Source organism: Chiloscyllium plagiosum, unplaced genomic scaffold, assembly GCF_037043375.1.
Source record: "Chiloscyllium plagiosum isolate Xiang-an unplaced genomic scaffold, Cpla_swu_hap1 HiC_scaffold_18, whole genome shotgun sequence".
NCBI lineage: Eukaryota > Metazoa > Chordata > Chondrichthyes > Orectolobiformes > Hemiscylliidae > Chiloscyllium > Chiloscyllium plagiosum.
The window spans coordinates 78,884,966-79,029,144 of NW_028270156.1; the positions used below are offsets into that span (position 1 = coordinate 78,884,966).

A 144,179-nucleotide genomic window follows, 5' to 3' on the forward strand; every position below is an offset into this window, starting at 1 on the left:
TGCATAAGGGGTGGGGCGGGGGTGTGTGGGGGGATGTGCCGGGGGTGTGTGTAGGGGGGTGTGTAGGGGGTGGGGGGTGTGTGTAGGGGTGTGTGTGTAGGAGGGGTGTGTTTTTAGGGGGAGTGTGTGTGTAGGGGGTGGGGGTGTGTGTAGGGGGTGGGGGGGGTGTAGGGGGTGGGGGGTGTGTGTAGGGGATGGGGCGAGTGTGTGTAGGGGATGGGGCGAGTGTGTGTAGGGGGTGGGGGTGTGTGTGTAGGGGGTGGGGGTGTGTGTGTAGGGGGTGGGGGTGTGTGTGTAGGGGATGGGGCGAGTGAGTGTAGGGGGTGGGGGTGTGTGTGTAGGGGATGGGGCGAGTGTGTGTAGGGGATGGGGCGGGTGTGTGTAGGGGGTGCGGGTGTGTGGGGGGGGTGGGGTTGGAGGGTGTGGGTGGGTGTGTAGGGGGTGGGGGGGTGTGGAGGTGTGTAGGGGGTGGGGTGGGGATGTGTGGGGGGTGTGGGGGTGTGTAGGGGGTGGGGGAGTGTGGGTGGGGTGGGGGAGTGTGGGTGGGGTGGGGGGGTGGGGTGGGGGGTGGGGTTGGGGGGTGTGTGTAGGGGTGGGGGTGTGTGTGTGTAGGGGTGGGGTGGTGTGTGTAGGGGTGGGGGGGTGTGTAGGGTTGGGGGGTGTGTAGGGGTGGGGGGGGTGTGTAGGGGTGGGGGTGTGTGTGTAGGGGGTGTGGGTAGGGGGTTGGTCGGGGGTGTGCATAAGGGGTGGGGCGGGGGTGTGTGGGGGGATGTGCCGGGGGTGTGTGTAGGGGGGTGTGTAGGGGGTGGGGGGTGTGTGTAGGGGTGTGTGTGTGTAGGAGGGGTGTGTTTTTAGGGGGAGTGTGTGTGTAGGGGGTGGGGGTGTGTGTAGGGGGTGGGGGGTGTGTGTAGGGGATGGGGTGAGTGTGTGTAGGGGATGGGGTGAGTGTGTGTAGGGGATGGGGCGAGTGTGTGTAGGGGGTGGGGGGGTGTGTGTAGGGGGTGGTGGGGTGTGTGTAGGGGATGGGGCGAGTGAGTGTAGGGGGTGGGGGTGTGTGTGTAGGGGATGGGGCGAGTGTGTGTAGGGGATGGGGCGGGTGTGTGTAGGGGGGGCGGGTGTGTGTAGGGGGTGCGGGTGTGTGTAGGGGGGTGGGGTTGGGGGGTGTGGGTGGGTGTGGGGGTGTGTAGGGGGTGGGGGGGTGTGGAGGTGTGTAGGGGGTGGGGTGGGGGGTGTGGGGGTGTGTAGGGGGTGTGGGGGTGGGGGGGGTGGGGATGGGGTGTGTGTGTGGGGTGTGTGGGTGGGTGTGGAGGTGTGTAGAGGGTGGGGGAGTGTGGGTGGGGTGGGGAGGTGGGGTTGGGGGGGGGTGTGTAGGGGGTGGGGGTGTGTGTAGGGGTGGGGGGGTGTGTGTAGGAGTGGGGGGGTGTGTGTAGGGGTGGGGGGGTGTGTGTAGGGGTGGGGGGGTGTGTGTAGGGGTGGGGGGGTGTGTAGGGGTGGGGGGGTGTGTAGGGGTGGGGGGTGTGTGTAGGGGGGGGGTCGGGGGTGTGCATAAGGGGTGGGGCAGGGGTGTGTGAGGGGATGTGCCGAGGGTGTGTGTAGGGGGTGGGGGTGTGTGTGTAAGGGGTGTGTGTAGGGGGTGGGGGTGTGTGTGTAGGGGGTGTGTGTGTGTGTGTAAGGGGTGTGTGTAGGGGTGGGGGGGTGTGTGTAGGGGGTGGGTGTGTGTGTAAGGGGTGTGTTTAGGGTGTGGGGGTGTGTGTGAAGGGGGTGGGAGGTGTGTGTGTAGGGGGTGGGGGGATGTGTGTAAGGGGGGGGTGTAGGGGGTGGGGGGGTTGGGTGTAGGGGTGGGGGTGTGTGTGTGTAGGGGACGGGGGGGTTGTGTGTAGGGGTGGGGGTGTGTGTAGGGGGTTGGGGGGTGTGTGTAGGGGTTTGGGGGGTGTGTGTAGGGGGTTGGGGGGTGTGTGTAGGGGGTTGGGGGGTGTGTGTAGGGGGTTGGGGGGGTGTGTGTAGGGGGTTGGGGGGGTGTGTGTAGGGGGTTGGGGGGGGGTGTGTGTAGGGGGTTGGGGGGGTGTGTGTAGGGGGTTGGGGGGGTGTGTGTAGGGGGTGGGGTGGTGTGTGTAGGGGGTTGGGGGGGTGTGTGTAGGGGGTTGGGGTGGTGTGTGTGTAGGGGGTTGGGGGGTGTGTGTAGGGGGTTGGGGGGGTGTGTGTAGGGGGTTGGGGGGGTGTGTGTAGGGGGTTGGGGGGGTGTGTGTAGGGGGTTGGGGGGGTGTGTGTAGGGGGTGGGGTGGTGTGTGTAGGGGGTTGGGGGGGTGTGTGTAGGGGGTTGGGGTGGTGTGTGTGTAGGGGGTTGGGGGGTGTGTGTAGGGGGTTGGGGGGGTGTGTGTAGGGGGTTGGGGGGGTGTGTGTAGGGGGTTGGGGGGGTGTGTGTAGGGGGTTGGGGGGGTGTGTGTAGAGGGTGGGGTGGTGTGTGTAGGGGGTGGGGTGGTGTGTGTAGGGGGTGGGGTGGTGTGTGTAGGGGTGGGGGTGGTGTGTGTAGGGGGTGGGGGGTGTGTAGGGGGTGGGGGGGGTGTGTAGGGGGTGAGGGGTGTGGGGGGGGTGTGTAGGGGGTGGGGTGTGTGTGTGTAGGGGGTGGGGTGTGTGTGTGTAGGGGTGGGGTGTGTGTGTGTAGGGGTGGGGTGTGTGTATAGGGGTGGGGTGTGTGTGTGTAGGGGTGGGGTGTGTGTGTGTAGGGGTGGGGTGTGTGTGTGTAGGGGTGGGGTGTGTGTGTGTAGGGGTGGGATGGTGTGTGTAGGGGTGGGGGGGTGTGTAGGGGTGGGGGGGGGTGTATAGGGGTGGGGGTGTGTGTGTAGGGGGTGTGGGTAGGGGGTTGGTCGGGGGTGTGCATAAGGGGTGGGGCGGGGGTGTGTGGGGGCATGTGCCGGGGGTGTGTGTAGGGGGGTGTGTAGGGGGTGGGGGGTGTGTGTAGGGGTGTGTGTGTAGGAGGGGTGTGTTTTTAGGGGGAGTGTGTGTGTAGGGGGTGGGGGTGTGTGTAGGGGGTGGGGGGGGTGTAGGGGGTGGGGGGGGTGTAGGGGGTGGGGGGTGTGTGTAGGGGATGGGGCGAGTGTGTGTAGGGGATGGGGCGAGTGTGTGTAGGGGATGGGGCGAGTGTGTGTAGGGGGTGGGGGTGTGTGTGTAGGGGGTGGGGGTGTGTGTGTAGGGGGTGGGGGTGTGTGTGTAGGGGATGGGGCGAGTGAGTGTAGGGGGTGGGGGTGTGTGTGTAGGGGATGGGGCGAGTGTGTGTAGGGGATGGGGCGGGTGTGTGTAGGGGGTGCGGGTGTGTGGGGGGGGTGGGGTTGGAGGGTGTGGGTGGGTGTGTAGGGGTGGGGGGGTGTGGAGGTGTGTAGGGGGTGGGGTGGGGATGTGTGGGGGGGGGGTGGGGGGTGTGGGGGTGTGTAGGGGGTGGGGGAGTGTGGGTGGGGTGGGGGGGTGTGGTGGGGGGTGGGGTTGGGGGGTGTGTGTAGGGGTGGGGGTGTGTGTAGGGGTGGGGGGTGTGTGTAGGGGTGGGGGGTGTGTAGGCGTGGGGGGGGTGTGTAGGGGGTGGGTCGGGGGTGTGCATAAGGGGTGGGGCGGGGGTGTGTGTAGGGGATGTGCTGAGGGTGTGTGTAGGGGGTGGGGGTGTGTGTGTAAGGGGTGTGTGTAGGGGGTGGGGGTGTGTGTGTAGGGGGTGTGGGTGTGTGTGTAAGGGTTGTGTTTAGGGTGTGGGGGTGTGTGTGAAGGGGGTGGGAGGTGTGTGTGTAGGGGGTGGGGGGGTGTGTGTAAGGGGGGGGTGTAGGGGGTGGGGGGGTTGGGTGTAGGGGTGGGGGTGTGTGTGTGTAGGGGACGGGGGGGTTGTGTGTAGGGGTGGGGGTGTGTGTAGGGGTGGGGGTGTGTGTAGGGGGTTGGGGGGTGTGTGTAGGGGGTTGGGGGGTGTGTGTAGGGGGTTGGGGGGTGTGTGTAGGGGGTGGGGGGGTGTGTGTAGGGGGTGGGGTGGTGTGTGTAGGGGGTTGGGGGGGTGTGTGTAGGGGGTTGGGGGGGTGTGTGTAGGGGGTTGGGGGGGGTGTGTGTAGGGGGTTGGGGGGGTGTGTGTAGGGGGTTGGGGGGGGTGTGTGTAGGGGGTTGGGGGGGTGTGTGTAGGAGGTTGGGGGGGTGTGTGTAGGGGGTTGGGGGGGTGTGTGCAGGGGGTTGGGGGGGTGTGTAGGGGGTTGGGGGTGTGTGTGTAGGGGGTTGGGGCGGTGTGTGTAGGGGTTGGGGCGGTGTGTGTAGGGGGTGGGGGTGGTGTGTGTAGGGGGTGGGGGGTGTGTAGGGGGTGGGGGGTGTGTAGGGGGTGGGGGGGTGTGTAGGGGGTGGGGGGGTGTGTAGGGGGTGGGGGGGTGTGTAGGGGGTGGGGGGGGTGTAGTGGGGGTGGGGGGGGTGTGTGTGTAGTGGGGGTGTGTGTGTGTGTGGGATGAGGGTGTGTGTGTAGGGGGTGTGTGGGGTGAGGGTGTGTGTGTAGGGGGTGGGGAGGGTGTGGTGGGGGTTGTAGTGGGGGGGTGTGGTGGGGGTTGTAGTGGGGGGGGGTGTATGGGGTGAGGGTGTGTGTGTGTGGGGTGAGGGTGGGGGTGTGCGTAGGGGGTGGGGGGTGTGCGTAGGGGGTGGGGGGTGTGCATAGGGGGTGGGGGGGTGTAGGGGGTGGGGGGTGTGTGTAGGGGTTGGGGCGGGTGTGTGTAGCGGGTGGGGGTGTGTGTGTGTGGGGGGGTGGGGTGTGTGTGTAGTGGATGGGGGGGTGTGTGGGAGGGGTGTGTGTGTGTGTGTGTAGGGGGGTGTGTGTACAGCGGTGGGGGGTGGGAGTGTGTAGGGTGTGTAGGGGGTGGGCGGTAGGGGTGTGGGGGGGTGTGTGTAGTGGGGGTGGGGGTGTGTGTAGTGGGGGTGGGGGGGTGTGTAGTGGGGTTGGGGGGGTGTGTAGTGGGGTTGGGGGGGGTGTGTAGTGGGGGTGGGGGGTGTGTAGTGGGGGTGGGGGGGGTGTGTAGTGGGGGTAGGGGGGTGTGTAGTGGGGGTGGGGGGGGGTGTAGTGGGGTGGGGGGGGTGTGTAGTGGGGTGGGGGGGTGTGTAGTGGGGTGGGGGGGGTGTGTAGTGGGGTGGGGGGTGTGTAGTGGGGTGGGGGGGGGTGTGTAGTGGGGTGGGGGGGGTGTGTAGTGGGGGTGGGGGGGTGTAGTGGGGGTGGGGGGGTGTAGTGGGGGTGGGGGGGGTGTGTAGTGGGGGTGGGTGGGAGGTGTGTGTAAGGGGTGGGGGTGTGTGTAAGGGGTGGGGGGGTGGAGGGGGAGTGTAGGGGGGGTGTAGGGGGTGGGGGTGCGTGTGTGGGGGGGATGTGTGTAGGGTGAGGGGGGGATGTGTGTGGGGGGGATGTGTGTAGGGTGAGGGGGGGATGTGTGTGGGGGGATGTGTGTAGGGTGAGGGGGGGATGTGTGTGGGGGGATGTGTGTAGGGTGAGGGGGGGATGTGTGTGGGGGGATGTGTGTAGGGTGAGGGGGGGATGTGTGTGGGGGGATGTGTGTAGGGTGAGGGGGGGATGTGTGTAGGGTGAGGGGGGGATGTGTGTGGGGGGATGTGTGTAGGGTGAGGGGGGGATGTGTGTGGGGGGATGTGTGTAGGGTGAGGGGGGGATGTGTGTGGGGGGATGTGTGTAGGGTGAGGGGGGGATGTGTGTGGGGGGATGTGTGTAGGGTGAGGGGGGGATGTGTGTGGGGGGATGTGTGTAGGGTGAGGGGGGGATGTGTGTGGGGGGATGTGTGTAGGGTGAGGGGGGGATTTGTGTGGGGAGATGTGTGTAGGGTGAGGGGGCGATGTGTGTGGGGGGATGTGTGTAGGGTGAGGGGGGATGTGTGTAGGGTGAGGGGGGGGATGTGTGTGGGGGATGTGTGTAGGGTGAGGGGGGGATGTGTGTGGGGGGATGTGTGTAGGGTGAGGGGGGGATGTGTGTGGGGGGATGTGTGTAGGGTGAGGGGGGGATGTGTGTAGGGTGAGGGGGGATGTGTGTGGGGGGATGTGTGTAGGGTGAGGGGGGGATGTGTGTGGGGGGATGTGTGTAGGGTGAGGGGGGGATGTGTGTGGGGGGATGTGTGTAGGGTGAGGGGGGGATGTGTGTGGGGGGATGTGTGTAGGGTGAGGGGGGGATGTGTGTGGGGGGATGTGTGTAGGGTGAGGGGGGGATGTGTGTGGGGGGATGTGTGTAGGGTGAGGGGGGGATTTGTGTGGGGAGATGTGTGTAGGGTGAGGGGGCGATGTGTGTGGGGGGATGTGTGTAGGGTGAGGGGGGATGTGTGTAGGGTGAGGGGGGGGATGTGTGTGGGGGATGTGTGTAGGGTGAGGGGGGGATGTGTGTGGGGGGATGTGTGTAGGGTGAGGGGGGAATGTGTGTGTGGGGATGTGTGTAGGGAGTGGGGAATGTGTGTAGGGGGTGGGGGGAGTGTAGGGGGTGGGTGTGTGTGTGTAGGGGGTGGGGGGATGTGTGTAGGGGGTGGGGGGATGTGTGTAGGGAGTGGGGGGGATGTGTGTAGGGAGTGGGGGGGATGTGTGTAGGGGGTGGGGGATGTGTGTAGGGGGTGGGGGGATGTGTGTAGGGGGTGAGGGGTGTGGGTGGGGTGTGTGTGTAGGGGGTGGGGGGATGTGTGTAGGGGTTGGGGGGATGTGTAGGGGGTGGGGGGTATGGGTGGGGTGTGTGTGTAGGGGGTTGGGGTGTGTGTGTAGGGGGTGGGGGTGTGTGTGTAGGGGGTGGGGGGTGTGTGTGTAGGGGGTGGGGGGTGTGTGGGTGGGGGGTGTGTGTGTAGGGGGTGGGTGTGTGTGTGTGTGTAGTGGGTGGGTGGGTGTGTAGGGGGTGGGGGGCTGTGTGTAGGGGGTGGGGCTGTGTGTATGTGGGTGGGGGGGAGGGTGTGTAGGGGGGAGGGTGTGGGGGGTGTGTGTGTAGGGGTTAGGGGGTGTGTGTAGTGGGTGGGGGGGTGTAGAAGGTGGTAGGGGGTGTGGGGGGGTAGGGGGTGGGGTGTGTAGGGGGTGGGGTGTGGGGGGGTAGGGGGGTGGGGTGTGTGGGGGGTAGGGGGGTGGGGTGTGTGAGGGGTGGGTATGGGGTGTGACGGGGGTGTGACGGGGGTGGGGGGTGTGTGGTGTAAGGTGGGTGGGGGGTGTAAGGTGGGTAGAGGCGAGTGGGGGTGGGTGTAAGGGGGTTGGGGGTGGTGTAGGGGGGTGGTGGGGGTGGTGTAGGGGAGTGGGGGTGTGTGGGTGGGGTGTAGGGGAGTGGGGGGGTGTAGGCATGTGGGGGGGTGTAGCGGTGGGATGGGGTGGGGTGTGGGGGTTGACGGGGTGTGCGTGGGGGGTTGACGGGGGGGTGGGGGGGTTGACGGGAGGGGGTTTGATGGGGGGTGTGGGGGTGGTGACGGGGTGTGTGTGGGGGGGGTGACGGGGGTGTGTTGGGTGTGTGACGGGGGTGTGGGGGGGTGACGGGGTGTGGAGGGTGTGGGGGGGGGTGACGGGGTGTGGGGGAGGGGGAGACAGGGCAGGGATTGTGTTGGGGGAGGGGGAGAGTGTGGGGGGTGGGGGCGGGGATCGGGAGACGGGGTAGGGTGGGGAGAGTGTGGTGGGTGGGGGAGGACAGAGTGGGGAGGGAGAGTGTGGGGTGGGGGGAGACGGGGTGTGGGTGAGAGAATGTCGGACGCAGAGATGTGGTGGAGTGCAGTCCAGATCCTGGTGAAATCTGATCCATGACCTCATTTATTCTTTATGGGAACCAACAAGGTATAGTTCCTGGAGTGTGGCCTTCTCTTTGTACACCCGCCACAGGACCAGGGCCATGGCCATATTGGGCTGACCGCGGTGTGACTCCGCGTCAAGCACCTGCTTCTCCACATCCTAAATCCTGGAATTCCACCTCTTGTTGACTCCCGTGCATATTTCTGCCAGGCAAGAACGATTGGGGAAAACCCAAAGGTGTTCTACGTTTTAATTGAGGAGTAGGAGAATGATCAGAGAGTAGGGCCAATCAGGGATAGTGGAGGGAACTTCTGTCTGGAGTCTGAAGAGATAGGGGAAGCCCTAAATGAGGTTTTTGCTTCAGTATTGACTGGAGAGAGGGACCTTGTTGATAGAACACTGTGGACCAGATTAATAGGCTTGAACAGACTAATGTTAAAAAAGTGGATGTGCTAAAAGTGAAATGTGCTGGTTGCACCTCTGGCGATGATCTTTGCAGCTTCACTCTCCATGGAAGTAGTATTGGCTGATTGGAGGGAGGTGAATGTTGATCCTCTGTCCAAGCAAGGGAATAGGTAAATCCCTGGGAATTACAGACCAGTCAGTCTTATGTCTGTTGTAAGCAAAATCCTGGAGTTCCCCTTTGAGGATGCGGGGAGCCCCATCTGCGATCACCCTGCCCACACCCCACCTCGTGTAACTCAGCGGTGCTCACGACTTACCCCATTCTCCTCAGTTCTTCTGACCCTTTCCCCGTATGTGACACATCACCACCTTGCATCCATCCCCAGGGTCGACGGCAGGAAAATCCTCTGCAGGGACCCCTGTGTCTTCAACTGAAAGGTCTCAAGGTGTGGATGAGACCTAAACTGGGTGGGTGGGAAGTGCAATATTGATGTCAACGCGCATGGGAGAACCTCATTTAGAAGAAACTGACTTGGAGGGAGCACCTGTATGAAGGGGCACAATTCTTTGAGAACACCCGTTGGCAAGAGAAAGTACGGAATAGGAACCAGAGAATGGAATGTGCTGTGATTTCAAGGGCAAGGACCAATTCCTTTTCCCCCAAATTATCTGCAAAACGTGTGCCTGGAGATGTGACTCAATGATCAAGGATCCACAGAATTTCCTGGATGGACAATTATATTGTGAGCAAGTGATTGCTGATGACACTGTCCTCATCAAACACTCTCAGGACACGGACAGCACAGGGTTAGATATAGAGTAAAGCTCTCTCTACAGTGTGTCTTTAGGAGTAATTTTTTGGGGGCTGTTTCTGTTGTAGTGAGGGGTTACCACATTGGCAGTGAAATATCTGTTTTAGAAGCTGTGGGTAAACAGCTTTGAGGCCCTACAACATCCTTGTAAATTTTTCTGTATGTTTTCTAGTTTAACAACATCCTTCTTATATCAGGGTGACCAGAATTGTACACAGTATTCTAAAAGCAGACTACCAATGTCTTGTACAGCTACAACATGACATTCCAACTTAATGCTTTGACCGATGAAATATATGAACAGATTAAGTTGATTCTCTGGCACTCTCAAAAGGGGAAGTGGTCTGCTCTCTCCACTATCCTGGCTAATGTTTACTGGCAATAGCATATTGCTGTTTGGGGAGCTTGCAAATGAATTGCAGGGTTTCTTGTATTACAATGGTGACCACACTTTAAAGGTACTATGGAGCCAATGAATTACTTTCTGAACAGCATGTGGTTGTGAACAGTGCTATAAAGGTTGAGGCTTTTTTTAAAATTGTATTTGCAATGGGAGTTAGTACAAAGAAACACTGAATAAAAATAATAAAGAATTTATTTAAACAAATCAGAATCTTCTGAGTGGGCATTTCTGACAATGAGTGCAATGAACAGCCTCTGACTGAGAAAGCTGCAGGAAGGATTGGTTTCAAAGTTCACTGCCTGGTTGATAACAAGCTGGAAGGTGGCCAAGTGATTTGAGCTGGTGTCACTGTGTTTTCTGTAGTTCAAGCATGAGAACTCACCGGAATCATGTCCTGGGACAGTGGGTCGGTTCTGGTTGGGGACTGGGTCCTGGAACAGGATTGGTGGTGGAGGGGGGGTGTCTGTTTAGGAGCTCTGTCCCAGGATGGAATGCAATAGTAGGAAGGGTCGGGTTGGGGATGCTGCCTTGGAATAGTGGGGGTGGGGGGAAGGGTCTGGTTGTATCACTGACATTGGGTCATGGAAATGAACTGACACTGTAACCTGTATCTGGGACAGGAATTGGCCAATTGTGGAGATTTATATGAGGTACAAAAGAAAACTTCCAGAAAAATCTCCAATTACCTTATTGAACAGCTATTAGCCCCTCCCTGAAAGACAAGCATCAATCTATTTTTAAAAATCACTTTCTATTTGTTTCTTCAAACATTGTTCTCGATTTTAAAAAACCCATTAACTGTGCTTAGCTTCAACTGGAGGAATGAGTGGAGAGGTAAAATTTGGTGAATGAGGTAGTGAAGGTGAAAGAATGGAATGTGTGCAGTGTAGCTAAAGGAGGACACTGGGTGGAAATGACTGGGTAGGGGTCTTGGTGAGTGGGTAAGATGTGAGGGGTCTTGGTGATGGGGCTGGGAGGTTTGAGGGGTTGACTGGTGCGAGGTTAGGAGGTTGGTGAAGGATCTTGGTGAGTGGCTGGGAGATCTGTTATGCAGGTGAGAGGGTGAATAATGGATCTGGGTGGGTGAGGAGCGAGGTGAGAGGTCTGGTTGGGTGATAGTGTCGGCGATGAGAGAACGGGTGGGATACTGTGGAGTTGACCTGGTTGTGGAATGCTCTGCTGCTGTGTGGCTAAAGGACAGACCGGACGTTCCGTGCTTTCACCGAGTGCAGTGACTGTTTGGTCTCGTCCCACAGGCAGATGGTGGACAATTGGTGTTTGAGGGTTTCCACCAGCGAGTTGCGTTTGATGCTCCTCTGCAGTTTCCTCCCACAGTCTTGATGTTGCACTTCCCGGGATTTCCTGTGAGTTTGACGTCCAGGCCTCCATGCAGCTCCCGCCATGGTGGGATTGAGCAATAGCTTCTTACTCAGCACTAGCTTATTGGTTTGATGGATTCCTACTGTCCTCCCATTCACTCCTTTCAGCACGGTCAGTTTGCCTGCTCTCACAGGCAGCTTTAACGCTCTCTCACACCTTGCTGTGGTCGGGCTGTCACTCAGCAATGTTCGCTTTGCCTTAAGGGAGCGTGTGAGATTGGAGAGGCCCTGTTCAATATTCCTCACGTCTCTGTCAAGAAATCAAATTTCTGTGACTATAGTATTCAGCACCAGACCCTGTTTCCACAAGTGAAAGATGAAAGTGTTTGGTGTTGGGCTCCACTTTGCAAGATGTAGCTGAGAAGACAAGCTAGGGAGCAATCACTAAAAACTGGTGGAAAAAGGCAGAGAAACTGATGCAAAATGTTCCTGGAATTCTCGCCTTTATCTCAACGGCTTCAATTATTCTTTTATGGCAAAACTTGCTCAGGAAGGCAGCAGGAAACACCCCTTCCCCCACTAGAAATGTTTTCCATGGAGAGCTGTTAACCTTAGGCTCAGCTGAAAATGTCCAAGCTGAGATTGACTGGGCTTTTCCCCTCCGGGAGGGGCTGAGGATCCAAGGGAACTAGAATGAGTTAAGGAATGGCTCAGCAAGGATATAATTGAATGTGGAACAGACTGAAGGGGCTGAATGGCCTTCTCCTACCAGACACCTGGTTTAAGGTGCAAAGGCCTTTGCCAATTGAGGGGATCAAGTGTGTCTCTCTCAGGAACTGTGCCCACCCCAGATTGCCATCCATAGATACCATCTGCCATGGCTGGCTCCATTCTTGATTCTCTTCTGTGATTTACAAGTGTTTAGATTAGAGTGGTGCTGGAAAAGCACAGCAGTTCAGGCAGCATCCAAGGAGCAGTAAAATCAACGTTTCGGGCAAAAGCCCTTCATCAGGAATACAGACAGAGAGCCTGAAGGGTGGAGAGATAAATGAGAGGAGGGTGGGGGTGGGGAGAAAGTAGCATAGAGTACAATAGGTGAGTGGGGGAGGGGATGAAGGTGATAGGCGGGGGGAGGGTGGGGTGAATAGGTGGAAAGGAAGATAGGCAGGTAAGACAAGTCATGGGGACAGTGCTGAGCTGGAAGTTTGGAGCTGGGGTGAGGTGGGGGAAGGGGAAATGAGGAAACTGTTGAAGTCCACATTGATGCCCTGGGGTTGAAGTGTTCCGAGGCGGAAGATGAAGCGTTCTTCCTCCAGGCATTGGGTGGTGAGGGAGAGGAGGTGAAGGAGGCCCAGGACCTCCATGTCCTCAGCAGAGTGGGAGGGGGAGTTGAAATGTTGGGCCACAGGGCGGTGTGGTTGATTGGTGCAAGTGGCCCAGAGATGTTCCCAAAAGCGCTTTGCTAGGAGGCATCCAGTCTCCCCAATGTAGGGGAGACCGCATCGGGAGCAACAGGTACAATAAATGATATTGGTGGATGTGCAGGTAAAACTTTGATGGATGTGGAAGGCTCCTTTAGGGCCTTGGATGGAGGTGAGGGAGGAGGTGTGGGCGCAGATTTTGCAATTCCTGCGGTGGCAGGGGAAGGTGCCAGGACGGGAGGATGGGTTGTAGGGGGGCGTGGACCTGACCAGGTAGTCACGGAGGGAACGGTCTTTGCGGAAAGGGGTGGGGAGGGAAATATATTCCTGGTGGTGGGGTCCGTTTGGAGGTGGCGGAAATGTCGGCGGATGATTTGGTTTATGCGAAGGTTGGCAGGGTGGAAGGTGAGCACCAGGGACGTTCTGTCCTTGTTACGGTTGGAGGGGTGGGGTCTGAGGGCGGAGGTGCGGGATGTGGACGAGATGCGTTGGAGGGCATCTTTAACCAAGTGGGAAGGGAAATTGCGGTCTCTAAAGAAGGAGGCCATCTGGTATGTTCTGTGGTGGAACTGGTCCTCCTGGGAGCAGATACGGCAGAGGAATTGGGAATAGGGGATGGCATTTTTGCAGGAGGTAGGGTGGGAAGTGGTGTAATCCAGGTTGCTGTGGGAGTCAGTGGGTTTGTAAAAAATGTCGATGTCAAGTCGGTCGTCATTAATGGAGATGGAGAGGTCCAGGAAGGGGAGGGAGGTGTCAGAGATGGTCTGGGTAAATTTAAGGTCAGGTTAGAATGTGCTGGTGAAGTTGATGAATTGTTCAACCTCCTCGCGGGAGCACGAGGTGGCGCCAATGCAGTCATCAGTGTAGCGGAGGAAGAGGTGGGGAGTGGGTGCCAATGCAGTCATCAATGTAGCAGAGGAGCACCAAGTGGATGAAAGTACTTACTCTTCCTGCTCCAGCACGGTGTCCATGCCGACCAGTGAGGCTGTTGCCATTGTGAAGGTGCCCACAGGCCTTTGTCGTCGTCCTCTGCCATCCTGAATCCTTGGTTGACTGCCAACACACTGTGCCCCTTCAAGTGACTCACTGACGTCAGAAGATGCAGCCGGATTTGTTCTGTTTGCACAGGACAACCAAGTTTATTCAAAGGTAAAAGTGGACCTGAGAGGAGAGTGTCTCAGGACAGACATCCACGCAAGGTCCTGGTGAAGCAGACCTGATCAAGTTCATCCTCTGATGCCCAGGCATCGTTTGATGGACTGTGTCAGAAGCTAACACTTCCCTCTGTTCTAAACAGATTTCACTGCAAAAGACACTCCAAAACTAACTAATCAGGGATTAACTAATTAATAAATTAAGTCGAGATGGCTGGACAGGTGATGTGCTGTAGCTGCATGATGTGGGAACTGGCTGATCCCATTGCGAACGAGAGTGGTCACATCTGTAACAAGTGTTGGTTGCTGGAGGAACTTCAACTCAGGATTAATGAGCTGGAATCTGAGCGTCAAACACTGGCACACCCGAAATACCTGGACGCTGAATTCCAGGAGGCAGTCACACTACCTCAAATTCAGTCAGTGGCCAGGGACAGCAGGGTGTGACTGCAAGTGATGCAGCATCCCTGTGTAAATGAGGAACAGAGCTGGACGGAGAGTGAGCCAGTTGACCACAACATTGTGGTACAGGAGGCTATTCAAGAGGGGGGAGCAAAAAGACAAGTAGTAGTTGTAGGGCATTCTTTAATTGAAGGAATAGACAGTATCCTTTGTAAATAGGATTGAGAGTCAACATGGTATGTTGCCTGCCAGTGCCAGTGCCAGGATGTGGGGCATATCTGACCAGCTTGAAAGGATATTTGAAAGGGAGAGGGAGGATCCAGTTGTTGTGGTCCACATCGGGACAAATGATATAAGCAAGACTTGGAAAGAGGACCTGTTTAGGGATTATCAGGAACTAGGGATCAAATTAAAGAAAAGTCCTCAAGGATTATAATCTCCGGATTACTGTCCGAGCCATGTCCCAATCGGCATAGGGACGTGAGAATAAGGGAAGTAAACACGTGGCTAAAAGAATAGTGCGGGAAAGAAGGATTCCTTTGTGTAGGGCATTGGCATCAGTATTGGAATAGGAGGCATCTGTACCATTGGGATAGTCTCCACGTGGAGCCAGCTGGGACTCGTGGTCTAGCGAAAAGAATAAATAGGCTGGTCAACAGGATTTTACATTAGGAAGGGAAGGGTAAAACTCCAAGGAGTATAATGGCCAATGGGAAGCAAAGCTGCAGGTTAACATCTGTGGGGATGAATTCAACTAAATTGAAAAATATAAAAAAACAAGGAGACCTCGGAAGAGGTTATTAAAGTCTCCAGCGCACAAAATAGGACAGTGTTTGGAAAGGGTTAGGAATCAAACATCAAACACACTGGGTAAACGAATAATGATGAGAAGAGGGAGGGTCAATACAGGACTGAGGGTGTTGTGTCTGAATGCGCGCAATATATGAAATAAGGTAAATGAGATTGTGGCGCACAGCGAAATTGGAAGGTATGATGTGGCGGGCATCACGGAGACGTGGCTGCAAGGGGGTCAAGACTTTGAGCTAAATATCCAAGGATATCCATCTTATCAAAAAGACAGGCAGGTGGACAGAGGGGGTGGGGTTGCCTTGTTTGTAAGGAATGAAAGTAAATCAATAGCGATAAATGAAATAGGGTCAGGTGATGTAGAATCTGTGTGGGTAGAGTTGAGGAACTGCAAAGGTTAAAAAAGCATAATGGGAGTTATCTACGGGCCTCTAAATAGTCAGATTTTGGGGTGTAAGATACATCAGGAGATAGAAAATGCATGTCAGAAAGGCAAGGTTACAGTGATCATGGAGGATTTCAAGATGCAGGTGGACTGAAAAAGTCAGGTTGATAGTGAATCGCAAGAAAAGGAATTTGTGAAATGTCTACAAGAGAGCTTTTTGGAGCAGCTTGTGATGGAGCCCACTAGGTGTGATGATGCTCCTTTGACAGGGTTGTGTTGTCCTTGGCTTTGCTCAAATGTGTTTTATGAGACAAGGTTCCGAAATGTCTGGCTTGATCTGCTTGAAGAAGCTTTTAAGTTTTAAAGAAAACACTTGTACAATGAAAGGGAAGTGGCCAGTTCTCCCAGCTCAGTTTGTATCTGGTTTGGTTTGGTTTGGTTTTATCAGTCTGGTTGTTCAGAGCAAGCAGTCAGTCAATTTTGAGGCTGCTGGTCAAAGAAACAGCTACATGGAAGAAGATGTTCCATGCTGAATCTCTGACATCTCTCCTGTAAGACCCTGTGTTTGATTTTACCTTTATTTTGCAAAGGGGTGTTTATGGCGATTGTTACAAGTATTTGGAACTGTACTGGGATAGTCTGTTCAGTTTTCAAATAGGTGAAGTTATTCTATATTGTGTTCTCTTTTGTTTGTGTTTAATTTGGTAAGTTTGCAAATAAATTCTGCTTTGATTAAGACCAAATGGTTGGGCCAGCTGTATCACTCCTGGAATATCTATTATATACCTGCTTAAAACAATTCGCAAAGTTAGGGACCGGGCTACTTGCTTGAAATGTTTTGAGGGGGTCTGGCCTAGTCGATAACACTAGGGAACAGGCAATTCTGGATTTAGTGTGGTGCAATGAGGCAGACTTGCTAAGGGAGCTTAAGGTGAAGGAACCCTTAGGAGGCAGTGATCATAGTATGATAGAATTAACTCTGCAATTTGAGACTGAGAAAGTGGAATCAGATATAACGGCATTATAGTTGAATAAAGGCAATGACAGAGACATGAGGGAGGAGCTGAGCAGAATTAATTGGGAGAGGAGCCTAGCAGGAAAGACAGTGGAACAGCAATGGCAAGAATTTCTGGGAGTAATTCGAGAGTCACAGCAAAGATTCATATTGAGGAAAAAGAAGCACACTAAAGGGAGAATGAATCAATGTGGTTGACCAGGGAAGTCAGGGACAGCATAAAAGCAAAAGAGAAAGCAAGTAATGTAGTGAAGACCAGTGGGAAGCTAGAGGATTGGGAAGCCTACAAAGACTAACAGAGAAAAACAAAGAAAGAAATAAGGAGAGAGATGATTAAACATGAGGGTAAGCTAGCCGGTAATATTAGGAAAGATTGCAAGAGTTTCTTTAGATATATATAAAGAGCAAAAGTGGACATTGGGCTGCTGGACAGTGATGCTGGAGAAGTAGTAATGGGGAACAAAGTGGAACTGAATAATTACTTTGCATCAGTCTTCATGGTGGAAGACACAAGTAATATCCCAAAAATTCAAGAGAGTTGGGGGTCAGCGATGAGTACGGTGGCCATTACCAAGAAGAAGGTGCTAGAAAAAAACTGAAAGGTCTGCAAGTGGATAAATCATCTGGATCAGATGGGCTACACCCTAGAGTTCTGAAGACGATAGCTGAAGAGATTGTGGAGGTTCTAGTAGTGATCTTTCAGGTATCACTGGAGTCAGGAAGGGTCCCGAGGACTGGAAAATGGCTAATGTAATCCCCCTGTTTAAGAAGGGAGCAAGGCAAAAGTCACAAAATTATAGGCCCATTAGCCTGACCTCAGAAGTTGGTAAGATTTTGGTGTTCATTGTGAAGGATGAGATCTCTGAATACTTGGAAGTGCACGGTAAATTAGGGCAAAGTCAGCATGGTTTCATTAAGAGGAGGTTGTGTCTGAGAAATCCGTTAGAATTCTTTGAGGAGATAACAAGTAGGTTAGACCAAAGAGAGCCAATGGATGTTATCTATCTGGACTTCCAGAAGGCCTATGATAGGGTGCTGCATAGGAGACTGCTGAATAAGATAGGGGCCCATGGTATTGGCGGCAAGGTGCTAGCATAGTTAGAAGATTGGTTGTCTGGCAGAGAGTGAGGATAAAACGGTCCTTCTCAGGATGGAAGCTGGTAACTAGTGGTGTTCCACAAGGCTCAGTGTAGTGTTGCGAAGTCGAAAGAGTGTATGGTCACTTTAAGAGGGAGGTACCTTTTCTGAGCTGAGAGATTGACAACACATGTCTGTGATGAGCTAACAGCTGCAGGGAGGGCTGAGAATTGATAATATGTGACAATCAGCTTGGGGTTGTGGTTTGATGTTAAGGCAACAGATTTTGAATTTAACCAATTAATTTAAATTATGCCCAAGTACCAAAAACCAATTGAATTTGAATTTGATTGTGTTCACAACATCAGACCAATGAGAGGGTACGAGTTTAGGGGGTGTAAAAAGGAAGGTGAAGGGCAGTGTTTGTCACTGGCCACCCGGGTGTTTTCCTATCTTCCTGGTGGTGGAAATTGAATAAAGATTGGCGCACTTTGTGTCTTTCACTGTGTCTCACACCTGCACACACACACCATGGGTGCTGGGGAAAAAATAAGCACTACCGCACTTAGGTGGTAGTGTGGGGGTTAAAGGGGAAAAAAAAAAAAAAAAAAAAAAAAAAAAAAAAAAAAAAAAAAAAAAAAAAAGGAAGGTGAAGGGCAGTGTTTGTCACTGGCCACCCGGGTGTTTTCCTATCTTCCTGGTGGTGGAAATTGAATAAAGATTGGTGTACTTTGTGTCTTCCACTGTGTCTCACACCTGCACACACACAACATGGGTGCTGGGGGAAAAAATAAGCACTACCGCACTTAGGTGGTAGTGTGGGGGTTAAAATTAAAAATAAATAAATAAATAAAAAGGAAGGTGAAGGGCAGTGTTTGTCACTGGCCACCCGGGTGTTTTCCTATCTTCCTGGTGGTGGAAATTGAATAAAGATTCGTGCACTTTGTGTCTTCCACTGTGTCTCACACCTGCACACACACACCATGGGTGCTGGGGGAAAAAATAAGCACTACCGCACTTAGGTGGTAGTGTGGGGGTTAAAATTAAAAAAAAATAAATAAATAAAAAGGAAGGTGAAGGGCAGTGTTTGTCACTGGCCACCCGGGTGTTTTCCTATCTTCCTGGTGGTGGAAATTGAATAAAGATTCGTGCACTTTGTGTCTTCCACTGTGTCTCACACCTGCACACACACACACCATGGGTGCTGGGGATAAAATAAGCACTACCGCACTTAGGTGGTAGTGTGGGGGTTAAATTTAAAAAAAAAGAAAAAGAAAAAAAAAGAATAAGAAAAAAAAAAGAAACGGGGAGAAAACTGGAAAAAAAAACCAGGAGAAAGGGCAGTGTTTGTCACTGGCCACCAAAAAAAAATGTAAAAAGGAAGGGTATTTTGAAAATTAGTCAGAACCAACTGCCATCCAACCAAATAAATATCTCCATGTTCTCAAAGAAATCTCTCAGAAGACATCAACTATTAAAGGTACCAAGAAATTTTATACAAAGACACTCACAGTGAAAAATAAAAATCACAGAAGACGACCCAGGGAGAAAGCACTCGGTTCGGAAAGACAGAAGGAAGCAACAGATTCAGAAGAGCAAAAGGAAGACAGCTTAAGAGACTGTATAGACTTTGAGAGATTAAGTTGATTTAATGTTTAATAATTGTGTTATTGGAGCAGCGTTTTAATGGAGTTGGGGTCAGATTGTGATTAGTTGGGGTCAGGTTTGTTCATAGTTTTTGTGTCGTGTTCACTGTTAAGAGTTAGGAAAATAAATTGTTTTTTATTCTTTAAACAGTGGAAGTCATTCGTTTTCTTTCACTCATTCACATTTAACAGATTATGAGGTGAGCGAGCTTTTCTGAGGTGTTAGTTTTAATTAGCAGAGGGGTTTGACCTCCGCATCACAACAGTTAGGACCACAGCTTTTCACTTTACGATCTGGATGAAGGAACTGAGGACATTTTGGCTAAGTTTACAGATAATACAAAGACAGGTGAAGAGGCAGGTAGGATTGAGGAGGCGGGTAGACTGCAGAAACGTTTAGACAAGTTAGGAGTGTGGGCAAAGAAGTGGCAGATGGAATACATTGTGGTAAAGTGTGAGGTCATGCACTTTGGTAGGAAGAATAGAGGCATGGACTATTTTCTAAATAGGGAGAAAATTTAGAAATCTGAAGTACAAAGGGACTTGGGAGCCCGAGTCCAGGTTTCTCTTAAGGTATAGTTGCAATTTGAGTCAGTAGTTAAGATGGCAAATACAACGTTGTCATTCATTTTGAGAGGACGAGAATATAAAAGCAGGGATGTACTTCTGAGGCTTTGTAAGGCTCTGGTCAGATCACATTTAGAGTATTGTGAGCAATTTTGGGTCCCATTCCTCAGGAAAGATGTATTGGCCCTGGAGCGGGCCCAGAGGATGATCCCAGAATGAAAGGCTTAGCATATGAGGAACATTTGAAGACTCTGAAACTGTACTCGATGGAGTTTAGAAGGATGAGTGGGGATCTGATTGAAACTTTCAGAATACTGAATGACCTGAACAGAGTGGACGTTGGGAAGATGTTTCCATTAGCAGGAGAAAAGAGGACCCAAGGGCACAGCCTTAGAGTAAAGGGAAGACCCTTTAGAACGGAGATAAGGAGAAACTTCTTTAGCCACAGCATGGTGAATCTGTGGAATTCCTTGCCACAGAAGGCTGTGGAGGCCAGGTCATTGAGTATATTTAAAATAGAGATAGACGGGTTCTTGATTGGCAAGGGGATCAAAGATTACGGGGAGAAAGCGGGAAAATGGGTTTGAAAGCTCGCTTCGGCAGCACATATACGAAAATTGGAACGATACCGAGAAGATTAGCATGGCCCCTGCGCAAGGATGCCACCCAAATTCTTGAAGCGTTAGGGGTGGCACGGTGGCTCAGTGGTTAGCACTGCTGCCTCACAGCACCAGGGTCCCAGGTTCAATCCCAGCCTCGGGCAACTGTCTGCATGGAGTTTGCACATTCTCCCCGTGTCTGCGTGGGTTTTCTCCGGGTGCTCCGGTTTCCTCCCACAGTCCAAAGATATCCAGTTTAGGGTGAATTGGCCATTCTAAATTGCCCGGAGTGTTAGGTGCATTAGTCAGAGGGAAATGGGTCTGGGTGGGTTACTCTTCAGAGGGTTAGTGTGGACTTGTTGGACCAAAGGACCTGTTTCCACACTGTAGGGAATCTAACCTAACTTCTCATTTAAAAAAGAAACCTATCAGCCGTGATTGAATGGTGGAGCAGACTCGATTGGCCGACTGGCCTAATTTCTGCACCGATGTCTTATGGTCAAATGTGTCACTGTGCAGTTCTGCACAAGGGAAGGAACACACCCAGCTCAATGATTGCAACCACTAAACCCAGTTTCAGGAACAGCTAGGAGGGTTGGGAACCATCTCACAGAGATGCCCTCAGGCCTGGCAGAGGAAGGGCCCTGAAATGGACATGTCTGGGTGGAAGATTGCTCAAACGAAAATGGTCACCCATGTTTGTAAATCACTCTGCAGTGCTTCTGAACTGAACATCATAACAATGCGAGGGACGACAGGAAAGAATCCCTGGCACAATAGCCTGGACTGTGCAGGGAAAAAAGCCATGTAATGGGGAGCACGGTAATCATTTGATTTGTTCACCTACCTGGAGGCTACCTCTGTTATCACACTCATCGTCTGTGTCTCAGTGCTGTCTGCTAGCCAGGATGTCTCCTCCGACCGGAGGTAATCTGTAGCTAGAACGAGATTCAAAAGGTAAAACGTAACATCTGATTACTGTTCTACAGCTGAGAAAAATAAACCCTTTTAAAAAGAATAAGTTTTCTGTGCATACCTCACCATGCAAACAAGGAACAAGAATCGACTACTCAGCCCCTTGGATTTGCTCTCCCATTCAATAAGACCATGGCTGATCTCATTTTAACCTCAATTCTACATTCCTGTGATTCCCCCAATAATGGTACATCTTCTTGGTAACCAATCATCTATCTAGCTCAGCCTTAAAAATATTTAAAGATTCTGCATCCACTGCAATTTGAGGAAGGGAATTCCAAAGACTCTTAGAGAAAGAAATCGTTTCCTCATCTCTATTTTAAATGGACACTCCTAATTTTTAAACAATAACCTCTAGTTCTAGATTGTCCCGTAAGAGGAAACATCATTCTCTTGCCGGTCAGTTTAACACAGCTTCCTGCTCACATACCCACATATCTGTCCCCAGCATGCCGCAGTGCTCTGGTAAATCACAGCATACACTGGAGGAACAACATCTCATCTTCAGACTAGGCACCTTACAGCCTTCTGGACTTAATACTGAGTTCAACACCTTCAAATTGTGAACCAACTCCCAATTCTTCCCTTTCTTTTAGCGTGTTATGTTCTGTTATCATGTCCTCTCCCCTCTGCACCCCCCCCTCCATCCCAGTTACTGTCCTTTCAAATCTGGTAGTTAGACACATTGTCTGCCATTTTCACATTCTGATCACATAATCTCAACTACCAATATCTTTTCTCCACCAGCACCCTCTAACCTTAGGATCCTACAACCACATAGCATGAACATTGAATTCACCAGTTACCAAATCTCCCCTCTCCCCACCCCAGCCCAGATCCAAGCCCCGACTCAGATCCGTCCTCTTGACCTGATCTACCTGTCCATCATCCTTCCCATCTGTCCACTCCACACTTCACACTGACCTATCACCATCACCTTTGCCCAACTATTGCATCCCAAGGCTCTCACTGTCCATCCTCTGATTATCTTATATGTCTCAATTAAGTCACCTCTCAATCTTCTACTTTCTCATGAAAACAGCCTCAAATCCCTCAACCCTTCCTCATAAGACCATCCTCCCATACCAGGCAGCATCCGAGTAAATCTCCTCTGCACTCTTTCCAAAGTTTCCACATCCTTCCCATAATGTTGTGATCAGAAGTGCACGCAATACTCCAAGTGTGGCCACACAAGAGTTTTATACAGCTGTGACATGACCTCATGGCTCTGAAACACAATCCCTCTACCAATAAAAGCCAAAACACCATGTCTTCTTCACAACCCTATCAACCTGACTTTCAGCAATTTACGCACATGGACACCAAGATCTCTCTGCTCATCTACACTACCAAGAATCTTCCCATTAGCCCAGTACTCTGTATTCCTGTTGCTTCTTCCAAAGTGAATCACCGCACACTTTTCCGCATTAGACTCCATTTGTCACCTCTCAGTCCAGCTCTACAGCTCATCTACATCCCACTGTAACCTACAACAGCCTTCGGCACTATATACAACTCCACCAACCTTAGTTTCATCTGCAAATATATGAACCCATCCTTCTACACCTTCATCCAGGTCATTTACTAAAATGTCAAACAGCAGTGGAACCAAAACAGATCCTTGTGGTACACCACTAGTAACTGAACTCCAGGATGAACATTTCCCATCAACCACCACCCTCTGTCTTCTTTCAGCTAGCCAATTTCAGATCCAAACCGCCAAATCACCCTCAATCCCATGCCTCCGTATTTTGTGCAATAGCCTACGGAGGGGAACCTTATCAAACGCCTTCCTGAAATCCATATGCACCACATCAACCGCTTTAGACTCATCCACCTGTTTGGTCACCTTCTCAAAGAACTCAATACAGTTTGTGAGGCACGACTTACCCTTCACAAAACTGTGTTGACTATCCCTAATCAACTTCTTCCTTTTTAGATGATTATAAATCCTATCTCCTATAACCTTTTCCAACACTTTACCCACAACCAAAGTGAGGCTCACAGGTCTATAATTACCAGGGTTGTCTCTACTCCCCTTCTTGAACAAGGAGACATTTGCCATCCTCCAGTCTTCTGGCACTATTCCTGTAGACATGACGACATAAAGGTCAAAGTCAAAGGCTCTGCAATCTCCTCCTTGGCTTCCCAGAGAGTCCTAGAATAAATCTCATCTGGCCCAGGGGACTTATCTATTTTCACACTTTTCAAGGTATTGATCTATCCTTTAGCCTAAATTGTCAGTTTACTTTTGTGAGTTCTGCTTTCATGCTCTCATAACTGTCCTATTTTAAATTTACAATATTAGTCTCAGACCAACACTTCTGCCCTTTAAACATTATGCAAAATTCAATTATGTGATGGTCACTGCTACCTAGGGCATTTTCACAAATGGTCAGTAATTAAACATATCTTGTTGGACAAGACCAGGTCTAGTGTAGTCCACTCTCTGGTTGATGCTCTGTACTTCCCATTCCCATAACTAACTGAGTCCCGTTGCTCCTGAAGCTGAGCTCTCTCTGCTTCAGTCAGTCACAGTACCTGGTTCTGTAGACAATTCTGACTTGCGTTTGATGTCAGGCATCTGTATTACTCTAGAGCTATTAGCCGGTGCATTTGGAAGTGCCCAAAGCCTCACATTGTGTGTATCCCCCAGCTGAGGAGCTGCAGATCGACAAGTCGGCCGGCTGATAGATCTCAGAGATCTCGATTTCGAGGTCAACCAGGTACTTTGAGGTCTGCACAGGAACAAAGTCATGGCTAAGGAACATTACACACTAAAAGGAACACTGTGGCCAGAGGACCCCAACGCACACTGAGTCCTCGCACCCCAACAGTGAGTCCGTGTCCCCACCCCTCAGCAAACTCCCGACCACACACCCGCTCCCGACCCCACACCCATTCCCAACCCTCCACCTCCACCTCCATACTGATCCCCTACTCCCACAGTGAGCTCCCACTGCACCCACCAACTCACCCTGGGATATAATCTGGACAGTGCCTTCCCCACCCCGACCTCAGGCCAGTGTCTCATCTCCGGGACAGTTCCCCCTCCCCCCCACCCCCTCACTCATTGTAACATCAGTGTATATAGACTGTGCAAACATGTCTGTCACTCAAACCGCAGAGGAACTTGTGCAAATCTCTGAATGGCTGTGGTGTGTCTAACCCTCTGGTGTAAAACCTCGTCTAAAACAGCTTCTGGAGTTTTCATATCTGATGGCCATGTTGCTTATTTTTCACCCTAACAGTCAGTGAAGTTCTTGGGACAGAAACAGTTCTGTCTTCAGCAAGAGACTGGTTTAAATTCAAACCCTTATTATGTCCTCCCAGTAAACTGCCTCTGCTCGTACATTCCTGTATCGGTAGCCTCAAGGGTTCAGAATGCGCCGTACAATTTACAAAACACTACAGATTGTACCGGACACCAGCACTGAAGCAGCACAGTTTTAGGCTTGAGGAGATCACCGGGCTGTAAGGCCATCAAGGAATTTGATAATGAGGATGAAAGTGTCTGTGTGTGTGTACATTATCTATGTACAGATACCTACCGTTGGGAACTTATTGCAGACGTGGAGGAAGAACAGGTCAAGGACAAACCACCTGGGGAAATGAGAAAAGGTTACACATCATTGCCATTTTTGTGCATTTACAATGGAAGAGAATTTTGAACTTTTACTTGGTTTCCCTTTGAGAATCAGTGAACCTTCATCTTGATTTGTATCTCTCCAGATATGTAGTTGTAGAGTCCCAGTCTATGGCAGGAGAATGAATGGATGAGTAGTGTTGTATACCACACTGGGTAGAACTAACACTTGCTCAGTCATCAGCTGCTATCCTTGAATAACTTTCATTTCTCAGTGAAGAAAACAGCAGCAGAGAGGACTGTACACTACAGCGCCTCCCCACTTAAAGAAAAACATGCACATTAAAATGTGAAAAAGTATGTAATTTCCCAAAATATGATAGGACTAAGCCAACATTAACCGTGCCTTAAATTCAACAGGTTGGGATGCAAACTAGTTGTTACTATAATCACAACTGAAGCATGTATGATTGATATTGCCAGAGTAAACATAAACAAAAAAGGAAATAGTGTTTTTCTTCTTCTCTGCTACGTATACTCAATTAACTTATTTGGTTTCTATCCAAGTATTACCTGTTATTCCCATGAACTTGACTCTGCTCTCTCAATATCTTTTAAAATATGGATTCTGAGCTTTGATTTTAACTACCCAATCTACTTAGCCATTGGGACTGTGACATTGGTTTTATTTTAACCAAAGACCCTGACTAGGTCTGTAATACCAGACAGTTTTCAATTTCTTTCTGAATTTCCCTTTAGGTTGTGGCAGGATTTTGGATGGTCAGGGAGCTTCTCTGTTCTCCCTTTGTCAGATTTCCTCTTTCGGCAAGTGATCCAGGTGGCGTTGACAGAGAGTCTCTCTCTCTCTCTGGTCTTCACTGAGTGTGTGACTGTAGCTGGTCTTTTCACAACAACTTCAATCACCACCTTCAACTCATCCCCTCCCCCACCTCATCATGACCTTCTGACCAGCACCAAACTCTATCTGTTTCATGCCTCCCATTTCAGGAGTCAACTTCTCTTCTTTTGTATTTTGCCAGAGATCAGGCTTAAACAAACAAGACTTTGTCCAATATTCCTGGGAATACATCCAGGGTAGTTATTTGGGTGGAACTGAGAAATAAGAAAGGGATGATCACATTATTGGGAGTATATTATAGATCCCCTAATAGTCAGCGGGAAATTGAGAAACAAATTTGTAAGGAGATCTCAGTCGTCTGTAAGAATAATAGGGTGGTTACGGGTTTAGATGGAGAGGAATTGGTTAAGTGATTTTTCTGAATCAGTATGTGGATGTACCTACTAGAGAAAGTGCAAAACTTGACCTACTCTTGGGAAGTAAGGCAGGGCAGGTGACTGAGATGTCAGTGGGGGAGCACTTTGGGGCCAGTGACCATAATTCTATTAGTTTTAAAATTGTGATGGAAAAGGATAGACCAGATCTAAAACTTGAAGTACTAAATTGGAGAAAGGCCAATTTTGAAGGTATAAGGCAAGAATTTTCAAAAGGAGAAAGTGAGGACTGCAGATGCTGGAGATCAGAGCTGAAAATGTGTTGCTGGAAAATTGCAGCAGGTCAGGCAGCATCCAAGGAGCAGGAGAATCGACGTTTCGGGCATGAGCCCTTCTTCAGAAATGAGGAAAGTGTGCCAAGCAGGCTAAGATAAAAGGTAGGGAGGAGGGACTGGGGTCATGTCCGAAACGTCGATTCTCCTGCTCCTTGGATGCTGCCTGACCTGCTGCGCTTTTCCAGCAACACATTTTCAGCAAGAATTTTCAAAAGTTGATTGGGAACAGATGCTTGCAGGTAAAGGAACGGCTGGAAAATGGGAAGCCTTCAGAAATGAGATAACGAGAGTCCAGAGAAAGTATATTCCTCTTAGGGTGAAAGGAAAGGCTGATAGGTATAGGGAATGCTGGATGACTAAAGAAATTGAGGTTTTGGTTAAGAAAAAGAAGGAAGCATATGTCAGGTATAGACAGGAGAGATCAAGTGAATCCTTAGAATAGTGTAAAGGCAGTAGGAGTATACTTAAGAGAGATTTGGAGAGGGCAAAAAGGGAACATGAGTTGGCTTTGGCAAATAGGGTTAAGAAGAATTCAGAGGGATTTTACAAATATATTAAGGACAAAGGGTAACTAGGGAGAGAATAGGGTCCCTCAAAAATCAGCAAGGAACCACAGGAGATGGGGGAGATACTAAACGAGTATTTTGCATCAGTGTTTACTGTGGAGAAGGACATGGAAGATATAGAATGTAGGGAAATAGATGGTGACATCTTGGAAAGTGTCCATATTACAGAGGAGGGTGTGCTGGATGTCTTGAAATGCATAAAAGTGGATAAATCCCCAGGACCTGATCAGGTGTACCCTAGAACTCTATGGAAAGATAGAGAAGTGATTGCTGGGCCTCTTACTGAGATATTTGTATCATTGATAGTCACAGGTGAGGTGCCGGAAGACTAGAGGTTGGCTAACGTGGTGCCACTGTTTAAGAAAGGTGGTAAGGAAAAGCCAGGGAATTATAGACCAGTGAGCCTGACATTGGTGGTGGGCAAGTTGTCGGAGGGAGTCCTGAGGGACAGGATTTAGATGCATTTGGAAAGGCAGGGACTGATTCGGGATAGTCAACATGGCTTTGTGCGTGGACGATCATGTCTCACAAACTTGATTGAGTCTTTTGAAGAAGTAACAAAGTGGATTGAGGAGGGCAGAGTGGTAAACGTGATCTATATAGACTACTAAGGTATTTGACAATGTTCCCCATGGGAAACTGATTAGCAAGGTTAGATCTCATGGAATACAGGGAGAAAAAGCAATTTGGATACAGAACTGGCTCGAAGGTAGAAGATAGAGGGTGGGTGGAGGGTTGCTTTTCAGACTGGAGGTCTGTGACCACAAAGATTGGTGCTGGGTCCTCTACTTTTCGTCATTTATATCAATGATTTCAATGTGAGGTATAGTTAGTAAGTTTGAAGATGACACCAAATTTGGAGGTGTAGTGGACAGCGAAGAAGGTTACCTCAGATTACAATGGGATTGTGATCAGATGGGCCAATGGGCTGAGGAGTGACAGATGGAATTTAATTTAGGTAAATGCGAGATGCTGCATTTTGGAAAAGCAAATCAGAGCAGGACTTATACACTTAATCGTAAGGTCCTAGGGAGTGTTGCTGAAGAAAGAGACCTTGGAGTGTAGGTTTATAGTTCCTTGAAAGTGGAGTCGCAGGCAGATAGGATAGTGAAGAAGGCGTTTGGTATGCTTTCCTTTATTCATTAGAGTATTGAGTGCAGGAGTTGGGAGATCATGTTGTGGCTGCACAGGACATTGGTTAGGCCACTTTTCGATATTGCATGCAATTCTGGTCTCCTTCCTATCGGAAAGATGTTGTAAGACATGAAAGGGTTCAGAAAAGATTTACAAGGATGTTGCCAGGGTTGGAGGATTTGAGCTATAGGGAGAGGTTGAATAAGCTGGGGCTGTTTTCCCTGGAGCATCGGAGGCTGAGGGGTGACCTTATAGAGGTTTACAAAATCATGAGGGGTATGGATAGGATAAATAGACAAAGTCTCTTCTCTGGTGTGGGGGAAGTCCAGAACTAGAGGGCATAGGTTCAGGGTGAGAGGGGAAAGATATAAAAGTGACCTAAGGGGCAACTTTTTCACGCAGAGGGTGGTACGTGTGTGCAATGGGCTGCTAGAGGAAGTGGTGGAGGCTGGTACAATTTCAACATTTAAAAGGGATCTGGATGGGTATATGAATAGGGAGGGTTTAGAGAGATATGGGTCAAGTGCTGGCAAATGGGACTAGATTAGGTTGGGATATTAGTCGGCATGGACGTGTTGGACAAAAGGATCTGTTTCTGTGCTGTACTTCTCTCTAACTCTATGATTCTATGAATGTGTTTAAACACTAATTCATAAGGTAAGCAGAACACAGTATTGTCTAGCCTGTGCTATAGAGAGAGCCATAAAATTACTGTTGAGCTTGTCACCTAGAATATACTTTAGCAAGGTTCAAAGTAACAGTATGTGTCGTCAGATTGAAACCGAAACTATCTGCACTTTACACTGGAATACTGTACCCCATTCGGAAGAAGCGTTGCTGGACCCGAAACTTTAACTCTGATTTCTCTCCATAGATGATGCCAGACCTGTTGAGCTTTTCCAACAATTTCTGTTTTTTATTTGATTTCCAGCATCCATTGTTCTTTCAGTTTTTATTGGAACACTGTTACTGGATTCACTCACTCGGCTCACTCTCATTTCGTTGAAGGGAATGAGAGTTCAAGGTTTCTACAACAGGAAACACTTTAGCAGCTTATCAATGATCAGGCTACATTGTGAATCTCTGACCTTTATTTCCACAGTGTATGTCAAATATCATCTTCTGTCCGATTACTCCTATGGGCTGCTTCTCTCGTTCTCTGACAGAGTACCGCTCTAGAGACAGTGCTCTCGATAACATCTCTCTCCACATCCATCAAATACACATTCTGGGCTTTGATTCACTTTTAGCCAAATAATTAACGTCTGTAATGTTAGTGATTCTATAAGCTGAGAGTCATTTTGGGCCCTATCCCTCAGGAAAGGTGTACTGGCCCTGGAGCGGGTCCAGAGGAGGTTCGTGAGAATGATCCCAGGGGTGAAAGGCTTAACATATGAGGAATGTTTGAGGTCTCTGGGTCTATACTCAATGGAATTTAGAAGGAAAAGGGGGGATCTGATTGAAACTTTCAGAACATTGAACAGCCTGGACAGAATCGACATTGGGAAGATGTTTTAATTAGCAGGAGAGACTAGGACCTGAGGGCACAGCCTCAGAGTAAAGGGAAGACCCTTTAGAATAGAAATGAGGAAAAGCATCTTCAGCCAGAGAGTGGTGAATTTATGGAATTCACTGCCACAGAAGGCTGTGGAGGCCAGCTCATTGAGTATATTTAAGGCAGAGATAAGTAGGTTCTTGATTGTCAAGGGGATGACAGATTACGGGGAGAAAGCGGGTGACTGGGGCTGAGAAACCTATCAGCCATGATTGAATGGCAGAGCAGGCTCAGTGAGCTCAATGGTCAAATTTCTGCTCCTTAGTCAGTCCCTCTCTGTGACAGCTGACTGTTTCGCTTGAATGCAATATCCACCCTTCCGTAAACACAGCCTCTGGAGTTCCAAAACTTTGTGTCACGATCTTCTTCAGCCTTAGTTTCTCAAATAAACCAGCCCAACCTCACCACCATCTTTCAGCTGTGTTTTGCCCTGGGTGAGACTTCTGCTGCTGGAGGCACAATTAGGCCAACTCCATGAACACCTTTCCAGCAAAGAGGACATTAGACAGCGCATTATGAGCAGACTCCCTACCCAGTTAGTCAAACGCCTTGACCATGTACACCTTTACCTGTTCAACATTATAACTGTCCCCGGCATTAGCTGTTAAACAAAGCACCGCCTCACCTAACTTCCAGCTGTATGGGGTCAGGCTCTGGGCCAACGTATCTCTGCACTCCAGCTTGTCATCAAAAGGAGCTGGGTGCTGTTTGATAGGGGGTGTGGGTTCCTGAGGTTGCTGTCGGTCTACGATGCTGACTGGGAGGACGTGGCGTGTGAACGAAGTTCGCCTCTGAGGGCTCCTGGTGGCCAATCGACAGTCAGTGCAGTCAGTGTCCCATGTGAACTGGTCTGAGATCGAGAGAGACAGAGACACAGTTACCCTGTGGCCTGGTAGAGAACTGACTATGTATCTACATTTTATGTCACATAAGATATAAGAGCAGCCCATCCAGCCTGCTCCACCATTCAATGAGATCATGGCTGATCTAATAATCCTCAACTCCACTTTCCACGTAATTGTTTTCCACATAATTCTTGATTCCCTTACTGATTAAAAATCTGTCCCTCCTAGCCTTGAATACACTTAATACTCACCCTCAGCATCCCTCTGTGGTAAAATCGTTCACAGATTCACAACCCTCAGAGAATAAGCTTTCTCTTCATCTCTGTCCTAAACATGTAACCCTTTATTCTGAGATTATTCCCTGTGGTCCTTGACTCTCCCACAAGAGAAAGCATCTTGATGTTTGAATAAAGTCGCCTCTCATTCTCCTACATTTCAATGAGTATAGGCCCAACTTACTCAACCTCTCCTCATAAGACAGTCCCTCCAACTGCTCTACTGAACCTCCTCTGGACTGCCTCCAATGCCAGTAAATCTTTAGGGACCCAAAATTGTTCACAGTATTCTAGCTGTGGTCTGACTAGTGCCCTGTATAGTTTTGGCAAAACCTCCCTACATTTATATTCCCTTTGAAATAAAGGCCACCATTCCTTTTGCCTTCCCTATTGACCTCTGAATTTGGATGCTAGATTTTTTTTGAGATTTGTGCATGAGGACTCCCAAATCCCACTGTTCTGCAACTTTCCGCACGATTTCTTCACTTAAGTAACATTCAGTTCCTCTATGCTTCCTGCCAAAGTGTATAACCTCACATTTCCCCACGTTATATTCTTTTTATTAAATATTGGTCCACTAACACAACCTGTCTTCATCCTTTGTATCTCCATTTCATTCCCAGTTATTTCTGTGCCATCCGCAAACTTGGCAATACTACATTCACTCTCCTCATCCAAGTCAATCACACGTATACTGGAAAGCAGACTGGCCCGAGCACTGAGGGGGTGGGGCCTTGTGGCACCTCACTAGTTACAAGAAACCGTTCTGAAAATGCCCCCTAATCCCAACTCTCTGTCTTTTATTAGTTAGTCCATTCTCAATCTACGCAAATTGGGTGGCACGGTGGCCTAGTGGTTAGCACTGCTGCCTCACAGCACCAGACTCCCAGGTTCAATTCCAACCTCGGGTGACTGTCTGTGTGGAGTTTGCACATTCTCCCCGTGTCTGTGTGGGCTTCCTCCGGGTGCTCCGGTTTCCTCCCACAGTCACAAAGATGTGCAGGTCAGGTGAATTGGCCATGCTAAATTGCCCGTAGAGTTAGGTGCATTAGTCAGGGGGAAATGAGTCTGGGTGGGTTACTCTTCGGAGGGTCGGTGTGGACTGGTTGGGCCGAAGGGCCTGCTTCCACACTGTAGGGAATCTAATCTAATCTAATCAAACAGCTCAATTCAAGACTGAGTAGGAACTGAGGGATTGTTGTGTGCTCTGCTTCATGGAGACTTGACTCACCTGTCATTCCTGACTGCATCCTACAAGCTAACGGGTTCTCCATACACCCGCATGGCGTCCTCGGGTAAAGCGAAGATCAGTGGGATATGCTTCCTGGCCAACGCCTCTTGGTGCTCGGACGTAGTGATCCTGGCTATCCATTGCTCCCCAGACCTAAAATACCGTACAGTGACCGTCCCTACTATCTGCTGCGCGGGTTTACCTCCGTTATCCTGACAGTAGTCTACATACCAACCCATGTAGATGTGAAGAGTGCCCTGGACAAAATTTACACCATCACAAACACTCTAGAGACCAAGTTCCCCAAGGGCCTATTCATTGTAGCCAGCAACTTCAACCAAGCTAACCTCAACAGGGTGCTGCAAAAGCACCAGCAACACTTCTCCTGTCCTGACCAAACATCCTGGATCACTGCTACACAGCCACCATTCCATCCCCCACCCACAAGTCGAAAAAGCAGATCACAGCACTGTGTTCCTCCTCCCAGCTTACAGGCAGAAGCCGAAATGGAAGGGCCTTTCACAAAAAGAAGTGCAATGCTGGTACGCAAGACCATCTCTGGGATTGTTGGAATCAGTGGACTGGACCGTATTCAAGTACTCAGCGGAAAACCTCGATGAGTACGCCACCACCTTCATTAGCAAACGCGTGGAAGACTGTGCACCAAAGAAGTCAATCCGAGTGTTCCCCAACTGTAAACCTTGGACAAACCATGAAATCCACTCTCTACTGAAGACCAGATATGCAGGGTTTAAGTCGGATGACACAGACCTATATAAGATTTCCAGATATGACCTTCGTAAAGACATCAGAAATGCCAAGAAGCAGTACCAGACCACTTCAGAGGCCCAAACCAACCTAACCGAATTCTGCCATCTGTGGCAAGGCCTAAGCAACATTACGGGATACAACATGAAGCAGAGAAAGATAGTGGACAAAGACACATTCCTCCCTGATGCGCTCAATGCTTTCTATGCTCAGTTTGAGCAGAATGCCAGTGGCATGGTGTCACCTGCCCTGGATGCACCTGTGCCCAATGTCACTGCTGCAGACATCAGCTTGGTCTTCCTAGGAGGCAACCCAAGGAAAGCAACAGGCCCGGATAGAGTCCACAACTGAGCACTTAGATCCTGTGTGGACCAACTGGCTGAGGTATTCAACCTCTCCCTCCTACAAGCCGAAGACTCCCCTGCTCCAAGAAGACCACCATCACCTCAGTACCTAAGGAAGCACATGCAATGTGCCTTAATGACTACCATCCAGTGGCTCTGACCTGAATAATCATGAAGTGCTTCAAGAGGCTGGTCATGGCCCACATCAACTCTAGTCTCCCAGCCTTACAATTTGCCTACCGATGTAACAGGTCCAGAGTGGACACCATTCCCTCACCCTGCACTCATCCCTGGAACATCTGAACAACGAGGACACCTATGTCAGACTCCTGCTCATCGAATACAGCTCCGCCTTCAAAACCATTACCCCCTCCAGACTGATCTCGAAACTCCGACACTTTAACGTTGGCTCTGCCCTCTGCAACGGGATCTATAGCTTTCTGTCCCATGGACCACAATCAGTAAAGATAGACAACAGCACCTCCTCCATGATAACCCTCACCACTGAAGTGACCAAAGATGTGACCTCAGCCACTTACTGTACTCCCTGTCCACCCGTAACAGTGCTGCCAAATTCCGAATGAATGCTGTCGACAAGTTTGCTGATCACACCACAGTGGTAGGATGGATATCTAACAATGACGAGTCAGAATGCAGAAAGGAGAGAGGGGGCTTGGTCACGTAGTGCAATGAGAACAACCTCTCAACATCAAACGAAAGAACTGATCATTGACTTCAGAAAGAAAGGAGGCGAACACACCCCCATCTACATCAACGGAGCTGAGGATGAGAGGGCGGAGAGCATCAAGTTCCTCGGAGTGACAATAGCCAACAATCTGTCCTGGACTCACGCAACGGTCAAGGAGGCACAACAACGCTCTGCTTCCTCAGGTGGCTCAGGAAATATAACATGTCCATAAGGACCCTCACTAACCTTTACAGATGCACCACCTGTCTGGGTGCATAATGGCCTGGTAAGGCTACTGCTCTGCCCAGGACTGTAAGAAACTACAGAAGGTTGTGTGCATAGCCCAGACAATCATGGAAGCGAATCCTCCAACCATGGACTCCATAATCACAGCTCGTTGCCACGGAGAGGCTGCCAACATCGTCAAAGACCCATCGCACCCTGGTAATGCTCTCCTACAATCTCTTCCATCAGGCAGAAGATACAGCAGCTTGAACACACGCACCAGTAGGTTCAGGAACAACTCCTTCCTACCCATTATCAGACTGATGAATAGACTCTCTAACTTCAAATAATGCTGATCTTGCTAATGTTAATCTTTCCCAGCCCACGCCCTGTGCAAGGTAACCTGTATGTCTCTAAGTTTTTTTTCACCCTCTAATCTTATGTCCTTGCCTACTAAGATCTGCCTATGCTGCTTGTAAACAAAGCTTTTCACTGTACTTAGGTACACGTGATAATAAATAAATAAAATAAAATGAAATCGGTTGGTTGAACAGCCGGTTTGCAGAGTGACGCCAACAGCACAGACTCAATTCTCACATTGGCTAAGGTCACCCTCTTCAACCTTTCCCCTTACCTAAGGCCTGATGACCCTTAAGTTAAACTATCACCAGTCATCTCTGAGAGGATATTGCGATTTTACCCCCAACGCCTTGGACTCTAATGTTATTAAGTCAGCCAACGTGTGGTAACTTTCTCAAACATCTTCTGAAAGTCCCACCTGCCTCGGAAGTCATAAAATCATCGATAACACAAGAAAAGGGCCTTTGACCCATCATATCCATGTTAGTCAAAAACAACCAGCTGACTAATCTAATCCTATTTTCCAGCATTTGGCCTATAGCTTTGTATGCCTTGGTTTCACAAGTGCACATCTAAATATTTCTTAAGTGTAATGAGGGTTTCTGTGTCTACCATCCTTACAAGCAGTGATTTCCTGATATCCACCTCCCTCTGAGTGAAACGTTTTTCCTTCATATTGCCTTTAAAACCTTTACCCCTTGTCTTAAATCCAGGCCTCCAGGCCATTGATCCCCTCATCAAAGGGACAAGTTTCTTTCTGTTTATGCTCCTCCTAATTTTATAAATCTCCATCATATCCCCTCTCAGTCTGTTCTGCTCCAAAGAAAACACCCCAGTTTTTCCAATCTCTCTTTATACTTGAAACTCTCCAGCCCATCCTGAGAAATCTCCGTTACACTCTCCTGTCATACCATGTCAGGCAGGTTGATGAAAAGTACCATTTTCTAACAAGGAGCTGTGTCTGATATCTGCTGATTTCTGCAAATAGAAGGAGAATTGATTGAAGGGTGCTCAACATGAAAGCTTAACTCCTGGGGTGACAGTGGCTCAGTGGTTAGCGCTGCTGCCTCACAGCGTCAGGGACTCGGGTTCGAATCCATCCTCGGACGACTGTCTGTGTGGAGTTTGCACATTCTCCCCGAGTCTGCGTGGGTTTCCTCTGGGTGCTCCAGTTTCCTCCCACAGTCCAAAGAGATGTGCATTTAGGTGGAACCAAAAGAGGAAATGCTGGAAAATCTCAGCAGGTCTGGCAGCATCTATAAGGAGAGAAAAGAGCTGACAAGGGTCAGTTAGTGGATTGGCCATGCTAAATTGCTCATTGTGTCCAAGAATGTGCAGGATAGATGGATTAGCCATGGGAAATGTAGAGTTACAGGGTTAGGACTGTGGAGTGTGTCTGGGTGGGATGCTCTTCAGAGGGTCTTACATTACTTACAGTGTGGAAACAGGCCCTGCGGCCCACAATTCCACACTGACCCACCCATACCCTACATTTACCCCTTCACCTAACACTTAGCATGGCCAATTCACCTGACACGCACATCTTTGGACTGTGGCAAGAAACCAGAGCACCCGGAGGAAACCCACGCAGACACGGGGAGAACGTGCAAACACCACACAGTCAGTCACCCGAGGCTGGAATTGAACCCTGGTCTCTGGCACTGTGAGGCAGCAACGCTAACCACTGTGCCACCGTGCCACCCACGGTCTTGATGGGCCAAATGGCCTGCTTCCACACTGTCGGGATTCTATTCTATTAGAACCCTGTGCTATCCCTGCCATGAGGAATTTCTGTTTAAAAAGAGTAGAGTGAGCTTTACACTGTATCCAACCCTGTGCTGCCTGTCCTCGGAGTGGTTGATAGGGACAGGGTAGATAGAGCTTTATTCTGTATCTAACCTGGGGCTGTGTATCAGGGAGTGCTGGGTTCTGATACTCTGTACCGCTGTTGAAAATGACTTTAACCTCCAGTGGTCCCTGAATGAGTACTTAATTCCTACAGGAGGTGAGGAGCAAGCTCATATCCCAGCACTTTCCCAGGAATCAGTTACTTCAATGAGAGGTTGTCCCCTTTACTTCAGGAAGTATGACCCACAAACCATACCGTATTTCTGTCCCGGAGTGGAGTTCAGCCCCCAACGATAGTTGACCGCATCAAACAATGCAGCCTGCAAATGGAGACAAAGAGGTGTCAAAGGAAGGTGCAGCTATAACGTCCAGCAGCAGGGAAAGGAGTTACATTGATATAGTGCCTATTGCAATCTCTGGATTTTATGGAACACTCAGTGCTAGATACCCTATTATCATTACTGCTGTAAAGTGCAAACTTCACACAAAGCAAACACCTATGCAAATATGCCCAAATCATCAACATTTTATGATGTTGCTTGTATTTTAAATGTTAATAAGTCATCAGTCTGGAAAGGACAGGATCACCCTGCGGATTTTGCATATTCCCTTTAATGGGATGGCTGCTGGCATCTATGAATTCAAAGTGTTACATTCTCGTTCAAAACGAGAGGGTTTAAAGGTAAACGTAACAAATACAGGTCAGTCAATTCACCCGCATGGTTGTGGAAGCTTCTAGAATGGCTCAGTACTAATCCAGACACCATATTAGCTATGATTCTAATAGATTAGACACCAGAGTCTGGAATAAACATTGATTGAGAGAGCAGGACAGAGAGATCAGGTGAAGTGGCAGTAACCTGGAGCAGTCACCTTTTTCTTACTGTTGACAGCACAGACGACAGACAGTGTACTGATGGGATGGGGAATCCAGGGCTGTGCTGGTGGAATCTGCTCCCGGAATCGAGACTGGAGCTGGAGACAGCAAACAACACAGGAAAACAGGGATCAGCAAGTCAGCAAAACTGTCCCAGAGTGAGGAGACACTCCCAATTCCCTATCCCCTCACCTCAGTGAGGTCCATCCTCCACACTGAACTCCCAATGCCAGCACTTGCTCATTTTGTCAGGTGAGACATTGTTACTCAGTCGTCACTCACCTCATCCCTCTCACCTCTCCTCCTCTGTACACTGCAATGCTGTGAGGTTGGTCCCAGTACATCCTGTCCCCCTATTAGCCACAAGCCACTGTCCCCTACCCCAGTGAGAGATGGTTAAATAGACCACAGTGCACCCAGTCTCCTGCCCCTCTCCTTCGACAGGCTGACGCTCAGTAGCTGCCTGGCTCCACCATCCTGCCAACCAGCCAAGACCAGACTCTGAGGCGGCTTTGCCTCCCGAACTCTGCCCCTCATTCCCATGTCAGCTCTGACCCTTCTGTCTTCTATCCCTCAACCCACATCTCAGGGAGCTTGCCCTCCCTCCCTCCCGCCCTATTTCCTGTCTTTTCTCCATCAGCTCCCTCAATTCCCCCTTCCCTCCATTCCTCCCTCCTTTCATCTTGCTGCCTGTCCTCGTGACCTTCTTCCCTCCTTCCCTCTCTCAGTCCTCCTTTCCTTCAGCCTCCCCTCTCTCTCCTGTGTTTGCCATTTCCTCCCCCCTTCTCCAGCCATCCTCACACCTCCCTCATGCCCTCCATCCTTCAGTCATCTTCCCCATCAGCCCGTTCCCCAACCAGCCTCTTAGCCCCCTGAATCCTCACACACTGTTATCTTTCTGTTGTTTATCCATGGAGCCCATTGCCTTCACCCCTGATACATCCTTACCCCACAAGACCCATAGAGCCCCAGACCCCAGGTGTCTGCCTCAGCTCCCCTGAGGCTGACCAACTACCAAATCCTCTCCACACCGCCTTCACCATCTCTGTGAGAAACAGTTGAGTGTATTCACTCTCCCACTGAGCCTAGGGCTGGCTGAGGACACTGTTCTCTCTTCCTCCAGCCCCTACATAGCCCACTGTCACACTCCCCATCCCCTCCCTCACACTACACCCTCAGTGCTTCACCCAGCCCCTCACCTTCTGCCAATGACCCGCATTGACTCGACTGGTGGAGTCAGGGGGGACACCCAAGATCAGGGCACACAGCATCCAGACATTAGCTCTTTCTGCAGCCAGTACTAACACCTACCTTCAAGACTGCCTTCTGTGGCTGCTCATTCTGAATGGAGCCTCCCTGTGTTTTACTCTGCTTGGAACTAGCCTCGCATGGAGCCTGTGCAGGAGAGAGAAAGAGTGAGAAAGGGACAAAGTGCGAGTGTGAGAGAGAGAGAGAGAAAAATAGAGAGAGATGGAGTGTGAGGATAAGAGAGATGGAGAGTGAGAGAGATAGACAGAAACAGGGAGACAGAGAAGGAGAGAAAGACAACAAAAATAGGGAGAGGGAGATCCAGAGAGAGGAAGGTAGTGAAAAAAGAGGAAGGTAGTGAAAAAAGAGAAAGGGAGTGAGAATGCGGGTGAAAGAGAGGGGAGGAGAGGTGGGGGGGGGGGGGGTGAAGGGGTTGTGTCAGGGAGGTGTGAAAGGAACAGTATGAGGAAAAATGAGAAAGTGCAAGGGGGAGGGAGAGGCAGAAGGGGAGAGAGGGAAGAGGGAGAGAGAGAGGAAGTGCGAGGGATGGGGTGAGATGGGAAGTGTGAGGGGGGATAGGCAGGGAGAGTGGAGGAGGGGGACAGAGCAGGAGGGTGGGGAGTGAGAGACAGAGGGAATGGGGAACAGAGAGAGAGACAGAGAGAGAGCGAGAGAGAGAGAGAGAGACAGAGACAGAGAGAGAGAGACTCACCCTCTCCTCTTGTAACATACTGACCACGTCAGAGATAAGCTAGAGGAGGATGGGGGTGGGGAGAAAGTAGCATAGAGTACAATAAGTGAGTGGGGGGGGGGGATGAAGGTGATAAGTCGGGGACGGGGGTAGGGGTAGGGTGGAGTGGATAGGTAGAAAAGAAGACAGGTAGGACAAGTCATGGGGACAGTGCTGAGCTGGAAGTTTGGAACTGGGGTAAGGTGGGGGAAGGGGAAATGAGGAAACTGTTGAAGTCCACATTGATGCCCTGGGGTTGAAGTGTTCCGAGGCAGAAGATGAGGCGTTCTTCCTCCACTCTTCACAACACCACCCCCCCCACTATACAGCCACACACTTCCCCTCAAAACAACACCCACCTCCCTTCCCATAATGACACTCACTCTCCCCCCCCCCCCCCCCCCCAGTAAAGTCACTCACTTCCCAATGTAATGTTACCCACTCCCCATGACATCTTCGATTCCCAGTGTAACATCACTCCCTCCCTCCGTCATGTCCTCCCGGACTGTGCCCTCTGGCACTGACTGGCTCCAATGACCATGTGAAGAGCTTGAGAGCTGTCCCGGCCCCTATGCCCACGCTGGGTGTCTGCACTGACACTGTCCCAGTTGATGATCACTCACTGTCTGATGCTTGATGCGAGCAGGCAGGCCTGGCCCACTGAGGAACTGCCGCAGTTTGTTTCTCTCCTTTCTGGTCCTCAGCCGTTTCTTTTTCTGCCGTGACTGAGTGAAGGAAGCAGAGGCAAGATGCAGTGTCACCGTGTGCTCTAGATGCTGATTGGCCTGGTTAGAGAACACACCACAGTGTGCCAGGACACCCGAATTAGCTTGACAACTCTGTTGTCAGCGCCTGTTCACACATTCCAATCCCAGCACAGACAGACTCAGGGGCTATTCCTATTACTATCACAACTACTACCATCCTCCCCACATAACCCTGCACAATTTTCAGACTTACAAAGGGAAAAGATTCAGAAGGAAGAGTTACATGTAATGTGAACACACGGGTGGCCCTAAAGTCATGAAGCAGAGATTCTTTATTCCACTGGCATTTAGTTCATGACAAACCAAAAGGATAAACAAGGATCTATTCATGCTGTGTTCAGGGAATGACCATTTGAGTGACATTGGACTGAGGAATTCTTTACTCTATACTACTTTCTCCCCACCCCCACCCTCCTCTAGCTTATCTCTCCACCCTTCAGGCTCTTTGCCTGTATTCCTGATGAAGGGCTTTTGCCCGAAACGTCAATTTTACTGCACCTCGGATGCTGCCTGAATTGCTGTGCTCTTCCAGCACCACTGATCCAGAATCTGGTTTCCAGCATCTGCAGTCATTGTTTTTACCTAATTCTTTGGCCTGACAGCTCTCTCTCTCTCTCTCATAGAACATAGAACATAGAAGAATACAGCGCAGTACAGGCCCTTTGGCCCTCGATGTTGCGCCGATCCAAGCCCACCTAACCTACACTAGCCCACTATCCACCATATGCCTATCCAATGCCCGCTTAAATGCCCATAAAGAGGGAGAGTCCACCACTGCTACTGGCAGGGCATTCCATGAACTCACGACTCGCTGAGTAAAGAATCTACCCCTAACATCTGTCCTATACCTACCCCCCTTAATTTAAAGCTATGCCCCCTTGTAATAGCTGACTCCATACGTGGAAAAAGATTCTCACTGTCGACCCTATCTAAACCCCTAATCATCTTGTACACCTCTATCAAGTCACCCCTAAACCTTCTTTTCTCCAATGAAAACAGCCCCAAGTGCCTCAGCCTTTCCTCATACGATCTTCCTACCATACCAGGCAACATCCTGGTAAACCTCCTCTGCACCCGTTCCAGTGCCTCCACATCCTTCCTATAGTATGGGGACCAAAACTGCACACAATACTCCAGATGCGGCCGCACCAGAGTCTTATACAACTGCACCATTACCTCAGTACTCCGGAACTCAATTCCTCTACCAATAAAAGCCAGTACGCCATATGCCTTCTTCACCGCACTATTTACCTGGGTGGCAACTTTCAAAGATTTGTGCACATGGACACCAAGATCTTTCTGCTCATCCACACTACCAAGTATCCGACCGTTAGCCCAGTACCCCATCTTTTTATTACTCTTACCAAAATGAATCACCTCACACTTAGCTACATTGAACTCCATTTGCCACCTTTCTGCCCAGTTCTGCAGCTTATCAATATCCCGCTGTAACCTGCCACATCCTTCCTCACTGTCTACCACTCCTCCGACTTTCGTATCATCTGCAAACTTGCTCACCCAACCTTCTAACCCCTCCTCCAGGTCATTTATAAAAATGACAAACAGCAATGGTCCCAAAACAGATCCTTGCGGAACACCGCTAGTGACAGCACTCCAAGATGAACCTTTGCCATCAACTACTACCCTCTGTCTTCTTCCAGCCAGCCAACTCCTAATCCAAACCTCCAACTCACCCTCAATGCCATACCTCCGTATTTTTTGCAGTAGTCTACCATGGGGAACCTTATCAAATGCCTTACTAAAATCCATATACACCACATCTACTGCTTTCCCCTCGTCCACCTCCTTAGTCACCTTCTCAAAGAATTCAATAAGGTTTGTGAGACACGACCTGCCCTTCACAAAACCATGCTGACTATCCTTGATCACATTATTCCTATCCAGATGTTCATAAATCCTATCCCTTACAATTCTCTCTAAGATTTTGCCCACAACAGAAGTGAGACTCATCGGCCTATAGTTACTAGGGTTATCCCTACTCCCCTTCTTAAACAAGGGAACCACATTTGCTAGCCTGTAGACAACGAGGACATAAAAATCAAGGCCAATGGCTCTGCAATCTCCTCCCTTGCTTCCCAGAGAATCCTAGGATAAATGCCATCAGGCCCAGGGGACTTATCTATTTTCACCCTTTCCAGGATTTCCAACACCTCTTCTCTACATACCTCAAAGCCATCCATTCTACTTAATTGTGACTCGGTACTCACATCGACAACAATGTCCTGTTCCTGAGTGAATACTGACGAAAAGTATTCATTCAGTGTCTCCCCAATCTCTTCAGCCTCCACACGCAACTTCCCACTACTATCCTTGACAAACCTTCTCAGCAAAGACACAGTTAAAAGTCACACAACACCAGGTTATAGTCCAACAGGTTTAATTGGAAGCACTAACTTTCAGAGCGCTGCTCCTTCATCAGGTGTTGTGTGATTTTTAGCCTTGTCCACTCCAGTCCAACACCTGCACCCCCACATCGTGGCAAAGACATACGCTGACTATAACAGAGTCTGGATCAGTGGTGCTGGAAGAGCACAGCAGTTCAGGCAGCATCCGAGGAGCAGTAAAATCGACTTTTCGGGCAAAAGCCGTTCATCAGGAATAAAGGCAGAGAGCCTGAAGGGTGGAGAGATAAGCTAGAGGAGGATGGGGGTGGGGAGAAAGTAGCATAGAGTACAATAAGTGAGTGGGGGGGGGATGAAGGTGATAAGTCGGGGGCGGGGGTAGGGTGGAGTGGATAGGTAGAAAAGAAGACAGGTAGGACAAGTCATGGGGACAGTGCTGAGCTGGAAGTTTGGAACTGGGGTAAGGTGGGGGAAGGGGAAATGAGGAAACTGTTGAAGTCCACATTGATGCCCTGGGGTTGAAGTGTTCCGAGGCAGAAGATGAGGCGTTCTTCCTCCAGGCGTCTGGTGGTGAGGGAGCGGCGGTGAAGGAGGCCCAGGACCTCCATGTCCTCGGCAGAGTGGGAGGGGGAGTTGAAATGTTGGGCCATGGGGCGGAGTGGTTGATTGGTGCGGGTATCCCAGAGATGTTCCCTAAAGTGCTCTGCTAGGAGGCGTCCAGTCTCCCCAATGTAGACCTACAGTCCTTTCTTCATCTTATCAACTTGGTCACTTCCTCAAAGAATTCTATTAAGTTGGTAAGGCACAATCTCCCCTGCACAAAACCATGTTGCCTATCACTGATAAGTCCATTCTTTTCCAAATATAAATAGATTTTATCCCTCGGTACCTTTTCCAGCAAATTTCCCATCACTGACGTCAGGCTCACTGGTCTGTAGTTACCTGGAATATCCCTACTACCCTTCTTGTACAGAGGGACAACATGAGCAACCGTCCAGTCCTCCGGCACTTCACCTGTGTTTCAGGAAGCCACAAAGATATCTGTCAGGGCCCCAGCTATTTCCACTCTTGCCTCCCTCAGCAACCTGGGATAGATCCCATCTGGTCCTGGGGATTTGTCCACCTTAATAATCTCTAGCCTACATCTTCCTTACTTATGTCAACGTGATCCAGACTAATCAAACTTATATCTCCAATCTCAACATTCATCATGTCCCTCTCCTCAGTGAACACTGATGCAAAGTAATCATTCAGAATCTCATCCATTCTTTCAGACTCGACACACAGCCTTCCTTCCTTATCCTTTAGTGGACCAATCCTTTCTCTAGTTACCCACTTGTTTCTTACATAAGAATAAAATGCTTTGGGATTCTCCTTAATTCTGCTCGCTAAAGCTATTTCATGACCCCTTTTAGCCCGCTTGATTCCTCGTTTAAGACTTGTACTACTCTTCCGATATTCTTCCAGGGCCCGTTCTGTTCTTAGCTGCCTGGACCTTATGTATGCTTCCCTTTTCCTCTTGGCTGGTCATACAATTTCTCCCGTCATCCATGGTTCAGGAATCTTGCCCTTCCTATCCTTTGCCTTCAACGGGACATGCCTATCCTGCACTGCCGTTAACATATCTTTGAAAGCCTCCCATATCTCAAATGTGGACTTTCCTTCAAATTGCTGTGTACACTCCACACTTCCCAGCTCCTGCCTAATTTTGATATAATTGGTCTTGGTCCAGTTTAGTACTCTTCCCTTAGGATCACTCTCATCTTTGTCTACGAATATTCTAAAACTTACAGAATTGTGGTCACTGTTCCCAAAGAAATCCCCCACCGCAACTTCTAGCACCTGGCCTGGCTTATTCCCCGGCACCAGGTCCAATATAGCCCCTTCCCTCGTCTGACTATTGACATACTGCTCTAAAAGGCAAAGAGTTGGGACAAAAGGGGTCTTTTTCAGGGTGGCAGCTGGTGACTAGTAGAGTTATGCGGGGGACCATGTTGGGCACACAACTATTCATAGTATACATTGCCAATCTGGACAAGGGAACTGAGGGCATCGTTGCTAATTTTGCAGATGACATAAAGGTAATGGAGGGACAGGTAGTGTTGAGGAAGTGAAGAGCCTGCAGGAGGACTTGGAAAGGCTAGGAGAGTGAACGAAGAAGTGGCAGATGGAACACAGTGTGGGAAAGTGTGAGTTCATGCATTTTGGTGAGAAGAATAGAGGTACAGGTCGCTCTGTTGGGAATGTGTGTTTCGTCAATGCTAATTGGCTGTAATGCGATTGACGAATAGGCAGTGCTGTTTCTAAAGCACGAACTTTTAAAACATGTGTTGGCGATTACGCGATTACATCGTCAACACTTTAAGTGCTATTTTTATTGCATGGTTTTTATATAGCGTTGGGTCACATAAGAACACAACTATCGTGAAACAGCAGCACTACCTGTATAGACGATATCCTAAATGGGGAAAGGCTTTGGAAATCTGAAGTAAAAAAGGACTCACATTCAGGACAGTCTTAAGCTTAACATATAGGTTCAATTGGCAGTCGGGAAGGCTAATGCAATGTGAGCACTCATTTCAAGAGGGCAAGAGGAAAGGAAGAGTGATATACAGCTGAGACCATATAAGATTCTGCTCAGACTGCATTTGGAATATTGTGAGCAGTTTTGGGCCCTGTATCTAAGGAAGGACGTGCTACACTTGGAGGGGATCCAGAGGAGGCGAACAAAAATGATCCCAAGGATGAAGAGCTTCTCATATAAGGATTGGTTGAGGACGTTGGGTCTGTACTCCATGGAGTTTAGAAATGGGGAGAGGGTTGGAACTTACAGGATACTGAGAGGCCTGGATAGAGTGGACGTGAACAAGATATTTACACTGGTAGGAGAGACCAGGACCTGATGGCACAGCCTTGGAGTCAAGGGACAATCCTTTTGAACTGAGATGAAGAGGAATTTCTTCAGGTGGTTAATTTGTGGAACTCAATGCCATATAGAGGCCAAGTCACTGAGTGTATTTAAGGGGATCAGGGTTACAGGGAAAAGGCAGGAGAATGGGGTTGAAAAACATATCAGCCACAATCATATGGTGGAGCAGATCTGACAGGCCAGATTGTCTAATCCTGCTCCTAAAGATCTCATGGTATTCTGTGGCATTGATGTTGTGACTGTGATTCCCATCCATTGAGATGGGTTCTAAATGACAAACACCGAATATAAACCGCATTCAGGAACTCAATCTTTATGTCGTCACTCACCTGCTCTGCAAGTCTCATTAGATGTGCTGGGGGCCCATCTGACTCTGAGCTGTCAGATCCACTGGTACTGGTCAAAAATAAAGTAAGAGAAGTCATGAGAAGCTGCTTACCAGAGAACAACAAGTGACCAATATATCCCTTCATTCAGTTACTCACACACAAATGGTCCCTTCTCAACTAACCACACAGTCCCTTCCTTATTTTATTTTTTGTGTGATGTGGGAATCTTGCATGAGTCAGCATTTATTGCCATTCCTAGTTACCCTTGAGGTGGTGCTGGTAAGCTGCCTTCTTGAGTCCCTGCGGTCTATGTGCTATAGGTCGACCCATGAGCAGAGAGATTGAATTTGTCGCTCCACCGCGATCAACCTCAATAAAGACTGCTTTTCATATTTCCGGCAGGTCCTTCCTTTCTGAACAACATCCCAAGCTGGAACTCTGCTCAGACTGTTTAAAATCTTTATTTGGGATCTTATTTTGCCTTGGTCTGAGTCCACTCCCAGTGAAGGCCCTGTTGCCTATTCCACACAGGGGCTGATGCTCTCTGTCTCTCACAAAGTCCACTCACTCACTCGGATTGGAAATGGCCCCCTCCCTCTTTCACTTGGACTCCAGAAAATGGCAGAGTAAGTCGGGTGGGTTTATTAAACAGTCAACAGAAAAATGAACATTCTCTTTACAAATGGTCCAGTTACACCAATCACAGGCTTTAAGTATCTTTCAGATAACAAACAAGAATGGAAAACCAGGCCAGTTATATGGCGAGCATTTTCCTGCATACGATCACATTATGTTGAGTTTTATTTGGCAGGAGTTTCACTGTGAAGCTGAATTCTACAACTTACGAAACTCACTTCATTAATCACCATTAATTAATTATATCCCCTTTCAAACTCAATCAGACATGGAAGCTTTAGAAATGTGAAGTGATCCCTGACACAATAGGTTTACCGTATCCTGGGATATTCAACGTGCAGAGTGCAAGATTTTTATTATTGTCAAGTTGATTATACTTAAGTCAATATGAGAGAAGTCACGATTGTAAGAATATCAGACCTGTATACTTCCCAGTACGATCCCCTCACCCCCAGGCCAAAATAACCAACCAGAGGACAGTCTTAGCACAGAATGGTCAGGAATGGCTGAAAATTTGATGGTGTGTACTGCACAGCTCAGTGGAGTTTAAAAGAGGAAGTGGTGTCTTGATTAAACCATATAATCTCGTGAGGGTCCTTGACAGCGTGGCTGTGGAGAGAATGTGGCCTCTTATGGGAGAATCATGAAGTAGGGGTTACTGTTTAAAAAATGAGGGCTCACCCAGTTTAAGCAGAGATGAGGCTTTCTTTTTCTCTCTGGGGCTTGAGAATGTTTTGGAACTCTCTTCCTGAAAAGGTGTTGGAGGCAGAGACCTTGAACATTTTTAAGGCAGGGTTGGGTAGATTCTTGACTTCTGAAGGGTCAGTGGACCTGAAACGTCAACTCAGCTTTCTCTCCACAGATGATGCCAGACTGGCTGAGTTCTCCCAGCTCCCCCTGGTATTTTTTTTTCCCTGCTGATATGAAAGTCACTTGGGGGCAGTTCTCAAGATTCAGTTTGTACAATGCTAGTTCAAATGTAGTGGCACATGTGCGTGTACGTACGTACGTATACACACACGCACACACACACACAGTCTATTCGTATTCACTCCTGGGAGAAAGTGAGGACTGCAGATGCTGGAGATCAGAGCTGAAAATGTGTTGCTGGAAAAGCGCAGCAGGTCAGGCAGCATCCAGGGAACAGGAGAATCGACGTTTCGGGCATAAGCCCTTCTTCAGGAATGAGAAAAGTGTGTCCAGCAGGCTAAGATAAAAGGTAGGGAGGAGGGACTTGGGAGAGGGGCTTTGGAAATGCGATAGGTGGAGGGAGGTCAAGGTGAGGGTGATAGGCCGGAGTGGGGTGGGGGCGGAGAGGTCAAGAAGAAGATTGCAGGTTAGGAAGGTGGTGCTGAGTTTGAGGGATTTGACTGAGACAAGGTGGGGGGAGGGGAAATGAGGAAACTGGAGAAATCTGAGTTCATCCCTTGTGGTTGGAGGGTTCCCAGGCAGAAGATGAGGCGCTCTTCCTCCAACCGTCGTGTTGCTATGGTCTGGTGATGGAGGAGTCCAAGGACCTCCATGTCCTTGGTGGAGTGGGAGGGGGAGTTAAAGTGTTGGGCTACGGGGTGGTTGGGTTGGCTTTTGCCCGAAACGTCGATTTCGCTGCTCCCTGAATGCTGCCTGAACTGCTGTGCTCTTCCAGCACCACTATTCCAGAATCTGGTTTCCAGCATCTGCAGTCATTGTTTTTACCACCAAGACACATTGGCTTGCCAACAACTCCAATGTATGAAAATGTACATATCTCACTCTTTGGAACCACAAATAGTTAACAATGCATGTATCATTTTGATGGTCCATCTCAGCACTTGGTGCTATTTAGTTTGGGTGCTCATACCTGGACTCGAAGTCGGATATAGACATATCGCACAGGGACACATTGGGATCGTATTCCCGGCCTGACTTCTCCCAGCGTAGATGGAGCTCCCTTTGCAGCACTGTCCGTACCTCTTCCAAACACTGCTCAAACTGAATAGGGAGAGGACGAATATCCGGCAATATGTAAATACAATCACACGTGTGTGTGTGTGTGTACCTCTCTGCATCTGTCTTTATTTCTGTGTTTGTGTGTAAATCTGCGATTGTGTATGTTTGTCCATTTATGTGCCCGTAGCCCACATCTAGTCCTTAAGAAGGGTTAAAACCCTAAACATTGCCTTTTCCACCTCCTGATGCTGCCTGGTTTCCTGTTTGTCTCCTTTGGATTCCAGCATCTGCAGATTTTCTTGTCTCTTTTTCAAACGCGTGTTGGCCACAGGTCCCATTTTGAAGTGTAGACTGTGTGTTGTATGTTGAATGTGAGTGCAGACAGCTCTATGGGTTCAGTAAAAGTTCCACAGACTGTCCTTTGTGCCACACCCAGAGGGGTGTGATTGAGATTACTGCTGTCCACAGTAAAGTAGCTATTTGGGATATTGAGTGGGGGCAATGCCGAGCAAGGTTCTGCTAACCTTTGAGCTGTCAGGGTCACAGAAGTCCAACAGGGTGTCACAGAAATGATAGCCCAGTGACTTGAGGTCTTCAATGCTGAAGTGAGTCCCTCTTCGTGGCCCTGATGAAACACACACAACTCTCAGTTTTCAATGAAGTGACACAGCACAGAATAGTCCAGCCCGCTCACACACTGTCACACTCACACACACACACACCTCTACACACACTCCTCTACATACCTACACCCCTATACACACACACACACACGCATGCACACACACCTCTACACACCTACACCCCTACACACACACACCTCTACACACCTACACCCCTACACACACACACACACCTCTACACACCTACATCCCTACACACACACACTTCTACACACCTACACCTCGACACACGCACGCACACACACACCTCTACACAGCTACACCCCTACACACACGCACCTCTACACCTCTATACACACACACCTCTACACACCTACACCCCTACACACACATCTCTACACCCCTACACCCATACACACACACACCTCTACACACCTACACCTCGACACACACACACCTCTACACGTCTACACCCCTACACACACACATCTCTACACCCCTACACCCATACACACACACACCTCTACACGTCTACACCCCTACACACACACACCTCTACACGTCTACACCCCTACACACACACATCTCTACACCCCTACACCCATACACACACACACCTCTACACACCTACACCTCGACACACACACACCTCTACACACCTACACCTCGACACACACACACCTACACGTCTACACCCCTACACACACACACCTCTACACACACATGCACACACCTCTACATATCTACACCCCTACACACACGCACCTCTACACGCCTATACACACACACCTCTACATATCTACACCCCTACACACACACACCTCTACACACCTAAACCCCTACACAAACAACACACATCTACACACACCTCCACCCCTACACACACGCACACACCTACACCCCTACACACACCTCTACACATCTACACCCCTACACACACGCACCTCTACACCCCTATACACACACACCTCTACACTCGCACGCACACACACCTCTACACACCTACACCCCTATACACGCACACCTCTACACACCTACACCCCTACACACACACACACCTCTACACACCTACACCTCGACACACGCACGCACACACACCTCTACACAGCTACACCCCCACACACATGCACCTCTACACCTCTATACACACACACCTCTACACACCTACACCCCTACACACACATCTCTACACCCCTACACCCCTACACACACACACCTCTACACACCTACACCCCTACACACACATCTCTACACCCCTACACACACACCTCTACACACCTACACCTCTATACACACACACCTCTACACACCTACACCCCTACACACACATCTCTACACCCCTACACCCCTACACACACACCTCTACACATCTACACCCCTACACACACGCACCTCTACACGCCTATACACACACACCTCTACATATCTACACCCCTACACACACACATCTCTACACACCTAAACCCCTACACAAACAACACACATCTACACACACCTCCACCCCTATACACACGCACACACCTACACCCCTACACACACCTCTACACATCTACACCCCTACACACACGCACCTCTACACCCCTATACACACACACGTCTACACACGCACGCACACACACCTCTACACACCTACACCCCTATACACACACACCTTCACCCCTATACACACACACTTCTACACACCTACACACACACATACCCCTCTACACGCGCACACTACTACACACAGACATACAACATACACCACTACACACACCCCTACACACACAGAGACATGTACATCACTACAGACACACATACCCCTCTACACCCAGACATCTCTCCACGCACACACCCCTATACAAACACGTGCATTACTACACACACATACACACACACACAGACACAAAGACCAACACATGCACCTTGACACAGTAAGACTCCTATATACACAGACACCCCTGCCCCCCCCCCCTCACACAGACACATACGGAGACACACACACACTCCCAGGCTAACTCTCCCCACCTCTCATTCACACAGACAGACACACACACCCCCATCCCCACCCACACACAGAAACACCCTCACACCTAAACAGACTATAGACACCCAACACACACACTTCACACACAAACACATACCCAACCCCACACAGACACAATCAGATACACAACCACCCTCCCACACACAGACAAATACAGATACATACACATAATCCCATATAGACAAATGGACATCCCCATTAATCCAGCACCTTTAACAGAGAAGAGTCGCTGTTCTCCTTGTCTGAACCAGTCACCTTCCCATTCCTGCCCTGTGACTCACTGCGCTGAGTCTGCTGTGAGAGACCACTCTCTCTGGCAGCTCTCTGAGATAGAACAGTCTGTGTGCATTGTATGTAACCGAGCAGAGGTGCCAACCACACCTTCATGCCATCTGCACAAACACCCACTTCCCACCTTGCCCGACCTCAGCTCCAGGTCAGATTTAAAAAAACCTTTTATTATCTTGAGATGTGACTGGCTAATCACACTGTATCTACTGGAAGCTCATCCAAACTGCTGCTTAACTCACAGTGAAAACCTCTGGTTGACTCCCACTTTGAGGGAAGCCACATTTTGAGATTAAAGTCACATTGTTCTTTCCCAAGGTCTCTCACTCTTTCCCATTTCGGACAATTTCCCATTTCGGCAGTGAAACCGGATTCAGGTCAAGAGGCCAGGAGGAGTCCCAAGCGGATAAAGTGCAGCAAAGACAGGGTCAATTCATCATGGACAATGTGTTTGCTGTCTGAGCATCTGAAGGACGTTCAGGATCTGGACAATGGCACCAGCATGCTGGCCAGTGTGAGGAGGAGAATGAGGGCAAGTCTGATGTGGCCATTATTGAGGATTTAGATTGCATTCACTACACTGTGGAAACAGGCCCTTCGGCCCAACAAGTCCACACCGAACCCCCGAAGAGCAACCCACCCAGACCCATTCCCCAACGATCACCCCTGACAAATGCACCTAACACTACGGGCAATTTAGCATGGCCAATTCACCTAACCTGCACATCTTTGGACTGTGGGAGGAAACCGGAGCACCCGGAGGAAACCCACACAGACACGGGGAGAATGTGCAAACTCCACACAGACAGTCACCCAAGACTGGGATCGAACATGGGTCCCTGGTGCTGTGAGGCAGCAGTGCTAACCACTGAGCCATTGAGGATTTAGTGTTTCAGGTAATGTGGTAACCTTTGTAAACAGTATTGAAAAGCCCACGTGACTCATTTCCAGCCTGTTATCAAGACAAGGAGCATGTTGACAGGATTTGGGAGAGAGAGGAGGAAGATCCAGCCATTATGTCCACATCGGAAGCAACAACACAGGAAGCAATACGTGAGGGCTCCTTTCTCGACAGCGCCAGGACCATGGAGCTAAACAACACCTCATAATCTGAAGGGTAGTAAGCTCTCAATGCTTATCTGAGCCATGCCTGAACTGGCAAAGGGATCAGATGATTAGGAATGTCAGCACATGGTTGAAAGGTGATTGGAAAGGGGGGAGTCTGTTTCCTGAGGCATTGAGCCCAGTCCTGGGACAAAGGGAACTGTTCATTGGGATAAGGCTCTATGTCAATCATATGCTGTTACTGGAGTCTGTAATTAAGAAGAGATTGACAGAACAGGTCCACTGTTCTCAGCTGGTCAGAGAGAGTTAGCACGGGTTTATAAAAGGGAGGTCAGACCTAGCCCACCTGATACAGAGGTTCTGAAGAGAAGACTGAAACAGTGAACTGTGCTGGAATATCTCTGGATGTTATTCAAATGAATGTGCAGAAGGCACTTAATGAAGTTCCCCATGAGAGACTGTGGTGAAGGAATTAAAGGCAAATTGTCAACCTGCTTGGGAAATGGGTGAGTGAAGGGAGGCAGAGAGTGGGGAAAATGGGCAGGACGGTGGAGTGTGCCCAGTGACAGCCCAGCAGGGTTTGTGCTGAGGGGCAATTATAAACAACTCTGATGATTTTTCATAGAAGTGTGATACAAAAGCACATTCTGATTGACTGATGGTGCCAAGGTGAGTAGCTCTGTAAGCAGTGTGGAGAGAAACATCAAATCATATAGATATTGATGGATTGTGGATGAATTAACCTGAGATAAATGGATTGCAATGTGGCCAGGGAAGCATAATATGCGTGAAAGGGTTAGTAATGGATACTGCATTCAGCTTTGCCCCATAAAACAATGAAATTGGAAAGGAGAAAGTGAGGACTGCAGATACTGGAGATCAGAGCTGAAAATGTGTTGCTAGAAAAGCACAGCAGGTCAGACAGCATCCAAGGAGCAGGAGAATCGACGTTTCGGGTATGAGCCCTTCTTCAGGAATGAGGAGAGTGTGCCAAGCAGGCTAAGATAAAAGGTAGGGAGGAGGGACTTGGGGGAGGGGCGTTGGAAATGCAATAGGTGGAAGGAGGTTAAGGTGAGGGTGATAGGCCAGAGAGGGGGTGGGGGCGGAGAGGTCGGGAAGAAGATTGCAGGTTAGGAAGGTGGTGCTGCGTTCAAGGGTTGGGACTGAGACAAGGTGGGGGGAGGGGAAATGAGGAAACTGGAGAAATCTGAGTTCATCCCTTGTGATTGGAGGGTTCCCAGGCAGAAGATGATGCGCTCTTCCTCCAACCGTCGTGTTGCCATGGTCTGGCGATGGAGGAGTCCAAGGACCTACATGTCCTTGGTGGAGTGGGAGGGGGAGTTAAAGTGTCGAGCCACGGGGTGGTTGGGTTGGTTGGTCCGGGTGTCCCAGAGGTGTTCTCTGAAACGTTCCGCAAGTAGGCGGCCTGTCTCCCCAATGTAGAGGAGGCCACAGCGGGTGCAGCGGATGCAGTAAATGATGTGTGTGGAGGTGCAGATGAATTTGTGGCGGAAAGTCTACATTGATGTTGGTGTGCTGGTAGCCATGATTGAATGGCGGAGCAGACTCAAAGGGCTGAATGGCCTAATTTCTGCTCCTATGTCTTATGGTCTTATCCCTGGTTCCTGATAATAATTGTGTCTATGTGACTTGTAACAAGGTCCAACATACAATAAACTACATCTTATTGTTCAGGCAAGTGTCTCTTCTTGTCACTTAAGATCCACCCTGAACCCACCGTTAATTAAACATGTCCTTAGAACCAGCGCTGAAAGGAGGATTGGTGATAACACACAATGCCAACCATTAGCCGGTACTGAGTGGTTCCAGAGTATGTATAACTGACCCATGTGAGGTTAGGGTGAGCAATGAGAACACTCTACTCACCCAGGGTGGATCCCGCAAAGGTTGTTTCCATTGTGTAACTGTGAGTTATTCCCATCCTCCACATCACAATCCGACCTGTGCCCTCCTTTCCCCTTTGAACTTTGAACTTGCAACTCTGATAAGAAAACTGACATGAACAGGGGCAGTCAGTGACCTGTTCGTTCACTTATACTTCAAGCACTACTGACATTTCAATGGTTTACCAGCAAATTGATAACCATCCCAGCTCCATCCCCAGAAAGGTCACTAACCCACTTGAGACAAGCTCAAACTAGGGCACTGCACCATCAGCTCAGTAGAGGAATGACAGACCCTGGTGTGGGGGAAGGGGCTCAGTCTGTTTAGGGAAACCACCCTTTGAAGCTCAAATGGAAGTTGTTTCCCCAGGGACAGACGACATGCAGTGAAGGCGGCCAGGATTACAACACCGTCCACCCCAACCCTGACAAACACCTTGTACACTCCCACCTAGAAATTCTTTGACAGGGAAGCAGTGGGCTAGTGGTATTATCACTGGACGGCTAATCCAGAGATCCAGGTTCGGGGGACCTGGATTCAAATCCTGCTACAGCAGATGGCGGAATTTGAATTCAATAAAAATCTGGAATTAGAGTTTTGTCTGATGATGACCATGATATGTCAAAATATATCTGGTTCATTCATGTTGTTCAAGGAAGGAAACCTTACCTGGTCTGTCGTCTCTGTGGCCCCAGACTGACAACAATGTGGTTGACTCTTAACTGCCCTAATTAGTGATGGTAATAAATGCCATTGCTTAGCCATTGTCACACACAAGCCATGATGAAAACAAAAATGTCTTCCTGAGAACAGGAGGAACTGCCAGACCATTTACGAACACAACCCAGCACCTCCACCCCACAGCCAGCATTACCTCAAATACCCGCCCACCCACCCAACAGACACTCAAGCACATCCAATTCACAAACCCCACCCATGGCCATGACACCCACACACTCATCCCAATATCTGCCCTCACCCAACCCTAGACCTACCCCCCCCCCACCTCAGCTCCACCCTCACCCACACAATGAATTGAATTACAAAACTGGAGAAGAAAGTCATTCAGCCCATTCTATCTGCACTGATCTTCCGAAGTGCCAATTCTTTAAATTCCTCTCTTCTCAAACTAGCCCTGCACATCCTTTGTTCAGATAACTCAAATTCCCTTGAAAACCCTCATTGACACTACCCCCCCACACACTCAGACAGTACATTCCAGACCCTAACCCCTTGAGTGAACCTGCCTCCCCCCACTCTCTCAGACAGTACATTCCGGACCCTAACCTCTAGAGTGAACCTGCCTCCCACAACACTCTTAGACAGTACATTCCAGACCCTAACCCCTCGAGTGAACCTGCCTCCCCCCACATTCTCAGACAGTACATTCCGGACCCTAACCTCTAGAGTGAACCTGCCTCCCCCCACACTCTTAGACGTACATTCCGGACCCTAACCCCTCGAGTGAACCTGCCTCCCCCCACACTCTTAGACAGTACATTCCAGACCCTAACCCCTCGAGTGAACCTGCCTCCCCCCACACTCTTAGACAGTACATTCCAGACTCTAACCCCTCGAGTGAACCTGCCTCCCCCCACACTCTCAGACAGTACATTCCAGACCCTAATCCCTTGAGTGAACCTGCCTCCCCCCACACTCTCAGATAGTACATTCCAGACCCTAACCCCTCGAGTGAACCTGCCTCCCCCCCACACTCTAGACAGTACATTCTTGACCCAATTCCCTTTCAGTGTGAAAACATTTTTCCTACCTCATATTTGTTAACTTTACAACTCTCTTTAAAACTGTTCTCTCTTGCTCTTTTACGAGCAGGAACAGTTTATCCTGCTGAACTATATCCAGACGTCTTATGATTTTCTTTTGAAAAGCTACTCCAGACTTCCTTTTCGCTTTCCGCACTCCAACGTGAAGTCACAACCTCTCCATTCTACCCTCATAATTGAAGTTTCTCATTTCTGGAACTATTCTTGCCAGTTGGTTCTGGATTCTCTCCAATGTATTCACATCTTCCCAAAATGTGATTTGGAATGCCCTGCCTGGCAGAGTGGTGGTCGATTCCAGAGGAGGCTTCAAATGTGAGCTGCACATAGTCTTGCAAGTAACAAATTTAGAGGGTTGCAGAGATCGGAGAACCGAGACCACCTGCACAGGGAAGTTGGTACGCACACGATGGTGGTCTCCTTCAAAGAACAAAGAATAAAGAAAATTTACAGCCCAGGAAGAGGCCCTTCGGCCCTCCAAGCCTGAGCCGATCCAAATGTACTGTCTAAACCTGTCGGTCAATTGCTAAGCATTTGTATCCCTCTGCTCCCCACCTACTCATGCATCTATCCAGACGCATCTTAAGTGAATCTACCGTGCCTGCCTCTACCACCTCTGTTAATTTTATGATTCTATCATTCTATCCACACCAGTGAGAATTTCCTCCTCTTTCACATCTGTAAAGTGTGAAATCTTTAACAGTGGGTTGAAATGCTTGTCTTGAGAGTTAATAATCTGTTCCTGAATCACAAATGTAAACAAATTCCCATGAATCACCAGGAATTCTCTCAGGCTGCTTTTAAAAAAAAGCACTATGAGGACAGAAATACTTACAGGGTTAGAGTTTGGATAAGTGGGCGTGCGGCACGGTGGCACAGTGGTTAGCACTGCTGCCTCACAGCACCAGAGACCCGGGTTCAATTCCCGACTCAGGCGACTGACTGTGTGGAGTTTGCACGTTCTCCCCGTGTCTGTGTGGGTTTCCTCCGGGTGCTCCGGTTTCCTCCCACAGTCACAAAGATGTGCGGGTCAGGTGAATTGGCCATACTAAATTGCCCGTAGTGTTAGGTTAAAGGGGTAAATGTAGGGGTATGGGTGGGTTGTGCTTCGGTGGGTGGGTGTGGACCTGTTGGGCCGAAGGGCCTCTTTCCACACTGTAAGTAATCTAATCTAATCTAAAAAAGTGAAATCTAATTTCATATGTGATAGGATTGCATTAGGCATGAGAGACATACCAGCCCAGAGTAAAGGAACTTGCTCTGCAGAAAGCTATAAACATGTGAAGAAGCTCTGAGCTTGTTGATCATCAGCTAGAGGCAAGTGAGGACTGCAGATGCTGGAGATCAGAGTCGAGAGTGTGGTGCCGGAAAAACACAGCAGGTCAGGCAGCATCCGAAGAGCAGGAGAATCAACGTTTCAGGCATAAGCCCCTCATCAGGAATGAGGCTTTTGGGCCAGGGGTGCTGAGAGATAAATGGGAGGAGGATGGGGCTGGGGGGAAGGTAGCTGGGAATGCAATAGGTACATGAAGATGGTTGGGGGGGGGAAGGTGACAAGTTGGAGAGGAGGGTGAAGCAGATAGATGGGAAAGAAGTTGGACAGGTCAAGAGGGTGTTGTCATGTTGGAAGGTTGGGGCTGGGATGAGGTGGGGGGGTAGGGGAAATGGGGAAACTGGTGAAATCCACATTGATCCCGTGTGTTCGCAGGGTCCCAAAGCAGAAGATGAGGTGTTCTTCCTCCAGGTGTCGGGTGGTTAGGATTTGGTGATGGAGGAGGCCCAGACCTGCATGTCCTTGACGGACTGGGAGGGGGGAGTTGAAGTGTTGAGCCCCAGGGCAGTGGGGTTGGTTGGTTCGGGTGTCCCAGAGATGTTCTCTGAAACAATCTGCAAGTTGCAGTCCTGTCTCCCCGACGTAGAGGAGACCACATCGGGTGCAATGGATACAATAGATGACATTGGTGGAATTTCTGTCAAATGTGGAAAGATCCTTTGGAGCCTTGGATGGAGGTGAGGGAGGGGGGAGGTGTGGGCGCAGGCTTTGCACTCCTTGTGGTGGCAGGGGAGGGTGCTGGGAGTGGCTGGCTGGGGAAGTGGATCTGACAAGGGAGTCGTGGAGGGAATGGTCTCTCCGGAGCACTGATAGGTGTGGGGAGGGAAATATATCCCTAGTGGTGGGGTCTGTTTGTAGGTGGCAGAAATAGCAGAGGATGATGCGATGTATCTGAAGATTGGTGGGGTGGAAGGTGAGGATGGGCATTCTATCCTTGCGTTGGGAGGGGTGGGGTTCAAGGGCGATGGTGCGGGAAGTGGAGGAGATATGCTGGAGGGCATCGTCGACCACGTGGGAGGGGAAATTGCTGTCTTTTAAGAAGGAGGCCATCTGGGATAATCTATGGGAGAATTGGCCCTCCTAAAAGTGGAGACGGAGGAATTGGGAATAAGGAATGGCGTTTTTACAGGAGACAGGGTGGGAGGAGATGTAGTCCAGGTATCTGTGGGAGTCGGTGGGTTTGTAGAAGGTGTCCGCCATTTGTCGGTTGCCGGAGATGGAGATGGAGAGGTCCAGGAAGGGGAGGGAGGTGCCTGAGACGGTCCAGGTGAACTTGAGGTCGGGGTGGAAGGTGTAGTGAAGTTGATGAACTGTTCAACCTCCTTGTGGGAGCAGGAGGTAGTGTCGATACAGTCATTGATGTAGCGGAGGAAAAGGTGGGGGATGGCGCCAGTGTTGCTCGAGGGTAGTAATGGGAGAACAGACAAGACTTTGTAACATGCTGAGGGACTCGCCTGGCCAAAGGAGAACAATACATTGGGAGAAAAGGGAAGGTGTATTTTTGCAGAAAACCCAGTAGAAAGCCCAAGACCAGACAGCAGGTTGTAAATATTGTAAAACAATTGGTACTGATGGGGATCACAACATTATACTCCCAGGGTGCAGCCATTCAATGACATCCTTGATCCTGGACACACAGAGGCAATGATTAATGCCAACTCAAAACTGCTCTCAAAATGATTGAATTGCCAATCAGTACGGCTCTTCCAGTCTTTCTTATGCCTCTGTGGTGTTTTGAAATCTGGCTGCATTCCCTTAATGAACCTTCGCTGTTAACAGGATTCAGAATTCAAAGCTGGCTACAGGGTCAAATACACTTGGGGGGATTCTTGCACTAATTATTCCCTGCCTCCTTGAGCTGTAGGGTGACCACATAGAATCCCTACAATGTGGAAATCGGCCCTTCGGCCCAGCAAGTCCACACTGACACTCGGAAGAGTGACCCACACAGACCCATTCCCCTACCCTACTACTCTACATTTACCTCAGAATAATGCACCTAACCTGCACATTGCTGAACACTTTGGGCAATTCAGCATGGCCAGTTCACCTAACCGGCACATCTTTGGACTGTGGGAGGAAACTGGAGGAAACCCACGCAGACACGGGGAGAATGTGCAAACTCCACACAGACAGTCACCCGAGGCTGGAATCGAACTCGGGTTCCTGGCGCTGTGAGGCAGCAGTGTTAACCACTGAGCCACCGTGCCACTCAGAAATATGCTCTCTGTAAGGCTCACAATCTCACAAATTAAGGAGGAGAGCTCTGAGGAAAGGACTCAAAACATTAACTCTACTTTCTCTTCATAGATACTGCCAGGCTTCTGAGTTTTCCCAGCAATTTGTGTTTTTGTTTCTGATTTCCGGCGATACTATTTCTTTGGGTGTGTTTTTTCCTCACAAATTAGGAGGTTTTTTAAAAAATTAATTCATGAGGCGTGTGCATCATTGGCTGGGCCAGCATCTATTGTCCAGATGTATTACGCTAAATTAGTTAAGAGTCAACCACATTGCTGTGGGTCTGGAGTCACATAGAGGCCAGACTGGGTATTCCTACCCATAAAGTGTGTTTTTAATGACAAGCAACAGTGTCTGCTGTTGGACTAGCTCTTAAGTTCCAGATCTTTATTGACGGATTAATTTCATGACCTGCCATTGTGGGATTCAAACCCATGGCCACAAACTAATGTTCTGGATGGCTAGCGCATTCTAGCGACTCATGGTGTTCGCACAAAGCCATCCAGTTCCCAGCGGCTGCTCAAACATAGAAATCCAGAGCTCAGTTTGACACCATTTCAAGCAGACTTGCTGTCTTATCCTGGGAGGCATCTTAGAATTCTCACGTGGAACAGGTTTACACACTGTCATGCAACCAAAACACCAAAAACCTAAACGCACTGACACCCAAAACCCTGCCCCCATTCCCTCCCACCCCTACCTCCTAATTCCCAACCCCACCACACACTCCACTTATACAGACATGGTGCATGGTTCATCACACAATCCCCACACCACCGCCCCAAACCCCCACCCCAGCCACACGCTCCAGTACCTTATCCGCTGCATTTTTACTCATCATGAGGGGGAAGATCCTCTCCTGGAATCGCAGTGATGCAGTCTCGTTGTTGTTGCAGCCATACATGAATGCGTTGTTCTTCCTGCTGTGTCCATGGAAGTCACAGTAAATGACCACGTCCCGCTCCTCCAGTAACCTGGGGGGGATGGGGGGGGGAGCCTCACTGTTTACCTTCACCCCATTTAATATTTAATCCTTCCTCATTCAATATCCCCCTCTTCAATATTTACCACATTTACACCCTCACCAGCTGCCCATTCTCATTCTACACATTCACACTCTCCTCATTCAATATAGATTAGATCAGATTCCCTACAGTGTGGAACAGGCCCTTCGGCCCAACCAGTCCACACCGACCCTCCGAAGAGTAACCCACCCAGACCCATTTCCCTCTGACTAATGCACCTAACACTATGGGCAATTTAGCACAGCCAATTCACCTAACCTGCACATCTTTGTATTGTGGGAGGAGACCGTAGCACCCAGAGGAAACCCACGCAGACACGGGGAGAATGTGCAAACTCCACACAGACAGTCGCCTGAGGCCGGAATTGAACCCAGGTCCCTGGCACTCCCTATTCACACCCTCTCCCCATTCACCGATTTCCTGTTCACCCTTGCCCAGTTTACCCTGTTTGTTTACGTATCCACCACATTCACCCGCTGTCAATTCACATGCTTCCTGTTTACCCCCTCCACAATCACCGTCTGGCTCTTCAAATCATCGTCATTCACCGTCAGCTTTGTAGTTTCACCATTTCCACATTCACACCCTCCCCATTCACCACCCTCGATCTCCCTGGTATCTAGGTTACCCCGACACTCATTTCCGCACCATGTTACTGGAGTCTCAGTTACCGGAGATTCGGTCACTCACCGCTGCACCATATTCCTGGTGTGCCAGACACAGGGGAACGCCTCCCGAAGCATGGTGCGGTAGTTCCGGTTCAGGTCACGACCTGTCAGCGAGCAGCGGTAGTTGCCTGTTATCACCCCGTCTGGGTTGAGCATGGGAACCACTTTAAAGATGAACATGTCGCGTAGGAGACAGGCATCGTCCGAGTTGCCCAGGAGGTGATCCAGGAAGCCAGCCATCACCCAGGAGCTGTTGGTCTCCCCTGGGTGAACTCTGGCCGTCACCACCACTGCCTTCTTGGCAGGGCTGGTCTCGTGGCTCCTGGCCGGTGAGGTAATGGTCAGTACGGGCACGATATTGCCTGCCAGGCTGTGGCATAAGACCCGTACCTTGCAGTACTGGGACTGGACTGGGTCACTGGCGATGGCTGCCAGGTAGCGTTGTAGGTGGCTGTAGGTGTACGGGTACGAGTGGGCAAAATAGCACGTGTCATTTCTATGGGGGAACTTTAAACTCCAGGTCAGTGAGTACAGGCTCCTGCCCTCATGGCTCAGGCCATTCTTGTAGTAGCGGATCTGCTGGCCCACTCGGTACCAGCCCACCTGCCTCTGCGTAGCCTCCTGCTCCGAGTACAGGAGAGGCTTCAGGCCCTGGCTGTACAGGCTGCTGGCCTTCATCAAGTTGACAATAGTGAAGCGATAGGTGACTCCTGCCTTGGTATTCCTCACTCTGAAATAATACCACTGGGTGTGTTTATCTGTGTACAGGTCCGTGCGGAGAGTCAGCTCATAATCGTACGTCCCTCTGCAACACAGGAACCGCCCCGTTAGCAAAGTGAACCTCACTACCAATGCCCAGTCTACCCCTACACCAACCCCACCCCACCCTACCCTCTGCCTGGAACAGGCTGCCTCCCTGCACCAGCCATCCTGATCCCTCCCCAGAGCAAACACCCAGACAAGCTAACACAGCCCGGGGCTATACGGTCAACGCAAACACCAAGTAGAAGGTAGGTCCATAGTCCAGCTGGTGGGTGTGGGACAGGGAAGGGGGCTTCAACCTCACAAGAGGGTGAAAAGGAGTGGACAGGTCAGGATGTGGCACAGAGCAGCAGAGAGCTATCCTCACAGTCCACACAAGAATCGTACTCACACTCTGACGGCTTTCTGCAGGTTTCCGCTCTCAAATCTCGACTCGAAGATCAGCGCCTCGCTGTCGGCACCAGCTGTAGCGAGATGGAGCAGACCTCGGTGACCCCCAATACGGGAGCGGGTGAAGTACGAACCTTTCCTGGCTGTCAGAGCACACAGCATCAAGCAGGAAATACCACCACAGAACAGATAAAGGCAGGGCAATAACACGGAGATGGGCCGCTCAATCCCAATATCCTCGGGGAAGAAGGCCATTCAATCCCAACACCAAAGGGAAAGATGGACCGACCAATCCCAACATCCACAGGGAAGAGAGACACTCAATCTCACCTTCTACAAAGAGAGGGACCTCTCAATCCTAATATCCCCAGGGAAGAGGGACCTCTCAATTCCAACATCCACAGGGAAGAGGGGCACTCAATCGCAACATCCATTGGGAAGAGGGGCACCCAATCCCAACATCCATTGGGAAGAGGGGCACCCAATCTCAACATCGATTGGGAAGAGGGGCACTCAATCCCAACATCCACAGTTCACACCACAACTTCAGTCAGCATATCGGTAATTGCCAGGAGAGGCAGGCAGCCACTGCAGAAATCTCCTGTGGTCATTCCCCTCTCTAACAGATATACCATTTTGGACACTGTTTGGGGGGATGGGGGTGGGGGAGGTGGGGGTGGAGGTGGATGGCAATGGTGGAATAGCTAGGTTGTGGCACTGGAACTGGCTCTGCTGTAGACCAGGCTCAAGCTAAGTCCAAACAAGCATTAGTAGAGTCATAGAGATGAACAGCATGGAAACAGACCCTTCAGTCCAACTCGGCCATGCATTTACATAGCCTAAATTAATCTAGTCCCATTTCCCAGCACTTGGCTCATATCTCTCTAAACCCTTCCTATTCATGTACCCATTCAGATGCCTTTTAAATGCTGTAATTGAACCAACCTCCACCACTCCCTCTGGCAGCCCATTCTATAAAAACATCACCCTCTGCGTGAAAAGAATTGCCCCTTAGGTCCCTTTTATATCTACCCCCTCTCACCGTAAACCTATATCCTCTAGTTCTGGACTCCCCCACCCCAGGGAAAAGGTCTTATCTTTATCCTATTCATGCCCCTTATGATTTTATAAACTTCTCAGCCTCCGATGCTCCAGGGAAAACAGCCCCAGCCTGTTCAGCCTCTCCCTCTAGCTCAAGTCCTCCAAACCTGGCAACATCCTTGTAAATCTTTTCTGAATCCTTTCAAGTTTCACAACATCCTTCTCAAAGGAAGGAGACCAGAATTGCACACAATATTCCAAAAGTGGCCTAAACCAATGTACAGCTGCAAGGTGACCTCCCAACTCATATACTCAACACAGGAAAGCATACCAAACACCTTCTTCACTATCCTATCTACCTGCTACTCCACTTTCAAGGAGATATGAACCTTCAAGGTCTCTTTGTTCAGCAACACGCCCCAGAACCTTACCATTAAGTGTGTTAGTCCTGCCCTGATTTGCCTTTCCAAAATGCAGCACCTCACATTTATCTAAACTCCATCTGCCACTCCTCGGCCCACTGGCCCATCTAATCAAGATCCTGTTTTACTCTTTGCTGTCCACACCTCCAATTTTGGTGTCATCTGCGATGACTATACCCACTATGTTCACGTCTAAATCATTTATAGAAATGACAAAATTAGTGGACCCAGCACCGATCCTTAGGGCACTCCACTGATCACAGGCCTCCAGTCTGAAAAGCAACCCACCACCACCACCCTCTGTCTTCTGCCTTTGAGCCAGTTCTGTATCCAAATGGCTAGTTCTCCCTGTATTCCATGAGATCCAACCTTGTTAACCAGTCTCCCATGGGGAACCTTGTCGAACACCTTACTGAAATCCATATAGATCACGTCTACTTCACTGCCCACATTAATCCTCTTTGCTACTTCTTCAAAAAATTTAATCAAGTTCGTGAGACATGATTTCCCACGCACAAAGCCATGTTGAATATCTCTAATCAGTCCTTGCCTTTCCAAATACATGTACGTCCTGTCCCTCAGGATTCCCTCCAACAATTTGTCCACCACCAATGTCAGGCTCACCAGTCTTTAGTTCCCTGGCTTTTCCGTACCCTCTTTCTTAAACAGTGGTACCACGTTAGCCAACCTCCAGTCATCCAGCCCCTCACCTGTGACTATCGATGATACAAATATCTCAGCAAGAGGCCCAGCAATCACTTCCCTAGCTTCCCACAGAGTTCTCGGGTACACCTGATCAGGTCCTGGGAATTTATCCACTCTTATGTGTTGTACGACATCCAGCATCTCCTCCTTTAAATGTCACCAGCTATTTTTCCACATTCTATATCTTCCACATCCTTCTCCACAGTAAACACTGATGCAAAATACTTGTTTAGTATCTCCCCATCTCCTGTGGCTCCACACATTGGCTGCTTTGCAACCTTTGAGGGGCCCTATCCTCTCCCTTTTTGTCCTTAATATGTTTATAAAAACCCTTTGGATTCATCTTAACCTTATTTACCAAAGCTATCTCATGTCCCCTTTTTGCCCTCCTGATTTCCCTCTTAAGTGTACTCCTACTGCTGCTATACTCTTCCAAGGGATCACTCAACCTCTGCTGTCTATAACTGGGCTTTTGCCCAAAACGTGAATTTTCCTGCTCCTCGGATGCTGCCTGACGTGCTGTGCTTTTCCAGCACCACACTCTTGGCTCTAATCTCCAGCATCTGCAGTACTCACTTATACCTGACATATGCTTCCTTCTTGTTGTTGACCGAAACCTAAATTTATCTAGTCATCTCGCATTCCCTACACCTCCCAGCCTTTCCATTCACCCTAACAGGAAAATTCTGTCTCTGGACTCCCATTATCTCATTTCTGAAGGCTTCCCATTTTCCAGCTGTTCCTTTACCTGCGAACATCTGCCCCCAGTCGACTTTTGAAAATTCTAGTCTAATACCATCAAAATTAGCCTTCCTCCAATTTAGAACTTTAACATTTAGATCCGGCCTATCCTTTTCCATCACTGGTAGGCAAACTCGCTAGTCAGGAGCACAGCCAGGCGTTTCTGTGGTCGCTATGGAGGCGCCAGAATGGTGTGTTGCCTCCCTAGTGCCGGGGTCGAGGATGTCTTTGAGCGGTTGCATGAAATTCTTCAGAGGCTGGCAGAGGTCATTGTACACATTGGTACCAATGGCCCATTTGGAAAAGGCCTGAGGTCCTCAAGAGTGATTAGAGGGAGTTCGGCAGCAAGTTAAAATGCAGGATTCAAGGGTAGCAATGTCGGGACAACTTCAGGAGCCATGTGTTAGTGAGAGTAAGAATCGGAGAATTTGGCAGACGAATGCGTGGCTTGAGAGCTGGTCCAGGGATTCAGATTCTTGGATCATTAGGATCTCTTCTGGGATGGAGATGACCTGTACATCTTGAACTTGAACTGGAGGGGGACAATTATCCAGGTGGGAATATTTGCTAGAGCCACTTGCTCGGGTTTAAACTGGTGTGGCGGGGAGGGTGGGATCCAAAGCAGTAGGGAGATGAAAGAGAAGGTTGAAGATAGTAAGTAAAAGTTAATGAAAGCAAGTTAAATATTAAAGGCAGTGTTGGTACTCCTGCTATTAGACAGGGCAGGCAAGAGCACAACAGGAAGCAAGGGAAGTCTGCATTTATTTCAATGCAAGAGGCCTGACAGTCAAGGTAAATTAACTCAGGACATGGATGGCTACATGGAACTGGGATATTATAACTATCACAAAACATGGCTGAGGGAGGGACAGGATTGGCAGTTTAGTGTGCCGGGAAACAAATGCTATAGGAAGGGTAGAAAAAGAGGCAAGAGAGGAGGGAGAGTTGCATTTTTGATTTGGGAGAACATCACGGCAGTACTGAGAGAAGATACTGTTGAGGGCTTGTCCACTGAGTCTATCTGGGTAGAACTGAAAAATAAAAGGGGGGAGATCACTTTGACAGCATTGTATTGTAGGCCCGACCCCAACAGTCAGCAGGAGATTGAGTAGCAAATATGTCAGGAGATTGAGTAGCAAATATGTCAGGAGATCACAGGTATCTGCAAAAATAACTGGTATGTAATAGTGGGGGATTTTTAGCTTGCCCAGCATTGATTGGGACTGCCATATTGTTCAACGCTTGGATGGAGAGATGTTTGTTAAGCATATCCAGGAAGAATTTCTTTTGCAGTATGCAGATAACCCTACTAAAGACTGGGCAAACTTGACTTCGTCTTGGGAAATACAGCAGGGCAAGTGACGGAAGCATTAGTGAGGGAGCACTTTGGGACCAGTGACTATAATTCCGTTAGTTTGTAAAATAGCTATGGAAAAGGTTTGGTCCAGTCCACTGGTTCAAGTTCTAAATTAGGACAAGGCCAATTTTAATGGTGTTAGACAGGAACTTTCAAAAGTTGATTGGGAGAAGCTATTTGCAAGCAAAAGAATGTCTGTGAAGTGGGAAGTTTTCAAAAGTGAGTTAATGAGGATTCAGGGCCAGCATGTTCCTATTAGAGTGAATGGTGAGGCTGGCAGGAGTGGGGAACACTGACTGACTAGATTTATTGGGGCTCTGGTCAAGAAAGAGAAGGAGGCATATGACATGTATAGACAGCTGGAGTCAAATTAATTCCTTGAGGGTGTGGGCATACAACCAAAAAAAAAATCAAGAAGGGGACACAAGGTGGCTTTGGCAAATAAGTTAGAGGAGAATCTAAAGGTATTCTACAAGTTCCTACAAGTACATGAAGGGCAAAAGAGTAACTAGGGAGAGAAAGGACCTCTTAAAGATCAACAAGACCATCTATGTGCGGAGCCACAAGAGATGGGTGAAATCCTAAATGAATATTTCTCATCAGTATTTACCATCAAGCTAGTCAGCTTGGGAAATAAATAGTGAAGTCTTGAAGACACTCCTGTTTAGAGAATAGAAGGTGCTGGACATCTTAAAAAGCGCTAATCTTCATCAGATTCCTGGGACCTGATGAAGTGGGAGGCTAGGGAGGGGATTGCAGGATCCATAGCAGAGATATTGGTATCACCAACAGCCACAGGTGAAGTGCCTGAAGATTGGAGGGTGGCTAATGTTGTGCTATTATTAAAGAAAGGCTGTAGGGAAATGCTTGGGAACTACAAACTGATGAGCCTAACATCTGTGGTGGGTACGTTGTGAGAGGAGATTCTGAGAGACAGGATCTACAGGCATTTGGAGTCGCAAGGACTCATTTGGATAGTCAGCATGGCTTTGTGTCTGGGAAATTTGTGTCTCACGGATTTGATTGAGATTTTTAAAGGGCAGACTATGAAAATAGATGAGGGTAGTGCAGTAGACATTGTCTACATGGACTTAAGCAACATGGGTTGTTGAGTAAGGTTAAATCTCATGAGATCCAGGAAGAGTTAGCCAATTGCATACACACTTGGCTAGAAGGTAGAAGACAGAGGGTGGTGGTAGAGGGTTGTTTTTCAAAATGGAGGCCTGTGACCAGTGGTTTGCCACAGGGATGGGGTGCAGGGTCCACTGTTATTTGTACATTTATACAAATGATTTGGATGAGGATTTAGGAGATATGGTTAGTAAGTTTGCAGATGACACCACGATTAGTAGTATAGTGGACCGTGAAAAGATTATCTGGGAATACAGTGTAATCTTCATCAACTGATGATCTAGGCTGATGAATGTCAGATAGAGTTTAATTTAGATAAATGCAAGGTGTTGCACTTATGTAGGTAAAACCGGGGCAGGACTTACACAGTCAATGGGAGGGCCCTGGCAAGTGCTCTAGAACAAAGAGATCTCGAGGTACAGGTTCCTAGCTCCTCGAAAATGGAGTCACCTTGGAGTGACAGGGTGGTGAAGGCAGCTTTCGACATGCATGCTTTCATCAATCAGAGCTTTAGGGATGAAGGTTGGGACATCATGTTGCAGCTGTACAAGATGTTGGTGAGGCCACAGTTGGAGTTCTGGTCACGTGCTGTTCCAGAAAGGATATTATTGAACTGGAACGATTTACTAGGATGCTACCCAGACTGGAAGGTTTGAGTTAAAAGGAGAGGATGGATAGGCTGGGACTTTTCTTCCTGGAGCGTAGGAGACCTTATAGAGGTCTATAAAACCATGAGAGGCGTAGTTTAGGTGGATAGCCAACAACTTTTCTCCATGGTAGGCGAGTCTAAACCTAGAGGGTATAGGTTTAAGCTGAGAGGGAAGAGATACAAAAGAGTGTGGAGGGGTAATGTTTTCACACAGAAGGTGGTGAGTGTCTGGAATAGGCTGCCAGAGGTAGTGGTGGTGGCAAGTACAATTTTGTCATTGAAGAACCATTTGGACAGGAACATGAATGGGATAGGTATGGAGGGATATGGATCAAACGCAGGCAAATGGGACTAGATTAATTGTGAAAACTGGGTGCCATGGACAAGTTGGGCTAAAAGGCCTGTTTCCATGCTGTAAACCTTCATGAGCTATTCATGAGGAAGAGGGCCACTCAATCCTGACATCCATGAGGAATAAAGACATTTAATTCCCAACAGAAAGCTGGAATGCATAAGCTCAGTTCAGATCAGGGTGTTGGGCTGTCATTGAGAGCTGACCCTAGCTGTAAGGGTCAGAAGCCCCTTTCCCCAAGCTTCATCCTGGGATTCACAGTGGGCGGGGAGTCATTGATAACCCACTCCCACCCCTGACTCCTGGGATAAGATGGGGTAAAGACACATCTGAAAGATTCTCATTGGTGTATAATCAGATGAAAATAGATTCAAATACTGATATGAGTGAGGTTGTCTAAAAGTTTTGTCATGGAGATGGGTTCACAGTTAAACTCCAGGTGAGGAAAGGACTGGCAACACATAGTCCTCGTTAGCAAAATGGGTAATTTGGGGGACAAAAATATAAATTGGGAGTGAAACTCAGCAGATCTGGCAGCATCTGTTGCAAGAAAGCAGCGTTAATGTGTCGAGTCCAGTGACTCTTCGTCAGAACTGATAACAACTGGGAAAAAGTTTTTATTTATGCTGAAGATGTAGTGGAGTGGATGGAGAGGTGAGCTGTTAGGTGGAGACAGAGGTCAGAAACGGAGAGAGAGAGACGGGGAGAAGGGGAGAGACAGAGAGAGAGGTGGGGGGGGGGTGGGGAGAGAGTGAGTGAGAGAGAAAGAGAGAGGGGGTGAGACCGAGTGAGAGTGAGAGAGATATCAAAGGGGTTGTGAACAAGGAGACTATGGTGAACAGGCCAGACGAAGTGAAACTGAGAGTCGAGAGGAGGAGAGAATGAGCTGGCTGTGCTGAGAGCAGCTTATGTGATGACAAAGCCTAGGCTGAGGGGGTGGGTAAAGGACATGGTAAAAGGGGTACAGATCCTAAAATGATTGACCGCGATATGGAGTCCTGAAGGCTGCAGGGTCCCAAAGTGGAAAACGAGATGCTGTTCTTCCAGCTTGCACTTGGCCTCGCTCGAAAACTGCAGCAGGCCTGAGGCAGAGGTGCAGGCCGGCCAACATGGCATTGTGTCAAAATGGCAGGCAACAGGAAGCTCAGGGTCACTTTTGGTGGACGGAACGTAGGTGTCCTACATTTTGCTTCCCCAATATAGAGGAGACCGTATTGTGAACCGACACAGGGGGTCATTTCTGGCTGATGGGTGGCCAGAAGGCAGATATAACAGAAACAGAGAAAGATAACACCATAAAAGGAGTTGAACAAGAAGAATGGGAATGTTAAATTTGTAACTGCAAGCTCGGAGTCAGAACTCACCTCCATCGATACAAAATACCACGGTTCTGCCATGTTTCCCACCACACTCTGGCACCTCCTCATGTTGACTGGGCTGGGATAGCCTCTCAGCTTCTCGAGGGCTCCACTCTGCCAGGAGGAACACAAAGAAAAACATTCAGCCATACTGCGGCCACAGCAAAGAAATAAAAGGTCACGCCACGCAAACACACCGGTGTCATGGCCCAAACATCCAATGAGGATAGATTCTTCTAATGGCACCTTTTCTGGAGTGGCCTCTTTGCTGTCTCAGACACAGTCCGTCCCTTCTCCCAACAGCATCCCCCACACCCCGACCCCTGACACCATTGCCCCCTCTCTCCCTCAGCTCCTGAATTCACCTCTCCATGTTCTTACCAATGTGGTGGATCTGTTCCTTGATGACCTCGCACTCTATTGGCCATCGTGGGGCGAGCTGTGACCCCGAGGATGTGACCGCATAAAGACTGAGGGGTTCCCGAAGGCGAGGAACGTGTCTCCCGGCATGATAGGCAAACACCAGCTGTCTGGTCCTCAGTAACTTAGGCTCACTAAGGAAGGAATCTGGAATGTTCAAATGGAAACAGTGCTTTACACCCCTATCGTATTCCCATTACTGTTAGCACTGTCATCACCCTCCCATTCTGTCTGCCTATCTAGCTGTTAGATATGCAGACAGTCAGGCCCACACTGTCAGTGTGCAAATAGGTGTTCACAAATCAACTGTACACAGAGACTTGATCTGCAGTCAATGAACGCCCACAAACACACAAGATAAATCCCAGACAAACGTACTCCCTCACCCCAAACCGTTACAGGTATAAACTGCCCACCTTCCCTTAAACACACACACACACAATACCCAACTATTGTCAAAATGCAGACTCCATGGTGCACTGGAATTTTATCCCAACTATTCCTGGAGTTGTCACAAAGCTAAATAGAACATAGAACATGACAGTGCAGTACAGGCCCTTCAGCCCTCGATGTTGCACCGACCTGTGAAAGCAATCTGAAGCCTATCTAACCTACACCATTCCACTTTCACCCATATGTTTATCCGATGACCATATAAATGCCCGTAAAGGTGGCGAGTCCACTACTGTTGCTGGCAAAGCGTTCCATGCCCCTACTACTCTCTGAGTAAAGAGACTACCTCTGACATCTGTCTTATATCTATCACCCCTCAATTTGAAGATATGGCCCCATAAATACTTTTATTTAAGTTTGCAAAGTGCCCAAACCTGATCATGCTTCATAAGCTTTTTTGATCGATTTTAAGCATGAATGCGAGCAACCTGTCCAAATCTTCATCTGTGATCAAATCATCCAATTCCCAAAACCCTTTGCATCCTATCTTACTTATGTGTGGTAACAAGTGTGCTAAGGCTATGCCTTGCTTTTTCTTCTGTAAAGAAGTAACTCAGGTCCACATTTTTACTGCATTTTTACACTGGTCATAAAGCTCATTTTCAGGAAATCCGTGTGCAATCATACCCTGAAACACAGCCCGGTTTGCCAAAAGATAACTATTTCAACAGGATTCAGGTTCACGCTTTTATGAGAGCTTTCACTCATCTCCCCCCTCCCCTGCTGATTACTAGCTTTTCATATTTACATCCACCACCATTTCCATCATTCTGTTAGTTGTCAGTCATTCCTGCAGATCAAACAAGAAGTCAACAGCTCAAACTGTAAATGCAATTTTCATACATGAGCCCACCAAGCCACTCCCCAGTCACCCCCTGTTCTTCCATTCCCTCCTTGTCCCTCCACCTCCCCCTCACTCTGTATAATGTTGGGACCCCTCCCTCCCCCCTCACTCACAGTGTAATGTCGGGACGTCCTCCTCTCCTTCCTCCTGCTCGGTCGAACTCCTGCTGACCTCAGTCTGCCCTCTGCTCGGGGTTGATGGGGATTCTCCAATTGGCTTCATTCTCTCGGGTAGTTAGGGTCTGTCATCCGAACCAAGGACACAATGTCAGCCCCTTTCACGACACCCCTCCACCTCACTTCCACTGTCAATATCTCCACTGTCAGCACTATTTATTCCAACTACACCACCGCCACGTCCATATGTTCAGTCAACACCCCTCCAGCATCAATTCCTCCTCTCCCTCCATCATCAACTCCCCTTCCCCCTCCCCCACCACCATAACCCCACCTCTTCCTCCACCAGTAACTCTCCCTCTCCCCCACCAACACCCCCTCCACCATCAACTACTCCTCCCCCTCCACCATCAACTTCCCCTCCCCTCCATCATCAACCCTTCCCTCCCCTTCCACCATCAACCCCTCTCCACCATCAACCCTCCCCTCCCCCTCCACTATCAACTTCCCCTCCCCCTCCACCATCAAATTCCCCTCCCCCTCCATCAACTACTCCTCCCCCTTCCCCTCCAACATCACACCCCATCCCCCTCCACCATCAACTTCCCCTCCCCTCCATCATCAACCCTTCCCTCCCCTTCCACCATCAACCCCCCTCCACCATCAACCCTCCCCTCCCCCTCCACTATCAACTTCCCCTCCCCCTCCACCATCAAATTCCCCTCCCCCTCCATCAACTACTCCTCCCCCTCCCCCTCCAACATCACACCCCATCCCCCTCCACCATCAACTTCCCCTCCCCCTCCACCATCAACGCCTCCTTCACCATCAACTTCCCCTCCCCCTCCACCCCCAACTCCGCCTCCTTGTCCACCATCAACTTACCGTCCCCCACTAGCAACATCCCTTCCCCTTCCACTGTCAACTCTCAAATCCCCTCAACCAACTCGCCATCACCACCACAATCAACTTCCCCTCCCCCTCCACCATCAACTCCCCTCCACCTCCACCATCATCTGCCCCTCCTCCTCCACTATCAACTCATTTTCACTTTCCTCCATCACCACCCCCTCCACCGACCAAACTGCCTCCATTGTCATCTTCCTCTTGTTTACTCTGACACTGTCAGGATTTCGATCGGTCACTCTGACACTGCCAGTATCTAGATCGGTCACTCTGACACTGCCAGTATCTAGATCGGTCACTCTGACACTGCCAGTATTTGATCAGTCACACTGACACTGCCAGTATTTAGATCAGTCACTCTGATACTGTCAGTATTTAGATCGGTCTCTCTGACACTGTCAGTAATTAGATCAGTCACACTGACTCTGTCAATATTTAGATCGGTCGCTCTGACACTGTCAGCATTTTGATCAGTCACACTGACACTGCCAGTAATTGATCAGTCACTCTGACACTGCCAGTATCTAGATCGGTCACTCTGACACTGCCAGTATTTGATCAGTCACACTGACACTGCCAGTATTTAGATCAGTCACTCTGATACTGTCAGTATTTAGATCGGTCTCTCTGACACTGTCAGTAATTAGATCAGTCACACTGACTCTGTCAATATTTAGATCGGTCGCTCTGACACTGTCAGCATTTTGACCAGTCACACTGACACTGCCAGTATTTAGATCAGTCACTCTGATACTGTCAGTATTTAGATCGGTCTCTCTGACACTGTCAGTAATTAGATCAGTCACACTGACTCTGTCAATATTTAGATCGGTCGCTCTGACACTGTCAGCATTTTGATCAGTTACACTGACACTGCCAGTATTTGATCAATCACACTGACACTGCCAGTATTTAGATCAGTCACACTGACACTGTCAGCACTTAGATCAGTCACACTGACACTGCCAGTATTTGATCAATCACACTGACACTGCCAGTATTTAGATCAGTCACACTGACACTGTCAGTAGGTTGATCATTCACTCTGACACTGCCAGTATTTAGATTGGTCACTCTGATACTGTCAGTATTTAGATCGGTCACTCAGAACACAGATCGTAACACAGAATTTATAGCAAAGATTTGCAGTGTGATGTAACTGAAATTATACATTGAAGAATTGATTGTCTGTTAAGCCTTTCATCTGTTAGAATATAGTGATAGTTTCATTTCTTTCATGTGTAAGTCACAAAACCCTTTTTTTAAAGTTGCATTCTCAGGTTAGCTGTTAACAATGGTGATAGCTAGACAATATGTTGAAGCTGTTAGCCCCCTGTGTTCTCTGTCTATGACCTGATGTTTAGATTGATTCCAATCTAAAAAGTGAAATAACAGAGTTTTACATAAATTCATGCAGTTTTTGAGCTCAGAGTTCGACATGAATCTATGTGGTTTTTGAGCAAAGTGCAATGTAACTTTGTACCAAAAAAATTCACCACACACAATATATATGTGTGTATGTGGGTCTTTGTCTGTCTGTGTGTGTGTCTGTCTGGGGTGGGGGTTGTGAGTGTGAGAAAGTGTGTGTGTGTGTGTGTGTAGTGAGTGCAGAGTGTCTTAAGTCTGTGAGGGGGTGCATGTGTGGGAGTCTGTGTGTCTGTAAGGGTGTGGTGGGTGTCTGTGTGCGCGTCTGTGTGTACCTGTGTCCGTGTGTATGTGAGAGTGTGTGTGTGTAGGAATATCTGTGTGTGTGTGTGTAGTGCAATGGTGATCACCTGTAATGTGACATGAACCCAAGGTCCCGGTTGAGGCCCTCCCTATGGGTACCGAACTTAGCTATCAGCCTCTGCTCGGCCACTTTCCTCTGCTGCCTGTCCCGAAGTCCACCTTGGAGGATGGTCACCCGAAGGTCCGAGGCTGAATGTCCTGGACCACTGAAGTGTTCCCCGACTGGGAGGGAACCCTCCTGTCTGTTGATTGTTGTGCGGTTCCCATTCATCCGTTGTCGTAGCCTTTGTTCGGTTTCCCCAGTGTACCTCCGAAAGCTAGTGTGCTTCCAATTAAACCTGTTGGACTATAACCTGGTGTTGTGTGATTTTTAACTTAGTATTTAGATCGGTCACACTGACACTGTCGGTATTTAGATCAGTCACTCTGGCACTGCCAGTATTTAGATCGGTCACACTGACACTGTCGGTATTTAGATCAGTCACACTGACACTGCCAGTATTTAGATCGGTCACACTGACACTGTCGGTATTTAGATCAGTCACACTGACACTGCTAGTATTTAGATCAGTCACACTGACACTGCCAGTATTTAGATCGGTCACACTGACACTGTCAGTATTTAGATTGGTCACACTGACACTGTCGGTATTTAGATCAGTCACACTGACACTGCCAGTATTGACAGCAGTCACATTGACACTGCTAATATTTAGATCAGTCACTCTGACACTGTCCGTATTTAGATCGGTCACTCTGGCACTGCCAGTATTTAGATCTGTCAGTATTTAGATTAGTCACACTGACAGTCAGTATTTAGATCAGTCACACTGACGCTGTCAGTATTTAGATCGGTCACTCTGACACTGTCAGTATTTAGATCAGTCACCCTGACACTGCCAGTATTTAGATCAGTCACTCTGATACTGTCAGTATTTAGATCAGTCAATCTGACACTGTCAGTATTTAGATCGGTCACTCTGACACTGTCAGTATTTAGATCCGTCACACTGACACTGCCAGTATTTAGATCAGTCACACTGACACTGTCAGTATTTAGATCAGTCACACTGACACTGTCAGTATTTAGATCAGTCACACTGACAGTTTCTGTTTTTATATCAGTCACTCTGACACTGTCAGTATTTAGATCAGTCACACTGACACTGTTAGTATTTAGATCAGTCAAACTGACACTGCCAGTATTTTGATCGGTCACACTGACACTGTCAGTGTTTCGATCGGTCTTTCTGACACTGTCATCATTTAGATGGGTTACTTTGACACTGTCAGTATTTAGATCAGTCACACTGACACTGTTAGTATTTAGATCGGTCACTCTGACACTGTTAGTATTTAGATCGGTCGCTCTGACACTGTCAGTATTTAGATCGGTCGCTCTGACACTGCCAGTATTTAGATCAGTCACACTGACACTGCCAGTATTTAGATCAGTCACACTGACCCTGTCAGCACTTAGATCAGTCACACTGACACAGTCAGTAGGTTGATCATTCACTCTGACACTGTCAATATTTAGATCAGTCACTCTGACACTGTCAGCATTTTGATCAGTCACTCTGACACTGTCAATATTTAGATCAGTCACACTGACACTGTCAGTATTTAGATCGGTCACTCTGACACTGTCAGTATTTAGATCGGTCGCTCTGACACTGCCAGTATTTAGATCAGTCACACTGACACTGCCAGTATTTAGATCAGTCACACTGACCCTGTCAGCACTTAGATCAGTCACACTGACACAGTCAGTAGGTTGATCATTCACTCTGACACTGTCAATATTTAGATCAGTCACTCTGACACTGTCAGCATTTTGATCAGTCACTCTGACACTGTCAATATTTAGATCAGTCACACTGACACTGTCAGTATTTAGATCGGTCACTCTGACACTGTCAGTATTTAGATCGGTCACTCTGACACTGTCAGTATTTAGATCGGTCACTCTGACACTGCCAGTACTTAGATCAGTCACACTGACACTGTCAGTAGGTTGATCATTCACTCTGATACTGTCAGTATTTAGATCGGTCACTCTGACACTGCCAGTATTTAGATCGGTCACTCTGACACTGCCAGTATTTAGATCAGTCACACTGACCCTGTCAGCACTTAGATCAGTCACACTGACACAGTCAGTAGGTTGATCATTCACTCTGACACTGCCAGTACTTAGATCGGTCACTCTGACACTGTCAGTATTGAGATCAGTCCCACTGACACAGACAGTATTCAGATCAGTCACACTGACACAGACAGTATTGTGATCAGTCAGTCATTCTGATACTGTCTGTATTTACATCGTTAAAAATCACACAACACCAGGTTATAGTCCAACAGGTTTAATTGGAAGCACACTAGCTTTCGGAGCGACGCTCCTTCATCAGGTGATTGTGGAGGGCTCGATCGTAACACTGAGTTAATCTGACACTGTCAGGATTTAGATCAGTCACTCTGACACTGCCAGTATTTAGATCAGTCACTCTGACACTGCCGGACACTGTCTCTCACATACAACCCAGTGGTTGTTTTTGCCCTCTGGTAGTTTTGTCTTCATTTTTATTAAAAAAAAGTCCTCTCTCCTTCCAACTTTGAGCTTTACAACAGTATTACCACCCCTTTTAATGAACTCCTCCCCTTTAAATTAAAACAAACTGAATGCCCTCACCTTGAAGTTCCAGACTCTGGCAATACCTGGATACATAGCCCACCTACAAAAGGAGAACAGTTTGAAGATCAGAGCATACAGAATTGACCAGCCTCTCAGCGTCCCTCCCTCAGAAGGACAGAAGTGGAGGCACTCCCTGATCATTCTATTTCGAACTGCACTGGCCCTGACACAGTGACTGATACTCAAATGCGACAAGACCTGGACAATATCCAGGCTTGGGCTGACTAACATTTGCACCGCCCAGATGCTGGGCAATCACCATCTCCAATAAGAGATTTTTCAATCACTGCCCCTTCTGGTGTATGCTTCTGAAAGAATTAATACTCAGGAGTGCCCGAACCTGCCTTCTTGAACCAACGCAGTTCTCATGTGATATAGTCAACGCACAGTACTATTAAGGAAGAGTGTATTTTTCATTCATTCATGGGATGTGGACGTCACTGGCTGAGTCAGTATTTCTTGTCCATCCCCAATTACCCTGGAGAAGGAGGTAGTGAGTTGAAGTTACCAAAGTGTTGGACATCCACAGTTAGTGAGTTCCAGATTTTAACCCAGAATTATAGAATTGTTCCCATGCAGGAGGCCATTTGGCTGATTGTGCAAATTCAATTACCTTGTGCCAATCTCCTGCCATTTCCCCACATCCCTGCACACCCTTTCGAAAACAATAATCATCCTATACCTTCCTGATGCCTCAATTGATCCTGCCTCCACCACATTTCCAAGCAATGCATTCCAGACCCTAACGGAAAATGGCTTTCCTCATTACAAACCTCCTTCAGGCACACACCCCTGGAGCAGGTGGAACTTGAACTTGGGGCTCCTAACTCAGAGTCAGGGACATTACCACCGCACCACAAGAGCCCTCAACCTCACTTCAACTCTTAAAGTAAGAAATGTTGTCAGGTTAAACAGCCACCAGTGAGTAACTGTAATAGAAACAAAATTAAACGATTAACAGATAGTTATAGAAATTCAACAGAAGCTTATCAAATTAAAATGACATCATCTGGTCCAATGACGCACTCCGACCCCTGCAGTGCCCATCAGACTTGAAAAGCCTCAACCGTGCTCCTGAGCGCAGACGTTACCAGAAAAGAAGGGATGACGAGACCCTGCATGGCTCACAGTCTGGACCAGGCCGAGGAGTAGACCCACAAGAAGGCTTGTAGACATGTCTCCCCTCATTACTTTCTACCCTCTGCACCGGGTGTCTGTAGATCAGGAGCGTGGGGCTGAAATGCAGCCAAAATTTAGGGAGTAACACCTTCAAAAAACTAAAAAGGAGCACTTGACCATCTCTGCCAGGCCACAAAAATTACTCATGGCTTGGCACCCAGTGAAATTAGCTGAAATGTGTTGTTGGAAAAGCGCAGCAGGTCAGGCAGCATCCAGGGAACAGGAGAATCGACGTTTCGGGCATAAGCCCTTCTTCAGGAATGAGGAAAGTTTGTCCAGCAGGCTAAGATAAAAGGTAGGGAGGAGGGACTTGGGGGAGGGGCGTTGGGAATGTGATAGGTGGAAAGAGGTCAAGGTGAGGGTGATAGGTCAGACTGGGGTGGGGGCGGAGAGGTCGGGAAGAAGATTGCAGGTTAGGAAGGCGGTGCTGAATTTGATGGATTTGACTGAGACAGGGTGGGGGGAGGGGAAATGAGGAAACTGGTGAAATCCGAGTTCATCCCTTGTGGTTGGAGGGTTCCTAGGCGGAAGATGAGGCGTTCTTCCTCCAACCGTCGTTTTGTTGTGGTCTGACGATGGAGGAGTCCAAAGACCTGCATATCCTTGGTGGAGTGGGAGGGGGAATTGAAATGTTGAGCTACAGGGTGGTTGGGTTGGTTGGTCCGGGTGTCCCAGAGGTGTTCTCTGAAACGCTCCGCAAGTAGCCGGCCTGTCTCCCCAATATAGAGGAGGCCACATCGGGTGCAGAGGATGCAATAGATGATATGTGTGGAGGTGCAGGTGAATCTGTGGCGGATATGGAAGTTTCCTTTGGGGCCTTGGAGGGAGGTGAGGGGGGAGGTGTGGGCGCAAGTCTTGCACCTCCTGCGGTTGCAGGGGAAGGTGCCGGGAGTGGAGGTTGGGTTGGTGGAGGGTGTGGATCTGACGAGGGAGTCACGGAGGGAGTGGTCTTTACGGAATGCTGATAGGGGAGGGGAGGGAAATATATCCTTGGTGGTGGGGTCCGTTTGGAGGTAGCGGAAATGACGGCGGATGATGCGCTGTACATGGAGATTGGTGGGGTGGTAGGTGAGGACCAGTGGGGTTCTGTCCTGGTGGCGGTTGGAGGGGCGGGGTTCAAGGGCGGAGGAGCGGGAAGTGGAAGAAATGCAGTGGAGGGCATCGTCGACCACGTCGGGGGGGAAATTGCGGTCCTTGAAGAAGGAGGCCATCTGGGTTGTGCGTTTTTGGAACTGGTCCTCCTGGGAGGACCAGTTCTCCTGGTCCTCCTGGTCCCAGTGAAATTACTCAAACTATGGTTGCACAGCACTCTTCATCCTAGAGCCCCGATGTAAGAGGGGAGTTGTAGAGGGCCCTCCACTGGGGATCACTACCACCAGAGGGCAAAACATTATGCCAAGGTGCGTCTGGGCTGCGGGCGAAGGTGGTGAAGTGGAGAGTGTGACATTTTGGCTTGGGCTCAGGCAGAATCTATTAAAATAAAGCAAGATCTGGCCAAAATAGACTGGGAACTGCTATTTGAGGGTATACCTACAGCAGAACAAGGGGGAGGCATTCAGAAAGGAAAGTGCATGCTCAACATGTTCCCTTTAGGGTTAAATACAGGAGCAACAGTGGCTCAGTGGTTAGTACTGCTGCCTCACAGCACCAGGGTCTCAGGTTCGATTCCAGCCTCAGGCGACTGTCTGTTTGGAGTTTGCACATTCTCCCCATGTCTGCGTGGGTTTCCTCTGGGTGCTCCGGTTTCCTCCCGCAGGTCAGGTGAATTGGCCATGCTAAATTGTCTATAATGTTAGGTGCATCATTCAGGGGATAATGGCTGGGTTACTCTTCGGAAGGTCGGTGTGGACTGGTTGGGCCGAAGGGCCTGTTTCCACACTGTAGGGAATCTAATCTAATCTAAAGCAAACCCAGAGAATGCTGGATGTCGATTAAATATTCAGGACTAGTTATAAAGGAAAAGAGAGACGTATGAAGGTATGGAGTGAGCAAAACAATGGTGATCCCAGAGGAGTGTAGGAAATGCAGGAGGGATTGTAAGAAAGTGCAGTACTCAGGAGTGAAGCTAGCAAATTAGGCTAGAAGATTGGGTCTGGGTGGGTTACTCTTTGGAGGGTTAGTGTGGACTCATTGGGCCAAATGGCCTGTTTCCACACTGTAGGGATTCTATGATTCTGTGAAAGTTTAGGGTGTCGGTTTGCTCGCTGAGCTGTAGGTTTGATATCCACAGCTCTGTGAAAGTAATTAGGAGAGCAAAGAGGGGACTGAGAAAATGGTGCTGAAAATGTGTTGCTGGAAAAGCGCAGCAGGTCAGGCAGCATCCAAGGAACAGGAGAATCGATGTTTCGGGGCATAAGCCATTCCTGAAGAAGGGCTTATGCCCGAAACGTCGATTCTCCTGTTCCTTGGATGCTGCCTGACCTGCTGCGCTTTTCCAGCAACACATTTTCAGCTCTGATCTCCAGCTTCTGCAGCCCTCACTTTCTCACTGAGAAAATGGTGGTAAGCAAGATTATGGAGAATCCAAAGATATTCTACCACTATATCAAGAGATAAAAAAAAACAGAGAAAGGATAGAGTCTATTAGGAACCAAGAGGGTAAATGTGTGTGAGAAGCTGGAGGACATTGGTAAGGTGTTCAATGAATACTTCACATCTGTCTTTACTTGGGAGGGGGATGATGCAAGTACAGAATTTGAGAATATGGACTGTGAAGACCTTGAGAATGCTAATATAAGATGTGGGGAGGTATTGGAGGTTTTGGTGAACTTAGAAGTAGATAAATCCCCAGGTCCAGATGAGTTGTATCCCAGGCTGCTGTGGGAGATGAGAGAGGAAATTACAGGGATCCTGCCCAAATGTTCAAATCATCTCTGGCCACAGGGAAGGTGCCAGGAGGACTGGAAGATAGCTAACGTAGTTCCACTTTACAAGGATGGTAAAGATAGACAAAGGAACTATGGACTAGAGAGAACAGGCAAGGCCAGGTTAATGAACATGGCAGTACTTGCAGTCTGAAATGTGGTTATTTTAATGCAAGGGTTGTAACAGATGAAGAAGGGCTTATGCCCGAAACGTCGATTCTCCTGTTCCTTGGATGCTGCCTGACCTGCTGCGCTTTTCCAGCAACACATTTTCAGCTCTGATCTCCAGCATCTGCAGCCCTCACCTTGTAACAGATGAGCTTACAGCCCACATTAATACATGGGACTACAATGTGGCAGCCATTACAAAAACTTGGTCGGAGAAGGGCAGGGCTAGCAGCTCAATGTTCCAGGGTTTAGATGTTTCAGAAGCGATCGAGAAGGATATGAAGGGGTGGGAACTGCATTACTGATAAGGAGGAATATCACAGCTCTGCTAGGAGGACATCTTGGAGGTCTTATCAGAGATGCTATCACTATGATGACTTCCCAATAGTCAGCAGGAGATACAGGAACAGAAATGTAAGCTGATCATGTAAAATCAACAGGGCTGTTGTAGTAGGTGATTTTGACTTCCCAATCATTGACTAGGACTGCTTTAGTGCCGAGAGCTTGGATGGTGCAGAATCTACTAAGTGCATCCAGGAAGGTTTCTTGAAACAATATGCAGACACTGAAATGAGAGAAAGGGCAATAGTAGACCTTGTATCAAGGAATGATCCTGACCAGGTAATTGAAGTTTCAATAGGGGAGCATTTTAGGAACAATGATCATAACTTCATAAGTTATGGAACAGGGTAAGACTGGTCTCCGGGTGAAAATGCTAAATTGGGGGAAGGCTAATTACAACAGTATTAGACAGGAACCGGAAAAATTGGATACGGGGCAACTGCTTGAAGGTAAATCCAAATCTGGGAGTCTTTTAAGGTCAGTTGGTCAAGGTTCAGGACATGCATGTTCCTGCGAGAATGAAAAATAAGGATGGCAAGATTTGGGAACTTTATATGATGAGAGAAATGGAAAGGTTAGTCAAAAAGGAAAAGAAAGCATATCTAAGGTTTAGGGAGCAGAAGACAAACAAGGCCTTTGAGGATTGTAAAGGAAGCAGAAAAGAACTTTAAGAGTGCTAGGAGGGAGCATGAAATGTCCTTGACATGTAGAATTAAGGAGAATCCTAAGGTATTATATATATATATGTTAAAGGTACTGCAGTAGCTCAGTAAAGGAGGGAATTTATACATGGAACCAGAGGAGGTGAGTGAGTACCTTAATGAGTGCTTTGCATTGGTATTCAGCAAGGTGAAGGACATGGATATTGGTAAGATTCAGGAGGGACTTGTTGATACTCTAAGGTATGTTGATATCAAGGAAGTGGAGGTGTCTTGAAAAACCTTAAGGTAGATACATCCCCCAGGCCTCATGGGATCTATCCTAGAATACTGAAGGAGGCAAAGGAGGAAGGTGCAAGGTTACAGGAGGAGCAAAACAGACTCAATGGGCCAAAGGGTCTCTTCTGTCCAGTATGATTCTTTGATGGTTTGATTCGATGATTTCATCAGATTGAGGGGGGCTTCCTACAGCTTCAATATTAATTATTTCAGAATCATTACTCCTACAATGGTGTTGTACAATACATTAGCCTCTAATTTGATTGGTAAATATAGTCATTGTGTGCTATAACTTCTAAAGTGATTAGAAGTTGCTTGATCCTATCTAAAGTAATTTGTTGGCCCAGGTTCCAGCAGCGTTCTCAAGTGGGTTCTTTGAGCTCAATCAGGTGCAAGTTCATAACTCTTTGAAAATGGTGCCACCTGCAGACAGGGTGGTGAAGGTGGCATTTGACACACTTGCCTTCATCGGTCAGAGCATTGAGTAAAGGAGTTGGAACATTAAGCTATGGCTGTACAAGACATTGATAAGGCCACATGTGGAGTACTGCATACAATCCTGGTCACCCTGCTATAGGAAGGATGTTACTAAATTCGAAAGGGTGCAAAGAAAATTTACATGGATGTTACTGAGATTGGATGACACGAAGTGCTCAAGTTGCATTGAAGTCTATTTTATGCTGATGATTACGTCCCTGTTTTGTGCATTCACAGTCTGTCATAAATATGGCAAATTATATTGTGATCAGGAGCCTTCTGGTCAACTGTATATACAATGAACAGGTTAGGATAGGGGAGAATACGCCTGGAGCCAGGCAGACTCAGCCCTAGCTCCAAATGTGTCTGGACTTCAGTGTATGTTACTGAAAGCAGATCCCATTCCTTAGCAGAATGAGACTTAACCATTTTCCCGCATATTACACGGTTGACTCCTTCTCATGTGCTAGGCATTGTTCTCGGGAATATTTCGACAGCAGACACAATCTCAAGAGGTAATCTGTTAAAACAACAGCATCCAAATAGTGTTCTAGATGTGGTCAGCAATCTGGATTCATCTTCTAGAAGAAATGGTCAGTATCTACTCTCTGTTTGGTAAAGATTAGATTCCCCACAGTACAGAAACAAGTCCACACCGACCCTCCGAAGAGTAACCCTATCCTATATTTACCTCTGACTAATGCACCTAACACTATGGGCAATTTAGCATGACCAATTCACCTGACCTACACATCTTTTGTGATTGTGAGAGGAAACCAGAATACCCAGAGAAAAACCACACAGGCACAGGGAGAATGTGCAAACTCCACACAGACAGTCACCCAAAGTGGGAATTGAACCCGGGTCCCTGGTGCTGTGAGGCAACAGTGCTAACCACTGAGCCACCGTGCTGTAAAGACAGTCTGCTTCAACAGTGTTGCCAGATGTTCCGCTTTGATATCTGGATGGATCTTAGATTTCACTACTTTGATTCCCGAAGTTAAACCCACAACAATTCTCACACTGTTTATTGTTTCTGGGACCATAATCATAATTGAAAACCGTCAAATTAGTGCGGTAATTGGAGAGATAATTTCTGTCACCCTCACCTCACCTCTGGAATCAAGCTCTTTTGACAGGTTTGAGCCAAAAGCTGACATGATGGACAGGAGCTGAGATGCCCTGGCAGAACCCAAACTGGGCGTCACTGAGCAGGTTATTGCTAGGCAGGTGCTGCTTCATAGCTCTGTTGACTCCTTCCATCACTTTACTGATGATCGAGAGTAGACTGATGGAGCTGGAATTGGCCTGGCTGGATTTGTCTAGCCTTTTGTGGATAGGACATACTTGGATAATTTTCTACATTGCCGGATAGATGCTAGTGCTGTAACTGTACTGGAATAGTTAGGCTAGGGGAATGGCAAGTTCTGGAGCAGAAGTCTTCAGTACTATTGCCAGAATGTTGTCAGGGCTCACAGCCTTTGCTGTATCCAGTCCCTCCAACTATTTTTTGATATCACATTGAGTGAAAAAAATTGGCTGAAGGTTGCTAAGTTAAAACATTGCCCGTTGATTGGAAGCTGGATTAAAGAATATGACGCTTTATGTCAGTTTCAGAATTTCCAGTTCACAGGATCCAGTGCCTGCTCTTCACAACAGACACAATCCCTTTACACGTCTATCCCCCATCAAGATGGTATCAGGACTCTCCATTTTTTCCCAGGGAAAAGGCCAGAACCATGCCCATCCACTGCCACTCTCCACCGCCTGATCTAGCTTGTCCTTACTGGAAATAAATTCTGCTTTAACTCCTCTCAGTTTCTTCACATCAAAGTTGTGGCGATTGGTATCCTCAGAGACTCCAGTGAAGCCTGTCTCTTGATGGGATATGTGGAACATACCTTGTTTCCGTCCTACTCGGGTCCCTCCTCACAACTCTTTTCTCCAGTACATTGATGACATCATCAGTGCTGTTTCCCCTTTGGTTTGGAATTGGGAAATGTGTCAATTTCACTTCCAATTTCCATCCTCCATTCACCTTCAACTGGTCCATCTCTGACTCCTCTCTCCCCATTCCTCGACATCTCTATTTCCGTTTCTGGGGATAGGCTGGCCGCTGATATTCCCTACAAATCCATTGATTCCCACAGTTAGCTGGTCTATGCATCCTCACGCCCTGCTTCCTGTGAAGACTCCATTCCATTCTCCCAATGCTTCTGCCATCGACGGGTTTGTTTTGATGATGCCATCTTCTGCAGAGGTCCTCAGAAATATCCATCTTTTACTTCAAATCAAGGATTCCCACCCACTGGATGGGTCTCTCAACTGTATCCAACACATTTCCCACATTTCTGCCCTCACCCCTTCCCTCTCCCTCCTACAAAACCAATAAGGTGCCCTGGTGCTTGCTGGCCATCTCATCAGCATCTGCATCCAAATGACCATTTCTGTCACCTCCATTGGAATGCCGCCGCCAGACACATATTCCCCTCCTTTCCCTTATCAGCATTCTGCAGGGACTGTTCCTTCCAGGGCACTCTTTATCCACTCCCAAGACCTCTGCATACCCATAGTACCTTCCCATGCAATTGCAAATGGTGTAATACCTGCCTGTTTACATCCTTCCTCCTTGTTATCCAAGGCTCCACACACACTATCCAGGTTAAGTAGTAATTTACTGAAAATGTGTTGCTGGAAAAGCGCAGCAGGTCAGGCAGCATCTAAGGAACAGGAGAATCGACGTTTCGGGCATATGCCCTCTTCAGGAATGAGGAAAGTGTGTCCAGCAGGCTAAGATAAAAGGTAGGGAGGAGAGACTTGGGGGAGGGGCGTTGGAAATGCAATAGGTGGAAGGAGGTCAAGGTGAGGGTGATAGGCTGGAGTGGGGGTGGGGGCGGAGAGGTCAGGAAGAAGATTGCAGGTTAGGAAGGCGGTGCTGAGTTTGAGGGATTTGACTGAGACAAGGTGGGGGGAGGGGAAATGAGGAAACTGGAGAAATCTGAGTTCATCCCTTGTGGTTGGAGGGTTCCTAGGCGGAAGATGAGGCGCTCTTCCCCCAACCGTCGTGTTGCTATGGTCTGGCGATGGAGGAGTCCAAGGACCTGCATATCCTTGGTGGAGTGGGAGGGGGTGTTGAAGTGTTGAGCCACGGGGTGGTTGGGTTGGTTGGTCCGGGTGTCCCAGAGGTGTTCTCACCGGACCAACCAACCCAACCACCCCGTGGCTCAACACTTCAACTCCCCCTCCCACTCCATCAAGGACATGCAGGTCCTTGGACTCCTCCATCACCAGACCATAGCAACATGACGGTTGGAGGAAGAGCACCTCATCTTCCGCCTAGGAACCCTCCAACCACAAGGGATGAATTCAGATTTCTCCAGTTTCCTCATTGCCCCTCCCCCCACTTGTCTCAGTTAAATCCCTCGAACTCAGCACCGCCTTCCTAACCTGCAATCTTCTTCCTGACCTCTCCGCCCCCACCCCACTCCGGCCTATCACCCTCACCTTGACCTCCTTCCACCTATCGCATTTCCAACACCCCTCCCCCAAGTCCCTCCTCCCTACCTTTTATCTTAGCCTGCTGGGCACATTTTCCTCATTCCTGAAGAAGGGCTTATGCCCAAAACGTCGATTCTCCTGTTCCTTGGATGCTGCCTGACCTGCTGCGCTTTTCCAGCAACACATTTACAGCTCTGATCTCCAGCATCTGCAGTCCTCACTTTCTCCTCTATGTAGTAATTTACCTACTCCTCACCTAGTCTACTGTAGTTGCTGCTCACCATATAGTCTCCTCTACATTGGGGAAATGACATGCAGACTGGGTGCCTGCATTGCAGTACATCTATATCCTGTCTACAACATGACCCTGAGCTTCCAGTTACCTGCCAGTTCCACACACCACCACGTTCTCAGGCCCACATTTCTGTCTTGGGCCTGCTGCATTTCTCCAGTGAGGCTCAACACAAGCTGGAAGAACAACATCTCGGTTTCCACTTGGGGATCCTGCAGTTTTCAGGACTCAATATTGAGTTCAGTAATTTTAGAGTCTGAACATCATCTTCTGTGTCTCTTACCCACACCCCCCTCACTCCAGACTCTTGTCATCACATAGGCTGCTTTCAGCACAGGCAACACATTTTCATCCACTTATGCTCTTTCTTAGCAGCTCTTTGTTCTCTCTGGCTTTTAGATTAGATTTCCTACAGTATGGAAACAGGCCCTTCGGCCCAACAAGTCCACACTGACCCTACGAAGAGCAACCCACCCAGATCTATTTCCCTACATTTAATCCTGACTAATATACCTAACACTTTGAGCAATTTAGCATGGCCAATTCACCTAACCTGCAATCTTTGGACTGTGGAAGGAAACTGGAGCACCCGGAGGAAACCCACACAGACATGAGGAGAATGTGCAAACTCCACACAGACATAACTTTGTCTGGCCGATCTCTCTCTCTCTCTCTCTCTCTCTCACACACACACACACACACACACACACACACAGAGATACCACCATTCCCTAGTTACCATCAGTTCTGTAGAAGAGTCACCCATGTTAATTCTGCTATCTCTCCGCAGATGCTACCAGACCTGCTGAGCTTCTCCATCCACATAGGGTCACAGAGATGCACAGAAACAGACCTTTCAGTCGAATTCATCCATGCCAACCAGATATCCCAGATTAATCTAATCCCATTGCCAACACCATTTATATCCATGCACATGTCCAGATGCCTTTTAAATGTTCTACAGCACAGTCTAGGCCCTTCAGCCCTCGATGTTGTGCTGGCCTTTTATCTTACCCTAAGATCAGACGAACCTACATACCCTTCATTATACTGTCTTCCATGTGCCTATCCAAGAGTTGCTTAAATGTCCCTAATGTCTCTGACTCTACTTCCACTCCTGGTATTGCATTCCACACACCCACAACTCTCTGCGTTAAAGAACCAACCTCTAACACCTCCCCTAAACCTTCCTCCAATCACTTTAATATTATGCCCCCTCGTGACAGCCATTCCTGCCCTGGATAAATGTCTCTGGCTACTCACTCTATCTATGCCTGTCATCATCTTATACATCTCTATCAAGTCTCTCATCCTTCTTCACTCCAATGAGAAAAGCCCTAGCTCCCTCAACTTTTCTTCATAAGACATCCCCTCCAGTTCAGGCAGCATCCTGGTAAATCTCCTCTGCACCCTCTCTAAAACTTCCACTTCCTTCCTATAATTAGATTAGATTAGATTAGATTACTTACAGGGTGGAAACAGGCCCTTCGGCCCAACAAGTCCACACTGACCCGCCGAAGCGCAACCCACCCATACCCTCACCCCTACATTTACCCCTGTAACCTAACACTATGGGCAATTTAGCGTGGCCAATTCACCCGACCCTGCACATCTTTGGACTGTGGGAGGAAACCGGAGCACCCGGAGGAAACCCACGCAGACACGGGGAGAACGTGCAAACTCCACACAGTCAGTCGCCTGAGTCGGGAATTGAACCCGGGTCTCTGGTGCTGTGAGGCAGCAGTGCTAACCACTGTGCCACCGTGCCGCCCACGAATTAGGTGACCAGAACTGAACACAATACTCCAAGTGCGGCCTAACCAGGACTCTACAGAGCTGCAGCATAACCTTGCAGCTCTTAAATTCAATCCCCCTACTAATGAAAGTCAGCACACTATACACCTGCTTGACAACCCTATCAAATTAGGTGGCAAATTTTAGGGATCTATGGACGTGAACCCCAAGAATCCTTTCTTCCTCCACACTGCCAAGAATCCTGCCTTTAACCCTGTATTCTGTTTTCTAATTCGACCTTCCAAAGTTAATCACTTCACACCTTTCCAGGCTGAACACCATCTGCCACTTATCAGCCCAGTTCTGCATCCTGCCAATGTCCCACTGCAACCTATAACAGCCCTCCACACTATCCACCACTTCACCAACCTGCATGTCATCAGCAAACTTCCACTTCCTCATCCAAGCCATTTATAAAAGTCACAAAGAGCAGAGGTCTCAGAACAAATCCCTGAAGAACACCACTGCTCAGTGAGCTCCAGTCTAAATACTGGTACACAATCCTTTATCTGAAATCCCAAAATCCAAAAAGCTTTGAAATCGGAGGATTGTGAAGTTTTTGTCTCCGTAACAAGGTTGTTTGGCATGCAAACAGTTAACCCAACTCCACACTCACTCGACCCACGTCACTCAGATATGACGTGAGGTGAGGCCCAGCACTGGCAGGTGTCCATTCTGTCTCACGGCTTGGAGTACTCACAGGTGAGTCTGCTGTTTGGTAAGATCATTAAAAGTTCACTGTTAAACTGTCACTTATTTCGAAATATGAAAAATTCCGAATTCTGAAAACCAGCTGTCCTGAAGGGTTTTGGATAAAGGATTGTGCACCTGCACTTTCCACCCACCACCACTTTCTGTCTTCTATGGACCAGCCAATTCTATATTCAGGCAGCCAGATTTCCCTGTAGCCCATGCTTCCTTACTTTCTGAATGAACCTACCATGGGGAACCTTATCAAACGCTATGCTAAAATCCTTATACATCATATTCACTTTGAGGATCTTTGCCACAGAAGGTTTGAGGCATGACCTGCCCCTCACAAAGCCATGTTGACTATCTCTAATCAAACTATGGTTTTCCAAGTAATCAAAAGTCCTTCTCTCAGAATCCTTTCCAATAGTTTACCCACCACAGATGAGAGACTGACTGGTCTGTAATTCCCAGGATCATCCTTATTCCCTTTTGTAAACAAGGGAATAACATTTGCTACCCTCCAATCATCTGGCACTACTCCAGTGGACAGTAGGGATGCAAAGATCATTACCAAAGGCACAGCAATCGCTCCCTTGCTTTGTGTAGTAACCTTGTGTATATTCCATCTGGCCCAGGGGATTTATCTATCCTCATGTTTTTCAAAATTTACAGCACATCCTCCTTCTTAACATTAACCTGTTCAAGCATATCAGCCTGTTTCACGCTGTCCTCACAACATCAAAGTCCCGCTCAGTAGTGAATACTGAAGCAAAACATTCATTAAGGACCTCCCCGACCTTCTCTGACTCCAGACACGAGTTCCCTTCACTATCTCTGGTCAGCCCTACCCTCACTCTGACCATCCTGTTGTTCCTCACATAAGTATAGAATGCCAGAGGGTTTTCCTTAATCCTACCTGCTAACGCTTTTTCATGCTCTTGGTTCATTGACATGGTTCGTTGCCAAGCACTAAATCAAATATGGCGTCCCCTATCTACGTATTGAGTCAGGAATCCTTCCTGGACACACCTGCCGAAAACTGCTCCATCCTGTTATTACTTACAGAAGTGTAAATTGCCTTAGGGTTGTCCTTAAATCCTACCCACTAAAGCATTTTCATGTCCCCTTCTAGCCCTCCTTAGTCCATTCTTCAGTTCCTTCCTGGGTACCTTGTACCCCTCTAGAGCCCGGTCTGATCCTTGCCTCCTCAACCTTAAGTAAGCTTCCTTCTTCATCTTGACTAGATGTTCCACATCCCTTGTCATCCAAGGATCTTCCAACCTTCCATCCCTTCCTTGCCTCAGTGGGACAAACCTGTCCAGCATTATCAGCAGGTGCTTCCTAAACAACCTCCACATTTCTGTCGTGCATTTTCCTGAAAACATCTGTTCCCAATTTCGGCGCCCCAGTTTCTGCTTAACAGCATTGTAATTCCCCCTCCACCAATTAATTACTTTCCCATACTGTCTGCTCCTTTTCCTCTCCTTGACTATAGTAAAGGGCAGGGAGTTGTGATCGCTATCACCGAAATGCTCCCCCACCAAGCATGGTTCATTGCCAAGCACTAAATCCAATGTGGCTTCCCCTCTAGTCGGTCTATCTACATATTGATTCAGGATTTCTTCCTAGACACACCTGACAAAATCTGCTCCATCCAAACTACTTGAACCAAGGAGGTTCCAATCAATATTAGGGAAGTTAAAATTACCCATGACAACAAACCAGTTACTCCCGCAACTTTCCAAAATCTGCCTCCCAATCTGCTCCTCTGTGTCTCTGTTGCTATTGGGGCCCTCTGTGGAAAACTCCCAGTAAAGTGACTGCTCCTTTCCTGTTTCTGACTTCCACCCACACTGACTCTGTAGGCAAACCCTCCTCGATGACCTCCCTTTTTGCAGCTGTGATACTATCCCTGATTAGCAATGCCTCTCTCCCACCTCTTTTACCTCCCTCACTATTCCTTCTGAAACATCTAAATCCTGGAACATCCAACAACCATTCCTGTCCCTGTGATATCCAAGTCTCCATAATGGCCACAACATCATAATTCCAAGTGCTGATCCATGCTCTGAGTTTGTCACCCTTATTCCTGATATTTCTTGCATTAAAATAGACATACTTCAACTCATCGCACTGATAGCACCTTTACCCTATCAAGTTCCTATCCCTCCTTACAGACTCTCTGCACGCTGTATCTGGCTGTTCACTTCCTACTCCATCATCTGATCTGCAGTGCTGGTTCCCAACCCCCTACCAAGCTAGTTTAAACGCTCCCAAACAGCCCTAGCAACATCCAAGGATATTGGTGCCCCTCCAGTTCATAGAACATAGAACATAGAACAATACAGCACAGAACAGGCCCTTCGGCCCACAATGTTGTGCCAAACATTTGTCCTAGCTTAAGCACCCATCCATGTACCTATCCAATTGCCGCTTAAAGGTCACCAATGATTCTGACTCTGCCACTCCCACAGGCAGCGCATTCCATGCCCCCACCACTCTCTGGGTAAAGAACCTACCCCTGACATCTCCCCTATACCTTCCATCCTTCACCTTAAATTTATGTCCCCTTGTAACACTCTGTTGTACCCGGGGAAAAAGTCTCTGACTGTCTACTCTATCTATTCCTCTGATCATCTTATAAACCTCTATCAAGTTACCCCTCATCCTTCGCAGTTCCAATGAGAAAAGGCCTAGCACTCTCAACCTATCCTCATACAACCTATTCCCCATTCCAGGCAACATCCTGGTAAATCTTCTCTGCACCCTCTCCAAAGCTTCCACATCTTTCCTAAAATGAGGCGACCAGAACTGCACACAGTACTCCAAATGTGGCCTTACCAAGGTCCTGTACAGCTGCAAAATCACCTCACGACTATTGAATTCAATCCCTCTGCTAATGAACGCTAATACACCATAGGCCTTCTTACAAGCTCTATCCACCTGAGTGGCAACTTTCAAAGAGCTATGAACATAGACCCCAAGATCCCTCCTCCACCTTACTAAGAACCCTACCGTTAACCCTGTATTCCGCATTCTTATTTGTCCTTCCAAAATGGACAACCTCACACTTGACAGGGTTGAACTCCATCCGCCACTCCTCAGCCCAGCTCTGCATCATATCTAAGTCCCTTTGCAGCTGACAACAGCCCTCCTCACTATTCACAACTCCACCAATCTTCGTATCATCTGCAAATTTACTGACCCACCCTTCGACTCCCTCTTCCAAGTCATTAATAAAAATTACAAACAGCAAAGGACTCAGAACTGATCCCTGCGGAACTCCACGTGTAACTGGGCTCCAGGCTGAATATTTACCATCTACCAGCACTCTCTGACTTCGACCGGTTAGCCAGTTCTCTATCCAATTGGCCAAATTTCCCACTATCCCATGCCTCCTGACTTTCCGCATAAGCCTACCATGGGGAACCTTATCAAATGCCTTACTAAAATCCATGTATACTACATCCACTGCTCTACCCTCATCCACATGCTTGGTCACCTCCTCAAAGAATTCAATCAGACTTGTAAGGCAAGACCTACCCCTCACAAATCCGTGCTGGCTGTCCCTAATTAAGCAGTGTGTTTCCAGATACTCATAAATCCTATCCCTCAGTACCCTTTCCATTACTTTGCCTACCACCGAAGTAAGACTAACTGGCCTGTAATTCCCAGGGTTATCACTATTCCTTTTTTTGAACAGGGGCACAACATTCGCCACTCTCCAGTCCCTTGGTACCACCCACGTTGACAGTGAAGACGAAAAGATCATTGCCAACGGCTCTGCAATTTCCTCTCTTGCTTCCCACATAATCCTAGGATATATCCCGTCAGGCCCGGGGGACTTGTCTATCCTCAAGTTTTTCAAAATGCCCAACACATCGTCCTTCCTAATCCAGTTTCTCCTCTAGCTTACCAGTCCGTTTCATACTCTCCTCTTCAACAATACGGTCCCTCTCGTTTGTAAATACTGAAGAAAAGTACTCATTCAAGACCTCTCCTATCTCTTCCGACTCAATACACAGTCTCCCACTACTGTCCTTGATCGGACCTACCCTCGTTCTCGTCATTCTCATGTTTCTCACATATGCATAAAAGGCCTTGGGGTTATCCTTGATCCTACCCGCCAAAGATTTTTCATGCCCTCTCTTAGCTCTCCTAATCCCTTTCTTCAGCTCCCTCCTGGCTATCCTGTATCCCTCCAACGCTCTGTCTGAACCTTGTTTCCTCAACCTTATGTAAGCCTCCTTCTTCCTCTTTACAAGACATTCAACCTCCCTCGTCAACCAAGGTTCCCTCACACGACCATCTCTTTCCTGCCTGACAGATACATACATATCAAGGACACGTCGTATCTGTTCCTTGAAAACGTTCCACGTTTCAACGACATCCTTCCCTGACAGCCTATGTTCCCAACTTATGCTCCTCAGATCCTGTCTTACAGCATCATATTTACTCTTCCCCCAATTGTAAAACCTGCCCTGTTGCAAGCACCTATCTCTCTCCATAACCAAGGTGAAAGTCACAGAATTGTGGTCACCATCACCAAAATGCTCACCCACTAACAAGCCCATCACTTGTCCCGGTTCGTTACCAAGTACCAAATCCAATATGGCCTCCCCTCTGGTCAGACAATTGACATACTGAATTAGAAAAGCTTTCTGGACACACTGCAAAAACACCGCCCCGTCCAATCTACTTGATCTAAAGAGCTTCCAATCAATATTTGGGAAGTTGAAATTGCCCATGACTACTACCCTGTGGCTTCTGCACCTTTCCAAAATCTGTTTCCCAATCTGTTTCTCCACATCTCTGCTGCTATTGGGGGGCCTATAGTAAACACCCAACAAGGTGACTGCACCTTTCCTATTTCTGACTTCAGCCCATACTACCTCCAAAGGCAGATCCCCCTCGAAACTGCCCTTCTGCAGCCGTTATACCATTTCTAATTAGCAACGCCACCCCCCCTCCTTTTTTACCACCCTCCCTAATCTTACTGAAACATCTGTAACCAGGAACCTCCAACAACCATTCCTGTCCCTCTTCTATCCACGTTTCCGTGATGGCCACAACATCGTAGTCCCAGGTACCGATCCACGTCTTAAGTTCACCCACCTTATTTCTGATACTCCTTGCGTTGAAGTATACACACTTGAACCCATCTCTGTGTCCGCAAGTATTCCCTGTCAGTGCTACCTTCTCCACAGCCTCCCTATATTCTTGGACATCCTGAAAAACAGCTAACCTACTTGCTGGACTACAAGTCCGGATCCCATCCCCCTGCCAAATTAGTTTAAACCCCCCCGAAGAGTGCTAGCAAACCTACCCCCCAGGATATTGGTGCCCTTCTGGTTCAGGTGCAACCCGTCCTGCTTGTACAGGACCCACCTTCCCCAGAATGCAGTCCAATTGTCCAAATACCTGAAGCCCTCCCTCCTACACCATCCTTGCAGCCACATGTTCAACTGCACTCTCTCCCAATACCTTGCCTCACTGTCACGTGGCACCGGCAACAACCCAGAGATGACGACTCTGTCCGTCCTAGCTTTTAGCTTCCAGCCTAACTCCCTGAGCTCCTGAATGACCTCCCCACCCCTTTTCCTACCTATGTCGTTGGTGCCAACGTGCACCACGACTTCTGGCTGCACACCCTCCCTCTTAAGGATTCTGAAGACACGGTCCAAGACGTCTCGGACCCTGGTACCCAGGAGGCAGCAAACCATCCGAGAGTCTTGCCCATGTCCACAGAACCGCCTGTCCGTCCCTCTAACTATAGAGTCTCCTATAACTAGCGCTCTCCTCCTCTCCCCCTTTCCCTTCTGAGCCTCAGAGCCGGACCTCGTGCCAGAGACCCGGTCACTGCAGCTTACCCCTGCTAGGCTGTCCCCCCCAACAGTATCCAAAGCAGTATACTTATTGTTGAGGGGAACGACCACAGGGGATCCCTGCACTGCCTGCTTCCTCCCCTTCCCACCTCTAACTGTTACCCAGCTACCTCTGTTCTCTGGCGTAACTATGTCCCTGTAGCTTCTATCTATTACCCTCTCAGCCTCTCGAATAATCCTCAGTTCATCCAACTCCAGCTCCAGTTCCCTAATGCGGTCTGTGAGGAGCTGGAGCTGACTGCATTTCCTGCAGATGAAGTCGGCAGGAGTATTGGTGGTCACCCCTACCTCAAACATCCTGCAGGAGGAACATTCAACTGCCTGCGCTGCCATAACTCTACACTTAGTCTCCAAAACAAGAACACTGAGTAGCTTACCTGTTCAGCCGACTGAGTCCTTTTTTTTAGGTTAGAGGAGGAGGGAGGGTTTGAGACACTACACGTGTAGTGTCTTGGGTTCCTTCTCCACTCAAATAACAATCACTTATCTTCCCAACCAGCTCTGCGCTCCGACTTCACTTCCGCCCAGCTCCCGCCGCTTCAGCTACAACCCCGTCCTTCTTGTACAGGTCCCACCTTCCCCAGAAGGTATCCCAATGATCCACATATCTGAAGCCCTCCCTCCTAAGTCGGCCCAGCAGCTACATGTTTATCTGCACTCACTCTCTATTCCGAGCCTCACTGGCACATGACACCTGTAGCAATCCTGAGATTATTACTCTGCTCATCCTGCCTTCTAGCTTCTAACCTTACTCCCAATATTCTCTTTTCAGGTCCTCCTCCCTTTCCCACCCTCTGTCGTTGGTACTGATGTGTCCCACGGCCTCTGGCTGCTCTCCCTCCCCCTTAAGAATCCTGTAGACTCGATCTGAGACATCCCTGACCCTGGCACCCGGGAGGCAACACACCATTCAGGAGTCTCGCTCGTGACCCCAGAATCTCCAGTCTGTTCCTCTCACCACTGAATCTCCAACTACTATCGCTCTCCTATTCTCCCCCCTTCCCTTCTGAGCCACAGAGCCAGGCTCAGTGCCAGAAACCTGGTCGCTGTGGCTCTCCCCCGGTAGGTCGCTCCCCCCAAAAGTATCCAAAACGGTGTACTTATTATTGAGGGGAAAGGCCACAGGGATCCCTGCACTGTCTGCATATTCCCTTTCCCTCTCCTGACGGTGACCCAGCTGCCTTTATCCTATAACTTAGGTGGGACTACCTCCCTATAACTCCTCTCTATTATCCCCTCAGCCTCCCGAATGATCCGAAGTTCATCCAGTTCCAGCTCCAGCTCCCTAATGTGATCTGTGAAGAGTGGAGTTGGGTGCACTTAGCCATAGTCATAGAGATGTACAGCATGGAAGTCAGCAGGGACACCAGTGATGACCCTTAGCTCCCACATCCTGCAAGAGGAAAATGCAATTGCCCTAGCTTCCATCCCCTCTGCTGAAAATTGTCAAGAGAGATTGAACAAATGAAGAAAAATCTTACCAACCCTTCGCACATGGTCTTTTGTTTTGGTTAGAGGACGGCGGGTGGGAGACACTACACGTGTAGTGTCTCGGGTTTAGCCACAATCCAGTTCACATACCCAGCATTCCCTGTGTCCTCATCCACCCCTGTTGCACTTTCGCTCTGCCTATCCCTGCAGCCCCCTGGTCCACGCTATCACTGCTCCCGCTGCAGCAAATGGAGGCTGCTGATTCACGAGGTTAGTCTTCAAGAGGGAAACTTAACTTCCTGGCATAATTTTATAAATCTCTATAAAGTCACCCATCAGCCTCCGATGCTCCAGGGAAAATAGCCCCAGAATCCCTGTGGCATGTAGAAACAGGCCATTTGGCCCAACAAGTCCACACCAACTCACCAAAGAGCATTTCACCCAAACAAAATTGGTGGTGTAGTGAACAGTAAAGAAGGTTAGCTCAGAGTACAATGGGACCTTGATCAAATGGGCAAATGGGTCAAGGAGTGACAGATGGTAAGGTGCCACAATTCCACCCACTAACCTATCCCTACAGCTAATCCACACATGCCCGGACAATTTGGGAAATTTAGCATGAGCAATCCACCTAACGTGCACATCTTTGGACTGTGGGAGGAAACCAGAGCATGTAGACACAGGGAGAATGTGCAAACGCCACACAACCCGAGGGTGGATTTGAATCCAGGTCCCTGGGGCTGTGAGGCAGCAGTGCCACCCACTGAGCCACAAGAGTAACCCAAAGAACCTATTCAGCCACTCCCTATTGTCTGGCAACATCCTTGTAAATCTTTTCAATCTTCACAATATCTTTCCTATAGCAGGGAGAGCAGAACTGAATGCAGTCTTCCAAAGTGGCCTAACCAATGTCCTGTACATTTGTAACATGATCTCCCAACTCCTATACTCAATGCACCGACCAATAAAGGCAAGTGTACCAACCGCCTTCTGCACTATCCTGTCTATGTGCTACTCCACTTTCAAAGGAACTATGAACCTGCACTCCAAGGTCCGACAATATTCCCCAGGACCTTACCATTAAGTGTATAAGTCCTGCCCTGGTTTGCCTTTCCAAATTGTAGCACCTTACCATCTGTCATTCCTTGGCCCATTTGATCAAGGTCCCATTGTACTCTGAGCTAACCTTCTTTACTGTTCACTACACCACCAATTTTGTCATCTGCAAGCTTACTAACCGTACCTCCTATATTCACATCCAAATCATTTACATAATGACAAAAAGCAGTGGACCCAGCACCAATCCTTGCTGTATGCGGCTGGTCATTGGCTTCCAATCCAAACGCAACCCTCCACTACCACCCTCCGTCTGCTACCTGTGAGCCAATTTTATATTGAAATGGCCAGCTCTCCCTGTACTGCATGTGATCCAACCTTGCTAACCAGGCTATCATACATCTGTGGAGAATTGATCCACAGAGCTTAACATTCTTCAGTGGAGAAAATCTCCCATTCTTCCAAGTGTGAAAAGAGAAGATCTGGGAAGTTGGTGAAATGTGATGGGTATAAGTAAATCATAGAATCCCTATATGTGGAAACAGGTCACTTTGGCCCAATATATCCACACCGACCCTCCAAAGAGTAACCCACCCAGATCCATTGCCTACCCTATTATCCTACATTTATTCCTGACTAATGCACTTAACCTACACATTCCTGAACACTATGGGCAATTTAGCTTGGCCAGTTCACCTAACCTAGGAGAAAGTGAGGACTGTAGATGCTGGAGATCAGAGCTTAAAAATGTGTTGCTGGAAAAGCACAGCAGGTCAGGCAGCATCAAAGGAGCAGGAGAATCGACGTTTCGGGCTTATGCTTTTCCAGCAACACATTTTTAAGCTCAGTTCACCTAACCTGCACATCTTTAGATTATGGGAGGAGACTGGAGCACCTGAAAGGAAACCCACGCAGGCATGGGGAGAATGTACAAAATCCACACAGACAGTAGTCTGAGGCAGGAATCAAACCCAGGTCCCTAGCATGGTGAGGCAGTAGTGCTAACCACTGAGCCACTAGGCTAATCTATAGGGACATGCATTCAAATGCAATGGTAAACATTGAGAAAGAAAACTGGGTGGGGTGGAGGGCAATCATAGTTGTGTTGTATAAAGTAATGGTTGTACCATCCAATCTGATATCTCTCAGATCTGGATTGAGACAATTGAGTTCTACATGAGTACCTGGAGGGAGCAGGCATATTGAATTCAGTCCTTAGAAACTTTGGTCATTATGCAATAAGTTCATATGAACTGTATGTATCGCTACCCTGCATGACAAGTTCACTTGCGTTTAAACTCAGTAGTGGCCTATCCTTTAATACAGAAAACCAGACAGGCCCCAGAATGAGCTAATCATATTTGCAGCAATAAAGATACAGCTTCTCTTGCCCCACACTCCATTTCTTCCTTCTTTATCCTTCTCCTTCTCAATCTCTCCCCATTTTCATTCTTCTACCTTTCGATCCCTTCTCCCCTTGGCCTATCCCTCTCTTGACCTCTTCTGCCAGCTACCTGAAGGTTCCCCTCCAGGACACTAACAATCCTAGCTTGGTAATATATCGCTGTTCCTTCAGTGTCGCTGGGTCAAAGTCCCTTACAACACTGGGTGTGTGTACACCCCAAGCACTGCAGCGGTTTAACAATGATTTGGAGATACCGGTGTTGGATGTAGGGGTGTACAAAGTTACAAATGACACAACACCAGATTATAGTCAAACAAGTTTAATTGGAAGCACACTAGCTTTCGGAGCGCCGCTCCTTCATCAGGTGGTAGTGGAGGGCTCGATCCTAACACACAGAATTTATTGCAAAAGTTTACAGTGTGATGTAACTGAAATTATACATTGAAAAATACCTTGATTGTCTGTTGAGTCTTTCAACTGTTCGAATACCATGATAGTTTCATTTCTTTCACGTGTAAATCACAAAATTATTTTTTTTTTTAAGAAGTTGCATTCTCAGGTTAACTGGAACAGTTGGTGTTAGTTAGACAATATGTTGAAGGTGTTAGCCCCCTGGGTTCTCTCTGTCTATGATGTTTAGATTGATTCTAATCTAAAAAGTGAGATAACAGAGTTTTACATGAATTCATGCAGTTTTTGAGAAAAGTACAATGTAACTCTGCAAGTACAAATTCACCCCACAAATGTATATGTATATGTGTGTCTGTGTGTGTCTGTCTGGGTTGGGGGGCTGTGAGTATATATCTGTATGTATGCGAGTGTCGAGTGTCTTAAGTCTGTGGAGGGACAGACTTAAGTATGTGTGAGTGTGGGAGTGTGTGTGTCGGGGTGGGGGGTTGTGAGTGTCTGTGAGAGAGTGTATATGTGAGTGTAGAGTGGTCTAAGTCTCTGAGTGGATGCATGTGGGAGTGTGTGTGTCTGTGTGCATGTCTGTGTATATGTGTGTCCGTGTGTAGTGCAATGGTGGTCACCTGTAGTGTGACATGAACCCAAGGCTGAGGTAGAAAGGCTACGACAACGGATGAATGGGAACTGCACAACAATCAACAGACAGGAGTGTTCCCTCCCAGTCGGGGAACACTTCAGCGGTCCAGGATATTCGACCTCGGACCTTCAGGTGACCATTCTCCAAGGCGGACTTCGGGACAGGCAGCAGTGAAAAGTGGCCGAGCAGAGACTGATAGCTAAGTTGGGTTCATGTCACACTACAGGTGACCACCATTGCACTACACACGGACACACATATACACAGACACGCACACCCTTACAGACACACACACTCCCACATGCATCCACTCAGAGACTTAGACCACTCTACACTCACATATACACTCTCTCACAGATACTCACAACCCCCCACCCCAGACACACACACACTCCCACACTCACACATGCACTCCCTCACAGACTTAAGACGCTCTACGCTCACATACACACACACATATACACTCTCTCTCACACTCACAATCCCCCAATCCTGACAGACAGACACACACACACACAGACACAAAGACCCACATATACATTTGTGGGGTGAATTTGGACTTGCAGAGTTACATTGTACTTTGCTCAAAAACTGCATCTATTCATGTAAAACTCTGTTATCTCACTTTTTAGATTAGAATCAATCTAAACATCATGGCATAGACAGAGAGAACACAGGGGGCTAACACCTTCAACATATTGTCTAGCTAACACCAATTGTTACAGTTAACCTGAGAATGCAACTTCTTTAAAAATAAATTGTGATTTACACGTAAAAGAAGTGAAACTATCACGGTCATTCTAACAGATGAGAGAATTACCAAACAATAAAGGTATTTTTCAATGTATAATTTCAGTTACATCACACTGTAAACTTTTGCTATAAATTCTGTGCCTTACAATCGTGTACTCCACTACCACCTGATGAAGGAGGGGCGCTCCGAAAGCTAGTGCTTCCAATTAAACCTGTTGGACTATAACCTGGTGTGAGATTTTTAGTGGTTTAAGAAGGCAGCTCACCACAGGACAATTAAGGATGGACAATAAATGCTGACATTAGTCAAGTGCCCACATCCTGGCAAAACCTATGCCTGATACCTGCCATTTAGATGAACAGTTAAAATCAGAGCTGTTTTATCCCAGTTTTTCAGTCTCCTCTGTCAATCTTTCCCCAGTACGTTTCATGTTATCTTTACCTCTTGATAAGCTTCTGTATCTGTTCCAGTCCTCACTGCTCCTGCAGTATGCTCAGCTGCTGTCTCTCGCTCTGGATGGTTGGATATCAGCTTTTGTCTTTCCAGTTTGCTTCAAGACGGTAATCGTTCGTCAATCAGCTGCTCCAGTCCCAATCACTTGTATTACAACTCAAGGAATCGGATACTTTCTCTCCACCATCTCAACTAGTCTCCTTTCTCTCTCTACCTTAGCTCCCTTCGGTTTCACGATCCCTCTCTTTCTATTTTTCAGTTTCCAACTACTTTCCTCTCATATAAGCAATATCCCTTCACTATCTAAACCATCACTTCCACTCCCTATCTCAGCCTCACCTTTTCACACACTGTTTTGTGCTCTGTATCTCCCACTCGGGGCCTCTCACTCTCAACTTACCTGCTTCAATCTGCTATTTGTCATTTTCCCGAACTCTGCCCTACTCTCCCAGTCAATTGCTCAAATTCTCTCGATTTCACTCTGACTCAATCAGCCCAACTAGCTCTCTCTCTCTCTCTCTCCCCCACATTCTGCAGCCTGAGCTGAAACTTCCTCGGATGGTCTCCCGGCAACCTCTACAACAAAAACAAGCAGCTTCAAAAGCTGAAGAGCTCCTGTAACATCATACTATAACACGCACCCCGGCAAAAGCTGAGAAATAAACCACAATCCTTGTAAGGAGCAGGCACTATTTAAACTACACCCCGGACAGGCTCAGTCATTTATATACACTGCACCCCTGAGCAGGGATATTGATATATAAACCACACCCTGAACAGACACATGATATATAAACCACAGCCCTGAGCGAGGACAGTGGTATATAAACCACACCCTGAACAGATACATGATATATAAACCACACCCTGAGCAGGCACGGTGATATGTATAAACCACACCCCCTAGCAGGGACAGTGGTATGTATAAACCACACCCCGAGCAGGGACAGTGATACGTATAAACTGCACCCTGAGCAGGCACGGTGATATGTATAAACTGCACCCTGATCAGGGACAGTGATATGTATAAACCACACCCCGAGCAGGGACAGTGAAAAGTAGAAACCACACCCCGAGCAGGGACAGTGATATATATAAACCGCACCCCGAGCTGGGACATCGATATATATATAAACTGCACCCCTAGCAAGGATAGTGCAATGTATAAACTGCACTCTGAGCAGGGACAGTGATATGCATAAACCACACTCTGAGCAGGGACAGTGATATGTATAAACCGCACCCCGAGCCGGAACAGCGATATGTATAAACCGCACCCCGAGCAAGGACAGTGATAAGTATAAACAACACCCTGAACAGGGACATCGATATGTATAAACTGCACCCCTAGCAAGGACCGTGATATGTATAAACTGCACTCTGAGCAGGGACAGTGATATGTATAAACCACACTCTGAGCAGGGACAGTGATATGTATAAACTGCACCCCGAGCAGGGACAGTGATATGCATAAGCCACACTCTGAGCAGGGACAGTGATATGTATAAACCACACCCTGAGCAGGCACGGTGATATGTATAAACCACACCCCCTAGCAGGGACAGTGGTATGTATAAACCACACCCCGAGCAGGACAGTGATACGTATAAACTGCACCCTGAGCAGGCACAGTGATATGTATAAACTGCACCCTGAGCAGGGACAGTGATATGTATAAACCACGCCCCGAGCAGGGACAGTGATATGTATAAACCACACCCTGAGCAGGCACAGTGATATGTAAACCACTGTCCAGAGCAGGGACAGCGATATTTAAACCACACCCTGAAGGGACGCAGTTAGAGAACACTAATATGTAAAGCATACACCGGGTGGAAAGTGGTGACATGCAAAAAAAGCATATACTGAGCTGTGACTTAGTTATATAAACCACACTCCGTGCAGTGACGGGGACATATAAAACACACCCCAGAGCAGATACAGTGATATATAAACTGTACCTCGAGTGTAGCAGTGGTATATAAACCTCAGTGAGGACAAATGATGTGTAAATCACACCTGACCAGGAAGTGATATACAAACCACACCTCAAGCGGGGACGGTGAAATATAAACCACAGCGCTCAGTGGAGAGAGTTACGTATAAGACGGCTCTTCAGGCAGAGACACTGATATATATATATATATATATATATATATATATAAACTGCACCACTAGCAGGGCTGGTGGTACGTACAAACCGCACCCTGAGCACAGACAGTGATATGTATAAACCGCACCCTGAGCACAGACAGTGATATGTATAAACCGCACCCTGAGCACAGACAGTGATATGTAAAAACCACACCCCAGGCAGGGACAGTGATATGTATAAACTACACCCTGAGCAGGGACAGTGATATGTATAAACAGCACCCCGAGCACGGACAGTAATATGTATAAACCATGCCCCAGGGAGGGACAGTGATATGTATAAATCGCACCCCAAGCAGGTACAGTGATATGTATAAATTGCACCCCGAGCACGGACAGTGATATGTATAAACCACACCCCAGGTAGGGACAGTGATATGTATAAATCACACCCCAAGCAGATACCGTGATATGTATAAACTGCACCCGAGCAGGGACAGCGATATGTATAAACTGCACCCCGAGCAGGGACAATGATATGTATAAACCGTACTCCAGGCAGGGACAATGATATGTAAAAACTACACCTTGAGCAGGGACAGTGATATGTATAAACCACACCCCGAGCAGGGACAGTGATATGTATAAACCATACTCCGAGCAGGGACAGTGAAAAGTAGAAACCACACCCCGAGCAGGGACAATGATATATATAAACCGCACCCTGAGCTGGGACATCGATATATATATATAAACTGCACCCCTAGCAAGGATAGTGCAATGTATAAACTGCACTCTGAGCAAGGACAGTAATATGTATAAACCACACTCTGAGCAGGGACAGTGATATGCATAAACCACACTCTGAGCAGGGACTGTGATATGTATAAACCACACCCCTTAGCAGGACCAGTGGTATGTATAAACCACACCCCAAGCAGGGACAGTGATATGTATAAACTGCACCCTGAGCAGGCACGGTGATATGTAAAAACCACACCCTGAGCAGGGACAGTGATATATATAAACTGAACCCTGAGCAGGGACAGTGATATGTATAAACCGCACCCCGAGCAGGGACAGTGATATGTATAAACTGCACCCCGAGCAGGGACAGTGATATGTATAAACCACACCCTGAGCAGGTACAGTGATATGTATAATCCACACCCGAGGCAGGGACAATGATATATATAAACCACAACCCCAGCAGGGACAGTGATATGTATAAAGCACACCCTGAGCAAGGACAGTAATATGTATAAACCACACTCTGAGCAGGGACAGTGATATGCATAAACCACACTCTGAGCAGGGACAGTGATATGTATAAACCGCACCCCGAGCTGGGACAGCGATATGTATAAACCGCACCCCGAGCAAGGACAGTGATAAGTATAAACAACACCCTGAGCAGGGACATCGATATGTATAAACTGCACCCCTAGCAAGGACAGTGATATGTATAAACTACACTCTGAGCAGGGACAGTGATATGCATAAGCCACACTCTGAGCAGGGACAGTGATATGCATAAGCCACACTCTGAGCAGGGACAGTGATATGTATAAACTGCACCCCGAGCAGGGACAGTGATATATATAAACCGCACCCCGAGCTGGGACATCGATATGTATATAAACTGCACCCCTAGCAAGGATAGTGCAATGTATAAACTGCACTCTGAGCAGGGACAGTGATATGTATAAACCATACTCTGAGCAGGGACAGTGATATGTATAAACCGCACCCTGTGCAGGGACAGTGATATGTATAAACCACACCCCGAGCAGGGACAGCGATGTGTATAAACCACACCTCAGGCAGGGACAGTGATATGCATAAATCACAATCCCAGGCAGGGACAGTGATATGTATAAACCACACCCCGAGCAGGGACAGCGATGTGAATAAACCACACCTCAGGCAGGGACAGTGATATGCATAAATCACAACCCCAGGCAGGGACAGTGATATGTATAAACCACACCCTAAGCAGGGACCGTGATATGTATAAACCACACTCCGGGCAGGGACAATGATATGTATAAAGCACACCCTGAGCAGGGACAGTGATATGTATAAACTACCCACTGGGCAGGGGCAGTGATATGTATAAACCGCACCCCGAGTGGGGACAGTGATATGTATAAACTGCAATCTGAGCAGAGCAGTGATATGTATAAACCGCACCCCGAGCAGGGACAGTGATATGTATAAACCGTAACCTGAGCTGGGACATCGATATATGTAAACTGCACCCCGAGCAGGCACAGTGATATGTATAAACTGCACCCCAAGCAGGGACAGTGACATGTATAAACCACACCCCGGGCAGGGACAGTGATATGTATCACCCACACCCTGAGCAGGGACAGTGATATGTATAAACCACACACCGAGCAGGGACAGTGACATGTATAAACCACACTCTGAGCAGGGACAGTGATATGTATAAACCACACCCCGGGCAGGGACAGTGATATGTATAAACCACACCCCGAGCAGGGACAGTGATATGTATAATCCACACCCAGGGCAGGGACAGTGATATTAATAAACCACAACCCCAGCAGGGACAGTGATATGCATAAACTGCACCCCGAGCAGGGACTGCATTATGTATAAACCACACCCTGTGCAGGGACAGTGATATGTATAAACCGCACCCCGAGCAGGGACAGTGATATGTATAAACCACACATAGAGCAGGGACAGTGATATGTATAAACTACACCCTGGGCAGGGACAGTGATATGTATAAACAACACCCTGTGCAGGGACAGTGCTGTGTATAAACTGCACCCCGAGCAGGGACAGTGATATGTATAAACCACACACCGAGCAGGGACAGTGATATGTATAAACTGCACCCCGAGCAGGGACAGTGACATGTATAAACCACACAACGAGCAGGGACAGTGATATGTATAAAGTGCACCCCGAGCAGGGACAGTGATATGTATAAACTGCACCCCAAGCAGGGACAGTGACATGTATAAACCACACCCCGGGCAGGGACAGTGATATGTATCACCCACACCCTGAGCAGGGACAGTGATATGTATAAACCGCACCCCGAACAGGGACAGTGATATGTACAAACCACACACCGAGCAGGGACAGTGAAATAATAAACTGCACCCCGAGCAGGGACAGTGATATGCATAAACCACACCCCGGGCAGGGACAGTGATATGTATAAACCACACCCCGGGCAGGGACAGTGATATGTATAAACCACACCCCGGGCAGGGACAGTGATATGTATAACCCACACCCTGAGCAGGGACAGTGCTGTGTATAAACTGCACCCCGAACAGGGACAGTAATATTTATAAACCACACACCGAGCAGTGATAGTGATATGTATAAACTACACTCCGAGCAGGGACAGTGATATGTATAAACCACACCCCGGGCAGGGACAGTGATATGTATAAACCACACCCCGAGCAGGGACAGCGATGTGTATAAACCACACCTCAGGCAGGGACAGTGATATGCATAAATCACAACCCCAGGCAGGGACAGTGATATGTATAAACCACACCCTAAGCAGGGACCGTGATATGTATAAACCACACTCCGGGCAGGGACAATGATATGTATAAAGCACACCCTGAGCAGGGACAGTGATATGTATAAACTACCCACTGGGCAGGGGCAGTGATATGTATAAACTGCACCCCGAGTGGGGACAGTGATATGTATAAACTGCAATCTGAGCAGAGCAGTGATATGTATAAACCGCACCCCGAGCAGGGACAGTGATATGTATAAACCGTAACCTGAGCTGGGACATCGATATATGTAAACTGCATCCCTCGCAGGGGTGCAGTTTATTATTTCACTGTCCCTGCTCGGTGTGTGGTTTGTACATATCACTGTCCCTGTTCGGGGTGCGGTTTATACATATTACTGTCCCTGCTCAGGGTGTGGGTGATACATATCACTGTCCCCACTCGGGGTGCAGTTTATACATATCACTGCCCCTGCCCAGTGGGTAGTTTATACATATCACTGTCCCTGCTCAGGGTGTGCTTTATACATATCATTGTCCCTGCCCGGAGTGTGGTTTATACATATCACGGTCCCTGCTTAGGGTGTGGTTTATACATATCACTGTCCCTGCCTGGGGTTGTGATTTATGCATATCACTGTCCCTGCCTGAGGTGTGGTTTATACACATCGCTGTCCCTGCTCGGTGTGTGGTTTATACATATTACTGTACCTGCTCGGGGTGTGGTTTATACATGTCACTGTCCCTGCTTGGGGTGCAGTTTATACATATCACTGTCCCTGCTCGGGGTGCACTTTATACATATCACTGTCCCTGCTCGTTGTGTGGTATTTCTGAACCGCACCACGAGCAGGGACAGTGACATGTATAAATTGCAACCTGAGCTGGGACAGTGATATATATAAACCACACCCTGAGCAGGGACAGTGATATACATAAGCCACACTCTGAGCAGGGACAGTGATATGTATAAACCACACCCCGGGCAGGGACAGTGATATGTATAAACTGCACCCCAAGCAGAGACAGTGACATGTATAAACCACACCCCGGGCAGGGACAGTGATATGTATCACCCACACCCTGAGCAGGGACAGTGATATGTACAAACCACACACCGAGCAGGGACAGTGATATGTATAAACCACACCCCGAGCAGGTACAGTAATATGTATAAACCACACACCGAGCAGGGACAGTGACATGTATAAACTGCACCCCGAGCAGGGACAGTGATATTAATAAACCACAACCCCAGCAGGGACAGTGATATGCATAAACTGCACCCCGAGCAGGGACTGCATTATGTATAAACCACACCCTGTGCAGGGACAGTGATATGTATAAACCGCACCCCGAGCAGGGACAGTGATATGTATAAACCACACATAGAGCAGGGACAGTGATATGTATAAACTACACCCTGGGCAGGGACAGTGATATGTATAAACAACACCCTGTGCAGGGACAGTGCTGTGTATAAACTGCACCCCGAGCAGGGACAGTGATATGTATAAACCACACACCGAGCAGGGACAGTGATATGTATAAACTGCACCCCGAGCAGGGACAGTGATATGTATAACCCACACCCCGGGCAGGGACAGTGCTGTGTATAAACTGCACCCTGAGCAGGGACAGTGATATGTATAATCCACACCCAGGGCAGGGACAGTGATATTAATAAACCACAACCCCAGCAGGGACAGTGATATGTATAAACCACACCCCGGGCAGGGACAGTGATATGTACAAACCACACACCGAGCAGGGACAGTGAAATAATAAACTGCACCCCGAGCAGGGACAGTGATATGTATAAACCACACCCCGGGCAGGGACAGTGATATGTATAAACCACACCCCGGGCAGGGACAGTGATATGTATAAACCACACCCCGGGCAGGGACAGTGATATGTATAACCCACACCCTGAGCAGGGACAGTGCTGTGTATAAACTGCACCCCGAACAGGGACAGTAATATTTATAAACCACACACCGAGCAGTGATAGTGATATGTATAAACTACACTCCGAGCAGGGACAGTGATATGTATAAACCACACCCCGGGCAGGGACAGTGATATGTATAAACCACACCCCGGGCAGGGACAGTGATATGTATAAACCACACCCCGGGCAGGGACAGTGATATGTATAAACCACACCCTAAGCAGGGACCGTGATATGTATAAACCACACTCCGGGCAGGGACAATGATATGTATAAAGCACACCCTGAGCAGGGACAGTGATATGTATAAACTACCCCCTGGGCAGGGGCAGTGATATGTATAAACCGCACCCCGAGTGGGGACAGTGATATGTATAAACTGCAATCTGAGCAGAGCAGTGATATGTATAAACCGCACCCCGAGCAGGGACAGTGATATGTATAAACCGTAACCTGAGCTGGGACGTCGATATATGTAAACTGCATCCCTCGCAGGGGTGCAGTTTATTATTTCACTGTCCCTGCTCGGTGTGTGGTTTGTACATATCACTGTCCCTGTTCGGGGTGCGGTTTATACATATTACTGTCCCTGCTCAGGGTTTGGGTGATACATATCACTGTCCCTGCCCGGGGTGTGGTTTATACATGTCACTGTCCCTGCTTGGGGTGCAGTTTATACATATCACTGTCCCTGCTCGGGGTGCACTTTATACATATCACTGTCCCTGCTCGTTGTGTGGTATTTCTGAACCGCACCACGAGCAGGGACAGTGACATGTATAAATTGCAACCTGAGCTGGGACAGTGATATATATAAACCACACCCTGAGCAGGGACAGTGATATATATAAGCCACAATCTGAGCAGGGACAGTGATATGTATAGACCACAACCCAAGCAGGGACAGTGCTGTGTATAAACTGCACCCCGAGCAGGGACAGTGATATGTATAAACCACACACCGAGCAGGGACAGTGATATGTATAAACCACACCCCGAGCAGGGACAGTAATATGTATAAACCACACACCGAGCAGGGACAGTGACATGTATAAACCACACTCTGAGTAGGGACAGTGATATGTATAAACCACACCCCGGGCAGGGACAGTGATATGTATAAACCACACCCCGAGCAGGGACAGTGATATGTATAATCCACACCCAGGGCAGGGACAGTGATATTAATAAACCACAACCCCAGCAGGGACAGTGATATGCATAAACTGCACCTCGAGCAGGGACTGCATTATGTATAAACCACACCCTGTGCAGGGACAGTGATATGTATAAACCGCACCCCGAGCAGGGACAGTGATATGTATAAACCACACATAGAGCAGGGACAGTGATATGTATAAACTACACCCTGGGCAGGGACAGTGATATGTATAAACAACACCCTGTGCAGGGACAGTGCTGTGTATAAACTGCACCCCGAGCAGGGACAGTGATATGTATAAACCACACACCGAGCAGGGACAGTGATATGTATAAACTGCACCCCAAGCAGGGACAGTGACATGTATAAACCACACAACGAGCAGGGACAGTGATATGTATAAAGTGCACCCCGAGCAGGGACAGTGATATGTATAAACTGCACCCCAAGCAGGGACAGTGACATGTATAAACCACACCCCGGGCAGGGACAGTGATATGTATCACCCACACCCTGAGCAGGGACAGTGATATGTATAAACCGCACCCCGAACAGGGACAGTGATATGTACAAACCACACACCGAGCAGGGACAGTGAAATAATAAACTGCGCCCCGAGCAGGGACAGTGATATGTATAAACCACACCCCGGGGTGTGGTTTATACATATCACTGTCCCTGCCCGGGGTGTGGTTTATACATATCACTGTCCCTGCTCGGGGTGCAGTTTATACATGTCACTGTCCCTGCTCGGTGTGTGGTTTATACATATTACTGTACCTGCTCGGGGTGTGGTTTATACATGTCACTGTCCCTGCTTGGGGTGCAGTTTATACATATCACTGTCCCTGCTCGGGGTGCACTTTATACATATCACTGTCCCTGCTCGTTGTGTGGTATTTCTGAACCGCACCACGAGCAGGGACAGTGACATGTATAAATTGCAACCTGAGCTGGGACAGTGATATATATAAACCACACCCTGAGCAGGGACAGTGATATACATAAGCCACACTCTGAGCAGGGACAGTGATATGTATAAACCACACCCCGGGCAGGGACAGTGATATGTATAAACTGCACCCCAAGCAGAGACAGTGACATGTATAAACCACACCCCGGGCAGGGACAGTGATATGTATCACCCACACCCTGAGCAGGGACAGTGATATGTACAAACCACACACCGAGCAGGGACAGTGATATGTATAAACCACACCCCGAGCAGGTACAGTAATATGTATAAACCACACACCGAGCAGGGACAGTGACATGTATAAACTGCACCCCGAGCAGGGACAGTGATATGTATAACCCACACCCTGAGCAGGGACAGTGCTGTGTATAAACTGCACCCCGAACAGGGACAGTAATATTTATAAACCACACACCGAGCAGTGATAGTGATATGTATAAACCACACTCTGAGCAGGGACAGAGATATGTAAAAACCACACCCCGGGCACGGACAGTGATATGTATAAACCACACCCCGAACAGGGACAGTGATATGTATAATCCACACCCAGGGCAGGGACAGTGATATTTATAAACCACAACCCCAGCAGGGACCGTGATATGTATAAACCGCACCCCGAGCATGGACAGTGATATGTATAAACCACACCCTGAGCAGGGAAGTGATATGTGTTAACCACAACCTGAGCAGTGACAGTGATAGGTATAATCCACACCCCAGGGCAGGGACAATGATATGTATAAACCACAACCCCAGCAGGGACAGTGATATGTATAAAGCACACCCTGAGCAGGGACAGTGATATGTATAAACTGCACCCCGTTCTGGGACAGTGATATGTATAACCCACACCCTGAGCAGGGACAGTGCTGTGTATAAACTGCACCCCGAACAGGGACAGTGATATGTTTAAACCACACACCGAGCAGGGACAGTGATATGTATAAACTGCACCCCGAGCAGGGACAGTAACATGTATAAACCACACACCGAGCAGTGATAGTGATATGTATAAACCACACCCTGAGCAGGGACAGTGATATGTATAAACTGCACCCCGTCTGGGACAGTGATATGTATAAACCCCACTCTGAGCATGGACAGCGATGTGTATAAACCACAACCCAGGCAGGGACAGTGATGTGTATAAACTGCAACTCCAGCAGGGACAGTGATATGTATAAACTGCACCCTGAGCTGGGACAGTGATATGTAAAACCACACACCGAGCAGGGACAGTGATATATATAAACTGCACCCCGAGCAGGGACAGTAATATGTATAAACCACATCCCGAGTACGGACAGTGACATGTATAAACCACACTCTGAGCAGGGACAGTGATATGTATAACCCACACCCCGGGCAGGGACAGTGATATGTATAAACCACACCCTGAGCAGGCACAGTGATATGTATAAACCACTCCCTGAGCAGCGACAGTGATATGTATAAACCGCACTCCGAGCAGGGACAGTGATATGTATAAACCACACCCCGGGCAGGGACAGTGATAAGTATAAACAACACCCTGAACAGGGACATCGATATGTATAAACTGCACCCCTAGCAAGGACAGTGCTATGTGTAAACTGCACTCTGAGCAGGGACAGTGATATGTGTAAACTGCATCCCTAGCAGGAACAGTGAAATATATAAACCGCACCTCGAGCAGGGACAGTGATATGTATAAACCACACTCTGAGCAGTGACAGTGATATGTATAAACCACACCCCGGGCAGGGACAGTGATATGTATAAACCGCACCCCGAGCAGGGACAGTGCTATGTATAAACCACACTCTGAGCAGTGACAGTGATATGTATAAACCACACCCCGGGCAGGGACAGTGATATGTATAAACCGCACCCCGAGCAGGGACAGTGCTATGTATAAACCACACTCTGAGCAGTGACAGTGATATGTATAAACCACACCCCGGGCAGGGACAGTGATATGTATAAACCGCACCCCGACCAGGGACAGTGCTATGTATAAACCACACTCTGAGCAGTGACAGTGATATGTATAAACCACACCCCGAGTAGGGACAGCGATGTGTATAAACCACACCCCGGGCAGGGACAGTGATATGTATAACCCACACCCTGAGCAGGGACAGTGCTGTGTATAAACTGCACCCCGAACAGGGACAGTGATATGTATAAACCACGCCTGGAGCAGGGACAGCGATGTGTATAAACCACACCCCAGGCAGGGACAGTGATATGTATAAACCACACCCCAAGCAGGGACAGTGATATGTAGAAACCACACCCTGAGCAGGGACAGTGGTATGTATAAACCACACCCCGAGCAGGAACAGTGATATGTATAAACCACACCCCAAGCAGGGACAGTGATATGTATAAACCACACTCTGAGCAGTGACAGTGATATGTATAAACCACACCCTGTGCAGGGACAGTGATATGTATAAACCACAACCCCAAGCAGCGACAGTGATATGTATAAACTGCAACCCTAGCAGGGACAGTGATATGTATAAACCGCACCCTGAGCAGGCACAGTGATATGTATAAACCATCCCCTGGGCAGGGACAGTGATATGTATAAACTGCAACCCTGGCAGGGACAGTGATATGTATAAACCGCACCCCGAACAGGGACAGTGATATGTACAAACCACACACCGAGCAGGGACAGTGATATGTATAAACTGCACCACGAGCAGGGACAGTGATATGTATAAACCACACCCCGGGCAGGGACAGTGATATGAATAAACCACACCCCGGGCAGGGACAGTGATATGTATAAACCACACCCCGGGCAGGGACAGTGATATGTATAACCCACACCCTGAGCAGGGACAGTGCTGTGTATAAACTGCACCCCGAACAGGGACAGTAATATGTATAAACCACGCACCGAGCAGTGATAGTGATATGTATAAACCACACTCTGAGCAGGGACAGAAATATTTAAAAACCACACCCCGGGCACGGACAGTGATATGTATAAACCACACCCCAAGCAGGGACAGTGATATGTATAATCCACACCCAGGGCAGGGACAGTGATATTTATAAACCACAACCCCAGCAGGGACCGTGATATGTATAAACCGCACCCCGAGCATGGACAGTGATATGTATAAACCACACCCTGAGCAGGGAAGTGATATGTATAAACCACAACCTGAGCAGTGACAGTGATATGTATAATCCACACCCCAGGGCAGGGACAATGATATGTATAAACCACAACCCCAGCAGGGACATTGATATGTATAAAGCACACCCTGAGCAGGGACAGTGATATGTATAAACTGCACCCCGTTCTGGGACAGTGATATGTTTAAACCACACACCGAGCAGGGACAGTGATATGTATAAGCTGCACCCCGAGCAGGGACAGTAACATGTATAAACCACACACCGAGCAGTGATAGTGATATGTATAAACCACACCCTGAGCAGGGTCAGTGATATGTATAAACTGCACCCCGTCTGGGACAGTGATATGTATAAACCCCACTCTGAGCATGGACAGCGATGTGTATAAACCACACCCCAGGCAGGGACAGTGATGTGTATAAACTGCAACTCCAGCAGGGACAGTGATATGTATAAACTGCAACTCCAGCAGGGACAGTGATTATATATAAACTGCACCCCGAGCAGGGACAGTGATATGTATAAACCCCACTCTGAGCATGGACAGCGATGTGTATAAACCACACCCCAGGCAGGGACAGTGATGTGTATAAACTGCAACTCCAGCAGGGACAGTGATATATATAAACTGCACCCCGAGCAGGGACAGTAATATGTATAAACCACATCCCGAGTAAGGACAGTGACATGTATAAACCACACTCTGAGCAGGACAGTGATATGTATAACCCACACCCCGGGCAGGGACAGTGATATGTATAAACCACACCCTGAGCAGGCACAGTTCTATGTATAAACCACACCCTGGGCAGGGACAGCGATATGTATAAACTGCACCCCTAGCAAGGACAGTGCTATGTGTAAACTGCACTTTGAGCACGGACAGTGATATGTGTAAACTGCATCCCTAGCAGGAACAGTGAAATATATAAACCGCACCCCGAGCAGGGACAGTGATATGTATAAACCACACTCTGAGCAGTGACAGTGATATGTATAAACCACACCCCGGGCAGGGACAGTGATATGTATAAACCGCACCCTGACCAGGGACAGTGCTATGTATAAACCACACTCTGAGCAGTGACAGTGATATGTATAAACCACACCCCGGGCAGGGACAGTGATATGTATAACCCACACCCTGTGCAGGGACAGTGCTGTGTATAAACTGCACCCGAACAGGGACAGTGATATGTATAAACCACACACCGAGCAGGGACAGCGATGTGTATAAACCACACCCCGGGCAGGGACAGTGATATGTATAACCCACACCCTGAGCAGGGACAGTGCTGTGTATAAACTGCACCCGAACAGGGACAGTGATATGTATAAACCACGCCCCGAGCAGGGACAGCGATGTGTATAAACCACACCCCAGGCAGGGACAGTGATATGTATAAACCACACCCCAAGCAGGGACAGTGATATGTAGAAACCACACCCTGAGCAGGGACAGTGGTATGTATAAACCACACCCCAAGCAGGGACAGTGATATGTACAAAACACAGCACGGGCAGGGACAGTGATATGAATAAACAACACCCTGTGCAGGGACAGTGATATGTATAAACCACAACCCCAAGCAGCGACAGTGATATGTATAAACCACACACCGAGCAGGGACAGTGATATGTATAAACCGCACCCCGAGCAGGGACAGTGATATGTATAAACCACACCCCAAGCAGGGACAGTGATATGTACAAAGCACAGCGCGGGCAGGGACAGTGATATGTATAAACTGCAACCCAGCAGGGACAGTGATATGTATAAACCGCACCCTGAGCAGGGACAGTGGTATGTATAAACCGCACCCCGAGCAGGGACAGTGATATGTATAAACTGCAACCCTAGCAGGGACAGTGATATGTATAAACCGCACCCTGAGCAGGGACAGTGATATGTATAAACCACACCCTGGGCAGGGACAGTGATATGTATAAACTGCAACCCAGCAGGGACAGTGATATGTATAAACCGCACCCTGAGCAGGGACAGTGGTATGTATAAACCGCACCCCGAGCAGGGACAGTGATATGTATAAACTGCAACCCTAGCAGGGACAGTGATATGTATAAACCGCACCCTGAGCAGGGACAGTGATATGTATAAACCACACCCTGGGCAGGGACAGTGATATGTATAAACTGCAACCCTATCAGGGACTGTGGTATGTATAAACCGCACCCCGAGCAGGGACAGTGATAGGTATAAACCACACCCCGAGCAGGGACAGTGATATGTATAAACCGCACCCCGAGCAGGGACAGTGATATGTATAAACCGCACCCCGAGCAGGGCCAGTGATATGTATAAACCGCAACCCTAGCAGGGCTAGTGATATGTATAAACCGCACCCCGAGCAGGGACAGTGATATGTGTAAACCGCACCCCGAGCAGGGACAGTGATATGTATAAACCACAACCCCAGCAGGGCTAGTGATATGTATAAACCGCACCCTGAGCAGGGACTGTGATATGTATAAACCGCACCTCGAGCAGGGCCAGTGATATGTATAAACCGCAACCCTAGCAGGGCTAGTGATATGTATAAACCGCACCCCGAGCAGGGACAGTGATATGTATAAACCGCACCCCGAGCAGGGACAATGATATGTATAAACCACAATCCCAGCAGAGCTAGTGATATGTATAAAGCACACCCTGAGCAGGGACAGTGATATGTATAAACCGCACCCCGAGCAGGGACAGTGATATGTATAAACTGTGCCATGAGTAAGGACATTTATGTGTATAAACTGTACCAAAGCAAGGACAGCTATAAGTATAAACAGCACCCCTTGCAGGGACAGTGATATGTACAAACCACACACCGAGCAGGGACAGTGAAATAATAAACTGCACCCCGAGCAGGGACAGTGATATGTATAAACCACACCCCGGGGTGTGGTTTATACATATCACTGTCCCTGCCCGGGGTGTGGTTTATACATATCACTGTCCCTGCTCGGGGTGCAGTTTATACATGTCACTGTCCCTGCTCGGTGTGTGGTTTATACATATTACTGTACCTGCTCGGGGTGTGGTTTATACATGTCACTGTCCCTGCTTGGGGTGCAGTTTATACATATCACTGTCCCTGCTCGGGGTGCACTTTATACATATCACTGTCCCTGCTCGTTGTGTGGTATTTCTGAACCGCACCACGAGCAGGGACAGTGACATGTATAAATTGCAACCTGAGCTGGGACAGTGATATATATAAACCACACCCTGAGCAGGGACAGTGATATACATAAGCCACACTCTGAGCAGGGACAGTGATATGTATAAACCACACCCCGGGCAGGGACAGTGATATGTATAAACTGCACCCCAAGCAGAGACAGTGACATGTATAAACCACACCCCGGGCAGGGACAGTGATATGTATCACCCACACCCTGAGCAGGGACAGTGATATGTACAAACCACACACCGAGCAGGGACAGTGATATGTATAAACCACACCCCGAGCAGGTACAGTAATATGTATAAACCACACACCGAGCAGGGACAGTGACATGTATAAACTGCACCCCGAGCAGGGACAGTGATATGTATAAACCACACCCCGGGCAGGGACAGTGATATGTATAAACCACACCCCGGGCAGGGACAGTGATATGTATAACCCACACCGAGCAGGGACAGTGATATGTATAAACTGCACCCCGAGCAGGGACAGTGATATGTATTAACCACACCCCGGGCAGGGACAGTGATATGTATAAACTACACACCGAGCAGGGACAGTGATATGTATAAACTGCACCCCGAGCAGGGACAGTGATATGTATAAACCACACCCCGGGCAGGAACAGTGATATGTATAAACCACACCCCGGGCAGGGACAGTGATATGTATAAACCACACCCCGGGCAGGGACAGTGATATGTATAACCCACACCCTGAGCAGGGACAGTGCTGTGTATAAACTGCACCCCGAACAGGGACAGTAATATTTATAAACCACACACCGAGCAGTGATAGTGATATGTATAAACCACACTCTGAGCAGGGACAGAGATATGTAAAAACCACACCCCGGGCACGGACAGTGATATGTATAAACCACACCCCGAACAGGGACAGTGATATGTATAATCCACACCCAGGGCAGGGACAGTGATATTTATAAACTACAACCCCAGCAGGGACCGTGATATGTATAAACCGCACCCCGAGCATGGACAGTGATATGTATAAACCACACCCTGAGCAGGGAAGTGATATGTGTTAACCACAACCTGAGCAGTGACAGTGATAGGTATAATCCACACCCCAGGGCAGGGACAATGATATGTATAAACCACAACCCCAGCAGGGACAGTGATATGTATAAAGCACACCCTGAGCAGGGACAGTGATATGTATAAACTGCACCCCGTTCTGGGACAGTGATATGTATAACCCACACCCTGAGCAGGGACAGTGCTGTGTATAAACTGCCACCCGAACAGGGACAGTGATATGTTTAAACCACACACCGAGCAGGGACAGTGATATGTATAAACTGCACCCCGAGCAGGGACAGTAACATGTATAAACCACACACCGAGCAGTGATAGTGATATGTATAAACCACACCCTGAGCAGGGACAGTGATATGTATAAACTGCACCCCGTCTGGGACAGTGATATGTATAAACCCCACTCTGAGCATGGACAGCGATGTGTATAAACCACAACCCAGGCAGGGACAGTGATGTGTATAAACTGCAACTCCAGCAGGGACAGTGATATGTATAAACTGCACCCTGAGCTGGGACAGTGATATGTAAAACCACACACCGAGCAGGGACAGTGATATATATAAACTGCACCCCGAGCAGGGACAGTAATATGTATAAACCACATCCCGAGTACGGACAGTGACATGTATAAACCACACTCTGAGCAGGGACAGTGATATGTATAACCCACACCCCGGGCAGGGACAGTGATATGTATAAACCACACCCTGAGCAGGCACAGTGATATGTATAAACCACTCCCTGAGCAGCGACAGTGATATGTATAAACCGCACTCCGAGCAGGTACAGTGATATGTATAAACCACACCCCGGGCAGGGACAGTGATAAGTATAAACAACACCCTGAACAGGGACATCGATATGTATAAACTGCACCCCTAGCAAGGACAGTGCTATGTGTAAACTGCACTCTGAGCAGGGACAGTGATATGTGTAAACTGCATCCCTAGCAGGAACAGTGAAATATATAAACCGCACCTCGAGTAGGGACAGTGATATGTATAAACCACACTCTGAGCAGTGACAGTGATATGTATAAACCACACCCCGGGCAGGGACAGTGATATGTATAAACCGCACCCCGAGCAGGGACAGTGCTATGTATAAACCACACTCTGAGCAGTGACAGTGATATGTATAAACCACACCCCGGGCAGGGACAGTGATATGTATAAACCGCACCCCGACCAGGGACAGTGCTATGTATAAACCACACTCTGAGCAGTGACAGTGATATGTATAAACCACACCCCGAGTAGGGACAGCGATGTGTATAAACCACACCCCGGGCAGGGACAGTGATATGTATAACCCACACCCTGAGCAGGGACAGTGCTGTGTATAAACTGCACCCCGAACAGGGACAGTGATATGTATAAACCATGCCTGGAGCAGGGACAGCGATGTGTATAAACCACACCCCAGGCAGGGACAGTGATATGTATAAACCACACCCCAAGCAGGGACAGTGATATGTAGAAACCACACCCTGAGCAGGGACAGTGGTATGTATAAACCACACCCCGAGCAGGAACAGTGATATGTATAAACCACACCCCAAGCAGGGACAGTGATATGTATAAACCACACTCTGAGCAGTGACAGTGATATGTATAAACCACACCCTGTGCAGGGACAGTGATATGTATAAACCACAACCCCAAGCAGCGACAGTGATATGTATAAACTGCAACCCTAGCAGGGACAGTGATATGTATAAACCGCACCCTGAGCAGGCACAGTGATATGTATAAACCATCCCCTGGGCAGGGACAGTGATATGTATAAACTGCAACCCTGGCAGGGACAGTGATATGTATAAACCGCACCCCGAACAGGGACAGTGATATGTACAAACCACACACCGAGCAGGGACAGTGATATGTATAAACTGCACCACGAGCAGGGACAGTGATATGTATAAACCACACCCCGGGCAGGGACAGTGATATGAATAAACCACACCCCGGGCAGGGACAGTGATATGTATAAACCACACCCCGGGCAGGGACAGTGATATGTATAACCCACACCCTGAGCAGGGACAGTGCTGTGTATAAACTGCACCCCGAACAGGGACAGTAATATGTATAAACCACGCACCGAGCAGTGATAGTGATATGTATAAACCACACTCTGAGCAGGGACAGAAATATTTAAAAACCACACCCCGGGCACGGACAGTGATATGTATAAACCACACCCCAAGCAGGGACAGTGATATGTATAATCCACACCCAGGGCAGGGACAGTGATATTTATAAACCACAACCCCAGCAGGGACCGTGATATGTATAAACCGCACCCCGAGCATGGACAGTGATATGTATAAACCACACCCTGAGCAGGGAAGTGATATGTATAAACCACAACCTGAGCAGTGACAGTGATATGTATAATCCACACCCCAGGGCAGGGACAATGATATGTATAAACCACAACCCCAGCAGGGACATTGATATGTATAAAGCACACCCTGAGCAGGGACAGTGATATGTATAAACTGCACCCCGTTCTGGGACAGTGATATGTTTAAACCACACACCGAGCAGGGACAGTGATATGTATAAGCTGCACCCCGAGCAGGGACAGTAACATGTATAAACCACACACCGAGCAGTGATAGTGATATGTATAAACCACACCCTGAGCAGGGTCAGTGATATGTATAAACTGCACCCCGTCTGGGACAGTGATATGTATAAACCCCACTCTGAGCATGGACAGCGATGTGTATAAACCACACCCCAGGCAGGGACAGTGATGTGTATAAACTGCAACTCCAGCAGGGACAGTGATATGTATAAACTGCAACTCCAGCAGGGACAGTGATTATATATAAACTGCACCCCGAGCAGGGACAGTGATATGTATAAACCCCACTCTGAGCATGGACAGCGATGTGTATAAACCACACCCCAGGCAGGGACAGTGATGTGTATAAACTGCAACTCCAGCAGGGACAGTGATATATATAAACTGCACCCCGAGCAGGGACAGTAATATGTATAAACCACATCCCGAGTACGGACAGTGACATGTATAAACCACACTCTGAGCAGGACAGTGATATGTATAACCCACACCCCGGGCAGGGACAGTGATATGTATAAACCACACCCTGAGCAGGCACAGTTCTATGTATAAACCACACCCTGGGCAGGGACAGCGATATGTATAAACTGCACCCCTAGCAAGGACAGTGCTATGTGTAAACTGCACTTTGAGCACGGACAGTGATATGTGTAAACTGCATCCCTAGCAGGAACAGTGAAATATATAAACCGCACCCCGAGCAGGGACAGTGATATGTATAAACCACACTCTGAGCAGTGACAGTGATATGTATAAACCACACCCCGGGCAGGGACAGTGATATGTATAAACCGCACCCTGACCAGGGACAGTGCTATGTATAAACCACACTCTGAGCAGTGACAGTGATATGTATAAACCACACCCCGGGCAGGGACAGTGATATGTATAACCCACACCCTGTGCAGGGACAGTGCTGTGTATAAACTGCACCCGAACAGGGACAGTGATATGTATAAACCACACACCGAGCAGGGACAGCGATGTGTATAAACCACACCCCGGGCAGGGACAGTGATATGTATAACCCACACCCTGAGCAGGGACAGTGCTGTGTATAAACTGCACCCGAACAGGGACAGTGATATGTATAAACCACGCCCCGAGCAGGGACAGCGATGTGTATAAACCACACCCCAGGCATGGACAGTGATATGTATAAACCACACCCCAAGCAGGGACAGTGATATGTAGAAACCACACCCTGAGCAGGGACAGTGGTATGTATAAACCACACCCCAAGCAGGGACAGTGATATGTACAAAACACAGCACGGGCAGGGACAGTGATATGAATAAACAACACCCTGTGCAGGGACAGTGATATGTATAAACCACAACCCCAAGCAGCGACAGTGATATGTATAAACCACACACCGAGCAGGGACAGTGATATGTATAAACCGCACCCCGAGCAGGGACAGTGATATGTATAAACCACACCCCAAGCAGGGACAGTGATATGTACAAAGCACAGCGCGGGCAGGGACAGTGATATGTATAAACTGCAACCCAGCAGGGACAGTGATATGTATAAACCGCACCCTGAGCAGGGACAGTGGTATGTATAAACCGCACCCCGAGCAGGGACAGTGATATGTATAAACTGCAACCCTAGCAGGGACAGTGATATGTATAAACCGCACCCTGAGCAGGGACAGTGATATGTATAAACCACACCCTGGGCAGGGACAGTGATATGTATAAACTGCAACCCAGCAGGGACAGTGATATGTATAAACCGCACCCTGAGCAGGGACAGTGGTATGTATAAACCGCACCCCGAGCAGGGACAGTGATATGTATAAACTGCAACCCTAGCAGGGACAGTGATATGTATAAACCGCACCCTGAGCAGGGACAGTGATATGTATAAACCACACCCTGGGCAGGGACAGTGATATGTATAAACTGCAACCCTATCAGGGACTGTGGTATGTATAAACCGCACCCCGAGCAGGGACAGTGATAGGTATAAACCACACCCCGAGCAGGGACAGTGATATGTATAAACCGCACCCCGAGCAGGGACAGTGATATGTATAAACCGCACCCCGAGCAGGGCCAGTGATATGTATAAACCGCAACCCTAGCAGGGCTAGTGATATGTATAAACCGCACCCCGAGCAGGGACAGTGATATGTGTAAACCGCACCCCGAGCAGGGACAGTGATATGTATAAACCACAACCCCAGCAGGGCTAGTGATATGTATAAACCGCACCCTGAGCAGGGACTGTGATATGTATAAACCGCACCTCGAGCAGGGCCAGTGATATGTATAAACCGCAACCCTAGCAGGGCTAGTGATATGTATAAACCGCACCCCGAGCAGGGACAGTGATATGTATAAACCGCACCCCGAGCAGGGACAATGATATGTATAAACCACAATCCCAGCAGAGCTAGTGATATGTATAAAGCACACCCTGAGCAGGGACAGTGATATGTATAAACCGCACCCCGAGCAGGGACAGTGATATGTATAAACTGTGCCATGAGTAAGGACATTTATGTGTATAAACTGTACCAAAGCAAGGACAGCTATAAGTATAAACAGCACCCCTTGCAGGGACAGTGATATGTACAAACCACACACCGAGCAGGGACAGTGAAATAATAAACTGCACCCCGAGCAGGGACAGTGATATGTATAAACCACACCCCGGGGTGTGGTTTATACATATCACTGTCCCTGCCCGGGGTGTGGTTTATACATATCACTGTCCCTGCTCGGGGTGCAGTTTATACATGTCACTGTCCCTGCTCGGTGTGTGGTTTATACATATTACTGTACCTGCTCGGGGTGTGGTTTATACATGTCACTGTCCCTGCTTGGGGTGCAGTTTATACATATCACTGTCCCTGCTCGGGGTGCACTTTATACATATCACTGTCCCTGCTCGTTGTGTGGTATTTCTGAACCGCACCACGAGCAGGGACAGTGACATGTATAAATTGCAACCTGAGCTGGGACAGTGATATATATAAACCACACCCTGAGCAGGGACAGTGATATACATAAGCCACACTCTGAGCAGGGACAGTGATATGTATAAACCACACCCCGGGCAGGGACAGTGATATGTATAAACTGCACCCCAAGCAGAGACAGTGACATGTATAAACCACACCCCGGGCAGGGACAGTGATATGTATCACCCACACCCTGAGCAGGGACAGTGATATGTACAAACCACACACCGAGCAGGGACAGTGATATGTATAAACCACAACCCCAGCAGGGCTAGTGATATGTATAAACCGCACCCCGAGCAGGGACAGTGATATGTATAAACTGCACCCCGAGCAGGGCCAGTGATATGTATAAACCGCAACCCTAGCAGGGCTAGTGATATGTATAAACCGCACCCCGAGCAGGGACAGTGATATGTGTAAACCGCACCCCGAGCAGGGACAGTGATATGTATAAACCACAACCCCAGCAGGGCTAGTGATATGTATAAACCGCACCCTGAGCAGGGACTGTGATATGTATAAACCGCACCTCGAGCAGGGCCAGTGATATGTATAAACCGCAACCCTAGCAGGGCTAGTGATATGTATAAACCGCACCCCGAGCAGGGACAGTGATATGTATAAACCGCACCCCGAGCAGGGACAATGATATGTATAAACCACAATCCCAGCAGGGCTAGTGATATGTATAAAGCACACCCTGAGCAGGGACAGTGATATGTATAAACCGCACCCCGAGCAGGGACAGTGATATGTATAAACTGTGCCATGAGTAAGGACATTTATGTGTATAAACTGTACCAAAGCAAGGACAGCTATAAGTATAAACAGCACCCCTTGCAGGGACAGTGATATGTATAAACCGCACCCCGAGCATGGGACAGTGATATGTATAAACTGCACCCCTAGCAGGGACAGTGATAAGTGAACCACACCATGACTGTGTATGTATAAAGTGCACCCTGAGCAGGGACAGTAATGTGTATAACCTCACCCTGAGCAGGGAATGTGAAATGTATAAACCGCACCCTGAGCAGTGACATTGATATCTATAAACCTCACCCTGAGCAGGGAATTTGATATGTATAAACCGCACCCTGAGCAGGGACAGTGATTTAGGAGCACGAGGAGTACTGGGCTTATGGTAAGATTCTTGATTCGGAGATGCCGGTGTTGGACTGGGCTGTACAAAGTTAAAAATCACACAACACCAGGTTATAGTCCAACAGGTTTAATTGGAAGCACACTAGCTTTCGGAGCGACGCTCCTTCATCAGGTGATTGTGGAGGGCTCGATCGTAACACAGAATTTATAGCAAAAACTTGCAGTGTGATGTAACTGAAATTATACATTGAAGAATTGATTGTCTGTTAAGCCTTTCATCTGTTAGAATATAGTGATAGTTTCACTTCTTTCATGTGTAAATCACAAAACCCTTTTTTTAAAAGTTGCATTCTCGGGTTAGCTGTTAACAATGGTGATAGCTAGACAATGTGTTGAAGGTGTTAGCCCCCTGTGTTCTCTGTCTATGACCTGATGTTTAGATTGATTCCAATTTAAAAAGTGAGATAACAAGAGTTTTACATAAATGCATGCAGTTTTTGAGCTCAGAGTTTGACATGAATCTATGTGATTTTTGAGCAAAGTGCAATGATTAGATTAGATTAGATTAGATTAGATTACTTACAGTGTGGAAACAGGCCCTTTGGCCCAACAAGTCCACACCGACCCGCCGAAGCGCAACCCACCCATACTCCTACATCTACACCTTACCTAACACTACGGGCAATTTAGCACGGCCAGTTCACCTGACCTGCACGTCTTTGGACTGTGGGAGGAAACCAGAGCACCCGGAGGAAACTCACGCAGACACGGGGAGAATGTGCAAACTCCACACAGTCAGTCGCCTGAGGCGGGAATTGAACCCGGGTCTCTGGCGCTGTGAGGCAGCAGTGCTAACCACTGTGCCACCGTGCCGCCCACAATGTAACTCTGAAAGTACCAAAAAAATTCAACACACACAATATATATGTGTGCATGTGGGTCTTTGTCTGTCTGTGTGTGTGTCTGTCTGGGGTGGGGGTTGTGAGTGTGTGTGTGTGTGTGTCTGTGTGTGTGTGTGTGTGTGTGTGTGTGTGTGTGTGTGTGTGTGTGTGTGTAGTGAGTGCAGAGTATCTTAAGTCTGTGAGGGGGTGCATGTTTGGGAGTCTGTGTGTCTATAAGGGTGTGTGTGGGTGTCTGTGTGCGCGTCTGTGTGTATCTGTGTCCGTGTGTATGTGAGAGTGTGTGTGTGTAGGAATATCTGTGTGTGTGTGTGTGTAGTGCAATGGTGATCACCTGTAATGTGACATGAACCCAAGATCCCGGTTGACACACAGACACCCACACACATCCTTATAGACACACACACTCCCACACATGCACCCCCTCACAGACTTAAGACACTCTGCACTCACTACACACACACACACACACACACACACTTTCTCACACCCACAACCCCCACCCCAGACAGACACACACACAGACAGACAAAGACCCACATGCACACATATATATTGTGTGTGGTGAATTTTTTTGGTACAGAGTTACATTGCACTTTGCTCAAAAACCACATAGATTCATGTCGAACTCTGAGCTCAAAAACTGCATGAATTTATGTAAAACTCTTGTTATCTCACTTTTTAGATTGGAATCAATCTAAACATCAGGTCATAGACAGAGAACACAGGGGGCTAACACCTTCAACATATTGTCTAGCTATCACCATTGTTAACAGCTAACCCGAGAATGCTACTTTAAAAAAAGGGTTTTGTGATTTACACATGAAAGAAGTGAAACTATCACTGTATTCTAACAGATGAAAGACTTAACAGACAATCAATTCTTCAATGTATAACTTCAGTTACATCACACTGCAAATTTTTGCTATAAATTCTGTGTTACGATCGAGCCCTCCACAATCACCTGATGAAGGAGCGTCGCTCCAAAAGCTAGTGTGCTTCCAATTAAACCTGTTGGACTATAACCTGGTGTTGTGTGATTTTTAACTTGGTAAGATTCTTGGTAGTGTAGATGAGCAGAGCACTGTCCATGTACATAGATCTTTGAAAGTTGCCACCCAGGTTGATAGGGTTGTTAAGAAGGCACACGGTGTGTTAGAGGTAGAGGGGTTGAGTTTCGGAGCCACAAGGTCATGCTGCAGCTGTACAGAACTCTGGTGCAGCCACACTTGGAGTATTGTGTACAGTTCTGGTCACCGTTTTATAGGAAAGATATGGAAGCTTTGGAAAGGGTTCAGAGGAGATTTACCAGGATGTTGCCCTTTACGGAAGGAAGGTCTTATGAGGAATGGCTGAGGGACTTGAGGATGTTTTTGTTAGAGAGAAGAAGGTTGAGAGGTGACTTAATTGAGACATATAAGTTAATTCGAGGGTTAGATAGGGTGGATAGTAAGAGCCTTTTTCCTCGGATGGTGATGTTTAGCACAAGGGGACATAGCATTAAATTGCGGGGTGATAGATATAGGACAGATGTCAGAGGTAGTCTCTTTACTCAGAGAGTAGTATGGGCGTGGAACGCATTGCCTGCAACAGTAGTAGACTCGCCAACTTTAAGGGCAGTTAATAGTCATTGGATAAACATATGGACGAGAATGGAATAGTGTAGCTTAGATGGGCTTCAGATTGGCTTCACACGTTTGCACAGACATCGAGGGCTGAAGGGCCATTACTGCACTGTAATGTTCTATAATTGAGAAATAAATGCGCAGATTTGCAAGCAGCTGTCAGGGTAATGTACCAGGCAGATAGGGAAAAGAGACAGGCAGCCACAGACCGCAATGGAGAAATTAAAAGCACAACTCTCAATCCATGACGCGCATATGGGGAAGTTGCAGAGGATGGAGAAGGGCAGGAGGTAGACTGGGATGAGCTGAGGGAAGAAGCAGCCCTGGGGATAGCCCCTGTCAGAGGGAACCTGGAAAGACAGATCGGTGACGCTGATGCCCCAGCAATCACATACACCACCCCATTTACGGTGCGACAGTTAGCAGAAACCGCAAAAAAAGATTCCTGATTTTGAACAGTTTATGTTCTTTGAAAGGGATGGGCAGCAGAATGTTTCACATGGGTTAGACGTTCCAGGAGAAGTAAAACTCATTGTAACGTGTTTAGGCCTGTCAGTCCAGTCTGCGATCCCAGCTCCTCTAAAAGTAGGGGCAGGAACCCTCACTGGGCATGAAAAAGACAATCCTAATAGCACTTGGGTACAATAAGGGAGACCTCGTAGGCAGGTTGAACAAATGCAGGCAAAGGAAGTGGGAGCACCCGGCAGCCTTTGCTGGTTGCTTATGGTGCACTTTACAGGAGTCTACGGACATTAAAATGGGGTCACTTATCCAAGGCTGACTCAGCGAAGTGGGCTAGGACTTTAGTTTCCCATCCCACCAAAGAGAGCAGGAAGGCATATACGAAATTCCATCCCCCAGAGCCAGGTCACAATGAGGTATGGGCTCTGAGGGGAATGTCCCGGATGTGGGAGGAAAAATCCATGAATTAAACAGGAGCAGAATAGAGAAAGGAGGGAAAATGCTTCCTTTCCCGAACCAGTGTCTGGTGTGGAGGAATGAAGGAAGAGGGGAGAATTCTTACCAAAGGAACCTGGTTCTACCCTACACAGCCACGGGGAGAGATAGAGGTGCACAGCAGGGGAACACACGGCAGCCAGTGCGATGCTCCCACTGCAGGCTCATAGGACACTCTGCGTGAGAATGTAGAGCTCATGTGTGGCAGCCACAAGGACCACCGACTGCAGTGGGACCCAGAGGTGATAGAGGGAGTCACCAATTCCTGTTGGAAGGCCCAATGTGGCAGGCCGTGGTCCATGCTGTGAACACTAGCCAACCCCTGTACCCCACCCCTCTCTCCCAACCTACAAGGCATCTGTATGACAGTGTCAGGCTCTGCCTCCCCAGTATGGGTCTGCAACACCAAGTGGGATAGTGTAGGTGGACCATCAGTCACTGCTGAGGCAGGAGGTTGCCCCATAGAGTTCCTTTGGGATACCAGAGTTTCCCACATACCCTGAGATTTAATGATCTGCCCTGGCAGACCACAGAGACTATTGTTTGAAGTGGATTTACTAGCCATGCACAGGAGGGGGTGCACTGAACCTATGGCAACATTACATGCCAGCTCCCTACTATGTTAGTCAACCTCAGCGTACAGAACACATCCTCGGCGTCGATTACATGACTAGGTGCAATCTTACTTTTGATCCAGTCAACGTCTACATACACAACTGTCTCCAGTTAGCAACGCCCCACCCATCATTCCAACAGGCAGTTATGCTAATTGAATCAGCACAATAGGAGAGTTTTGGTTCAATCCCCTAACAATGACCAAGGATCCAGCTCTGAGGGAGGCGATTGTGAAACACAAAGGGGTATTTGTCCAGCTTGAACATGAAAGTGGGCGTATCCGGGGAGAGGTGATAATCAAAGGGCCCGACCCGAAACCAGAGAGACAATACTGTTTCCCCAGACAGGCAGAGGGGGAGGGAGTCAAGGTGACTGATAATCTGTTACAGCAAAGAGTGCTGTGACCTGTAGCCTTCACTACTAAAGGCTCCAATTTGGCCAGTCAGGAAACCAGATGGCTCATGAAAGGAGCTTGACTCACTCATTCAACGAACCAAACTTCATTCATTCAATGAATCACACTGCATTAATTAATTGAGTGAATCAAATACAGTACCGAGAACTTAATGAAGTCACCCCCTCCTCACTGCACCAGTGGTAGCCACAATAATGAAACAAGCCCAGAAAGTGAAGTACTTCACAATACAGAGGAACCTCGATTATACGAATACCAATTATCTGAAAATCGGATTATCCAAAGGAGATCTCGAGGTCCCGGTAGAAACATTACATCAAAGACACGTTTCCAACACTGATCATGACTTTTGTTTACAGTGATTAAAAAGTTAAAAATCACACAACACCAGGTTATAGTCCAACAGGTTTAATTGGAAGCACACTAGCTTTCGGAGCGACGCTCCTTCATCAGGTGATTGTGGAGGGCTCGATCGTAACACAGAATTTATAGCAAAAACTTGCAGTGTGATGTAACTGAAATTACATCACACCACCCCAGACAGACACACACACAGACAGACAAAGACCCACATGCACACATATATTTTGTGTGGTGAAAAACATTTTTTTTAGTACTTTCAGAGTTACATTGCACTTTGCTCAAAAACCACATACATTCATGAAGAACTCTGAGCTCAAAAACTGCATGAATTTATGTAAAACTCTGTTATCTCACTTTTTAGATTGGAATCAATCTAAACATCAGGTCATAGACAGAGAACACAGGGGGCTAACACCTTCAACACATTGTCTAGCTATCACCATTGTTAACAGCTAACCCGAGAATGCAACTTTTTAAAAAAAGGGTTTTGTGACTTACACATGAAAGAAGTGAAACTATCACTATATTCTAACAGATGAAAGGCTTAACAGACAATCAATTCTTCAATGTATAATTTCAGTTACATCACACTGCAAATTTTTGCTATAAATTCTGTGTTACGATCGAGCCCTCCACAATCACCTGATGAAGGAGCGTCGCTCCGAAAGCTAGTGTGCTTCCAATTAAACCTGTTGGACTATAACCTGGTGTTGTGTGATTTTTAACTTTGTACACCCCAGTCCAACACCGGCATCTCCGAATAGTGATTAAACAAGCAGCATCTCCAAATGACTGCCCTCCGCCATCTCTCCCTCCACACTTTCCCTGGAGTTCTATACAGGGGTGTACCCGAAACCCCCCCTTCTCCAGATAATCTCTCCTGTACAGGGCAAACGTGGCACCTACCAGAAAGTTGCAGTAAAAAGGTGTGTGTGTGTCTGTGTGTGTTATGTGTGTGTGTGTGTGTGTGTGTCTATGTGTGTCTGTGTGTGTGTGTGTGTTATGTGTGTCTGTGTGTGTCTGTGTGTGTGTTATGTGTGTCTGTGTGTGTGCGTGTCTGTGTGTGTTATGTGTGTGTGTGTGTGTGTCTATGTGTGTGTGTGTTATGTGTGTCTGTGTGTGTCTGTGTGTGTGTTATGTGTGTCTGTGTGTGTGCATGTCTGTGTGTTGCGTGTCTGTGTGTGTGTGTCTGTGTGTGTGTGTCTGTGTATCTATGTGTGTGTGTGTGTTATGTGTGTCTGTGTGTGTCTGTGTGTGTGTTATGTGTGTGTGTGTCTGTGTGTGTTATGTGTGTCTGTGTGTGTGTCTGTGTGTTGTGTGTGTGTCTGTGACTGCGTGTGTGTGTCTGTGTGTTGTGTGTGTCTGCGTGCGTGTATCTGTGCGTGTGTGTGGTGTGCGTCTGTGTGTGTGTCTGTGTGTGTGTGTCTGTGTGTGTGTGTCTGTGTGTGTTATGTGTGTCTGTGTGTGTGTGTCTGTGACTGCGTGTGTGTGTTTGTGTGTTGTGAGTGTCTGTGCATGTGTGTCTGTGCATGTGTGTGGTGTGCGTCTGTGTGTGTGTATGTGTGTGCGTGTCTGTGTGTGTCTGTATGTGTGTGTGCCTGTGTGTGTGTCTGTGTGTGTCTGTGTGTGCGCTATTTGGAGACTTACCCCACAAAGACAGTGCAGCAGCAGTTTTATTGTTGGTGTACAGTCTGGCTGCTCCGGAGGAGGGGCGGGGGCTGATGACAGGGGCAGTGTTGGACAGGGTTAGGCAGTGTGGGGGCAGTGTTGGATAGGGTTAGAGGGCGGGGCAGACGGGGGGCAGTGTTGGATGGGGTTGGAGGGCGGGGCAGACGGAGCAGTGTTGGATGAGGTTGGAGGGCGGGGCAGACGGGGGCAGTGTTGGATGGGGTTGGAGGGCGGGGCAGACGGGGACAGTGTTGGATGGGGTTGGGATCGGGGCAGACGGGGACAGTGTTGGATGGGGTTGGGATCGGGGCAGACGGTGGGCAGTGTTGGATGGGGTTGGAGGGCGGGGCAGACGGAGGGCAGTGTTGGATGGGGTTGGAGGGCGGGGCAGACGGGGGGCAGTAGTTGATGGGGTTGGAGGGTGGGGCAGATGGGGACAGTGTTGGAAGGAGTTGGAGGGTGGGGCAGACGGAGGGCAGTGTTGGATGGGTTTGGAGGGTGGGACAGACGGAGGGCAGTGTTGGATGGGGTTGGAGAGCGGGGCAGACGGGGGCAGTATTTGATGGGGTTGGAGGGCGGGGCAGACGGGGGGCAGTGTTGGATGGGGTTGGAGGCCGGGGCAGACGGGGGCAGTGTTGGATGGGGTTGGAGGGCTGGGCAGACGGGGGGCAGTGTTGGATGGGGTTGGAGGGCGGGGCAGACTGGGGCAGTGTTGGAGGTGGTTGGAGGGCGGGGCAGACGGGGGGCAGTGTTGGAGGTGGTTGGAGGGCGGGGCAAACGGGGGGCAGTAGTTGATGGGGTTGGAGGACGGGGCAGACGGAGGGCAGTGTTGGAGGTGGTTGGAGGGTGGGGCAGACGGAGGGCAGTGTTGGATGGGGTTGGAGGGCGGGGCAAACGGGGGCAGTGTTGAAGTTGGTTGGAGGGCGGGGCAGACGGGGGCAGTATTTGATGGGGTTGGAGGGCGGGGCAGACGGGGGGCAGTGTTGGATGGGGTTGGAGGGTGGGGCAGATGGGGACAGTGTTGGATGGAGTTGGAGGGCGCGGCAGACGGGGGGCAGTGTTGGATGGGGTTGGAGGGCGGGGCAGACGGGGGCAGTATTTGATGGGGTTGGAGGGCGGGGCAGACGGGGGCAGTGTTGGATGGGGTTGGAGGGTGGGGCAGATGGGGACAGTGTTGGATGGAGTTGGAGGGCGGGGCAGACGGGGGGCAGTGTTGGATGGGGTTGGAGGGCGGGGCAGATGGGGGCAGTGTTGGATGGGGGTTGGAGGGCGGGGCAGTGTTGGAGGTGGTTGGAGGGCGGGGCAGACGGGGGGCAGTGTTGGATGGGGTTGGAGGGCGGGGCAGATGGAGACAGTGTTGGTTGGAGTTGGAGGGCGGGGCAGATGGGGGGCAGTGTTGGATGGGGTTGGAGGGCGGGGCAGTATTGGAGGTGGTTGGAGGGCGGGGCAGACGGGGGCAGTATTTGATGGGGTTGGAGGGCGGGGCAGATGGGGGGCAGTGTTGGATGGGGTTGGAGGGTGGGGCAGATGGGGACAGTGTTGGATGGGGTTGGAGGGTGGTGCAGATGGGGACAATGTTGGATGGAGTTGGAGGGTAGGGCAGATGGGGGCAGTGTTGGATGGAGTTGGAGGGTGGGGCAGATGGGGGCAGTGTTGGATGGGGATGGAGGGCGGGGCAGACGGAGGGCAGTGTTGGATGGGGATGGAGGGCGGGGTAGACTGGGGCAGTGTTGGATAAGGTTGGAGGGCGGGGCAGACGGGGCAGTGTTGGATGGAGTTGGAGGGTGGGGAAGATGGGGGCAGTGTTGGATGGAGTTGGAGGGTGGGGCAGATGGGGACAGTGTTGGATGGGGATGGAGGCAAGGGCTTACGGGGGGCAGTGTAGGATGGGGTTGGAGGGCGGGGCAGATGGGGGGCAGTGTTGGATGGGGTTGGAGGGCGGGGCAGACTGGGGCAGCGTTGGATGGGGTTGGGGTGGAGCAGTGTTGGATGGGGCTGGAGGGCGGGGCAGGCAGGGGGGCAGTGTTGGATAGGGTTGGAGGGCGGGGCAGACAGGGGGGCAGTGTTGGATAGGGTTGGAAGGCGTGGCAGATGGGGGGCAGTGTTGGATGGGGTTGGAGGGCGGGGCAGACAGGGGGGCAGTGTTGGATGGGGTTGGGGGCGGGGCAGTGTTGGATGGGGTTGGGGGGGGGGTCGGGGTCTTGCTCGCTGTCTGCTGCTGTTCATCTCCTGAACGGGGAGTAGACTTTAAACCGAGCCCCAGAGGAAAGGCATTTAATTGATTACTCGAATAATCAATTATCCGAATGAAATAGTGCCCGCCCACCTTGTTTGGATAATCGAGGTTCCCCTGTACTTGATATCAGTAACGGTTTCTGATCCCTACCCTTGAATCGATTGTGTCAGTTCAAATTCATGTTTACCTTCCAGGGACAGTAGTATACCTGGACTTATCTACCCCAAGGGTTCCATGACTTACCCTCAACCTTTCACAGACGGTTAGCCAAGGGACGAGAAAGGCTTTCTCAACCTGTCTGCCAAACACAATATGTAGACAAACTATTTCAGAAGAGGAGCACATACAGCTTCTAGATGAATTCCTCAGTCTGGTACGCAGGCTGGGATGCAAAGTAAATCCGAAAATGTCACAAACTTGGCAGACTAGGGTTACATACTTGGGGTCGATAGTCATCCATGAGTAAAAGGAGATACACCAAAAGTGAATCAAGACCATAGAACGACTCCCTCGAGATGTTAGTGCACTCTGATCTTTCCCACGTTTACTGGGATACTGCAGGAACCACATTGATGAGTTCACTACTTTCAGAGTTGCTGAAAGATAACGCTGCCTGGAATTGGACATCTCAACACACAGAGGGAATAACTGATTTAAAACACGCCCTCGCAACAGCACCTGCCTTACTAGTTGCCAACCCTAACTTACCATACATCCGAGAAGTTGCAGCTACAGACCAGATAACAGCTGCTGTTTTATTGCAAGACTGGCAGGATAGAGCAGGCCCAGCGGCCTATGCCTCCAACGTCTTACAGCCCATGGAGCAAGGGTTTTCCACATGTGAGTGACATCTCCTCAGCCTTTTAGGCAGCCCAGTACTTCAATTACATTATTTGTTTAAACCCACTGACTATGTCAACTGAACACACCCCAATGCAGCTCCGACTGGACGGCCAAATCAAAGATGGCTCCCTGGGTCAGATTTGAGCCGCACGATGGACTCTACTGCTTCAAGGTCGGGGCACCATGGTCAGAGGAACCAAGGTGCCCACCTTCCCAGCTGATAACCTAAAATATGGGAGAGAGCCAAATGACTCTTGTCACATGAAACTTGAAAGGGTTCAGAAAAGATTTGCAAGGATGTTGCCAGGGTTGGAGGATCTGAGCTGTAGGGAGAGGCTGAATAGGCTGGGGCTGTTTACCCTGGAGCGTCGGAGGCTGAGGGGTGACCTTATAGAGGTTTACAAAATTATGAGGGGCATGGATAGGGTAAATAGACAAAGTCTTTTCCCTGGGGTCGGGGAGTCCAGAACTAGAGGACATAGGTTTAGGGTGAGAGGGGAAAGATATAAAAGAGACCTAAGGGGCAACTTTTTCACGCAGAGGGTGGTGCGTGTATGGAATGAGCTGCCAGAGGATGTGGTGGAGGCTGGTACAATTGCAACATTTAAGAGGCATCTGGATGGGTATATGAATAGGAAGGGTTTGGAGGGATATGGGCCGGGTGCTAGCGGGTGGGACTAGATTAGGTTGGGGTATCTGGTCGGCATGGATGGGTTGGACCGAAGGGTCTGTTTCTATGCTGTACATCTCTATGACTGCCAAATCATAGCTACTACACACCCCACTGCCCTTTTTACTTAAGCAGCAGGAGAAACGAAGCTGAATGAGGCAAAAAGATCACCAGGCAGACACAGAATCTATGTAGATGGATCCTCCACCATGGAGGATGGCAGTTGGATCACCGGCTGTGGGATATATATGACCGACACTCAAGGACAGCCACTAGTTGAACCAGCATTAAAATTCCCCAGCCACCTAAGTGCCCAGGCTGTGGAACTAGCAGCTGTGGCCTACATAGTCGGCCATCCCGATCTGTTCACTTCACCCACGGATATATACTCTAAAAGCATGTATGTATGCAACAGCCTCATTGAATTTTTTACCACGATGGGAAGCTAGAGTTTTTACTTCTGCCACTGGGAAACTCCTACCCTTATTAAAGTAGGTACTGCAGGCCTCAAGTGGAAGGAAACATGACATAATTAAGGTTAGAAACCACCACAAAACACCTCCAGAAGGTAACCGCAAAGCGGATGAGTTAGCTAAGAGAGGTGCTGATGTGGGAGAATTCTGGCAGCCACCCAGAAGCGAGCAGGTAAATGCAGTCACTGTCAGCCAAGCAAACATTGAGGATCTTAGGTAAGCAAAACATGGTGATGATTCCTTAAAACACATTGTGGGAAGAGTCTATCCAGAGGCTTATGCCAATTGGAGAGATATCCTACAGGTAGAGAATGGCTTAGTTTAGAAGGAGGAGTCTATGTAGTTCCAATGCAAGACAGGAACCAAATCATGTATTGATACCACGTTGGGCATGGGCATCAGGGAATCAAGGTCACTACCGAACAATTAAAAGTACTGTGTTGGTGGCTTGAATTACAGACAGATATAGCACACTACATAGGGAACTGCCTTGTCTGCGCCCAAAACAGCCTGGATAGGTACGCCCGCAAGGGAGAACTGAGGCACATCCATCTAATGGAAAGGTCCTGGACAGATTTACAAATTGTCTATACAGATCACTTTCCACCATGTAAGAATGGATATACCTACGTCCTAATCATTATAAAGACTTTCACAAAATGGGTCGAGGCCTTTCCTGTCAGGCCAAAAACAGCCAAAGCAACCGCACAGAAACTTACGAAATGCGGCCTACACCTCACTATTGAGACAGGTCAGGGAGCCCATTTCACCAGCTGGGTCATGCAGAATGCGATGACTGCTTGGTATCGAGCAGAAATTCCACTTGGCATACCACCCCCAATCTGGTGGGATCATAGGAAGGATGAACCGCACCCTAAAAGGGATGATCATGGAGATGGTGCTGCAGAACATTAAAACCAAGGATACAGTACTTCCATTTGTCCTCACGATGGTACGCAACACCAGCTCGCGATCCACCGAGTATAACCCTCACACCCTGACGGTACGCAACACCAGCTCGCGATCCACAGAGTATAACCCTCACACCCTGATGACAGGCCGACCCATGAACTGAGTTGACCGCCTGTTTGGTCTCGACCTCACAGAACCTGCCCTCACTCACAAAAAAGCAGTGCAGCAGCTCACCGAAAATATCAAGACCACTCAAGTTAGCAGCAGCCCTCAGGAAAATGAATAAGGCTTATTTCGACAGTAAAGTTAATCCTGTTGTAGATCCCAGAGATCTACAACCCAAGTTCCTTTCTCTCCCCTAAATATTCAGGTGCCCACATTGTGATGGATAGGTGAGCCCTTCAGTGTACAAGCTTCTGCTAGCCACAGGGAAAACTGGTTAGTACCATATAAACCAGTTAAAAGCCTATGGCACTCAACACAACCACTCTTACCACCTTAATGTATATCTGATGGATGACCCTGCCCTAGAACAGATGACAAGACCAAGGATAACTCCTGAAACGTCCTTGCAGTCAGACGAAATGTAAACTCTCCTGTCACGGCCACCGACTGCAGTTTCAAAGCCCAAGGGACCCCGGACCCTTTAAATGACTCAATGGCAGACTAACAAATTGGAATGACTCGCTACTAACTAACAACACTCCCAACAGGCTAGACCCGACGTGACTCCTTGATAACCTCCTGACAGACAGGCAGATCGAACATCCCCGACTCACTATAACTTGCATCCCAAACAACATACCTGCCCCATGGAGACGTGACGAAACAAAAAGGCTAGTACGGACTATGGAAGAACAGCCTAACTCAGACTGCCAAATGGTAATTCCAGGTGTCACCACTAGAGGGAATGACAGGACATGAACATGGGAACCCAGAGGATTCAGTATTGCCCAGAGATCGAGGATTCACAACACACTGATGAGTCTCTACTAGGTGCCTATCTAACAAATGCACTCATTCACTAATGCAGGTGATGAAACAGCTCCCGACAGGCACCCAAGGTGAGATAAAACAGTTTCTGATGGTCCAAATTTACATACATCTCACAGGTCTTTCAATTTAGCACTGCTGCCTCACAGCGCCAGAGACCCGGGTTCAATTCCCGCCTCAGGCGACTGACTGTGTGGAGTTTGCACGTTCTCCCCGTGTCCGCGTGGGTTTCCTCCGGGTGCTCCAGTTTCCTCCCACAGTCCAAAAATGTGCAGTGTAGGTGAATTGGCCATGCTAAATTGCCCATAGTGTTAGGTGCAGGTGTAGGGGAATGGGTCTGGGTGGGTGCGCTTCGGCGTGGACTTGTTGGGCCGAAGGGCCTGTTTCCACACTGTAAGTAATCTAATCTAACTCTTATTCCTGTGCACGCTAATAGGCTTAACCAAGTTACAGCTCTTCAGTTTCCCTGACTTTTGTTCACTTTGTCTTCACTTGTCTTTAAATCATCAGTCGTGCTGACCGCCTCATCTTAGTGCTTCAGGCAGGGTGGCTTCACCTTCTCCTTCACTTGTTTTAAAATATTGAACACTGTAACCACGTTGTAAATGCTTGCCGACACTGTAAATATTTGGTTCAGCTTAGTGAATATTAGTTACCATTGTTTGTACAAAATAGTCTTCGGTTTTTATAACATTGATGGTACCATTTCTCGTTTTGTATTTGGTCTTTTCTCCAATGTATAAAATATTCCTCGGTTTTATAATGTTTGTTCAGTTTTCACGTTTTCATTATGAAAATTCTCATTACTATTTTGTGGTTTTATAACGATTGTTTCAGTATGAATTTGTTTTGTATTTGTTATAAAATTTTTTTTATTTTTGTAGTTTGATAACCTTTGTTTCATTGTTCCATTTTCTCGTTATAAATTTTTTTTTTGTATTTGCTTGATCTTAGTTAAGTGTGATTTCCTGATATGCTATCTGTAGGAGTCTAGTTGTTTAAGTATATATAGCCTGTTTGAGCCTGAATGATAGTATAGTCACCGCAGAGAGGATGGCCTTTGATTAATTGATCCAGCACCCTTCATGTTCAGGATCAAGAGGATGGACTGTAGCTGGATGGGCTGCTCAAAATGAATTTATGATGGATTTGACAAAAGTGGTCAACGACTAAAGCATGCTGGGAAACTAAGACAAGCCTTGACCAAAGTGACTATGCTAATAACCAGAATCCAGACAGGCCATAGCTACCAACAGACAATATGCAATCAACCTGGTAGCTGCAGACCCTACAATACACACCCAAATTTGGGTTTGAGTAAGAGTCCTCAGGTGATCAGCGACATCAAGGTGTGTACCATACACGGGGGCACCTCACACCGTTATTTGGAGGAGGCTATGGGCACCCAATACCTCCAAGGACTACCTTGCCATTAACATGCCAACACCTAGTTGGGTCTGATCGAACCTGATCACCCATTGGTGAATAGTAAAGACCCTCCTAAAAGGGCACGAAGACTTTAAGGTATAAGAATCACTGCTGAGCATGGTAAGTCGAGACCAACCACCAGGAGGAGAAGGTACCCAAGATCATTGGGAGAAGACGAGATGACATCACCACGTGGAAAACAGCCAACTTCCAGTGTGGTGGTATATGATCGTCGAGAGTTAAGTTAAAGTACAAGATGGACTGGTGATGTAAACAGTTAATTAATAGTGTATTTTGTTGTAATGGGATTAATTGTGTCAAATAAGTAAGCATTATTATTATTATTGAGTCGACTCACAGGTCTTTTGCTAGATATAAGAGTTAAAACCAAGTGTGGCAGGAGCAACACTGGGTAAATGAATATCACTTATGGCTCGAAGAGTCCACAGGATTCTAGAGGCACTCTGTCTCAGAAAAAAAACCTCTCGAAAGAGTATAGACTGCGATATATAAACCACACCCTCGAGCAGATACAGTGATATGTAAACAGCACCCTTAGTTGAGGACAGTGGTACACAAACCACCCCCTGATCACGGACAGTGATATATAAACCACACCCCGATCGGGGACAGTGATATATAAACCACACCCTGATCGGGGACAGTGATATATAAACCACACCTTGATTGGGTTCAGTGATAAATAAACCAACCCCTGATCAGGGACAGTGATATATAAACCACACCCTGATCGGGGACAGTGATATATAAACCACACCCTGGTCAGGGACAGTTATATACCAACCACACACCGATCGGGGACAGTGGTATATAAACCACACCCTGATCAGGGACAGTGATATACAAACCAGACACCGATCGGGGACAGTGGTATATAAACCACACCCTGATCAGGGACAGTGATATATAAACCACACCCTGATTGGGGACAGTGATATATAAACCACACCCTGATCGGGGACAGTGATATATAAACCACCCCCTGATCAGGGACACTGATATATAAACCACCCCCTGATTAGGGACAGTGATATATAAACCACCCCTTGTTCGGGGACAGTGATATGTAAGTCACCCCCTGATCGGGGACAGTGATATATAAACCACACCCTGATCGGGGACAGTGATATACAAACCACCCCCTGATCAGGGACAGTGATATATAAACCACACCCTGATCGGGGACAGTGATATATATGTCACCCCCTGATCAGGGACAGTGATATATAAACCACACCCTGATCGGGGACTGTGACATATAAACCACACACTGATCAGGGACAGTGATATATAAACCACACCCTGATATGGGACAGTGATATATAAACCACGCCCTGATCGGGGACAGTGATATATAAACCACACCCTGATCGGGGACAGTGATATATATGTCACCCCCTGATCAGGGACAGTGATATATAAACCACACCCAGATCGGGGACTGTAACATATAAACCACACCCTGATCAGGGACAGAGATATATAAACCACACCCTGATATGGGACAGTGATATATAAACCACACCCTGATCGGGGACAGTGATATATAAACCACACCCTGATCGGGGACAGTGATATATAAACCACACCCTGATTGGGGACAGTGATATATAAACCACCCCCTGATCAGGGACAGTGAAATATAAACCAAACCCTGATTCGGGTCAGTGATATATAAATCACACCCTCATCAGGGACAGAGATATATAAGCCACACCCTGATCGGGGACAGTGATATATAAACCACTCTCTGATCGGGGACAGTGATGTATAAACCACCCCCTGATCGGGGACAGTGATATATAAACCACACCCTGATATGGGACAGTGATATATAAACCACCCTCCGATCGGGGACAGTGATATATTAACGACACCCTGATCGGGGTCAGTGATATATAAACCACACCCTGATTCGGGTCAGTGATATATAAATCACACCCTCATCAGGGACAGAGATATATAAGCCACACCCTGATCGGGGATAGTGATATATAAACCACTCTCTGATCGGGGACAGTGGCGTATAAACCACACCCAGATCGAGGACAGTGACGTATAAACCACACCCTGATCGGGGACAGTGATATATAAACCACACCCTGATCGGGGACAGTGATATATAAACCACACACCGATCGGGGACAGTGGTATATAAACCACACCCTGATCAGGGACAGTGATATATAAACCACACCCTGATCGGGGACAGTGATATATAAACCACTCTCTGATCGGGGACAGTGACGTATAAACCACTCCCTGCTCGGGGACAGTGACATATAAACCACACTCTGATCAGGGACAGTGATGTATAAACCACCCCCTGATCGGGGACAGTGACATATAAATCACACCCTGATCAGGGACAGTGACATATAAACCACAACCAGATCGGGGACAGTGGTACAAGATGATTAGGGGTTTAGATAGGGTCGACAGTGAGAATCCTTTTCCACGTATGGAGTCAGCTATTACAAGGGGGCATAGATTTAAATTAAGGGGGGGGGTAGGTATAGGACAGATGTTAGGGGTAGGTTCTTCACTCAGCGAGTCGTGAGTTCATGGAATGCCCTGCCAGTAGCAGTGGTGGACTCTCCCTCATTATGTGCATTTAAGCGGGCATTGGATAGGCATATGGAGGATAGTGGGCTAGTGTAGGTTAGGTGGGCGTGGATCGGCGCAACATCGAGGGCCGAAGGGCCTGTGCTGCGCTGTATTCTTCTATGTTCTATGTTCTATATAAACCACACCCTGATCGGGGACAGTGATACACAAACCACACCCTGATCGGCGACAGTGATGTATAAACCACACCCTGATCGGGAACAGTGATATCTATGTCGTCCCCTGATCAGGGACAGTGATATATAAACCACCCCCCGATCTGGGACAGTGATTTATAAACGACACCCTGATCGAGGTCAGTGATATATAAACCACACCCTGATCGGGGTCAGTGATGTATAAACCACACTCTCTACGTTAGAGCCCGGGTGTCCTTGGAGAAGGAGCACGCGGTGTCCACCAACACCCTGGAGTTGTTCAGGGAGAGGTGGGCGCCGCAGGGAGTGGAGTGCATCATTTCTCCCTCCAACTCTATTTTGATTTAGTCCCTACCCTCCCCTTCACTGTTTTGATCACACAGCACTGTCCCTTGATGTGAAGGGCAGTGTTTGTCACTGGCCACCCGGGTGTTTTCCTATCTTCCTGGTGGTGGAAATTAAATAAAGATTGGTGCACTTTGTGTCTTTCACTGTGTCTCACACCTGCACACACACACCATGGGTGCTGGGGATAAAATAAGCACTACCGCACTTAGGCGGTAGTGTGGGGTTAAAAGAAAAAAAAAGGAAAAAAAAATAAAAAAAGAAAAAAAAAAACCAGGAGAAAGGGCAGTGCTTGTCACTAGAAAAAAAATAAAATAAAAAAAATAAAAAAAGTAAACCACACTCTCATCAGGGACAGAGATTATAAGCCACACCCTGATCGGGGACTGTGATATATATACCACTCTCTGATCGGGGACAGTGGCGTATAAACCACACCCAGATCGGGGACTGTGACATATAAACCACACCCTGATCGGGGACAGTGATATATAAACCACACCCTGATCGGGGACAGTGATATATAAACCACACACCGATCGGGGACAGTGGTATATAAACCACACCCTGATCAGGGACAGTGATATATAAACCACATCCTGATTGGGGACAGTGATATATAAACCACACCCCGATCGGCAACAGTCATATATAAAGCACACCCTGATCAGGGACAATCATGTATAAACAACCCGCTGATCGGGGACTGTGATATATAAACCACACCCTGATCTGGGACAGTGATATATAAACCACACCCCGATTGGGGACAGTGATATACAAACCACAACCTGATTGGGTTCAGCGATTTATAAACCACACCCTGATCAGGGACAGTGATATATAAACCACACCCTGATCATGGACAGTGATATATAAACTGCATCCTGATCCGGGACAGTCATATATAAACCACACCCTGATCAGGGTCAGTCATATATAAACCACACCCAGATCGGGGTCAGTTATTTATAAACCACACCCAGATCGTGGACAGTGATATATAAACTGCATCCTGATCGGGGACAGTCATATATAAACCACACCCTGATCAGGGTCAGTCATATATAAACCACACCCTGATTGGGGTCAGTGATGTATAAACCACAACCTCATCAGGGACAGAGATATATAAGCCACACGCTGATCGGGGACAGTGATATATATACCACTCCCTGATCGGGGACAGTGACGTATAAACCACACCCTGATCGGGGACAGTGACATATAAACCACACCCTGATCAGGGACAGTGATGTATAAACCACCCCCGGATCGGGGACAGTGACATATAAACCACACCCTGATCGGGAAGAGTGATATATAAACCACACCCTGATCGGGGACAGTGATATATAAACAACACCCTGATCGGGCACAGTGATATACAAACCACACCCTAATCGGCGACAGTGATATATAAACCACACCCTGAACGGGGACAGTGATATATAAACCACACCCTGATCAGAGACAGTGATATATAAACCACACCCCGATCGGGGACAGTGATATACAAACCACACCCTGATTGGGGACAGTGATATATAAACCACACTCTGATCGGGGACAGTGATATATGAATCACACCCCGATCGGGGACAGTGGATACAAACCACACCCTGATCAGGCTCAGTGATATATAAGCCACACCCTGATCGGGGACAGTGATATATAATCCACACCCTGATCGGGACATTGATATATAAACCACACCCCGATCGGCGACAGTGATATATAAAGCACACCCTGGTCAGGGACAATGATGTATAAACCACCCGCTGATCGGGAACTGTGACATATAAACCACACCATGATCAGAGACAGTGATATATAAACCACACCCTGATATGGGACAGTGATATATAAACCAGACCCTGATCGGTAACAGTGATATATAAACCACACCCTGATCGGGGACAGTGATATATAAACCACATCCTGATCAGGGACAGTGATATATAAACCACATCCCGATCAGGGGCAGTGGCAGAAAAACCACACCCTGGTCAGGTACAGCGATATATAAACCACATACTGATCAGGGACAGTGATATATAAACCACACCCTGATTGGGGACAATGATAGATAAACCACACCCTGATCAGGAACAGCGATATATAAACAACACCCCGATCGGCGACAGTGATATACAAACCACACCCTGATCAGGGTCAGTGATATATAAGCCACACCCTGATCGGGGACAGTGATGTATAAACCACACACTGATCGGGGACATTGATATATAAACCACACCCCGATCGGCGACAGTGATATACAAAGCACACCCTGATCAGGGACAGTGATGTATAAACCACCCGCTGATCGGGGACTGTGACATA

General features: G+C 48.4%; 1 protein-coding gene and 1 non-coding gene across 4 annotated transcripts; one reads left to right on the top strand and one right to left on the bottom strand.

Moving 5' to 3' along the window:
• Positions 1 to 9,497: 9,497 nt before the first annotated feature.
• On the bottom strand, positions 9,498 to 101,216 carry LOC122558131 (cytosolic carboxypeptidase 2). 3 transcript variants are annotated; one of them, XM_087996826.1, is made up of 23 exons: positions 100,801 to 101,216; positions 76,536 to 76,578; positions 71,207 to 71,334; positions 69,758 to 69,943; positions 69,383 to 69,490; positions 61,622 to 61,763; positions 60,491 to 61,273; positions 59,590 to 59,698; positions 53,406 to 53,532; positions 48,041 to 48,141; positions 47,428 to 47,558; positions 44,952 to 45,018; positions 39,187 to 39,288; positions 37,897 to 37,980; positions 36,582 to 36,683; positions 35,965 to 36,028; positions 29,750 to 29,974; positions 24,267 to 24,318; positions 23,257 to 23,453; positions 22,735 to 22,803; positions 20,588 to 20,678; positions 13,034 to 13,204; positions 9,498 to 10,977 (listed from the first exon to the last, which is right to left on the bottom strand). In XM_087996826.1, the coding sequence occupies exons 3-23, from the start codon at positions 71,313 to 71,315 to the stop codon at positions 10,539 to 10,541; spliced, it is 3,459 nt and encodes a 1,152-aa protein (XP_087852952.1). In that variant the 5' UTR covers positions 71,316 to 71,334; positions 76,536 to 76,578; positions 100,801 to 101,216; the 3' UTR covers positions 9,498 to 10,538. The 3 variants fall into 3 exon arrangements, with proteins under 3 accessions (XP_087852952.1, XP_087852951.1, XP_087852953.1); XM_087996825.1 differs by having other exon boundaries at positions 59,590 to 59,749; XM_087996827.1 differs by lacking the exon at positions 22,735 to 22,803 and having other exon boundaries at positions 59,590 to 59,749.
• LOC148147015 (U6 spliceosomal RNA) lies at positions 19,729 to 19,835 on the top strand. The gene has a single exon (XR_015760315.1). It is a non-coding gene; the product is annotated as a U6 spliceosomal RNA (small nuclear RNA).
• Positions 101,217 to 144,179: the final 42,963 nt, after the last annotated feature.

Bases quoted from the DNA above. Each gene is read 5' to 3' on its own strand.
- LOC122558131 (XM_087996825.1), bottom strand. From the start codon at position 71,315: ATGAAGCCAATTGGAGAATCCCCATCAACCCCGAGCAGAGGGCAGACT. The intron at 24,319-29,749 runs GTGAGGCGGTGC...TCATTTCCCCAG, and splicing joins CCCATACAGCTGGAAGTTAG to GTGGTTTGTCCTTGACCTGT. The intron at 23,454-24,266 runs GTAGGTATCTGT...GTTCCTGTGCAG, and splicing joins TCTGCAATAAGTTCCCAACG to ACCTCAAAGTACCTGGTTGA.